General features: G+C 39.9%; 2 protein-coding genes and 3 long non-coding RNA genes across 11 annotated transcripts in view; 2 read left to right on the forward strand and 3 right to left on the reverse strand.

The window, feature by feature from the left end:
* Positions 1-9,403: 9,403 nt before the first annotated feature.
* LOC310886082 lies at positions 9,404-16,220 on the reverse strand. 3 transcript variants are annotated; one of them, XR_014575166.1, is made up of 3 exons: positions 15,839-16,192; positions 14,284-14,420; positions 9,404-11,636 (listed from the first exon to the last, which is right to left on the reverse strand). It is a non-coding gene; the product is annotated as an uncharacterized lncRNA (long non-coding RNA). The 3 variants fall into 3 exon arrangements; XR_014575168.1 differs by lacking the exon at positions 9,404-11,636 and adding an exon at positions 12,276-14,168 and having other exon boundaries at positions 15,839-16,201; XR_014575167.1 differs by lacking the exon at positions 9,404-11,636 and having other exon boundaries at positions 12,276-14,420; positions 15,839-16,220.
* Positions 16,221-34,084: 17,864 nt separating this feature from the next.
* LOC310886012 lies at positions 34,085-56,251 on the reverse strand. Its single transcript, XR_014575078.1, has 4 exons — positions 52,015-56,251; positions 43,138-43,914; positions 35,841-35,903; positions 34,085-34,810 (listed from the first exon to the last, which is right to left on the reverse strand). It is a non-coding gene; the product is annotated as an uncharacterized lncRNA (long non-coding RNA).
* LOC310886015 lies at positions 44,482-60,073 on the forward strand. Of its 2 annotated transcripts, none has more exons than XR_014575079.1 (3): positions 44,482-44,650; positions 48,104-48,178; positions 58,402-60,073. It is a non-coding gene; the product is annotated as an uncharacterized lncRNA (long non-coding RNA). The 2 variants fall into 2 exon arrangements; XR_014575080.1 differs by lacking the exon at positions 58,402-60,073 and adding an exon at positions 49,244-50,312.
* A 5,432-nt stretch (positions 60,074-65,505) lies between these two features.
* Positions 65,506-94,467, reverse strand: TES (testin LIM domain protein). 2 transcript variants are annotated; one of them, XM_083844213.1, is made up of 7 exons: positions 94,208-94,467; positions 81,592-81,677; positions 73,827-74,079; positions 72,359-72,694; positions 68,909-69,124; positions 68,185-68,343; positions 65,506-67,008 (listed from the first exon to the last, which is right to left on the reverse strand). In XM_083844213.1, the coding sequence occupies exons 1-7, from the start codon at positions 94,232-94,234 to the stop codon at positions 66,817-66,819; spliced, it is 1,269 nt and encodes a 422-aa protein (XP_083700339.1). In that variant the 5' UTR covers positions 94,235-94,467; the 3' UTR covers positions 65,506-66,816. The 2 variants fall into 2 exon arrangements, with proteins under 2 accessions (XP_083700339.1, XP_083700340.1); XM_083844214.1 differs by lacking the exon at positions 94,208-94,467 and adding an exon at positions 93,899-94,054.
* A 24,554-nt stretch (positions 94,468-119,021) lies between these two features.
* The window catches only part of TFEC (transcription factor EC), a 148,983-nt gene continuing 123,825 nt past the window's right edge, over positions 119,022-144,179 (forward strand). For all 3 annotated transcript variants that reach the window (XR_014575006.1, XM_083809723.1, XM_083809725.1), the window contains exon 1: positions 119,022-119,112. The gene's annotated coding sequence lies outside the window, so the exon portion shown is untranslated. The remainder of the gene's footprint in view (positions 119,113-144,179) is intronic.

Consider the following 144,179-nt stretch of genomic DNA (forward strand, 5'->3'; position numbering starts at 1 on the left):
AACAGCCTGGGAAGCGGGCATCAGAATTGAAGAGCTGCCTCTAAATGAGTCATGTCTTTTCTGGGCAATACCACAACCTGTGATTTTGGATTGATGTGGATGACTCAGTGGCACTAATGAAGTCTGCGATACGCCTGCTCTTCTGAATACATCACCACTGTCAGTGGAATTAATATACCCATTTTGGCCCATTTAGCAAATTAGCAAAAGTTATGAATAATATCCATGATGAGAAAACATGAGATGACTAATGAGTTAAGACTTTCTTTTTGGTGAGGATGTCAAAACACATTAAGCATATTTCAGAGATAAGAAAAGTAATAACCCTCTGTGCTGCCATTAAAAGGCATTGCTAGAGCAAGAAGCAAACACTTGCACCTATTTCCCAAACAGAGGGGGCTGAACGGTTCAAACTGCTCATAAATGAGACAATAGAATCACATGCTGAGAAAAGAAGAGGGAATAAAGCAGCAAAAGGCTGTCAATTTTTGGACAATTTATTTGCTGGCACCCCTATTCTTTCCACTATCCTTATCCTTCTTCCCTTCTGTTCCATCTCCCACCATCAGACTGCAGCATGGAGCTATCGTGATATTGTGATTAGCCCAGAGCATTCAGCAGCTTTAATCTTAAAAGCCAGTATGTGCTTATGCATACATATATGTGGGTATATTCATGCACTTGTACAAAATTCTATTTGATGTAGACAAAATACATCCAAAAGAAGAAGTGATGGTATTTCCTCCTTTTGTTCTTGAGGAGGGTAAGATATTTTTCTCTGCACACAAGTGCTCCCCTGTTCCTAATGCAATCACTTTCAAAATGTGCAGTCCCACCCAAATGAGGATTGCATCCTACTTTTCTCCTCTGGGGACTGCAAGCTTTGGCTTTGAGGCCTTGTCCTTACAAGTACAGCCTTTACTTCGCACTGCTTCCGTGTAGCCAAAGAAAGGGGTGAACCCTCCAACCGTTGTGTGTGTCCTGCTCATCAGTCACAGTCAACTATTAATTTTGAAAAACGGGACACCTCTTAAAACTTGGATGGAACCTTAAGACTGATAGGAAAAAAATGTCTGTGATGTTAAAATTGCATTTAATAAATAATAAAGTCTTAACTCTGGGAATTTGGTACTGTTTTGCAATGCCTGTCTATATCACCTGCCATCTTTTGAATTTGTGTCTCCAGGGGCCGCAGCGGTAGGTGATGAGCCTGGAGCTGATAGCTCTTTCTGACTCAGAAAGGCACAGGGCCAGGAAAAATGGTAGTTCCCAGCTCTTATTAATGAGAGCATGGGGAGACCTTTCTATTTACAGGATCAAAGACAAGTTGACACTTGTTCTGGCACTAAGAAGATTATAAATAGGGATTCTGCTTTTGTGAGTTCCTGAGCACCTTCAATTCTCCTTGACTTTGATGAAGAGGAAGAAGAAATTGTAAATATAACCATCTGAAGATTCTCTGTGAAGTCCTTGCATTCATGTAGGACAGCTATGAGAAATGTCAGGAACCAAGCAGCCTCAAGATGCCATGACCTCAGGACTGTTTTAATCAAATTTTTTTTGCTGAAGCCAGCAAAAATATTTTTGGATTACAAAGTTATGTTTTTCATTGGAAGAAATGACCTTCTGATATCAGTGAAGTTGTACTGAATGTCTTAGATGATGAATGACGATATTATATTGTATCCGATTACATAGTTCCTGAATAAGCATAGTTTGGCTACAGGAAGGGTATTGGCTTGGATATTTGTTACTATTTCCTCTTCATAGAAAGAAAACACAAAATATGCAGATTGGTATGTTTTGGTTGGGTTTTATCAGGAAGGCAACATCATGCTTTGGCAATTAGGTGTAGTTTTGTCTTCAGTTTATTTAGTCTTCAATTTTTCCAATCTTTTGTCAATAATTGCCTGTTAAAACAATTATTAATAACACATTAATTATATCCAAAATACAAATAATATGATAAAATGTTTGTAAGTAGCTTGGTTTTGTGGAATACCCCCTTAACTTCTTAATGACCTATGGAAAGCAAATTGTTTTATGCCTGACTAGCTTAGCTGCATCTGACTTCAATTTATGCTCTGCTCCTGAAACCCTTGCTCATCAGATTATTATCTGTGTGGTGCATATAAGCAACTACTTGATGAATGTTCTGAAATTTGCCTATATTTACCTCTGAGGCAGAATTTTGAATGTTTTCTTCCAGAGGATCTTAAACAGTATATCAGCTCTAGTTCCCAATAAGCTCATCTTTATTTTCAGCCTTTTTCTCATTGTAGAGCAAGAAATGGGTAGATTCACATTTAATAGTTTGTTTGTTTATTTATTTATTTATTTTTAAAGTAGAGACTATAAGAGAACATCCAAGATATTAATGGAATCTAAAACCTTTTTGAACTGTTCAGTAAGTTACCTTTAAGCATGGTAACAAAGGAATGGTAGCAGGAGTAACTATAACCCAAGATCAGTAAAAGGAAACAGAGCTTGGCAAATGACTTTTTGATAGAGTGATCTATATATTCACCATAGTGACAGAATATAGCTGAGATTAACTCACAACATACATACAAACAAGTAGGTGGACTGTCAGATAAAGATGTTTTTCAAACCAATATGGTCATCATGGGCAGCAGTTATTTACAACACAACATCACAACTGTCACTATGTGTAAAATGACTCTCTTTTTTTGACTGAAACAAAGTTAATTTAAAAAGGCAAGAAAGCAAATTTTATTCACTGTGGATATGTCCATAGTGTGTGTAACTTGCAGTCAAAGCCAGACATATATGAACAGAAAAATCAGGATCAAAAATAAAATTTGTAAGATAAAGAGGATTTGTTTTATATGTAGGTGACTTCTCATAGCACCTAATACACCTAAACCCTTTGCCTCTAATGCTCTGCCCATAGCTTCCCAAGTTCAGTACAAAGAGGTCTGCCCGGAAAGGAGAAGCAGCCCCAGTGGAAAAGTAAATTGGCACCAGCCCTTCAGTTCTCGCTGCTTTTGACATCTGCCTCCTGCAAACCAACTGTAAATATATATAAACTGACTGTTGTCTATGCTGGACAACTATTGGCCTGAACACTCTTGACCATAGCAAACAATGCTGAAAATCTAGTTCACTTATTAAAAAGCATAATTTAAATATTCCAAAAGCAGTGATAATTAAATGCTGGATAATTATCATATATTTAAATAATAACATTATCTACATTATCTATTTGATATATGGCTTTGCTCTAGCAAAATATGGAGAAAGTATACTGTAAAGACTTAAGATGAAGAATTATGCATTTTGGTGACAATAACTGCAGTCCAACTTTGTTTTTTTTTTCTTTTAACATCCAATTTCAATGAAAGAACATATGTTAAAGAAAAAATATATATATATTTTTGAAATTCTGGGTCCTTTTTCTTTTTTTTTTCTTTTCCTGGCAGCAGCTCAGCAGCCTTATTTTCTTCTGCCCTGTGAGTGTCTTGTCCCCCCTTCCCCCAACTTTCCATTTATTTTTTTTCCAGTGGGGGTGCGTCACCATTGCTTCTGCAGTCTGTGCTCAGCTCCTGAGGAGTCTGCCTGGGATGTACCACCGCTGCATGGGCCAGGCTGCTGGGAAGAAATGCACAACGGGAGGATGGGAGGGCATCTCACCTACTTACTTACCAAGGAGGAAAGTTATATACCGTGGTATCAAAGAAGGGAAACGCAAGCACAGACATGGTGTTTGGGAGCCATACAAGAAGTCTCAAACACTCCCAGATGCTGGATCTACAACTCTAAGGGCTAGCTTGACTTTTTTGTCCCTTTACCTTTTCTCCCAGCTTCTAAGAAAAGGATCTAAGAAAAAGCACTGGGATATAGTCAGTCTCTGTCAAGTTTCAGCTAAACCAGGATATTTGGAGAACTCTGTGGCAAATGTCTTTGTGACTAAGAGCCTGTAAAAATGTTTCCAGATTAAAAGTAGCATTCTTTCCAGTTCAGCTCTTAAACAGATCAAATGTTCTTAATATCTGCCTTATAAATGCTTATGCTGACAGTAAAATCTCTAAAGGAAAGATTGCAAATTCACCTATATTAAATGTTGATCCCACGCAGAGACATTTAACTCCACTTTCATAAGGGAACCTTGTTTACTGTGCTGGAATGTATAACTTGGAGGCTTTTCAAATGAAATTGTTTTGGAACAGCTTTTCTCTTTTCACTAGTTTCCTGAGCAAAACTTGCAGGCTGTCAAATATAAACACGTATTGCAGTGGGATCAGTTTATGAGTTTCATTCTAATGTAAATTTATACAAGTTTGCGTTGGTATAACTGCTGGCTCCAGACGAGCATCAGATGTGAGACCAGGATCAATCCTCGCCTGGTAGCACAGGCGCACCGGGCCCTGCAGTGAGGATCTGGTGGTGTGGCCGTGTGTAATGTCCCCCTCCTTCTGTCCATGGTAGAGGTTCGTTCCCCCTTGGTATTGTGCACCCTGAACTCCTCCTGGCTACCAGCTGCCCTTCTCCAGGAGGTGATAACTGGCCCTGCCAGGCCCCAGCCAGGAAGGAATTAATCTGTATTTAAGCCCTGGAGCCGAATCAATTTCAGGGCTTGATAGGGCAGGGAGTAATGGTTTTAAACTAAAAGAGGGAAGATTTAGATTAGACATTAGGAAGAAATTCTTCACTCAGAGGGTGGTGAGGCCCTGGCACAGACTGCCCAGAGAAGCTGTGGATGCCCCACCCCTGGAGGAGTTCAAGGCCAGGCTGGATGGGGCTTTGGGCAGCCTGGTCTGGTGGGAGGTGTGCCTGCCCATGGCAGGGGTTTGGAAATGAGTGGCCTTTAAGGTCCCTTCCAGCCCAAACCATTCTGTGAGTCTGTGATTCATCCAGACTGGGGGAGCTTGCCTTGGTAGCATTTCAGACATCTTTGCTATTTCAGCCAGGACATGTAAATTCACATTGCTCCAAATTCAATCTGATTTCCCACCCATTTTCATTTCTCAGCTGCTATAGGTTCTGTCCCTGTTCTCAACAGCATTGCAATCAGCTGCAGGCTGAATTAATGCTCTGTTTACCTTCTAGTCCAGATTGTTACAGCATGCCCCTGGTGCATGGAGTTCAGTGGTTTTTATTGTTTTTAAATTGGTCATTTAACAGTGCTGCTGATTCCCATCAAAGCCTGTGAAGCTGTTTTTTTTTCTTTTTTTAAACTCCCTGCATCCAAAACAAAAAAAATCAGAAGCACCCAATACCTCTAGAGTAGTTACATTTCATGTCAGCACAGGTTTGCTTTTATTCCTGGTATTTCTACTGTTTTTCTTTTCAGTTATAACCCCTTGCTCAAGAAATTGTTCTTTCTTTATTTTTTATTTATTCATTTATTTTTCTGGAAAAAAAATTGCTCCCCTCCACCCTTCAGCTGCCCCAAGCCTTTGTGCTCTTCATGGCATCGTTCTTTGCAAATCTGCAAAATGTGAATGTCGAGGACCTGGGCTGCTTGCAGTTACTGGAATGAATCTGCTAATCTCTTCCTGCATCTGATTTATATGTAATTAACAAGGAGGTGCCTTGTAGGGAGCCCAAATAGGAATCCCTTCTGTTATAGGAAGCCACAGCTATGAGTCACTCCAAGTGAGAAGCTTAGTAAAAACATCAACATCCCTAAAATATTCTGGGGGGGAAAAAAAAAAAAAAAAAAAAAGAATCCATGTAAAGGAAAATTAACCTGCAGATTCTACAGCCACATTACAGGGTGGCTGGCTTTTTTTCTGAATGTTATTTTCCTTTGCTTGGGCTAATAACTTTGCTTTACTACAGAAAGTGATTTTAAACAGTAGACAGAGTCATGCCTTTGAAGCTTAATGGCAACACAGAGGTGGGTGCTGCTTTCATGTGTTGTGCCCTCAGAGGACCACTGGCATGAATAAACATTGCAGAAGAAAAGAGATAAGCAAAATTGCAGGCATTTCAGAGCTACTGTGAAGTTTATGGCATTATTGAAATGCCAAACTCTTACACATGATCTAAAAAAACCATTGGAGACCTTTAAAAATGTAAAAAAAGCCCAAATAAAATTCTCAATACCCTTTAACTATTGATACTTCTGAGTTCTCCCCACAGAAAATATTATTTACAGACCTGACTAACTCTCCTCTTCTGGGGTTCCTTGCCCCTGTCTGTCAACATGTGTGCCATTATTTTACTTTTCTCCCACTTGCCCACTTGCCGCGGCACTTGCCCCCAGGCATAGCAGTGCCAGGCCCTGGGCCACCAAGAGGAGCCAGCAGCCGGCTCCAAGCACGAGAATGGCCAAGAGTGGAGCTCACTGGGTCTGTTCTTCTCTCCTACTGCTTTCACCAGCAGGTTATTGCATCTAGTCCCGTTTGTGGCTAGCATGCTGATCCTGTGAGTGCTGCCTGGCTTCTGTGGCCAGAAATCGAGTTTCAGGCTCTGGGGTTGGAGGCTGATGTGTGTCTGTCACTGTCTGTGCGGGCAGAAGTGGGAACCCTCTGAGCCACATCTGGTTACAAGGCTTCCCTTTTTCAAGCCTCTTACTTTTGTTTACTCTCTCTATATATCTTTTTACCCCTCCTTCTTTTTCTCTTTCCAATAAGAAGAAACACGGTAGGTAAGGAAAAGCTCAGCTCAGATGGATGAGTAGCTGCTACCAGTCGCGTATATCATTCACCTCTCTGTAGCTACAAATAGCTTTGCTGGGGAGTGGTGGCTTCCTGAGCAACATCCAGAACTGTGATGTATTTCTCAGTGCAGACAGCCAATTGCTACCTAGACATTTTCCTCTGCAGTTTAAAAGGCTCTCGGAATATGATGGGAAACCTTGGACATCACCCCCAGGTTGAACCAGTGCCCCTGCCTGGACCAAGAACCCGTCACTTGGGTTTGTGATGCATGTGGAGATGCTCAGCCCTGTGAAGGTCACGGCTGCTGCTGGTATCATACAAAGGTGGGGGATTAGACCTAAACCAGGGTGCTGCAGGCACATCTGCTTCCTGAATGCCACATTAATGTTGCCAAGCCCAGGTGATGGCTCTGCGTCCACTCCCTCTCTCCCCTTTTCTCTAAGGCTTCTCACACCATTCGGTTTCAAGTAGTTGTGCTGTGCTTTTACCTGTTTCCTTCACGCTGTTTTGCAGCTGAATGCTCCAGATGCCTACACCCACAGTTTTCTGTATATGGGGCTTACATTATTAGAGTTTCTGCTGTTTGTCCTATCAGCCTGGAGGCTTTTCCACGCATCAGGCAGAGCTTAGGGCACAGCAATTCATCCGCAGTAAACTACAGTAGACATTATACATTTTTTATTATTTGCCTAACCTTGAGCAATGCACAAACCACAGCGGAATTTCCACTTGGAAATTCAGCTTCAAACCAAAATTAAAAATCAGAGGGGGAAATAAGAGAAAGCTAACTGTGAACTTTTGGTTATTGCAATCTCATTCTCAGCCCCAGGGAAGTGATGGGCAGCCTCCATAAAGCTGTGCTGCTCATGGGTGCCATCTGCACCAGTGGCAGTGCCTTCCCTGCTCAGGAGATTAGAAATTTCAGGGATATTTGTGACTCGCACAGACATTGTATATGTGTTTTCTAAATTTGTCATCATTTGCTTCTCCTGCTTTTTTTTGTTTTTTAATAAGTTTGCTTCTTATTCTTCATATTTGAATAAGATGAAAGTAGCATTATATAAAATGACCAGTTTTTGTTTAACTCAATGTATAATCAGGAAAATCCTCAACATCTTTGTTGTGAATAAGAACACTCAGATATAACTCTTGTAAATGTATAAATGTGTAAACTGAAGTTTTTCAGTTCTCTTCAGGGGACTTTGTATGTTATCCATAGAGTTTCATGCAGCAAGTAGGAGGAAAAAGGAATTTTGCTGGAGCGATTATAATGCCTTTCCAGTCACTCAGCTGATGTCACTAGAGTTCCATAAATTAGCGCAAAGCAATCTGCTGTCTGTTTGCATGCCATATATGTTTGGTTTGGCAACATTTGGCAGAAGCCATACCTTCAAAAATACTAACAACTACTGTCCAGTATCTTTCTTAATAGACGAAGGCTAAACAAAGCTACCTTTTTAAAAAATCTACTTTCCATTTCAATCACAGCTATAGTAGGAGTCGAACTCGGGATTTTTGCCAAAGTTTCCTCCAGTCTGAAGCAGCCAGCCGGCAACCCCTGAAGGCGAGGAACGCAGCTGCATGGGTGACAAACAACGTGCCCTAGGGAAAGCCTGAGGTGTGGTTTAAAAGCCTTGTGCCCTGGCTGGGGACCTTCCCCTCCGTGCTCCTCCTCCCCGCATAGCATTGTTGTTAGTCTGATCTCTGTTTATTTTTCAGAGGCCCAATTTAGAAGCGATCCTCTCAAATATTTATAACTTCTGATACTTTCAAGTTGTTCAATGAAGCCATGGAATGAGTTTCAGTCCTTGGAGAAGCCATCAGCTTAGGCTGAAGTCAGGGGGGTTGCCTCAAGAACCAAACTGGTCCATGGCCCTTGACATTTTTGATCTAGTAATAATTTCTTGAGCAGTATGGTGCACGTGTTTGCCAACAATGAAATGCCTTTTTTTTTCTCTTCATTTTTCCACTGTGAGATTTCAGATTGTTTTAAGGCTTCGTGTAGCAACTGTTTGCTAAATGTCCTGCCTGCTGGTTCTGGACATTTGGACTTTGTTCAGACCATCTATTATTAAATCCTTTATTTGATCATCATTTCTGCTTTGGCAAACCAAGAGGAAAAAAAAACAACAGTAAGCTATTAAAATCTTCTCTTTGTATTCATGCAAGAAGCAAACAGTGACAGTGAGTGTCAGGTGCATGTGGCTGTCTCACTGGGATGATCCCTGGAGATTTTTTATTACCCATATGCCTTGCACAGCCACATTGGCAGTCAGGTTTGGTACCTTGCAGTAGGTGGTCTGAAATGACCCTTGCTCACTTATTCTATGGCTCGTGGTGTGTAACAGCAGCTCTCATCCACATCGAAGGAATGTGGCCGGAAAACTGGTTGTTTGTGGGTCTAATGCCCCAGATTAGCAGAGAGCGAGCACTCAGCAGCACAGACCAGGTCATGAGGGCAGAAATGCTTTATCAGAAGGAAGAAGTCTTAGATGCTCTTCAGTAGTGAGCATGTATATTAAGCAGTATGTCTACTAAATGCCTTTTTTCTTCATGCAGTGTAATAGTGTTTCTGGAGACTACATACTGTTGGATGCAAATCTAACCAATTAACAGAAGGCCCATCACTTGTCCTTGAAAGCCTGTATCTTTTTCTAGCAGAAAGATGGCATTCACTAACAACTTCATAAGAATAAATAAATAATCAAAAAGCACGCAGTAGCTGCAGAAACAGGAGTGCTAATACCTTGTGACAGTATGACTGTCTGGTACTGCAGCAAAACTTGTAAGAACTGCAACTAAAACTGTGAGACATCCTTTCATTCAGGTGTTTTGACAAGACAAGAAGAAAAATGTTAACAGTCTTTGCTTCTCCAAAATCTTTGTTTTCTCTTTTATAACTTTAAGAATGTAAAACTCCAGAAACAAGAAGCCAGATTTTCAATGGTTGCAAAGCTGAGGAAGCTCCTAGAGCTATGCTGGCTTGCACCAGCTGGAGGACAACCAGCTTCAGATACTTCTGTGATCACTGGATATTCACACCTAAATTATATTTCTTTCATAGCTAACATAAGGTAAAAAAGTGCTAGAAGAAGCTTTTTAAAATCTTCATTTCAATGTTTATTTTGATCACTTTCTCACTGGCTACAGTCTGTATTTAATGTGTACATTCTTAAATAGGACAAAAAATAAAGTCTGTAAGCACATGGTTCAAAAGCCTTCTCAATTAGTTTGTAAATTGCCAGGCAGCTTTTACATGCACTCTCAGGAAATCATTGGAATGAATGTGGAAAAATAACAGAAAAATAATTTAACAGTATTATCAGAGTATTCCTATCCTTCTAATTCCTGTCTGCTTCAAAGGAAATCATACTAAACAAATAATCTTTTCTTTTTTCTTTCTGTGAAAGTGAAGCTTCTTGCTATTCTTACTTCTGCTGATTCCTTTGCATTTCAGGAAATCAAACCTTTGGCTAATGTCCCCAGGAAACGAGTAGAAAAAGATCTAAAAAATTAACTGATATACTTGCTAACCTTGTCAATATTTCCACTAGCTTTCAATTTCCACTAGTGTTTTGTAACTTACAAAGGTAGATTTCTTTCTTCCCTTGTGTTGTTTCAGAGTTTGCTGTTTCCCAGGCCATAGTTTTCCAACCCAGCTCCAATATTCTCCACTCTTTTCTGCACCATTTCCTACCTAGAAAAGTAAGTAGGAGTAAATGTTTTTTAAGCATCATTCAGTGAGATACTGGGAAGGATTCGGTGAGCCTGCAGAGCTTGATTCACAACTTGTGTGTAGGTAAAATCTGTGTTAGTACCAGAAGCGCTAGGAGCCTCCTCCTGGAGAGATGTCTTCCTGCACTTGCACTGCCAGCCCAGATACATGGCTGAGGCCTTTCCCAGCACCCTGACAGGATTCCTCTTGGTGCCCCAGGCTGGCTGATGCAGTTTGGTGCCTCCTCTCCACTGCTCTAGCCTGCGTCCTTGCAATCACTGTCAGCCTAAGCACAAAAGGTAGCAGAACTATTCCAGGAGGTACATACAAAAAAGGAGAAGAAATAGGCCAGAAAGTGCCACAAGGAAGCAGCTGTAACAACAGTGGTGTTGTGAGGGAAGGATACGTTTTTGTAGCTAAAAAGGTGAGTCATATGCTTTTTTGCTTCGGGCTGTTTGAGAACATTATCCACTGATTCTGTTACTAAATTTATTTCTTTCCTGATTTACAGTAAAAAAAAAAAATGTAAAATATTCCCTAAACTCTTCAGGTTTTTTAGATAAAGGGATATTTCACCCTTATTAGAGTAGACTAAATAAGCATAAAAGCCTCCATTTCAACTTTTAATTCCCCTAACATATTATTTTCCAGGTGGGAAACTCTCTTTTGAATCCATAGTTCTGAAATCTCGCATCTGGTAGAGAGATGTTATCAGTGCTGCCTTTCAGCTTTCTTTCCTGAGCAGTGATGGTAGCACAAGTATTTGAAAATGAGACTTATTCAGAAAATTCCACCCGGAAGGTGGTGAGAGCAGCTCCCTCCACCAGTGTCACTGCAGAACCCACCCCAAAATGCACACAGCTGCTTCGTGCATCTCCAGCTGCCGACTCTGTGCACCACGCCAGAAACCTGGGACTCCTGTTGATGGACTTTTTGGGAAGTTTGCCTCCATCAAGGTGCTCTGTCATCAATGAACTTAAAATGCAGAGGAATCAGCAGAAATAGTACTGTGCAAATAATTTAGTGCAGAGAAAAGAGAAGATGTTTTGTTCAGCTGAAGAACGGATGTTAGCTGCCAGATCTCACAATGAGCCTCCAGAAGCATACATTGACCAGAAAACAGAATATAATTTTTCATACTAACAGTGAAAAATAGGTAAAATGATTTTATGTTACAGCAGTGATAATCAGAAATCACACTGGTGTGTCAGTGATCCAGATTCCATAGAGTGATGCTGAGTTCGGTTAGATGAGAAAGAGGAGTGGCGTGGTTAGAACTGCTGTGAAGCAGGCTGAAATCAAAAGCATAAACTTTAGCGAGAGTTTTAATGCACTGAGTGCTGATCACACATTACATCTTAATATTTTGACTTACTGACATTTTATCTACTTACTGCTGTAAAATCATACTGTTTTCTCTCAAAAGAAGGTAAAAAGCTATTATATAAGGCTATGTTATCTCTGCCAGCTCTTCCTAAGTGCCTGCCAAATGAGGAAGAAGCAATACTGCATTTACTCTGAAGTACTAAGCAAGTTTAATAAGTGGTTGTAATTAAGTTCTGACAATGCGAGAGCATCTTCTTACTGAAGAACCAGCATATCATTGTTATTTAGTTCAGAAATGGACGAAGGAAGCACAAACCCTATTCCTTCACTTGCGTGTGTACCTGTGTCTACACAAACCTGCAAACACAGACCCATCGTAACTTTAAGAAATACATGGACAGAATTCCTTCCTCCTTCTTTAAAATTAGTGATGTCTGTGACATAGTTCTTTTCAAAGCACAGTATTAGTCAAGGGTGGTGTCTTTGCCTTTGATAAATGCATTTACACACGTACACCATGACTGGTGTGATTCGTAGAGACTGGATGCTTCATTAGTGGGAGAAATGTACCTGGAACCCCACTGTTCACTTCAACAAAACACTAAACACTCTGATGCGAGCAGAGGGGGATTAAATGATTTCTTTTCCCTCAAAGAGCTCAAAACTACTATTTTTTTTTGTTCTGTTTAGTTATAGACATACCAAAGACTCTAAGTGGTGTTATCAGAAATAGCAACATCTGTCTGCTTGAGAGCACAGAGGGCTACATGCCTCACTCCTTCAAACCTGCCACGGTGGGACAGAAAAGCAAATATAAAGATATAGAAATCTTCAATCTGTATCATCAGGTATAATGTGCATTTTTCCATTTAAAACTCACATAAATTTTTCTGCATTATTTTGGTCTGCTTGCACTCGTAGTGGTACTGCTATACGTCCCGAGAGCCCAGGTGAGAGGCGGCTGAGACAAGCAGACCGTAGGGCTGGAGAAGGCTGTGCTGGGCAGGCTGAGGTCTGCAGGGCAGGCTGCCTCCCAGCACTGCTGGCCACGGGACTTTCCAGGATGCTCCGGGGATGGTTTGGGACAGGCAGGTTTTGCTTTACTTCCCTTTATCAGCATGGGTAACAATATAGCATCTGTTAAGTGCTGGCTGTAATTAAAGGCAGTTGCTGGCAGTAGCTGGAATTCTGATTTTGGGGGGGGTCCCCTAAAAATCAGAAGTAATCCTTTGGGCTGTGAATTGTCATGTGGCCAAATGGAGGGGAAGGCTATTTTGCTGTCTGAGCTGCTTGCCTGTCTGGGTTTTCAACACCATTAGCTACCAAAATGAGCTGTAAGTAGTGAAAGTTCTCTGCGCGCTACATTTTCCTTCAGCATTGCTGAAATCACAGAAAGCATATCCACTTTTATCAGAGGGTTAGGAGATAAATGACAAACTAAAAGGGCTTGTCTTATTTTTTTGCAACAACAACAAAAAAATCACTTGAGCCCGTGTAAGCCAGTTTTATCAACGTGCCTTTGCTCTGCCAGGATCGGTATGTGACACTGTGTAAAGCAAACATGTGGAGCACATCAGAGATTTTCCACTTTTCTTCTCAGAAATGAGGAAGCATGGAAAAAAATTGAATCCAGACTGCAGATGGTGGACAGCTTACTGTGTTTGTTTCATGTGCATTTCCGTATGCTATACTACATGTTAAAGCACAACTCAGAAGCCAAGGGGATGCTATTACATTTTTTAAATCATCTATCTTTATGTCTGATTTTTGAAAAAGACACCATAAAGAGAGGTAGAACAAACAGCACATGCCCTTTAAGGGTGCACTACATTTTTCCTCTCCTTTCTTCTTCCTTTTCGAGTTGCTCTTTCAGGTCATTAAAATGGATTGTGAAGAGGCTCCCATGTATGAACCAAAGGCGCTTCCCAAAAGAGAGGTCAAGGCATGCTCTGCTCTTGAAGTTGAGCAAGGGAAAGTATGATAACTGTTATTATGATCTGAGGAAATCTGTTGAAGAAGATGCAAACACAGGTATGGCAAAACAGATAATGAGCCCCTGAGAATTTGGCTTGTTTGGATGAGGGTGAGGTAGACACCATAACATGACCTTCAAAGGAAGGCAGCCAAGCCGAAGTGACAAAATCCCACAGGTTCAGGGAAACGCTAAAACCAGACTTCTGTGAGCTTGTAGCTCAGGCTTGTCCTGCTTGACTTGCAGATGAGGATGAGATGCTGGATGTCTGGGGCAATGGTGGGCCTCTCAACCACAGAGTGCACGCCCGCCAGACGGTGAGCCTTGAGGAGAGCCCCAGAGACAGGGAAGACAAGTGCCATCAGCTCTTCCTTCAAGCACAGCAGCTAACAGACTTGAAAACCCAATAAAAGTATTCTCCCCTGGGCAGTTTCCATCCCCCAGTAAGAATCCAGTCCTGACAGATGCTTTGGGATTTGATACACCTAAAGGGGGCAGAAGGGATGGAGGGCAGGGGAGGAAGAATCTGTTGTGCACAGGGGAAACATACCAAAAGGTTAAATGCTTTGTAATGATTGACAGCTCTTCTGCTTTTTAAAAAAAGCAAAAAAAACACCCTTCCCTTCCTCCCCATACACCACCTTGTTCTGCTTTCCCAGAGATCTCTTCTCCAGCTTCTCTCAAGTGTCAGATTGTGCCTGTGTGATGGTCATGGTGGTGTAAAGCTCTGCTGGATGAGGACCGCAAGGGCAAGTGTTCAGGATGGACTTGACAGCCTCTGAAATTAGGAGGTGATCTGGTTATAACTGGGGAATACTGTGAATATTAAACAAGTACAGATCGACCACTTTCCTAATCGCTCTCTTTCAGTCCCAGCGAGTCTGAGAAAGTACCTCCATCAGTTTGTTCTTACAGACAGAGCAGAGGCAGCCCCAGGAAGCGCTGGCTGTGAGGACTGTGGATTGCACTTTGAATTCTGCCATTGCTAAAAAAGGAGAGAGGAAGGAGACACAAGTGGAACACAGTTCTCTCATGGGACATTTTGCCAGCTGATAAAGGATGAGCTGCCCAATAACTAGTTTATAGACTGCCTAAACCACCTGAGATTACTTTTGCTCAATTTCAGAAAAGGGGTCTGTTTGAAGAGTTAGCACAACACAACTCTCCTGAAGGGGATCAGATTGGGCTTAGATTTCAGGCTAGAAGGCTTTTAGGAGGAAGCACTACTGGACTTCTTAAATCCCAGCTCTCAGACAGCCTTCAACAACATAACAAAGCTTCTGTTCTACATTTTTCACATTTAGATCATAGCTAGTGTTAGGAAGAGCCAATTTTGAAGAAGCACTTGATTCTCTCACATGAAACTTCATTAGTCATGTTCCTCGCTCTCACAGTCTGTCATCTAGAGACTTTTGCCTTGCCTTTCCAAATAAGTCTCCCATGCGTCTTTCACATACCCACACAGACCACACGAAGAAGGAAGAGGAAGACACATCCAAGAATAGGCAGTGTCAAAAGGTCAATGCTTTTCTAGGCTTTGATTCAGAAAATTGTCTTTTACAGATTTTCAGATTCTGAAGCCTGCTATTATAACTCCCTGCATCTTTGAAGGAAACTTCAAGGAGATACGGTTTGGTAATAATAATAACTGATTGGTGAGCCTTGGTTTGAACTTACCTGATCCTCACTCATCAGACTTCTTGAGTGGGATCTTCTAGGATCTGACAGCAAGGGGATCCAGGCAAAATAATTGTTAGCAGGGCTACTAACAATGCACTTTTTAGTGACAGCTGGAGAGCCCTGTGTGAGCACTCCCTTGTCTGAAAATCCTCCCTGCTGTGACACTGAGCACATCCTCATCATGGGCTAGAACTGGTTGTTCGGGGGCAGATGTAAATGCCAACACACTTGGGTTTGACCCAACATGTGACTCAACTCCAGACCATAGCCTCTACAGTTACATCCGTACTCAATGTTTCTGGCTGACATAGTCTTTTTTAAATGGCTTTTTGTAATGACCTACAACTTATTAACTGCTGTTTTCAGTTATATACTGATAAAATTTGCTTTAGCTGTTGAAAAGAAAGCATCATGTTTAATTGAGAAGTCTTTCCAAAATTGTTACATTTCAATCACAGAGGCAATGGTCTATTCTTTACTTAAACAGCAGCTGTATTAGTTAAAATGAAAGAATACCTTGATCTTCATGGTCTGAGAACCTTCTTGTCCTTTTGAAGGTACCTCCTGTGTGCAGAGGATGCTAGCTTCTCCGGGGTGTGGGCTGGTACAGGTGCACAATTAAGCAGCCTTCAAAGCTCTTCTACCTTTGCTTTAAATAAGGTACTTACTGCAGAATTGCTCCAGCTGTGATGTTCCAAGGATAGAAGAAACCTGTAACTACCTTTTAGTAGAATAAAGCTCAGGTATTATGCAAAAATACTTAATACACAAATTACTTTTTAAAGATGTTCTCTCTTCCCAAAACTTTGCCTTGTTAAGCATAAAAATATTTCATAGAAAACTTGATCTTAAAAACAGTGGGTGAGCTGCATATTCTCGGCATCTGCATGTACCTTTCCCTGATCCCAAGAACCGAATTCCCTCCATGCCGAATTCCCTTAGATCCCTTCATTTATCTTAGAAAAAAGCCAATATAAAGTAATTTGAGAATATTATTATCTATCAGTATTCATACTGATGGCTAATACTGAGCGATTCATGCAGTGACCATAATGTTATGGAGTATCACTTACACATCTTCTATAACAGTAGAAGTCTGGGTTCATAATGCAAGCGTCCAAAATTATTTTGAAAGATATAATTCTGAGAATGTTAAAACAAAATAAAAATGTCAGTAGCAATTTCCACGGAAAAAGAATATTTTCCTACTGCTACATCAATGGTGTGAAAGTTATGTAAGTCTGACACTTGACTCTGGCCAGCAGCACTCTGTGTTGTCAGGTGTGCCAGATGTTAGTGCCAAATAATCTAATATGTCACCTGAATACACAGTATGCCTTCTTGTTCACAGACAGATTTTCAGGTGTCCTATGGCAGGGGTATGTCAAAACCTCAAAAGTTAAAATAGGCAATATATTTCCCGTAGTAAGGTGTTACAGTCTAGTTTGAATGCTGATTAACTGGGGGTTGTGTTTCTCACACTTTCTTACTCTCTGTCTTATTTTTTTTCCCGTAAGTTCAAGGACATCAAGCCAGCAAGGAAGAAAGAAAGTTTCAATGGGAAGTGAACAAGATGGTAGAAGATTTGTGAAATAATTAGAGTTTTATGACTAAAATGAGATTTTTTCAAATACAGAACAAACGCCTATTTGCTGAACCTTTAGGCTATGCTAATGGGAAGTGGAGGATAGGATACAAAGAAGCATCTTGGGAAGGTCACACAATGCTTTGAAAAAAAGTTTCTTTGGCTGGAGAGACTATCATATTGATGGTATAGGTATGAGCAACAAATCCTTTTGCACAGGGGGAACTATGTCTGAAGTTTGGGCCTGCCTTATTAGAGATGTGGTTTCTACTTCAGACCAGTGTAATCTCCAACGGATGAATTATTTACTTGCTCGTAAAAGTTATCAAAGGTATGGAACTATTATTACTGGTCAGCAGAGAAGGGAAGACAATAATTGATTCCTTAATATAAATTATTATCATTTATATCCTGGGAAGATCTAAAAGATGGAATCAGAAGTGATCTGTAGTGAAAAGTATTTTTTTTTTTGTCCTGATGCCCTCAGCTGGCCAGCAACTGGGAATCTCCCCTATGACTGTTGCCACAAAGTGTATGTCCTCCAAGCACAGGGTTTTGTGCATGGCTCATCTTTTATCACCAGCAGATAAGTAGCTTCTGACCACATTTTGTCAGGCCCAAATAATAGACAGGAATGAACGAGGGCCTATCTTAGTCCAGATCATCTTGGCTTTGTCCCCAGACTGCAGTGCTTACAGCAGCACATAGATTTTCTTCCTGCTGAGTTGTAATAAAAATATGGAATAAATATGGATAGAGTTCATTTTCTGTAACAGCCACAAGGCAAAAAGACGGTAAGCTGAGTTTCTCTAACAAGCTGCTCAGTGTGACATTGATATATATAAAAAAAGTTCTTCTTACAAGATATTCCACTGTAAGTGAATACTCATCAGTGACCTGGAGAGATTAACTACTTTCACCAACATAATTTGTGGTTACATTACCAGAAGACATTTTTGTCTATGAAACTTTAAGCTCATGGAGTGAAAATGAAGAATACGGCATGGTGAATTTTTCCAAGAACCATTTCAATTACTTTGTTTCAGTTAACATTCCTCTTTGTAGACAGCTACCTTTGAGGATGTTTTCTGAATCTTGTATTTCTCCCGAGTTTTTTGATCTGAATGGGCATGATGGCTTGGGATCTGAACTGAGCTAAAAGAAAAAAAAAATGTTTTTCTTCTCATGCTATTGTCAATGGAGAGAGCCTCATTTAAAATGCTAAAGCTGGAATCTCAAAACCTGCAGTTTTGGTGGGCTTTGCTCCTTCTAGTTAGATATGTGGGACCATAGTATTTATGAGTTTACAAACAATATAACATCAGCCTCTTCCTCCTGCTCTATGACAAAATCTGTATGTTTCCAGTTATAGTCCACTGAGGTTTTACTGTCTCAGGCATTTCTAATAAAAGTGAAGAATGACACGAGCACAGTGGCTTTGTCTCAGAGGATCCTGAAGTCCCACTTCTCCTGCAGCATTTCACAGAGTTCAGGCAGAAAATGTGTAGAGAATCCTTACATAAACTCACATAAGGAGCGAAGGTTTAACCTAATGTAAAGCTGAACTGTTACATTGTTTGTTGCTAACAATGTGTTTATATGCAGTCGCAAGTTTCCCATGCAAAGCCAAATAATGTTCACTTAGGAAATTCTGGAGCTGTGGTATGTGGCGGGCTTTATACTCTGTGAGTTATGACAGTTAATTACAAACAAGATTTACAATTCCTTTGGGATGGAGAGAGACTCTAATGTCAGCATTTTGACTTGAAAATATTCTAAAATATCTCCCAGCATAGGAGGACTAGATCTTATCTTTCCAGGCATATAACTATTTGTATTAATTAAGAGAATACAGGACACTGCTGATATCTGGATCCAATAAGTGAACAAAGCAAATGAAAATGCAAATGAAAAAATGATCTGATATGGCATGGTGTAAATTTTAATTCAAATAAGGCTAAGAGTGGGTTGTTCATGGTGCTTCATCAACACACAAAATGTACTTACTCTGGGAAATGTACAACAACTGGCAAACAGTATATGCCAAGTTATATTTTAGATTAGTAAAATAAAACTGAAGTTTATTAAGTGGCTGCTGTAATTCACAAGACAGAGAGGTGGAGATTTGAGAACATCTTTTTCTTTCTGATGCTACTATATTACCATACTTCATCAGGGAACCTGTGGCTTTGAAAACAGATGAATACACGGAAGTTGTTGGATTGATGAAAACAAAATAAAAAGAAACCTAAGAAAGGCAAATAGCCTCCCCCACACTCAGGTAACTTAAAATGACAGAGAAACAGTTATAAAAGCAATTCACTATACAGATCAAGTCATCTCTTGTACAGACAGGAGTGTGTGAAAGTCAATTTAATAACCCCTAAAGAATTTTAATTGATTTTCTTCTTTTAAATACTAATTACTCATCTGCCTGCAATTGACATCAATTTTAGAAAAGCTAGTTATAGATTTTTAAAACTCTATAAAAATCATAATAGACGTTAATTTTTCTTTATTTATTTGTTTATTTTAGCAACCAACTGAAAATACATCCTGGAGAAAAAAAGAGCAAAAATCATATTTCTGGGGGCTTTAGTAATTTATTATTTTTTTCCTATACCTTGGTAGTTACTTCTTCACTAACAGAAATATTAAAAAATATTAATGGTAAGACTGTACCTTCAGATACTACGAGATAAATGGAAAGCGTCTTTTCCATAAGACTTTTCCACAAGACTTTCCATAAAACTTGTTACCAAGTTACTGCTTCTGGGCATTCTGCTTGACAGCACATTGAGTTTGAGCCCGCAGTGTGCTCTGACAGCCGGGAGGGCCAGCTGTACCCTGGGGAGCATCAGGCCCAGCACTGCCAGCCAGCAGGGACGTGATTGTCCCGCTCTGCTCTGCGCTGGTGTGGCCTCACCTCGAGTACTGTGGGCAGTTTTGGGCACCACAGTAATAAGAAGGACATAAAGCTATTAGAGAGTGTCCGAAGGAGGGCTGAAGAGATGGTGAAGGGTCTAGAGGGCAAAACGTATGAGGAGCGGCTGAGGTGCCTTGGTTTGTTCAGCCCAGAGCAGAGCAGGCTGAGGGGAGGCCTCATGGCGGCCTGCAGCTCCCTCACGAGGGGAGCGGAGGGGCAGGCGCTGAGCTCTGCTCTCTGGGGACAGCGACAGGACCCGAGGGAACGGCATGGAGCTGGGACAGGGGAGGGTCAGGCTGGGGGTTAGGGAAAGGTTCTGCACCCAGAGGGTGGTTGGGCACTGGGACAGGCTCCCCAGGGCAGTGGTCATGGCACCGAGCTACTGGAGTTCAAGGAGCATTAGACAGTGCTCTCAGATGGATGGTCTCAGTTTTGGGTGGTCCTGTGTGGAGCCAGGTGTTGGACTTGATGATCCTTGTGGGTCCCTTCCAACTCAGGATATTCTATGATTCTGTTTTATGATTCCATGATTGGTTGTTTACCACTTCATTAAAGGTCTGAATACAAGTGCTGCACTTGTTCCAGAACAGAGCTGACAATAAATTAGATGTCAAAAGTAAAGTAGCTTCCGTTTTTTTGTTATACAGGTATACACGTATACCTCATCTGAGGGTACCTCTGGTGCTCTGAATCCTCAGTCTTCAGAACAGGTCAAGCTCTGTGGCCATTCAGGGCAGTTCTGCTTGTGATGGAGCAGAGAGGTGGTGGCCTAGGGGCTCCATCAGTCCCTTTTTCATTCTTCAAGGAGTAAACAACAGTACTGAGAATTTTCCCAGAGTGCGGTTGACCTTGATGTTCTCTGTCTCTTAGTCTGGAAAAGCTGCTTTTTTCCCACCTCCTTTTGGCAAGAGCATGACTTGTAAATCAAAGGGTGATTAGAAAGTCTTTGTAAGATTTATAAGATTTCATACGATTATGAAATCTTTTTAATGTATATGCATGCTATTGAATGTAGGACAACTCCCTAAGATTCTTTGGAAAGTGCTTGAAACACGTGCTATTTGTTTTCAGACATAAATACAAACAAGACATGATGTTTTATACTTTTTTTTCCTCATTTTCAGCTTTACAGAGCAATAAAGTCGTAATCGTAGAAATGTGGACAGGAAATAACAAAATAAGATTCAGTCTGGAGAATTGTGGGCTGATATAGCAGATAAAAAATGAATTCAAAACATATATTCAAGAAGAAAAATAAAAGATAATTGGAAAGCAGCAATAGAGAAGAGACCTAAGGGTAGCAATAGGCAGGAAATTACAAAGCCATTTCAAATGCAATGTAGTATGCATTGGAATACTACATTGGAATAATAATATTTTATCCATCTGACTGAACACCTCAAAATGATTCATGGGCTTTATACATTGCTATCATTTTGCCCATCACTGGAAAACATTCATTGTCGAGGTGTTTCTTCTCTTGTATTTTATTCTCTTTGTATATATATTTTCTGTTAATAAAATACATTTTTATCTCTTATTCTTTTAAACACATCTAGTTATTTGAAATGAGATCTTGCTGCTCAGGTCTCTGCTGTGTGGCAATGGCATGGGTGCCAGGACACCCAGGGCTTTGTGTGTCCAGAGGGGTTAAAGCAGAGCATTGCTATGCTTGGAGCAGCAGTCCCAGCTGCTGGTGGCATTCCCCCTTCATGGTACCTTGTACTTTTCCTTTTGAAGCTGCCTCAGTTTTGCAGAAGGCCTTCAGCTGGAGCTTTCCCCAGACAGCTGGTGTCCTGGACAGCCACAGCCCCTCCCTGCACACAGCTGGGCCACGAGCCCCAGGGGAGTGGAGGTTTCCTTGGTGGAGGTTTTGGAGCAAACATAGGGTTCATTTGGAGGGAAGATGGCTTGTGCCAGAGTTTCCTGAGTTTACACTGTGTAAACAAAGTCTAGCTTTGAGAGATTTTATAGCACCTGGGTGATCAATGAATATAAATAATTAGTTATAAACTTAACAGAGGATCCACTAATGCATGTTAAAAAAAAAAAAAAAGAAAAAAGTACTCTGTCATATTTGGGTATGTTTATACTTAATTCAATAATCATATGGCACCATTTGCCTATGTAGATATCTAAATCAACCATTCAGAAAGCAGCACCAGGCTTAACCTAAGGAAAACAGTTACTACAGCCATTCTGTGCTGTGTCCTGGCATTTCAGCTAAGGTTACAGGTCCCTTTTAAACTTCTTGGTTTTCTATAGTCATTACATTTATCTATAATATTCAAATTATAAGAACTGAGTTCTCATCAGTACTCCACAAATTTATTGACTTGCCTGATTTAGCTTAAACACAGAGCAATGTGTAGTAAGGCACACAGAGAAAAGACTGTTTGCTTTCCACTGTGATTTTTCCCATGTTCTTCATAAATGGAGATACTTACTACTACTACTGACAGTACAGTAAACACCATACTTGAGGAAACACACAACATTTGATGGCAATAGCTGCATGCACGCTACAGGGATGTGCATTAGAACCTGGCAAAGGATTTACTTTGGGGAAAATGATTGTTCTGTCTCCCCTGTGCATCTGAGAGAAAAAAGAAAAAAAAAAGTGAGAAGGAATATTTTCAAATACAGATATGAGTACTTATCATTCCTCTACTGGTATGCGCGTCTGCATGTGTCAACTCACTACTTTTCCATTTATGCAATGGGGATTTTCCAGAAGGAGGTATTCACCACTGAAGTATTTAGATCCTGCGGCTGCAGGTTTAGAAGCTGGAGAGTGCCCAGATGCTTCCAGCTTTTGTCAGTTCCTGCTCTCTGAACTGCGTTGGATGCTTGCCCCAGCTCCTACAGCCCTTTCTCTTTTGGGTAGTAGAGTAAAAGGGTATTGTTTCTCCTGGGCTTGCTTTGGAACACATAAGGAGCAGGAAAAAGTCTGTCTTGTATGTAGAAAAAACATGGCATATGAGATTTCTTGTGCCCTTATATATAGAAAAGATACTTGGGAGTGCTTGAAACGCACAGAAGAGCTGAGTGGGGACAGGGCTCTGAAATGCAGATGTCATTGTGGAGGGCCTGCCTTAAAGCTGCTGGCAATAGCAGCACCCATGAGGGCCAGCCCTCTTTGAGACCTGGAGGCTGTGCTGACGGACCTGGTAGATGGAGAAGAAAATTCAGGTTAGGGTGATTAAAATGACATTGCTTCGCTGATGTGTTGCACACAATTTATCTTCCAAGCTTGCTGAAGTATTACCTGTGGTAGCATTGCTGGCACTGCTCAGCCTCACTTTGGGAGTGCAGAGCATCCTGTGTGTTGAGTGCCCCAGGCACACACAATCATAATCTAGTCCTGAGTTAATTGCTAAAAGCATCCAAACGCACTTGAATGGAAGATAGTGCCACTCCTGAATGAAAGCGAGTAAATGCTGCAGGGTTCTTTCTGTTGCATGAGTCACTGACCGACAAGGAAAAAAAAAAGCCTCAAAAACAATTTATGGAAGAAATGTTATGCGTGTTATGCATGTCTATATCTGATGGCTGATGAGTCAAAATCAAAGAGAAGAAAGGTGTTGCTCTCAACCCTAGGCTGAAAGATAACCAAAGAAACTGTTCATGAGAAAAACTTAAAAGGCTTTATGGATCTCCATTTTATTCGATGTAGGGAAAACAAACATTTCCTGGGAGGTGGCTGTATGGCTTTAACTGGAACTGAATATAGGCCTAAAATAAGGATAGTTTTTCATAATGAAGGATTGTTAAGAAGTAATGATTTAGTCAGTCAGGAGTTCCTGTTTGGTAAATACTTCTCTTGGATTTGTATATTGAAACTGAGTATCTATGGCTACATTAGTGCAGGGATGACATCAAGTCTGACTCCTTCTGGTAGCTTGGATGCTTGGGGTCCACCGAAAGCGTCAGTTTCATTCAGTCTGTTACCTCCGTTTTCTGATGGGGAGCTCAATATGGAGAACTTCATGGGAAGTCAGGGTGTACTGGAAGTGCATTTTGATAGCTCTGGCTCTAAAATGCTTTAAGCCATATTTCTTCCCAGTTTTCTCCCAGCTTGAAGCATTTGATTACTCATATTTGTAAAAAATATGTTTCTAAAGATATTAAGTACCAACACATCTCTTTTTGTCTTTTTTTTTTTTTTTTTTTTTCCAGACATGATAATATGCTGTTTGTACTGTTGGAAGTCTTTTACCAGAAAGATCTAAAATCCATGGGATTAGTAAGTAAATGCTTTTTCAAAGGCACAATGTATTTCTATACCTAACTTTCCAGCATAGCAAGATGTCATTGCAGGCTTTTGCTGAAAATAGTAGCCCAACTCTGCTTACTTCCTTTTGACATTAGGGTTATTTATGAGATGATTGTTAAGCCTGACAATGCCAACAACATTTTTGTCCAGCTTCTCTCTCTTTTTATTTTTTTTCCCAGCTCAGAGTTGGTCTCTCTGTTGTACTTAACCCCAGGCAGTAGGAAGCAGAGTTTCTTGATCTCGTGCTCCAGCCAGCTGTCTGGTACACACATCAGTGTTGTTCAAAATATCTCGGATGGGTCTTTCTGGCCTTCAAATTGACCTGGGGCAGGGAAGATCACTCTACTCTATCCTGAATAGCTACAGGAGTGGCACAAAGGACACCAGAAATGATAGAGAAGATGCCAAGCAGGACAGCTCATCCCGTCTGTGGAAGTTTCCTTCCAAAAACTATTGGTTAAAATATAGCTCATGTCATTATGTTGGTAATTGAATGTAGTCAGCTATTCAAATGCTTTATGGAAGGCACATGATCCACTCGGTCCACTCCAGAAGATGGATGTAGGATGGTAAGCCACTCTCTGCTGGGCTTGATGAAAGGTCTGCCTAGCCAAGTAACCTGTCCCTGGCTCTAAGTGGGTGTGAAGGGAAGTATGTAAGGGCAAAGCAAATGTGTGACTGTACTTGCTCAGCATGTTTTCCTTGTTTCCAGCTTGAGGGTTTTTCGTAGCTTTTGGTGGCATCTTTGTACAGCACAGCCCTTGGTGGCCTTTTCTTCCAGTGGTCTATCTGGTTGCTTTCTCTGTAAATTTGTAGCTGCAGCAGCATTTTTCATAGCTCTGTGAGGCACTTCCCAATATTTTCTCTCCATCATTTATGACATTGGGGTCTTTTGTCAAGTCTCCATCAATATTCTTTGTTCTTGAGCTGCTGTGTGCTTGTCCATTTAACTGTCCAGGTTCCTGATATGGAAGCAGTTCCATATGTCTGGGGTCATGTAGGGAGAATTTTTCTTGATGTTTTCCAGATGCTTTTTAAGATTAGGAAATCAGAACTGTGCACACTATACAAGAAACAGGTACTGTGTGGTTTTATACAGGGAACACAGTCACCTGAATACACAGGCCCTGTGCTGCTCACAAAACAAACTGGGCTGTCCAGCAGGGACTTCAACCCATGTTCCTCCCTTGTTGCATTTGTCCTGAGGGTGGAGAGAAGCCATCAGACTGCAAAGTCACCTGTGCAGATCCTGCTGAGTGCTCAGTGACACAAAATCAACTAAAACAAACACACGAAAAAACAAGCAAAAACAAAAACAAACAAGCAAGCAAAACAAATAAACAAACAAACAAACAAAAAACACCCAATACAGAGAGAAAGGATCATCACGAGAGAAACCACAACATATTTCAGAAAATCCTTTGAAACCTGTTTGTGCAGTCCAATAATTTCTCGGCCTAGCACACAAAATCACTTTCTTGTGACCTGTGGGGAAAAAGTGTTATAATGAAATGGACTCAGAAAGTGAACTTGACAGCGTCATATTTTATGTCTTTATTTTTTCATCTGTGCATTTTTCTATAGGCTACAAACTATTAAACAATAAATCATACATCTTGACCTCAGATGTTTTTTCCTGTAAGTTAACCTCTTTGGATAAATATTGCCCTTTGGAGCTCCCTGTTAATTCTGCCTGGTTATTTTACCCGTAGTGCAATTTACAGTGTGGTTGTCCACTATTAACACCATATGTGTTCATGTTGGGAATTTACCTTTCCACAGTAAGGGGGAAATAAAAGTTTGGGGCAAAAACTTTAGCTTATGATTTCCACACAAAAAGCAAAGGCAGTTAAACACAGCAGAGAATATGAGGCCATGTGGATGTTAGCATGCTTAAACAACTTTCCAGCATCCCAGGCTGCTGTGTCTTTCCTGCTATGGTTGCCTGTGAAAACTGGATGAAGCTGGCAGGTGCTACTATCATTCCTTCTTTCTGCAGAACAATTATACCCTAAGCCTGTTTATTCTCCTAAGCAATTCAGATGAAGTGACTCATTTGGACATCTGATCCTAAGATAAAATGTTGGATTCTGACGAAGACTGTGGCCCTCAGGACTTTAAGATTTCCCAGGGTTGTGAAACAGAGGCGCTTCCTCTCTTCTCCAGCTTCCCTGTGACTTTGGATGTACTTGGCAAAATTGCCAATCCTTTCTTTTGCTAGTCTTTGTATGGAGTAGCAAATCCATGGAAAATATATTTATCAGCGGCAATGGATGACATTTTGACAGTAGAAGAGTTTTCACCTTAGCAGTTCAGCTTGGCTTGTCTCTTCATTTATTGGAAATGTAAATAGAAGCAACATAACATCAGCGTTAGTAATACATGCCTTTAATCAACTTGGCCTAAAATGATGGCTTCCTAGAAATCTCATACAAACACCCAAGTTGATGAAATATTATCTACCAGTTAAAAGTGAAGCACTTCGAAGTTTGGAGAGGTTACAGAAAAGCTTTAGCATGGAATGTGGATGTGTGAGTTGGAAAACAGATTTTAAATTCTCCTTCTTGTCTGCCTACGCTCTGGATGCCCAAACACTGCTGAGCACCAAATATTTTTCGTCCAGAAATTCCTAGGAGCTTTCTGTACAAATGCAAAAGAGCTTGGCATCTGTCTCAGAACCGTGTAGCTAGTGCTTATGTATAGAAAAATACTTAATGGTATAACAGCACTAAGTACTCCCAGGGGAGCACCCTCCCTGCCAATCCATGTGCTATGGGAGATGGAGGACTGGGAAGAGAAGGCAGGAGTGCACATGTTCGTTTCTGATCAAAACTACTAATGCACAGAGAACAAAAAAGTGTATATATTGATATGTGTGTATATATATGTATATATACATATATGTATAAGAATACATATAAGGATGTGTGCAACACAGTGCGTGACAAATCATAAGGACCAGAGTCAGGTTTTGCCTATTTCCCTCACTCCAGAAGATTTCCCTGGTCAATAGGCTCATGAATCATCTCGCTCACAGCCCATTTTGCTCCTTCCTCTTTTATTTTCCCATGCCCTCCCCTGCTACTGCCCGCTGCAGGGCAGTGCTCTTCCTCACAGACTTCCTTACTGCCTCTCTTTCACTTACCAGCTCTCCATGGTCAGGTCACCGCTTCTACCTTCTCTTCACATCCCAAGCTTCTGAGCAGTGGGGGCTCAGAAAATGCACAGCTTTCACATCCAGGCCACTGAGGGCGATTCATATGCAGTATATCTGCACAGGGAGACTTGAGAGGGTAAAGAGTCAGTGGAAAAACTACAGCTAAGCTTCAATAAAATGCTATTGTCCATGGGAAATGGGAATGCTCAGCAAATTAGTGATTTTCTCAGTTACTGTAAAAGTACATCCTAGCTCTCACACTTCCGCTAGGCTCAAGTCCCTCCTTCCAACTAGGCAGGCAGAAGAATTTCCTAATAAAATGCCTTAAAAAAATTTTTAACATAGGCAGGACATGTATTTTCCCTTGACCTTATCTGGGGCAACAGCCACAGCTGGGTTTTTAAAGTTTTTTTCTCAAAAAAAAGAGAAAAAGGGACCAAATTCCCTATTGACTAAAAGTGTACAGAAACTGCATCTGCTTAAGCTATTGGCAAAACTGGCCATTCGCATCTTTCCCCAAAAACATTTCAGGAAGATAGCATTTTGAAAAGTAGTTCCAGAAAGGACAGTGAAAAAGAGCGCTCGAATCATGTCAGCTTAGGTAATGTTTGTCACACAGCACCAAGCATTACGACTTTTTCCATAATGGTAACAACTTATCTGCTCTAGCAGAAAATGTGTTTCAGACTCTCCGTGTTGCTCAGCTCTGCATTTTAGTCCACTGAGTCATCCCAAATGGTATCAGGATGCACTTCTGCAATTTTCATAACCTTGTGTGCTGCTTTAAAAGGCACAACTGCCCTGTGGGATTCGGCACAATAGTAGGTGGCAGGACAAGATGACCTGCTGCAGCGTTGTACTGCAATTAGAAACACCAAGGATGTGCAAAAAATATCTGCATGGAAATACAAAATAATGATTCTCTTCTAAAATGCTGGATTAGGTAAAAAAATAAAAAAAAAAAAAGGAATTAAAAGGGTATATTAAATTCCTATGCCTGTTTTTTAAGCAGCAGCATTCTTTAAAAGAACATCAACAAAGGTGATTCCCCCAGCCGGTGAGGGACAGTGACCAGAGCCTGGCTCTGCCACCCAGCGATGCTGGCACAGCCTATGCTGGCTGCCTGCTGGGTGCCCCTTCCAGGGAGCCCACGGGCATTTTGCAATATCTGCTTTCAGCCCCAAACATGGCAACAAATCTCAGATAACAGAGTTCAGCAGCACACAGTCTCCTTGTTCAGCCAAGTCTTTCCCTAAACAAGGCAGCTTTAGGAAAATATTTGGGGGAACTTCTGCTATTGAGCTGGGTTTCAATGGAGTCAGCTTTGTTTAAACACAGGAATTTTACAAAGAGGACACAGAAGAATGAAGCGATGCCAGCCAGAGCTCTGCTGGCCCAGGGGCGCGTGCTTTGCATCGCGGGCACCAAACGGGGAGGAAACCATAGCAGTGCCGCCGTGCGCCTGTCCCCTCAGGACTGCAGGCATGTCGCTGCATTTCCTTCATGTTTATTTTACCGCTTCCCCTCTAAACACTTTGCATCATCCTGGCTGTGCTCCCGAGCCGCGGTTCATGGCTCCGGCTCGCTCACGGAGCCCTCCTGTTGCCTTTTGGGCTGGCACCCGGCGGCGTTGCCATGGGAAAGGCTGTTTGTTACCTGTTACAGCCGGGGAGGAGGGAGACATGGGATCATTTAAATAATAATAATGATAAAAGAAACCCACACATGCTTGATGAGTGCATGAACTTTTGTTATCTACATGCTGTACAAAAAAAAAAAAAAAAAGAGCAGGTCTTGGCTGCTCTGAATGTACTTGAACTGGGCAGTGCCCATTCCTCAGTTCTGAGTAACCTGCTTGGGATCCCCGGGGACGGCTTCTCCTGCCAGGTGAAGCACAGCACTAAGTATTACGCCTCTCAAAGCAGAACTAAATCGGAGGCTGGGTGCAGAGGAGAGCAGGACTGCTGGATGGCAGAGGCCAAGCACTTGAGAAAATCAGCCCATGGTGTTGCAAGCCCATCAGCTCCTCCGGCCTCGCCCACTGCAGCCAGCACAGAGGAGCATGAGCGCTGCGGGCAGAGCCCCCATCACACCGAAATTTTGCCTGGAAATTAACTTCATCCCATTAATAAGAACAGGAAATACTTCTTGTTTTCTCTCGGGAGGGGAACATTAAGTAATGGCTTTATCTTAATTTGTCAGGCTTTGCCCTAGGGACCAAAATTAAATGGCTGGAAGCCAGCGGAGTACTCAAGAACCAAAGCATTAACGCTCCGATAAAAAAAAAAAAAAATCATTTTAATTAGTTTTCCAGCTGAAAAATAATGAGGTTCTACATGCCAAAAATCTGAAATGGAGTAATGGAAAGGCCTGTGCTTATACAATAGGTTCTGATTGCAATCTCAGGGCTCCATTTGTATTCGTTTGTAGCGCGAAACAAAGGAAGGTGTTTGGATTCTCTCTCTTTATATAAAGCCTCTGCTCCGGCACTCAGGGCTGGTCTTGAACCAGGCTTCCCACAGTCTTGCTGCCAAATCTACAAAATTTTCCTGGCTGACATTCAGGAAAGTACTGCTCGGACTCTAGGATGGAAAGTTAAAAGACTTTGCCTGGATACACTGAAACATATACAAACAGTGCTTGACGTATGGCGTTGATTCATCCTGCACAGGCTGTCCCCGCTGTATCCCGGGGGGAGAGAATTGTAAAGCTCCCTCAGATCCCTTCAGCCGCTGGTGTTAGATGTTAGCGAGAGGAATCATCTTAAACACTCTTGGAGATGCTTCCCTGTGGGGATTAGCAGCGCATAGCTGGGCTGCAGCACTCCACGGGCCGAGGGGTTTAGCCTGGGACAAACAGCTCAGACGCATTAAAAAAGGACTCCTATGGTCAAAGATACCATTAGTCACCAAGAGGTTGGTCTGATTGTTGGAGGAGCGATGGACATTTAGGTGTTCATGGCTCCTACTGCATACTGAGGAGAGCTATTGCAGCTTGAGTTACAAGCCCCCAAACAACAACAACAACAGGTGGAATAGGAAATGTCTCACTGCTACAAGCATTGTAAGGGATATTCGCCTTGTTTATAAAACCACCTTGTGTCTGCGAGGGCTATTATCAGAGGGGCAAACCCGCCCCTGCCTGGCAATCACCGCTGGTAAGCAGGATGCAGGTGGCTGTCCCGGGGCCGCAGCGAGGAGCTGCACGGCACGAGCAGGCTCGGTGTGCCTGCCTCTGTACATCTTTGCAGGGCTTATCCTGGCAGGGGTGGCACGGGGCTGTTTCAGCCCCTGCCATGCAGTTCCTGCTGCAGAGCACATCTCCTGTGCAGCGCAGTTTTTCAGCTTGGTGATGGTGAAGCACTAAACCCAGGGGGGTCAGTGTGGATGTGGCAAGGAGAGGAGAAGGCTCTGACCTGCCTGAGGAGCAGTCACAGGCATGTCCCAGCTGTGTGAGAGGTGCTGGCCACCAGCAGTGTCCCTGAGTGCAGCGGTGGTGTCCCCAGGAGCTTGGCAGCCAGGAGGGAGCAGAGCTCACTGTGCTCTGCCTGGGGCTCTTCCAGCCCATGGGGTCGGCTAGGGTCCTGCCCAGCCTCCCTTTTTGTTCCTCCATAAGTGACCTGGACACATAAGGGCAGGGATTTACCCTTTACTCCTCATTTCTTAAATCTACCTTTTGTGGAGAGAAGAACCTTTAGGTTTTTCTGTGCTCAAAATGTCACTGAGGACCCCAACGCAAAAGCAGCAACCACCCCAAAGAGGACCCACAAGAAAGCACAGTGTGCACTATTGTCCGTTCTCATGGTTAGAAAACTGAGAGCTATGCAGCAAAAACCAACAGATTGGCTTAAATTTTTTTTTCTTTTAATAATGATGTTTTTATTTGCTGCCTGGCATTTTCAAGGTTTAGGTCAGGTTGTTGGGGGCTGGCACATTTCTTTAGAGGGAATTCAGTTTTCTATACAAACCGTAGTTCTGGAAGTGAGGACTCCCCAGAAACAAGCAAATATAACATGCAACAAAAGTCAGCCATTAAAGGGAAAACACTGTGAAGGATAGGGGCTAAGAAAAATGCATTTATATCAAATATATTTGCCATATTGCCAATTCAAAGAATCACAAGTATGATGCAAATAAACAACTCTATTCATAACATTAAAAGAGATGAGGCATTAGTTTATATTTTTACTTGGTTACATTTAAGTGTGGCATTTCATTTATTTATTGTGCAATGTTGTTTAAGAGTGAGGGTTGGTACTCAAATTTTGCATAAGCACCTTTTTTATTTAAAAATTCAAAATGTCAAAATAAAAGAGTGTTTCTTCCCATCATGTTGTGACCGATCCAACAACTTCCCTTTGCTTGACGTATATATTCCAGAAACACATTCAATGTGATTACAGATGGGAACAGATTGATAATCACCACTTTATGTGATGAGTCTTTAAAATAATTCTGTATTCTGATTCTAAAAAAAAAAAAAAAAAAAAAAAAAGTTATATTCTTTTCTGATTTTGTCTGTCTGTCTTCTGCTGGTTCCTGCTATGTTTGGTATCTTGGAATGTCTTTCAGTAAGATGTTTATGTGCATGCATAGCAAAAACTCATGCTGATTTTTCATGGCTAGTGTTTTTCCCAAAAAAAAGAAAAATGTAATTTTGTATTACATTGAACTATCCTGTTATAAGGAACATTCTGAGTGGCAGGTATGAATTATCTATGGAATCCATATCTTCCTGTCAGCTCTAGAAAAACTAAGCCCTAAACCAACAGGTCACAAAAGACATGAGTTGTTATCATTTAACTCAGTGGCTGTATCATTGACCCATGTCATCATGGATTGAAAATTCGGGAATAGGTCAAAACAAATTAAATTTCTTCTTGAAGTTATGGAGATGAATTGACTCTCTACTTGGTGGTCAGATATACCAAGAGCTGCAGCACAGCGCCGTCCCTGCCCGGGCAGGCTGAGGAGGTCCTGCCTCTGCAGTTCTGATGCAGCCTCCCTGCAGGATTCTCCTCCGGGAGAAGCAAGGCCTTTCTCCTCATCCACATCTTTATTAAACATCTGAAAAGGCTTCAGTCATTACTCTGGTGAATTACAATTTTATAAAATTTGTTTTGACAGGGTTTCTCTGTGATTCACCAAGGAACTCTAATTGAATGTAGCACGCACTGTTGTTGTTCTGAGTACAGGTGTTTAACAACCCGGTGTCAGGTAGCCTTGCAGATCTGAAATGGTGTTAAAAGTCAGCTAAAAATGAGTTAAACAATTTCCAAGGAGTATTGCTATGAGGATATAATGTGTCCATAAATAGAAACTGTCCATGGCACAGCACAGAGAAGCATCAGTGAGCTTTCAGCCAGACCCACTGCTTTGTGCCCTAAGATGTAGCAGTACAAGTATAAATCTCATGGATAGCTTAAATTTAAGTATTGCAGGAAAAAAAGGCAAAGAAAATATTGATTTGATTATAGTGTGTTGCCTTGGCACTTACAAGAATATTACCTGGTACAAGACAAGTGTAATACAGATCCAGAGATTAGAAACTGATTCCAACAAGGTTCACCGATGAGAAACAGGCATCAGCTAAACAACTGTGATAAGCCAGTGAGGTATTTACATCACATGGTTAATCTTGTTTTGTGAAAGTTGATTGTAATTGTAGTGTCACTGACTAGAGCAGTGATTTTCACAGGGAAAGACTGTGTTTCGACAGCACTTTCACCTCCTGACAGTAAGAGCTTGGACTGGATTAGTAAACCATGGTGCTGGGTTTGGAGAAGATGATGTGGGAAATCCCCAAAGTCAAACTGAATAAACGAGGGTGGTGGCAGTAGCAGGCTTTACTGTCATGTCTGTGTTATAGCTGTGGCTAACAGCTCTGTGCCAGGGCAACTCTGGTGCTATTTGCACCTGGAAAACACCACACATCCACAAGATATGATGTTTAGAGAAGTTGCTGGAGCCATCACAATGCAAGGATCATCGGTCAAACAACTGCAGGATCCTGTGCTGAGGCACCCTACTTCAAATCAGCATTTCTGGAGTGAGGTAGCTTTTCTACTGACACTTTGAGAAACAGAAGGGTTATTTCTCTGGGTTGGTCAAAAGTTGGTTTCTCAGTAAAAATTCTTGTGGACCCTTCTCATGGATAGACCTCATTCTCACCAACAAGGAGGTGAGAAGCTGCTTAACGTCTTTGTTGGTGACATGGACAGTGAGATTGAGTGAACCCTCAGCAAGTTTGCCAATGACACCAAGCTGTGTGGTGTGGTTGGCACGCTGGAGGAGAGGTGGGCCTGTACAAACCTCATGATGTTCAACAAAGCCAAGGGCAAGGCCCTGCATCTGGGCTGGGGCAATCCCAAGCACAAATACAGGCTGGGTGGAGAATGGATTGAGAGCAGCCTTGAGAAGTACTTGGGGGGTGTTGGCTAATGAGGAGCTCGAGATGAGCTGGCAAGGTGCACTTGCAACCCAGAAAGCCAACTGTGTCCTGGGCTGCATCAAAAGCAGCATGGCCAGTAGGGCGAGGGAGGTGATTGTCCCCCTCTGCTCTGCTCTTGTGAGACCCCACCTGGAGCACTGTGTGCAGCTCTGGGGCCCCCAGCACAAGAAGGTCTTAGACTTATTAGAATGAGTCCAGAAGGGGAAGATGATCAGAGGCTGGAGCACTTCCCCTACGAAGACAGGCTGAGGGAGCTGGGGTTGTTCAGCCTGGAAAAGAGAAGGTTCTGGGGAGACCTTATAGCAGCCTTCCGGTGCCTAAAGGGGGCCTACAGGAAAGCTGGGGAGGGACACTTTATCAGGGTTTGTAGTGACAGGACAAGGGGTAATGGTTTTAAACTAAAAAGGGTAGATTTGGATTAGGTATTATGAAGTTCTTGACTATGAGGATGGTGAAGCACTCGAAAAGGTTGCCTGGAAAGGCAACCATCGCTGGACGTGTTCAAGGCCAGGTTGGATGGGGCTTTGGGCAACCTGGTCTGGTGGGAGGTGTCCCTGCCTATGGCAGGGAGGTTGGAATTAGATGATCTTTAAGGTCCTTTTCAACCCAAACCATTCTATGATCTATGATTCTATAACGGATTCTCAGCTAAACAGGCTTTTGCTCTGATTCAAGGTCAACAAAACAAGACAAAAGTCAGAATGGGACATAAACTTTATTCACTTACTGTTTTCAATAAGCTCTTAAACAGAAAATGAGAACTGTAAAGCAAACAAACAAACAAACAAACAAAAACATCAAAAAACCCACACAGAACTCATTTACAAAAGAAAAAAAAAAAAGAACTGCCAAAAAAACAGGAAATTCTTGAAAATGCTTGAATTCATACCTACTATTCAAATTTAACAATAGACCCCGTGAGAGTGACGTGCTTAGTATAATAGCCATTAGGAGTATCAGACACAGAAACGAAAATCTGCTGCTAAATGAGAGGTCTATCCTTATAATCTTCAGCATGTCAGGGATTTCATTTCAGTGTTCGCTTTTAATTGTCACTGCTTGACATCTGCAAAAATCACCTCTGAGCTTCTGGTCTAAAACACAAAGAACATCATTTCCTTGATACTCACACCTATGTCATGCAGGAACAAACCCATTCAAAGTCATTTGAAAGAGACCAAGAGAACTGAAAGGACAAATAAGTCGAACATGGTAGTGGCTGCAACCAGAGGGCATTTATTGACTTAATGTTGTGTGAATTTATAGTCTCTCTGTAATCATTTGTAATCTGCTTGCTCTCTGTGTTTTTAAGCTGGGAATGCTTTTGGTGTAGTACTTTCACTTATCATGTTTTCCCAGCACTTAGCAAAGAGTTTTCAGTTTGTTGATGTTTTACTACAACAGCAGAATTAAAATATGTAATGCATAAGGATGAAAAAAAATGCTTAAAACTAACTTAGGTTGGTATTTTCTAAAGTTATTTTTCTAATTTGTGGACTGTGTTCATGGACTCACAGCTTGTGTGTCACATCCTGCTGTTGCATCCTGTCTTATCATGGGCACCTTTCCTCACCCTGTCTCTGCCTAGCATCTGAGCAGAGATGGCAAGACCAAAAGTACACTTGCCCTTATACATTCAATGTAGAGAGATGAAGAGTGTACTTGAAATCTTTTGCCTGTCGAAAAAACCTCTAAGCAAGAATCTGAAGAAGTGACTTCCATTTTCCTCAACCATCAGATGTATGTGAGAGAGTTTGTGAGGCTTACGTCATCCAAATTTCTATTATCAATAGATAAATATAGTAATAATGAGGTCAGAAATTATGATTTTTAGAGGATTTTATTACATGGAAATTTGATATTGCTGCAGAATCAAAAATATCTTTACAAATATTTGCAAAAACAAAGCTTAGAGTCAAAGTTTCCTTGCATATTGTTTTGAAATATCTTTTTTACTTTTGATTATTTGTATAAATTACTATTTACAAAATAAAATATATTCAAAATGCACAAAGCTGATATACTATTCTGGAACAGAAATTAAGCTCATCTGAATGTTTTCCTTTCTTTGAAAATATTTGATGCATCATTTTATGAAACATTCCAGATTATAGAAAATATTACCTGTTGGAAAAGAGCTCCTCTGAAGACTTTCAGCTTTTTCTATCTAGAAGGTTGTAGTTTATGCTAGAGACAGGAAAGAAGTTAGTTATTAGAAGATCATGTCAAAACTACTGTGATAAATTCTTGCTACTGTACCTAAATTTCAGTCTCTGAGAAAGATAGTTTGTTGGGAAATTTGATGTAAAGTAAGCCAAAACCACAACTCAACATTTCAAAATTTCAATGTCTACTTTGAACTATTTTGCTAGATCAAGTTAATCAGTGTAGTTCAGGTTTTACATCACCAGGACCTTCCTGGCTCGCTGTCTATCTGTTGACAACTATCAAACACTTCTTCAGAAAGTTAATGGATTGCCTCTGCCAGGTGAATTTATTTTGGGTGGCTTATTTGAAAGAAATGGGTATGTTTCCCAGGGTCAAAGCCATATCTCCAAAAACAGAGTGTACAAACACAAATGGGCATTATGGTAAGTAGGATCATAGGTCTGATATAGATTGTAGGATTTTTGCTAGTATTTAGGATAGTGAACCTGAGGAAGGTGGGTTCCTCAGTGTTCCTGAGGAAGTTTGGTCTAAGGCATCATGAGAGGTATGGCTGCTGCCTAGCTTTATACATGTAAAGTCAGGAAGTTGGTTTTCAAACTGTCCTGATATCCAGAGAATAAGATATATCCAGAAAGCAAACTGGAACAAAAAGTCTACTGCTTTGATGGGTATGTTAAGTATTTCCTTTTTTTTTTTTTTTTTTTAAATATTGTAAACACTTTATCTCATAAAGTTTTCATTCCTTTAACAATTCTCAAATTTCTTTAGTGCAAAATAGTTCATTGAAAAAAATCTAATCAGTGTTAGTAAAAACTCGTAAAAGGTCAGGATAAATAAACAGTGGAACAAATTTCTGAGGCAGACTCCTCATTAGTTGCCTTTAAATTAAGAAAACATTTCTTGCTAAAAGATATATGACCTTTTGGTTGCAATTTATGAGGTTCGGTGCAGGAATTACTGGGTAACATTTGATGGCTTATGCTACGCAGGTCAGATTAAATGATCATAATGACCCGTGACCTTAGCAGCTACTAATCTTTCATGAGAGCAAAGCCATAAAAGGCAGATGAACTGTAATAGAAAGGAACTGAAGTCTCTGGAGGACTATTTAAAGGGTATCTTGAATTAGCTAATGCAAGAAAGAGACCTTTTCTGATAGAAAAGCCTAAAAATCCCTGCAGTTCCACAGGTATATATATATATTATATTTTGTTTTGACAAGAGAAATTCTATATTGGTTAAAAATATTTTGTTGATATCCTACTAATTCTCTACACTTTGTGTGTGGTCTGAAAGGGGAGGAGGTTTAATGAAAAATGAGAACATGAAAATGTTGAAAGGTTTGTCCATTCACAGATTTAGAAAACATTTGTCACTCAAAAAGTCAATTCCCTTTGGGAGTAAAGCATCTCCTTTGGGAGATGTAGCGTCTCCCCTGGTGTGACCAGGATTTACAGCCCCACATAGACCAGAGACAGTCCCTTTGGCCTCCCCATACCTGTTCCAGGTTGCTCAAGGTGGACTTGGGAGGGAGGTGTTCCAGCAGCTCTGTGTGGGACCTGAGAGCTTCACGTAGGTGTTAGTAACACCCAGCCAGGAAGGCACCATGCTGTGCTCAGGGAAGGCTCCATCAGGTGAGACCAAGGAGGTGTTCAGGTCTTTTGACCTGATCCCGGTGAGCTGGAGGGGCTGATGGAAACCTGACCTGATTCCCAGGTCCCTGTAGGCCATGCTGAGGAAGGAAGGGGCCTGACTTCAGGAACTGGGCCCAGGAAGCAGGAGGACTTTCCAGAGAAGCCTGTTATTTACTATAGAAGGAATCTGGGTGGGAGAGGACTAAAGAGGCTTCATTTTATTTGCTGGAAGTCTCAGCCAGCAGGGCTGTGTGGCCCTGTGAGATGGGTTGAGGAAGTCTGGTGATGGCTCTGAGACAAGTAGGAGACACGTGAGAAATGTCTTCTAATGGGCCAGACTTTCCTGCCTAGAAAGTGCTGTGATTCAAGACTGCCAAGGAATGAAACATCAGAAAATGAAAGGTGTTTATGACCCATGGACCCTGGGGGGGGGGGGGGGGGGGGACGACACCATAAAGGCTTTGCAGCAAATGAGTTGCAGAAAACCACCCAGGAAGCTGATGTGGAGCTTGCATTGCAACTGCAATGTGCTTGGCATAATTCAGCGAAGAGAGCAAAGACATGAAGGAAACAAAAATGAGACCCTGAAATCATTCAATCTCATGTGATGGGGAGGGCTGGTGACATGGAAAATGAGCAGAAAGCAGAGGAAAAGGCAAGACTTGCAATTTCATGTGTTTTAAGAGTGCAAGGAAACAATATGGAAACGTGATTGTTTCTCTGCCAAACAAAAGCAGCTCAAAAAGATTGAAAGGTAATGTGATAAACCCCTTCTTCTGATTGTTTTCAGAGAAGAGTTACAGCATTATGCGAATTTAACAACATGCATTAGTGCTGACAGAATGAATTGTTTCGTAGGGTTGAGAAAGGTTGGGAAGATTGAAATGCATTAATCACGGAAAGCTAAAGCAACGGAGAAATGAAAAATGGAAATAATTCAGACTGATTAGTTTCCAAAGTACACAGGATGTCTATCACTAACTGCTAGGATGTTTCAGCTCTTAAAATTTTTCCTGATACCTGCAATTAGGGACTTATTAATTCAGTTGTTGAAGTTATTACCTGCCCCTTAAAATGCTTTTGTCTGCCGTTAGCTACACTATAATTTGGATACATATATTGTGATCCAGTAGCTGGAGTTGTGTGCTATGGCACCTGAAAAGGAACAATGCATCTCTCCCTAAAGATACCTATTAACACCTGGCTCTTGAGACTCATTTCCATCATCTCATAGATATTTCATAACTCTATATAGACTACTTCTGAGATGATAATTAGAAATCCTGGGTGTACTGGTACCTTGTAAATGAGTGCTATCCCCTGACCTGGGGCAAATAACTGCAGTGAAACTGCAGCAGCTGCTGGCTTGTAACCCATGCATTGGTTAAAGTACAGACCCATTCTTCCTTTTCCACTCCTTCTTGTGGTCCCTAGACCACATCATTCCCACAGTCTTATAATCTTATTATATGCGTAAAGGAATCTGGTGGTTTTCCTAATATCCACATGTATTTTTCAGTTATTACATAAATAAGGTTTCTGTAGTGAACTGTGGTTGAGGAGTACTGTTGGCTGGCAGGTTGAGATCTTCCCACAGGGATGTTTAAATTAGATGAAATTAGAACATGAAGTTAGGTGAACAGTTTTTCTTCCCTGTCTGGTTTCTGTTCAGTCTTGGCTAAAAGTGCATCCCAGCAAGTGCTTGCTCAGGTCCTTGCTGCAGCTTGCGTTCCTGTTTGGGCTGCTGACTCACGCTTGCAAACTGAATCAAGACGTAGGAATGGTTAGTGAAGGCTGCCCATTAGGCTATTAGGAACAAATTTTGGGGTTGAGTTTTACAGCAAATGGCAAAGGAGTTGAGCTCAGCTTGCCGGCTTTATTTCTTGTCATTGAAGAGAAGCTTTCATTGTAGTCTCAATTCTTTTTGTATGCTTATTCATCAAGGTTTGAACCTCTGTTGTTCTGAAAAGGAACTGAGTTGGGCATGCACATGGAAAGACCGGAATAAAAAAATTTCCCTCCACCAAAAATCCAATAATAACTTGTGGGTGAAGGGAAGTGGAAGGAGAAAAACTATTGATGTGATTCTTACACGGTGTCCTTTCTTGGAAGAATATTTGCTTCCACTGTCCACGTTGCCTCCTTTTGATCAGCACCTCATTCTGCTCTTCCTCACACAGTATACAGGTATGGGGACATGGCATCATGCCTCAGACTTTCTGTCAGTGGTTTTATTACCACTTAAAGGTTATTGAAACAAAGTACATAAAGAACCAAGTTCTTTAAAGAGTGGCAAAAGACTGATGGTGTCATTTTTCAGCTGGAGAGGATTTTTGTGAAGCACTTGTGACAAGGCTCATTTCTCAGAATACGCTTCGTAACAGCTTGAAGGCTCTCGTATTTCATATATAATCCATCTGCAGTGGTTTGTCTTTCTCTTTTGTGAAGAGAACACAGGCCCATATGAATCTTGTCTTGGTTAGCATTAGCAAATAAACACATGCCTTCTCTAGCTAAAAAACAGAAGTCTTTATCCCTGAAAAGCTGATAAATTCATAATTTTCTGGGGCTCACATTCTCTATTCTTTGTGAGCAGTTATGCATATAACAGTGGCTTACACAAACGAAATGATTATTGAAACACGATTCCTGTTCATCAGGAATTTTAGATTATTTTCCTGATTTTGGTATAGGAGCGTGATTAATAGTGGGCAGATACTGGGTGGGTATTCATGACAGAATTTGTAAACTGTGCATCAATCTTTCAGATTGGCATGATGCTGTTAAAACTGATCACAACCAGAAGATATTTCTTTACCTCACAGAGCATAAATTACATGAAGATGGTTTTCTTATGTGTTGAGGTATTGCTTTTCACATGCAGGATTTGGGCAAATAAATTATATTGCTCCCAGGTTCACACAAGCGTTTAGAAATCTTTCTGGATTATTGCCTTTGGAAAGTCAGGAACTTCCCAATGGCAATTCAGTTGTGCTGCAATGAATGCATGCAAAACATTGTTTTTCTGAAATCAGTATGGAACAAGAGGGGCCAGTTTTCTCACTTTTCGGAGAGCAGTTCATCTAAAAGAAGCCTCTCCTGTCCTTTTCCTCCATCCCACGGTCTCACTGCTTGTCTGCCTTTCTGATCCTGGCTATTTCTACCGTATAGACACAGCTTTTGAGCATACACAGCTGTCTGTGCGTGCCCTGAAGAAGCCTATAACCAAGATTTTTCTCCCGGTTTACATGCAGTCTCACAAAGTGAGCTTGTTTTAATTCTTACAAGTACTTCCCTGAATGAAAAACAGAAGTATACGCAGGACCTGATACTGTTATGAGACAGTAAAAAAAAAATGCACAATCAAACAAAAAGTTTAGTTGGATAAGTAATGCTGCATGTTTTTCTTGCTATTATAATCTATAGGCAGATACAGGTGCTTGAAAATACTATTATGGATCAATAACAGGAAAGGTGATGTTTTAAAGGTGTGGGAAAACTATATCAAATAGAAAGATCACTTGGCAGGAATCAACCCAATAATAAATAGCAAAAAGAACAGTAATAAATGAAACCATCTTATTCTATCAGTAATTGACTTAGCATCATATTATTCAAAGTTGGCTTTAATTAACTGCATTTTTTTTTCCTTTGCAGACTGCTCAAGGCAAAGCAGTGGCCCTTCATACATACTGTTGCTATTCTTTCTGCTTGCTTTGTGATTTCTTTTTTCTTTCTGTGCTACTGTCTTCTGCCTATGACAAGCCCTTATCTGAACTTTACTAATTATTCATTTTTCCTGCCATATAATACAACAGTATAGGGCTTGGAGTTTTCAACACAGAATCACAGAATCATAGAACCATAGAATATGGTAATGTCTTTGGTAATGTCTTTGGAAATGATACAACGCGATACATTTCTTTTCCTCCCCCCCCCCCCCCCCCCACACACACACACATGTAGACTTCATAGAACTTTAGAATGGTTTGGGTTGGAAGGGACCTTAAAGACCACCCAGTTCCGACCTCCTGCCATGGGCAGGGACACCTCCCACCAGACCAGGTTGCTCAAAGCCCCATCCAGCCTGGCCTTGAACACCTCCAGGGATGGGGCAGCCACAGCTTCTCTGGGCAGCCTGTGCCAGGGCCTCACCACTCATAGTAATGAATATCTTCCTAATATCTAATCTAAATCTGCCCTCTTTTAGTTTAAAACCATTGTCCTTGTCCTGTCACTACAAACCCCGACAAAGAGTCCCTCCCCAGCTTTCCTGCAGGCCCCCTTTAGGCACTGGAAGGCCGCTGTAAGATCTCCCCGAAGCCTTCTCTTTTCCAGGCCGAACAACCCCAACTCCCTCAGCCTGTCTTCATAGGAGAGGTGCTCCAGCCTTCTGATCATCCTTGTGGCCCTTCTCTGGACTCGTTCTAATACTTCCATGTCCTTCTTGTGCTGGAGGCCCCAGAGCTGAACGCAGTGCTCCAGGCATGGTCTCATGAGAGCAGAGCAGAGAGGAGAATCACCTCTCTCAACCTGCTGGCCACGCTGCTTTTGATGCAGCCCAGGATATGGTTGGCTTTCCTTTGAATTCTTCATATTTTTTTCCTCTAGCTCTGTCTTCATCTACAGTTCTATTCTTACTCCAAATATACTTCAACTCCCATTCCTTTACTGTTATGGCACCAAAAAAAAAAAAAAAAAAAAGCACACATGATAGTTGCATAAATCAGGTGGTTTTATTTTGGTTGGTTGGTTGGTTTCTAGGTTGTTTTCATGCTGATCTCTAGGTTCCTCAGTACAGAGGTTAAAATCTGCTTTTCAGATAAATATTTCTTTCTGGTTACTCTTTTTTTAAGAACACCTTAAGGACACATGGCTTTTCCCTGATTCTGGAGCCTGCAGCTAAAATGTGACAACCCTATTTTGTTCACCTTTCTTTTCAATTCCTTTATGATTTCACAATTTCATGGTCTACAGTATACTTAATAAGCTAATGTTACCCTGTTTTCATTCCATTTGCTCAAGCCAGGAATCTGGTATCTGTCATTGTGTATTTTTCCTCTGTTCTGTCCTATTTTCATTTGCCAAGGGTCTCAAAGGAACCGGTTTGTCTCTGTCACCCTGCTCAGGGACAAGTGAGAAAAGAAAGTTCATAGAGTAAGAAATATCAAGGCTTTATGCTGGCTTTATCCTCCTAAGTGAGGCTGGACTATAGGCAGAGCTGGTGGAAAGTAATCACTAAGAGAGCACTTTGCTCATAGACTTAGGCTGTCATACAGTGCTGTTAGTGCTGTGTCATACAGGCTGGCAGTAGCAGTGCTGTTACTGCCTCTGTGCACCTTGCCCTTTCTTGAAGAGCATGTCTTGAAGTCAGTTCTCAAAGTCTGTCTGCCAGCATAAAGCCTGAAGAACATAAAAGCTCATCACCCTTACCACTTCTCTTGACTTGGAGAAAACCATCAAGCAATTGTTTCACTGCCAGCAGTAGCTTTTACACCATTACCACTTCCACTGAAAGTACTACTCCAAACTCTCCTCTCTGATCATTCTGGTTAATTAAGGTTTCCGAGGCCTTGCTATGTCTCATACACAGAGATGCAATTTACGGCTCTGCACACCTTCATATCTGTTGCAGTAAGCTTCTCAAGCTTGCTGGAAGGAAACCATCAGGCTGCTTCTTGTCATTGGGAACTCGCAGACTGATCTCGGTCTTCAGCTTCCTTTGATCTACAGCACTCTCCTGCTTCTTTTCCTTTAGTTGTGGGGTGAGGGCATTGCTCTCAATTTCATTCTTCTAGATGGAAGCAGGGGAACGCTCGCCCAAAGATGCACTAGTAGTGCAGGTTAAAATTTCATGAACAAAGCTTGAAGCCCTCCAGCCTTGTGTGTTATGTAGGCTCACAGTTGCACCTCTTCAGAGACTTACAATAGGTGAAAGAAACAGTAGCCTAAACATTTCTAAAGTCTTTAGTTAACTCCTCACTCTTTAATTTACTTAAGCTTTTTTACTTTTTATTTTATTCTTCATTTCCTCTTAAAAAAGTATTTTGCAAACGAGCAAATTTGCAAGACTGGACAAAATCTTTTTTGTTACTGATGTTTCAGGTTCTGTCTCCTCACTCTCCGAGGCCTTTCCTAAATTCAAGTCAGATTCCTCTATATGTTTATCATCTTTCCTCTGCAGGCACACCCCTCTGCCAGACCCTGGGTTGCTCTATCTCTTCCAGAGCCATTTCCGTTCAGTGGGTTTGTGGCACATTCCTGCTCCTTCAAGGGCTGTCCCAAGCAGCCCAAGCCCACAGATGTGTGCAGATGTTTACTTCTGTGGGGGACAACAGCCAAACTTATAAAACATCCAAAGAGACATGGAAAAATTGAGCCCAATATGTTGAAATCTAGAAAGAAAGAAGAACAAATTAATGGAAACCAGAGGAAAATTTTAATTATTTCTTTTCAGGTCAACTCCTCAGCAATAAACCCACGGTTTATTCCCCATGCCATAGTTTTCAGGATATGGCCAAGAAGATGAAATTTGATATGAATTAAGCTAGCAGAGTTTTATTTCAGCCACTGAATCACTTTTATCTGCTTGCATATTTTTATGTCTCCCTTCACTGCTATATATGTAAACCTCTCAATTAATTCCGGGTTCATCATGACAACAGTTTTTCAAGGTGGAAAATTATTATAAGCTTATTGTAACTAGGGAACTGAGATGCAGAAAAATTAGCTTCTTGCTCAAGGTAGCAAGAGTTTCAAAGAGATAGGGAGTTTCAAACAGAGACTTAGTCCCAGTTCACTGACTTCCCTCCCCAGCTTTTACAGATTTGTACATATACATCTATCTCTGCTTTTGTGCTTTTGAGAGTTTTATAACTGTTAAATGACTGATTAATAGCATCTCATTCATTTATTTAAAAAAAACAACACTCTTAGAACATTTGGTCCTGCTGACAGGCATACTGAATTGGGATTCTTGGCTTATGAGTCACAAATTACATGTATTATTCAGAGGTTTCATAGACAGTGAAACGACTGCAGTGTATAACCCTGCTCTCCCAAGGGACATACACTAATTTGTTCTGATGGAACCACCGGGGAAAAAAAAAAGAAAGAAAATAAAAGAAGAAAGTAGGTATTTATATCCAAACTATTTTTGTGACTTTATAGGATAAATATCTTATTGTGCTTCTCTGCATATTTCTTTATGTTTCTTTACATATCCAATCATTATGTGGTAACAACTGAATGTGAGAGGTTGCAACTATAATAAAAAGTGAAATGGCCTACTTTCTAATACCATAGTTTCCATTCTATTGAAGAATGAAACATTAAAAATGGTTATTAAAAAAGGAAAAAAAAAAAAAAAGGTAGTTTTAATGTGGAGTTTCTGGGTTTCTATAGAAATGCATCTCAAAGCCAAGCAAATGCATGGAGATGTGCAAATATTTTTGTGTTTGTTTGTTCATAGGCTGAATTACAAAATTTAATGAAGAAATTGCCACCATTAACATATTCACTTTTATAAAGACATATAAAAATGGAATTAATTTAAAATACTTGAAATTAAGCAAATGCTTTTTTTCTCAGAAAAATAAAAATTGCATAACATTAAGTATAGCATAAAACCAAATAAAATTTTGTAAAAAATAGGATACTATTTTCTAAATTCACTGATGTTAGCCTTACTCTCCAAAGGTTACAACATTCAATTACAGTGCAGTAGAGAACACGGATGTACCTTATCCAACAAGCTTTAAATAGCAATTGAAACTATTTTGGTTGGAAGCAGGTTGACACTTTTCTGCTTTGTAGGCCCATGCAGAGTCTAAAAAGGTCTGTAAGTATTTACATTCTTCCATGATCATGACTGAGTGTTTTAGTACAGCATTTTTCTGTTTCTTTTTCTGACTGGGACGTCCCCATCAAAATTATTTGTAATCAGGTAATTGGAGAATTAACTGAATCTGGAGTGAAGCTTTCTTTTAATTTTTAATAAATATAATTTAGGGGCTCAGTTACATGATGGGTTTTGCTGCAGAGGGTCCAAACTGTAAGGTACCTGGCTGGCTGAAGATGTAGATGCTTATATGTGGATTGACAACTATTTTGATCCTTAAGAAACTTTTCAGTTTAGGTGCTTTTCATCCACGTAATTTCTGAGTGTTATCCAAGAGCATGTGGGTTGAGGATTCAGGCAAGTTAGTTCTAGGAATTAAATGTAGCAATAGTGAGAGAAGAAAAGGCAAAGGTCTTCCTTATCCTGATGAAGAAAATGTTCTAATGGGCTGTGATGTGTCTTGGTAAGTCCTGTACTTAAAAACATAAATCTTAGAGAATTAGACGGTTTTGATGAGGTACTAAAATAGGCAGTTGGGGGATGAGTACATCTGGTGAAATCCTGGCACAGTTTCTGTCACTGGGAATTTTATCAGTGACTTTAATGGATGAGCAAATTCACCCATTTAAAGACAGGAAATGAATGATCAACTCTTCTCTCTCTCTCTTTTTTTTTTTTTCTTCTTTTTTTTTTTTTTTTTAACTGTAATGCACTTTCCTTACCTCATTTTGAAGATACCAAACAAACACTTCATGCCACCCAGGTTTCAAAAGCCTCTTGGAATGTAGGTTTCTCAGGAATAGAATAGAATAGAATAGAATAGAATAGAATAGAATAGAATAGAATAGAATAGAATAGAATAGAATAGAATAGAATAGAATAGAATAGAATAGAAATATAGAATATCCTGAGTTGGAAAACACCCACGAGGATCATTGAGTTCAATTGTCAGACTACGTCAGGGCTAACCCAAAGTTAAAAGTTAAAAAGAAGACCCATATTCAAACATTAATCTTTATATCAAAATCCCTGTCTTTCTCTGCACCAGCCTCCTCAGGTTTTCCTGTTCAATAGCCCCTTGTCACCCTACAGGTGTGCTTCTCCAGGGCTCCAGGAGGAACCTCTGTTTGTGGCATGTTCTGAAGGCAGCTAACAGAGAGGCAGAGGAGAAAAGGGTGTTTATTTGCACAGTGGCTAATTTCCCAAACAAAAAACCTAATTATTCAACTCCCACGCTGAGATTGTGCCTGTGAATGCAGTAAATGCATGTCAGTAACCTCAACTGAGCTGTCCCTCGGTTCTGGCCAGCAGCAGCCAGGGGGTCCCTGCTCCCCAGCAGCACCTGTTGGACCAGGGTCTGCTGTTGAGTAACCCTGCTGTAGTACAAAGGGAGGGTATTTCAGTGGGTACATTTTAATTCTTGCTGGTATTAGTCATAGACTCAGTGACTCATCACTCTGGCTCACAAAGCAAAAGCAGATTTACCCTTTATAGGGTTTGGCAGTTGGCAGATGATTGTTTCCCCTCTGTGAATCAGGCTTTTATTTATTTAGTGTAATCAAGAAGGAACTGTCTGTTTTGTGACCTTCTAGGTCAGTGAAAGGGAACAAAGGATTTCTCTTTATTATTATTATTTTTTGGCATCACGCAGTTAGAAGAACAATGCAAAACTATGATAAAGGATCATGCTCTGGTTGGCTGGCTGCTCAGGCTATAGCTACATGTTACATTATCCCAGTTGGTCTGTAGAATTATTTTACCTTAGCAGACTAACACCATAACTATTCTAACTATTTAAATACAAATGAAGTAGATTTCTTGCTCAAAATACTCCCTTCCAGCAGATACCTAGATAACCACATAATATACAAGGCACTGAAAGTTCCTCAAATAATTCTGCTAAGCTCCTTCTGGACAAAAATTAATGAGAGAGTTTTGCAACATGCCTCGTTATTGGACAGAGTTCATCCTTCCAGATTACAAAAAAGTCTCATGCAAATTACAGAAGAAAAAAAAAAATTGGATGGTAGGCAGGGACTGTGGTAAGCAGCTCAAGGGCAGCAATCTGGACAGATCTAAAATGCGTCTAAAGATTGCCAAGTGACAGTGGAGCTGAAAGAAGTTATAAAAATCTAAGAATAACTATTCAGAAATATTTAACTGTTTAGTGCTTCTTATCCAGATAAGGAAAGTTCATGCAGTTCTTTAAAATTTTTATTTTGTTTAAAGAAAATGGCTTCATCAGCACAAAGTACACTAATTCACTCCTTGGTTCTGGCACTCGATAGACATTTTGCTGAGGCCGGTAAATGATCTGCAATATGTTCAGGGGATGCCAACAAGCATTATTCATCGCTACAGCTGCATTTGTTACATGGCTTTCAAAGATGGTTATTTCAAAATATTTTTCCCTTCAACTCTTAGCTCGAGAAAAGTTTCAAATACATTGAAAAACCTTACTGCTCAGTGAACCTAAGCTAACTTGAATGATGTTGAATGAAACACCACCAACAGTGAAGTCGAAAAGAGAACTTTTTTTCATCTTTATTTTAAGAAACTTTCATTAAAGTTTCTTAACTTTAAGAAATTAAAGCAGGTCTGGGATAGGCTCAGTGCATGTGGGATGCACCCAACACTGGTGGTGGGCTCTGAATGTCGCATCCAAAGGGAAGGGCTTCTTGTCCTCCTGAATGCATTTCTCTATGGCCATATTGTGAAGATCATAAATGTGTTGTTTTATTAAGATCATCAGTCAAGGAAGGGTATACTTGGATGAAAAAATGGAAAACTAGAGGTCATTGAGCTACATACTTGAAGAGGTACGTTGCAGAGTATCCCATGCTTCTTTTACATCTGCTTTCTTGTACAATAAGGCTTCAACTTTGAGATAGGAAAAAATCTTTATTAGGTATAAATAAAGCACAAATGCTTAATCAGTTTAGAGGGAATGAGGGCATCACAAGGAAAGCTCTCATGCAGTTTCTTTATTAAGCAGATCTTACTAAGATTTTGATACTATTACCAGTTTGAAAGTGTTTGCCAGCAAAAATTAATCTTTGCTTAGCAGTGTGTGGTCAGTGAATTATATCAAATGATTCTTCTACACTGAGATCTGTAAGGACAGGTTAAACAATCATCTGCTGGGAATAGTTTCAATAGCAGACAATGAGTTAGTGATCTGGTAAGATTTCTTTCACCCCTATATTTTTATCTAATAAATGAAAGGTGAAATGATGCAAAACTGTAACTGTGGATCTGAATCCAGAGATACAGGATTTGACCCAAAAGATCCATTCCATGTCTGCTGAAGCCAGAGGGGGATCTCTGAATCACAAATCATGCTTGAAGATATAGCTGCTTTTTTTTTTCCTTTTTTTGACTTTTGATTTTAAAATCTTAGTGTAATGCTTATGTTGAAGAATGTACATAGAGCACATTCCCAAATTCTTTGCTGTGACGTTGATAATGAAGAGATACACACTGAGATCACAATTCTAATGTGGCTTCAGCTGAAATACTCCCAAAGCAAATGTTATTGAATTTCATAATGTGGTCTATGAATTTCCTGTTGCAAGTAAAATGATCATGAATTCAACTAGACCAAGGAGAAAATTACTTGTGAGACACTTAACTGCACTTTGCTTTTCCACTTTCTTTTCCTCAGAAGCATAATGCTCCTGAGACCAGCTGCCATCAATGTGGTAAAATAAAATTGTACTTGGTTTGGTTGACTGTTGTGCTAGGCAATGGGCAAACATAAGTGAAGATGCATGATTTTATTATTACTTTTAAGATTTTTAATGTCTTATAGCCATTTTTCCTGTTTTCTTGTGATATTCAGGAGTCTTAACTAGTGCTTAATAAGAAAATATTCCAATTTACAGAACTGTGCAGAAAAATCTTCAGAGTTTGAAACCAGACACAGAATAAAAAGAAGACAGAATTTTTTTTTTCAATTCTTAAAAGTCACAATTTTAAAGTCAACCTCAAAGTTTATATGAGCTTGCTTTGGATTTAGTGGACTACCAACGCTAGGATAAAGGTAAACGTTATCCCAGACAAACCATGTCTGTCTACAAATACAAGACAAGCAAAGCATGGGGGAAATAAACTATTGTTATGAACATGGAAATTAAGCATAAACTGCCCATTCTTTCAGTGCTTGGTTATGCAGATATGGCCAGTGCCCAAGACAGCAGAGAGGAAGCCTGCAGGAGAGCCAGGAACTGACCCTGACTGCTCCACATGTAAATGAAGCAGTGGTCACCAGCACAAGAGCTGAATCAGCTGCAAAGCCTAGCATTTTCTTGAGAAGAGTCACTGTGAAAAATCATAGAATCATAGAATAATAGAATCATAGAATCATTAAGGTTGGAAAAGACCTCCAAGATCATCTGGTCCAGCCATCACCCTACTACCAACGTCACCCACTAAACCATGTCCCTAAGCGCCAGGTCCAACCTTTCCTTGAACAGCCCCAGGGACAGTGACGCCACCACCTCCCTGGGCAACCCGTTCCAGTGCCTGACTGCTCTTTCTGAGAAGAAATGTCTCCTCATTTCCAACCTTATCCTCCCCTGGCATAACTTGAGGCCATTCCCTCTAGTCCTATCACTAGTTATCTGTGAGTAGAGGCCGACGCCCAGCTCCCCACAGCTTCCTTTCAGGCAGTTGCAGAGAGCAATAAGGTCTCCCCTGAGCCTCCTCTTCTCCAGACTAAACAACCCCAGTTCCCTCAGCCGCTCCTCACAGGACTTGTGTTCCAGGCCCTCCACCAGCTTCGTAGCCCTTCTCTGGACATGTTCCAGGGCCTTGATGTCCTTCTTGCACTGAGGGGTCCAAAGCTGAACACAGCACTTGAGGTGCGGCCTCACCAGAGCAGAGTACAAGGGGATGATCACCTCCCTGGTCCTGCTGAAATCACGATGAACTGTCACTGCTGTCAATATTCTTGCCTCTAGGTTTAGGGAGGTAGGTGTGAAACAAAGGAGAGCACAACTCTTAGTCTTCACAAATTAGCTCAGCTTGAGAACTACTTGCCACAGAATGCTGTGAATGCTAAATGTTTACACATTATGGGGAAACTAGAAAAGTCCATGGGTAAGAAACCATTAAATCTGCCAAATACAAGCAAAACAAACACTCAGCCCAACAACACACCTCCATTCATCTCAGGAGAATGAGTTGAATTTTACATGGAAATGATTCAAGAGTGAGAATGCATTTCAGTGAATTATCTCCTGTTTTCCTTGTTCATGCACTCTTCCTTAGACATTGATTTTGGTAGCTGTCAGAGACAGTATGCTGTACTAAATAATTTTTTAATTTTTGATGTGACCTACAACTGTCCCAAGCCTGTAATGTTGTGAGTGACACTTACGTACAGCAGCTTAAGATCTAACCCACCAGCTGTTGGAAGTTCACTTAGATGTTATTTAGTCTTTGTGTCTAGCAAGAACTTTCCAAAGAACTTCCGAGGAACTTTCAAATTCTCTTCCCTGAATCCAGTAGTCCTACAAACAAAGCAATTCTGCACATTTTTAGCCACATTAGACTATCTGTGAGTCACTGGTTGGGACTGTAGATTATGGAAGGGGTCAAATGCTTAATTAGCGAGGGTAGGCCGCACCACACTGGAAAATATTTTTTCCTCTGTATGCCCTTGATAGTTCTAAAATCTAAGAAATGTATTTCTACAAATAAACAACATCTGTGTGTTATCAGTATTATCCATCTTCAGGATGGAACACATTCATCTGGGTAGAGCCTGAAAGCCCTCCCAGGAATATTTTAAATCCATTTCCTAGGCAAAGCAAACAGATACTTATGTCCCAGACCTGCATCCCACACTGACTCCTGCATTCACAAGGAACCCCAGTGACCTTGCTGGGTTCATGCACGCTAACCATAATGCAAGGCAATTCACCACCTTTTATAATTAGCACAGTATGTTTTTTTTGATGGGTATATGTCAATTTTATCACTTCTTAACGAGAAAATTCAATTTATATTGATGTCCAAAGAATGAGTTAAAATGTACAAATGTTCTTAAATTCGGAAATGTTAAATATCCATGTAAGCTCATGTCAGATGTCTAAATGATCAGAGGAGCTATCCCTTGAAAACAAGGATGCACTAGTATATTCATCACGACCGCATTGCTGTGTGATTTAAAGGAAGACCTAGAGCTGATATAAATAGTATGGAAGCAAAATAAAACACACTGTATTCATGCATTAAGAAGAAATATATGTCAATCCCAATGACTTGTAGAAACATATTCCAAATTTGGGAAAATAATCATCTCAATTTTACCACAAATTCAAAGTTTATTTTAAATATCACCATGCTTAGCTTAGGGAAAACATAAGAAAGAAAAGGTAAGCGGCACTTCAATTTTCCATCTTGATTCAGCATAAGGAAGTCTATGATTAAAAAAAAAATGGAGGCTGCAAATCAATTTTCTTCTTGAAGCCTCAGGTAGGAATTACTCATTCAAGTAACTATCCCTGCATGAATCATTCCTTCAGCAGACTAACTTGTGGATTCATACTATTTAATCAAACTATGGCTCAAAGTCTAGGGCATAATTACACTGTAATATAATTATTTTCCGAGGAAAAAAAAAAGGAGTTGTACTAAATGTGAATCTTACCTTTTCCCACTCAAAAAATCCAGTTCATGGTGAAATATCCAGAAGTTCTTCAGGTTCCCAGTTCTAATTTCTTTCATCTTCTTTACTGCAAGATGTTACTAGCTATCAACTAACTGGTGGTGACTGCTCCATGTGCCTTTGTAGCCCATTGCAAGTGCAAAGGAAAACAGGTTTATAAAAATATCACCCATGGAGATTGGCTGAGCAAGTTTGATGGCATCCTTGTGATGAGCCAGGACTGAACAGTCATTGTTGTTCAACTGACTGGCAATTAAGTACTCACTTGTGCCTGATGGAACCTATGGTTAAATTGCTGTTGGTACTTAAAATAGATATTACGTAAAGGTTGTGGTAAAAGTTTTATTTTGTTGATATGGCATTGAAGTTAAAAATATATCCATGCATCAAGTGAAATTTTACATCTTTTATCCACATTTTACTCATCTTATTTTCTTTTGGTTAATATGTCCACAGCTTTCTGTGTCTTCCTTCCAGTACTGAGTGTTCTTCCAGAGAAAAAGACATTAGATATTATCACTTTTTTTTAGGATTTTTGTTAGCATTTGGAAAATCTCAGGACCACACAACGAGGTCTTTGGCAAATATCAAATATGGAGTTTTCCACAATACTGGGTGCCTGCCTTTTTGCGAATCTCTAGCTTGAGTTATGACCAATTAGCTGTGAAAACATTTAAATATGTGAAAAGTGAAGTACTGAGCAAATTATTTAATTCATTTTTAACCGCCACTCCATATCTATATGAGTTCCACTCCCAGCATGCATCTACCTCTCCCTGCCTGAACTCTTTCTATCAGAGAGGCAGATAGAAACATACATTATTACTATTAATTACTACTACTACTACTACTACTACTACTACTACTACTACTACTACTACTACTACGGGTGTGACAGAACTCTGCAGATGCAGTAATAGATAGGAAGAAAAGAAATTGTTCCTCTCTGAAATTTTGTTAACCAAGTGATTTCATCCCTTGTATTTCTGCATTGTGTGCAATATTAAAACAAATAGTTTAGGAAACAGATAACTTTTGTATTTTCTTTCTGTTTACTTGTGATAACAAAGATATGCAGGCCTTAACTTTGTATGAAAACTACATCAGCATTTTGAGCTAATGAGATTTAATGTTTTAAATGTAATCCATTAAAAATGTGCAATGAACTTGAAGTCAGTACAAATCCTGCAGAAATGAGCAGGTAATTAAAGTGAATTACTTTGTGTCTCTGCAAGTCAGGTGTCCACTCTAAGCTAAATATCAATGATCATGAGAGGGTGAGAATGAAAGGAACATGTGGGGTGTGCTCCAGTCCATTCAGAAATAAGGGTCTAAAATAGATGGCACAGAATGACCTCCTCTCGTTAGCAACAGGCTGAGCTTTGATGATTAGCTTCAGTTTGACACCTTACTTGTAAACGACTGAGATTAGGTGATATAAACCTTACCCTGTAAGCATCTGTTTTCACCCAATACAGTGAAGCATTTAATAGCAAGCTTATACTTAAATGAAAGAAAAGTGCCCTAAATCTTTCTAAGTGTTTTGCTGGAGCAGGGCCAGAGTGCTCATCCGTTTGCAGGATCAAACACAGAATCTCTAATGGTGTTTAGGACTTGAAATTCCTATTGATATCATTGCTCTAATGTGCTGTTGCAGCTTTGAAATGTGAGGGCCAGACATGAAAGGATTTGTTTATCACCCATCAGTGCTGCTGTCTTTACCAGAGGGAAGTGAAGGTGTAGAAAAGAGCTCACACATCTCACATTTGGCTGGATATTGAGCATCTGAAAGTTATTCTCATCAGGAATCTTCTCACAAAGACAGGAATGTTTTGAGCACAGACACTGAAGTAGAAACAGATTTCACATACAATCATTAAATTTACTTAATGATCTACTAAGCCCACATTAGGCATCTACCTCAGGTGCACTTCAGGCCACGTAAGTTTAGGAGTCCAAATTTCCTTTACAGTCCATGGGAAGAGACGCTCAGAGGGCCAGTGAGAACATCAGAGTTAGCTGCCCATAATCTCCAGCATTACCCATTTTGCTATTTAATTGCAGTATTAATGCCTGGTTGTTTCCTGGCAAGGTATAAAGTACACATGGAAAAAATAAGATATTGCATGAACACAGAGCACCTTTTTGAGTCCATTAAATTCGCTTGTAAACTGACAAGTAAACTCTGCTTTCACTGAAGTCCTGTGTCTAAGCAGCACAAAAGTGTTTTTCACGCGGTCTTTAACATGGTTTACAGTTTTATTTCACAGCAATCTAGGTAAATGGCCTGCAAAAACTATGTTGTGGCTCATGTCTGAGATATTAAACTCTGCCTGGGTACATATCACAACTGTAAAATAGAAGCAACTTAACAGTGTCATGCCTTGGTTTTGAACGCATTGAGCACTGTGTGTTATCATTCTGCCAAAACAAACATACTGTGTTTGTGACAAATTTCCAGAAAAATAGATTTTGACTTATTAGCTACTCAGTTTAATTTCCAAAATGTCTTGAAAGAGTAAAATACTCCTCTCGCCTACATTACTGTTGTTTTAGGCCAAGGAAGAGGGTTGGCTTAAGCAGCTCTGTTCTGACTTTCATTAAACTATTTGACTTATTACAGATCTAGTCCAAACAAAGGAAAGAAAACACTTCAGTCGGTATTACATACTGACTTATTTGCAACTTTTATACAACAGAGCTTTACATTTGCATCACTGGCTCTAGTTGCCACAATAAACGTAGCTGTCCTGCTCGTCCAGGATGACTCACAGAGTTTGTTAGGCTTCATTGCAGATAGCTCCTTTCTGAGAAAAGTCTTGTCTAAGACAGGGGCCTGCATCTGTAGTTTCCAACCCATGGTGGGAAGTGAAATATCTGCTTAAGGTGGCAGGTGCTGACTGGTCAGTAAGTTGAACAAGTGCACTAGAAAAAAAAAAGAAGCTTAGTGTGGGATGGACCAATTCCTTCACTTCTATCAATTTCTTGCACAAAGAGCAAGGGACATTACCACCTTGATCTACTTGTTGATAAGAAGCATTGTTTGTTAGTTTAAAGAAGAGACTTTACCCTGTCATATAAAATGTGGATATCAGTATCTCTGATAACCCTTAGATGTGCTGCAGATCTGTCAGTTTCACGGCCTGCTCCAGGATGCAGAGCTGAGCTTGGACCTCCAGCAGAAGTCTAACAGCCATCGCCACCATTCTGAACGAAAGCGTGGGAGCAAAGGAGACTTGCTGCAGTTACCTGCAGGACCCTTCCACCACCTGAGCTCTGCCGTTATTAGCAAAAACTCAGTAAAGGACATGCCAAAGAGGACCGGTTTGTGATATACTCTTCTTAATGAGCCCTGCATACAGCTCTGGCCTTGCAAAGGAGAGCCAGCCCATGCGGCCTAGCAGAGGGAAAGAAGTTAGTGATATGGTTTAGTGGAGGACTTGTTAGTGTTAGGTCAGAGGTTGAACTAGGTGATCCTGGAGGTCTCTTCCAACCTAGACGATTCTGTGATAGAGTTTTGCCAAAGTTCTTGCAGTGGTAGGAGGGTTACAGCCCACTCTCAACACTGTAATTCAGTAATTTGGTTTTTCATACCCCTTCTGATGCAAATAGGCTGGAGCCATCTTATAGAGCATCCAATAAATTTGAGTCTTAGAATTAGAGTGAAACAAAACACAGGTCTATAGGTGTTTACTTCCATGCCTACATACCAGAGCAGATGATGTAAAGCATGACCTCGGAAAATTGCAGAAAAATATAGAAATTTCCTCTTCATTAACTCATCATTTGTATGTGACTATGCTAACTTTGTTGAGGGGTTAGTTACAAAAGTCAATCTAATGTCAGGGCATGCCTAGGCTGCTAAATAAAAATGATCAAATAAAGAAGTATAACAGTTGTCTCCTCATCTTTCACTCTGTTCAGCAGATTTTTTTAATTTTTAATTTTTACTTACTCTGCTTTGGTCTTCTTCTATTAGCTCCTTCTAAGTCAATACCTAGTGTGGTGTGGTGGACTCATGGACAGCTAATTTTGGGGACACAAAGGCAACATGAACCCATTTCTGGCTTCTTCCCAGCACAGTCTTCCTCTATTATTCACCAGATCATAGAATCATAGAACGTCTCGGGTTGGAAGGGACCTTAAAGATCATCTAACTCCAACCCCCCTGCCATAGGCAAGGATGCCACCCCTAGATCAGGTTGGCCAAGGCCCCATCCAGCCTGGCCTTGAACACCTCCAGGCATGGGGCATCCACAGCTTTTCTTGACAACCCCTTATGCCACTTTTCCAGGCATAAGATACAGCCTCCATGTCACACTGTAAGTAAGCTGCTGCACTGTCCTGATAATGAAGAGCATCTAGCAAGCTTTGTTTTAACACAAGAGAAAGTGTCAGCTGCATGCAGACCTTCTGGAAAATGGGCTTTTGGGCCTTTTGTTCTTAGTAAAACAAATTCTTCTCCCAGACATTTTCTGATTTTAGCAAAAAAGAAAGAAGTTCTTCCTAAACCTGAGAACTATTGTGCAGTTAAAGTGGCTGCAGACTTGTACAAAAATATGCATTTGCAGCTGGCCAGGTCCAACTCCTCTTCTGAATGTTGTTTTTGTAGGGGTCAGTATTAACAATAGCAGAAATGATGGCATTGGTTTGATGTAAAAGAACAATGTTTAAACACAAGAAATATCTTTATATTTTCTTGTGCACTTTATGTGGAGATTCCTGTAATTCCTGGATATTGGATGACTCCAATCCACTGTCGCTTTGTTTATGGATGACCGCCCTATCCTTAGCCATGTGAAGTGAAGGATGTGTGGTAGCTAATGGGGTGGGGTTTTGACACTCCTCAAGGGTTTCTAATTCCTGTCCTGTTACAGGACTCTCTAGGGGGACCCTTCTCCTGGAGCTCCCTCTTCCTGTTACCTCAGCTAATGGGACCTGTGTACCACCACATATTACCAATAGTGGCAGACTCCTTTGAGATAGAAGTCTTAATTTCCACGTCCTTCCCTGTTCCCATGCACTTCTGTCAGTGGGAACATGTTGTTATGGATTTGAAAGATGAAGAACTTGCAGGTACATTTACCTTCACTAATGAGGTCTCTCACCCAGCAGAGGTTCTCTGAATGATTAACAGCAAACAATACTTAGAAGCAGACAATCTCAAGAAAACCATTCTGCATAATTTTGGATCAAAAGTTGTTTTTGTTTTTGTTTTTTTTTTTAATGTCACAAGGTAAGTAAATAAATAGCTGGAGTTAATCTGGGGTTCAAGTTCAATCAGCTGAATAAAGTACTGAAAGTTACCTGCAGTGATGGCATTAGGGTATTTCTGAAATGCAAGAAACTGCAACTTGAACCCAGATGCACAGCATTGGGAGCTGAGAGGCAGGGTATATTGAGAGCCTCAAGGTTCAGGTATATGGCTTAGGTAATGTTGGTGAAGAAAAACTCCACGCTGAGTTGGATGAAACTGGAACATTGAGAAAACAGACAGAAGAACTTCTACTTCTTCTTTCCACTTTTACATTGTTTTGAAGTTTTTAATCAAATCTGGAAGATTCCAGAAGCATTAAGGCTGACATCCTCATTTAAAAAAATGAGACCACAGAATTAGAGAAGCCGATGGTTTTCTATATGTGGCTAGTAGTGAAAGGAAGAAAAGCCATCCTCAGAACGATACCTCAGAAGTTCTGGTCCTGCATGAAGACCATTAATTCTGTAACTACCAGTGAAAGTAAGTGTGGTATTATTATCTTTCCCCAGAATTTCATTACTATAATTCTAATGTAGCTAATTAACTAATGAACTGATTAACTAATGCAAACATGCCTGACGTTCAGAATTTCCCATCCTCTGTGGACTTCACACTTCATACTACGAAACTGCTTTTCTGGCACAGTCAAAGCCAGCAGAATGTTACAGAATTTGGTACTACAATCTTTTTTTTTTTTCTTTTTCCCCTCTACCTCTTCCACCATAAGTAATTCCAGTGAAAAAACAATATCTCCTCCAAATCCCTCGCAGTACAGCTGGTACTGCTCCTTTTCTTTCTAAGTGGAAACAAATCCGCAGGGCAGTGTATCGGATTGGGGCAGGTTTGGATGCGGCACAGCTCTGGAACAGCGTGTGCCGTCCAAGTCTGGCCAGATGCACGTTGTACAACCACGCCTGAAGGCAAGTGGCAGGGGTTTACATTAACAGCAGAGCTGGGGCTGGGACAGCGAGTGCAACAAGCATGAGAATAATGCTTCTTTCTTTAGCGATCTCCAGGCTCCACCCTGTTTCTCAAAATTTCTGAACTATTTACAAATGTTTAAGAGAAGCCCTGTGTTATTAGAGGAATGTTTACACTGCCATGTATTTCAGATGCAGGCAGAGCTATACAATCAAGGCCCACCCCAAAGACAAGAGCTGCACTGTATTATCGAAATATGCACTGGTTCTTCTCTCTGCTACCATACAAGGCAACTCTGCATTCCTGCTGGTAACCTTTTATTACCTCCTAAGTTTTCCAGATCACTGCCAGATTTCTTGAACTTCATGGAATGATTACAGGCCTTATAAATGTAAACCTCAGATTCTGTTTGGCAGTTTTGTATGGGAATGCTAAAAAGAAGAAAATATGTATTAAAAAATAATAATAAAAAAAAATCAGCAAAAACTGCTTAGACCTTTTGCACAGTAACAGCTGCAGTTATACAATTTACAGTTCAATAAACTTCACCAGCTAAAGTGAACCAAGTCTCAAAATACCACTGTCATGTTGCTATTACACCCGTCTTACATGGGATGCTAGCTGAGGAACGGAATGCCCAAGGAATTTAGGCAATGCCCCATTGCATTCAACAGAGGCCTGGAATGACATGTCAACTGTTTCTGCTTTCTAGTCATAGTCTGCAGTCTACTAAATCATGTCTTTAGAGAGAAAGAAAGTATTACAGAAAAGGATTCCAGCTTGTATTAGTGCTGTTGCACATTATGACTGAGTTGGAAGGAGCCAAGGGTCCATTTGTTTGTTGTAAATAAGAAATCTGTAAAGGAATATTCAGTTTTAGAGATCATTCCGCCAACATATAAAACAAAAAATGAAGTGATGGAATAGATGCAAGTGCACAAAAGCAGTCTGAAAAGCATCTGAATGCATTTCATATAGAGAATTTTCTGATTTAAAAATGCACATTGAATTCCTGGAATGAGAGAGATGCTGTTTGCATTCTGCCCACAGTGTTCTGGCTTCACATTCTGGAAGGTCATTAAAATGTTTTCTAAGAACTGAGGAACTGTTTACTGATTTCATTCTTACCGATTAATCCCGAATTCTGTCCTGAATCCACTTTCAGAATTATTTGTTATAAAATGCCTCCCAGATTGTTTAAACTGGAAAAGCTTGTTAAACTTGAAAACTATGGCTTTTTTTTTTTGTCCTTCTTCATGTTTTCCTTGACAAAGACCTGCGTCCAACTGAAACAACAGCTAAGCCCCCAACAGCTTCCATTGAGCCACAGTCCTATATAATCTAACTTGTTTGTTTGCAGCTGGGGACCCCATAAAGGTGCAGACATCTAAATCTTAGCTGTCAGAACATGCCATTTTTAGGTCCAGAATTTGAAATACGGAAAAAGATGGTGTCAAAATAACCAGCGTGCTGAACAGAGAGACACAAAAAAACACTGGTAGAAAATGCTGAACATGTTTTTTTTTGTTGTTTTTTTTTCAGCCTGTTCTGAAGCTTGCTAATATCAGATTGAAATGGGTACGCACTCCGTTAATGTGCCAGTTAAGGCACTTCAGAAAGGCTCTTCAGATAGACAGAGCCATGGGTGCATCTGTCATGTGGGAATGAGTGTGTGAGAGAGAGACAGGGAGGCAGAGGAGTTCCTCCTGTAACCTCAACAAAACTTGGCAGCACAAGAGAGCTCTAACACATACCAAGTTCCTGCAAATTTTCTGAAACTTGCAAAACAAGATTTGTCTGCTAATGCTGAGCCTTTGCTGAGCCTCAGTCTCTGCGAGGCCAGAGAAAATTCACATGGGCAAATTAGATATAATGAATTCCCTAACCATGGGAAATGCTTTAGTCAGAGTTTACGTACTAAACAACAGAAAAACCTCAGATGGGAGTTCTCTCCCATACGGGTTCTCTGCTGTCTAATAAGATGCAGACTTGGGTAGAAGTCATAAACACGTTTGTAAGTATGGTTTCCCAGTTAGATTCTCTAAAGTCTATAAGGGATAAACTGCTGCAGCTTAATACACTACAGTTCGATAATTGATAGAGATTGTTAATTAATCACAAAACTCCTGGGAGCTAAGCTGCCTTGGTTCAGGTACTCGGGAATGCTTCTTGAGTCCTAGAATCCAGCTGCAACTCTTAACTGGGGGCTTTGGGCTTAATTAAGGAAGACACAAAGGAGCAATGACTTCCAGAGGGAGAAATAGCACTTGGTCAGCACCTTTTTTCTGGTATGTGATGTTTAAAACCAGAGCGGGCAGTGAGATCCAAAGAATTAAAATGCACCCGTTGTTGGAATACGTGGGTCTGTGACTGTAACAGGAGAAGGCCCTGAGCAACTTGATATAGCCTTGAAATTTGTCCTGCTGTGAGCAGGGGATTGGGCTAATGACCCCTCTTCGACCTAAATCTTACAAACTCTCAAACCCCGAATTCACAGCTAGAAGGCATGTAACAGTTTTGCTATCATTTTGCTGGAGTAAAGTGTTACCGTTTCATGAACATTTGGTACAAGGGCTGGATGCCTTTACGTTTTGGAAAATTTTAATACTTAGTGGCCTGCTTGTTTGAAAACATAGGGATCTACTCATTTTTCAAATGACTTCTGTCACTAGTCCTGTGTTATATTCCTGACCAGATTCCTCAGAATCAGAGCTACTTCTTAGGAAGTGTCATAAAATTAACAAATTGCAAATTTCAACATGGAACATAGGCCAATATCACTCTACAGATATATATTATTTTGATTTTTAATTTAAATGGGGCACATCTATTAATCAATGTACAGGTGTTACTGATCTGATTTTGGTTACATCATAAGCTTGCAGCAGCAGTAGCATAGAGCACCGCTGAAGAACCTTTCCTTATCATCTTTATTTTTTTTTTGATTATTGCGAACTGATCCCTAAACTCATGGTCTCTTAAGTTTTCTACCTTTCTATAGTGTCAAAATTATTCCAGAGTACTTCCATAATACGACATTATCTCTCTGAGCTTATTTCACTTCCTTTCCTTTCCCCACTCTCCTCATAATTGTTCTAAAATTCCTCTGTGCCTCCTCCTTCTGTCCAGTTTTGTGATCATATTGTGTTCCACCCCCACACAGATTCCTGGACTTACAGCCCCCTCCTCAGCTTATTCCTTCCTGAAGAACTTCAGAACATCTATTTTCTCTTTCAGTTCTTTTTTTTTTTTTTTTTTTTTTCCTCCCAGCATTTCCCAGGGTCTTGCCTCGTCCCAGCGTGCTCAGCGTACCACAGACGGCATCTGCTGGGTGACTGCAGAACATCAGGTGGCTGCTGCAAACCTTCCACCACGAAAATAAAAATCGAGACTTGATTCATGTGAACAACTCATCTAGGGCAACCAGGAAATATTTTTATAATTTCAGTGAGATGTTACTTTTTATTTCATTTTATATAAATGAAAAGTTAATAAATATATGAAGCTTGACTAATGTATTGTAAACTGGGTACAAAAGTTTCCTACAACAATGCTGGGCTTGAAGCCAAATACAAACAATGCTGGGCTTAATCTGTAGCAGATACATCCTCTTCTTTGGGCCACTTTTCACGTGTAGGAGAGGAGGCAATGCAATCTCTGATCTGCTATTTTTTGTTGTGATTGCTCACGGCAACAGCAAACCCCCGCAGTGCTGCTTCGGTGGTGGCACAGTGCAGCAGGCACTGACCCTAGGTGTGAAGTAAAACCACCTGGATCAGTTTTTATGATTTAAACAGTGAAAGGAGGGCGGCAACTCACATTCTGAGACTAGACCTGGCTCAGACGATTTTGGACTTTTTTTCCCTAAAGTTCATTCATCCATCATTTTGTTAATAGGGAAAAAAAAAAGAAAAAAAAAAAGAAAAAAAAAAGGACATTGAATATACACAAACACCCTATTTTCATTACTTTCACACTTTTCTTTCCTTCTTTCCTTTTTCTTTCCTTCTTTCCTCTTTCTTTCTTTTTCTTTTTCTTTCTTTCTTTCTTTCTTTCTTTTTTCTTTTTTCTTTTTCTTTCTTTTCTTCTTTCTTTCTTTCTTCTTCTTTCTCTCTCCCTTTCTCTCCTTCCTTCCTTCCTTCATTCCACCCCCTTCCCTTCCCTTCCCTTCCCTTCCCTTCCCTTCCCTTCCCTTCCCTTCCCTTCCCTTCCCTTCCCTTCCCTTCCCTTCCCTTCCCTTCCCTTCCCTTCCCTTCCCTTCCCTCACTTCTCCTGGATTACTGATGATCCTTGGATGATTTGTTTTCAATTTAACACCTACTTCTGGGACCTCTCTGGTAGTACACTTAATTTTATTAAGTACCATTCTTAAGCCATTCTGCTTATTTATTTAAGAAGTGAGTGAAAACAGACTCAAAAAGTATTGGGCTGTAGGCATTTTTGGCCTTGACGTTTCAGAGCAGTAGGGTAATAGTTGCAACATGTGAAAGTGGATGTTCCAGGCTTCACAAGTGTATTCTCCAACTTAGCAAGCAGCTGTTTGCAGGATTGCTCTGAATAAAATCACTGAACATCACTCTGTGTGACCCTACTCACTAATGACTGCTAATGACACCTGTGGTACAACTTTTATAGGGGAAAAGGATTTCAGCTGACATTCAAAACCAGGCTTTAGTTGCCTGATATTTAGTTCAGGTTGACTACAACATACTTAATCACAAGGACCTACGTCCAACAGCTGCCGCGAAGAGGTCTGCACTGAAGTGACACCACAGGTCAGTGCTTGGGGCATTCTCCCTACAGGTGTGAGGCAGAATTTGGTGCTAACCCAGTCAGGGTTATCAACAGGCTAAATGATGCAGGACTTAACTATAATCCCAATAGCATTTTACTTTGTCTCTAATTTTTGGTCACTAGACACATTTCAAAATTTCAGGGAGTGATAGAAGCATATATGAAATCTGGTGAATTTAGGGGGTCTTGGAACAGGTTGACCGCTGCTGCCATACATCAGGTTCTCAGATGTCTCTATTAAGTCGGTGATAGAATTGTCTTTTTGATGCTTGGTTTAAGCCAGACAAAAAGATTGCAAGTGTGTGTTATTCTGTAAGAGACAAAAGAGGGGAGATAGAGAAAAATAAAGAACAAATTACGTCTCTTAGTTCACTTGGGAGTTTGAATAAGACACTTCAAAGAGAATGAATCTGATGCATTGTTCATATTCTTTAACAACTCCCCAGAACCATATCTGTCTACTGTCACTATCAGTCATAGCTCTAATTAAATTGACTTCCATAGATCCTCCTTTATGCCAATATGAACAAGTTATACTTGTATTTCAAATCCTTTACTAACTCTTGAAAAGAATGTAACACAGTAGTGTTAACATCCACACTAAATCATTCAGGAAAAAGGCTGCATTCATAAATGGGTGTGCACAGCTCTGCAGAACAGGCACAGCTCTTGGATTTCATATGTGGAGAATATGCATGCGTCATATTAGACTCCTCAAAACTATTTATCTGTGCTGTAACACGCAAGCACATATGAAGATTAATGTATGAGGTGGTATAATCCACAGATAAAATAAAATAATAGGTACCTACAAATAGATACACATTACCATATTCACTTTATATGTGTAGACACTTGTTGGAAGGTTGCATATAATGCTGTAAAATTATCCATATATGAGGGAAAAATGCCAAGAATTAAAAAAAAAAATGTTTTTTGCGGCTATCAAGGAAGATTGCTCACCAAAGAATTTCTCTATTGCTAATTCAGTCATGTCTCAGTCATGTCATTGCATACCTCCCAGCCCACTTCTGCTCACCAATTCCTATTAAGTTGTTTTACTGTACAAACCTACTTGTTCTCCACAGCCTACTTGTTCTTAGCTGTGTTGCTAAGAACACAACTCCACTCCCAAGAAAACTCAGCTCGGAGTCATAACCTACAAAGTCTCAGTAGCTACATAAAATACAAAGCTGAACATAAAGACATGCAAAAGGCTACATCCTGAAGGTAAACTTGGGCTTTTCCTTCCCAGACGTACTGATAATGACAAGGTGCTAGAGCCAGACTTGTCCTCTAGTATGAAACTGTCTTCATTTGGTAGTCATAATCCAAAGAGTTAAAACCAAGTAAGACACTCTGTCAGTGCCATGACAAACAGCTGCCTGAGTGCCTCTTCATGCTGTCTCTTGCAAATAATTAACTGTTCCTGAAAAGTATGTTTTTACAATAAGTACTTAAAAGGCTTTCTTACCGAAGACGTTCTACTTCTACTCTTAAGAGCAGAAATTCAACTTTTGTATTTGGACTTCAAAAGTTTCATCTGCAAAGTATGCAGTTTTATTCCCAAAGTATTTAGAAGATTCTGGGTTCTATTCTTAGCTTACAAAGATAGATAGAATAAAAGGATCTCCATGATAAAATAGCCAAAAAATACAAAAGGAAAAAAAAAAAGACAACTGCCAATAATTTTTTTTATGGTAGTGACAGAATGAAGCCTCCTCAACAGTTGTTTTCAAGCTCCAATGTTTGCCCATCTTTCAGCTACCAAGAGAAGCATTATCCACAGGAACATAAATCCTTTCCTTGTTCCTTAGAAGAACTATTTACTGCTCCTAATTATCTCCTGATCTATTGCACAGTCACACAGCAGTATTTGTCTCCCCTCTATCATCTGCACATTACACTTGACCTCCCTGTGATATGATTCTTTCCAATTGTCCATTTGTGCCCACGTACATATATTAAACTTTGGCTACCCCATACCAGAAACACCTAGATGCATCAGATTCCCAAGAAAAGAGCCATAAGGGAGCAAACAAATATATATCTCATGCCAATGTTGTATATTTGCTGTACTCACAAAGCACTTCAATTTCTCAGCACCCAACTATTCTCACAGCTCATCTGTGAATTCAAAACTTCCTGTCCCATGTCTTAAAATATAACCTATCGTTTCCAGCAATAACCTCAGTTACGTGAACAAGAAATGAATGTGAACAATGAATGTGAACAAAAGTTAGTGTGAATTTACTTTTTGTTCAAAAGCTTTTGAAGTCGTGTATCTGTTTGAACTAGACCCATTGTTTTGCACCTAAGTGCATCCACATTATTGCATGCAACAATAAGCACTTGACATTACTTCCAGTAAAACTTAAGGCCTGTAATATTGCCAAAGCTAAACAGATATTTAGGAATATTTCCCTTCCTCTGCCCCCCCCCCCCCCCCCACAAAAAAAATAAAGCAATTCAGAAAGAACAGAATCAGCAGACAACTCAAGTAAGCAACACTAATTTTTATTTGCAAGTGTTACAACACAGGCATTATAAACCGAAAAACAAACAAACAACCCCCCCCTGAAAACTTGCATAGTTTCTTTCTTTCAGGCCAAAGATGCTTTATTCACTTTTTGGCACAGAGCTAACAATTTTCACTGTAGATCTGTAATCTTTAAGGGGAGGTGGAAAAAAAAAACCACCATAAGAAGCAACTCATTTGGTTTATCTAGTAAGCAAACCTGATACACAGCTTTTTTTTTTTTTTAAACTCAAATACTGGAAGCTTTCTGGTAGAGAATTCTACCTGCTTTGGTTGGAACTTAAAATTCAAAAGCCTAAGTATGAACCTTTTGCAGCATGACTTATCCATATGGTATTGTGCCATGTCCCTCTGAGAGAAGGCACCATGTATGAAAAGCACATTCATGAAAAACAGAAGCCAGTTCTGAAAGGATAAGAGTGACAACCACAAATGGCGGTGGATCATTTTTTTTTAATTTGTGTAACACCTCCTTTTATATTTTCCTCTACCCTCTCTCCTCCCCTCCAAACAAACAAACAAACAAAAAAAAAACCAGAAAAGACAGAAGCAAAAAAAAAAAAGAAACCGCTACAAAGTAACTTCTATGTTCATAAAATGAAAACTTCTCCATGCATGAAAAGTTATAAGAAGGAAACATGAGCTAAAACAGTTTTTCCACTGGTGTAGAGTTACTTTACAAAGTGGATATGAGTAGTCACTACTCCTCAATAATCCATGCATCAGCAACAAACAAAAAACTACATTTTTTTTTAAACCCACAAACTTCATTCTCTCTCCCCACTTGAGGTTTAGTGGACTATGTGGCAGTAAAGCTGATCATTTTGTCTAAAGTGCTTGATGAAAGCTGAGAAACTTTAAGACATGATAAATTAATTTGTCAAACCGAAAGTGGAAGAGCTACATGATCATATAACACAAGAAAAATTGGACCACTTTCATGTTTTCTTCTTTCATTACACAAGATACAGCAAAAAGATCCTTCATGGTGAAGAGCTCCCTTAAAGTGTATAGAGTTCATAACACGGTTTTCCCTACATTTCTGATATATGAAGAAATTTGACATAAGACTCAGGAACAAAATCCCAAAGAAGGAAGTATTATAGCTAAGGAATGAAAATTACACAGCAAGTTTTAGTCACTAAAAAAATCTTTGGGAAAATGCTATTTAGTACTTTCAATATCTTTAAATGCCCAGGTACTATGTATTTTTACAGTAGAAATGCAAGAGCCTTTGGAACACAGCAATGCTTAGTTTTGTGCATGTCTTCTCTTACGACATCATCTTTTTCTTACATTCCACTGAGCAAAAGACCATCCCCTCCACCGGCATAAACTTCTGGCCAATTAAACACTTGCTACAACAGGAACATAAGAAACATTCCTCCGTAGCATGCCAATTGAAGTTGTTGTATGTCACACGTTGAACTTCGGGATCTATAGCATTATGACAGCCTTGGCAGATCTGTTTAGAGAAAAAGTCAAACATTAAAAAATCACTTAAAGCATGCACAACCTATCTACAACTCCAACAAAAGATGGAATTCTTAGATGTTTTCAAAGAATACAGACAGGTGTCAAAAGAAGCCTTTGAAATAAGTCTTCAGTTTTTGATTTCTCCTTTATTTTCTGACCAAAATGCGGTTGAGGAAAAAAAAAAAAACAGAATAAAAACGTACGTAAGAAGTCAGCTGCTGCTGGGACTAAGCTTAAGACAGTTATGGTGGTTATGATTTCCCAGTGCCCAAAGCAGGATAAGGGCTTGTCACACCCAACACAGATCTTCGTATATTAACCCATGCATTTGAAGAGATCAGTTACAAATATATGCTCCTGTGCATTGGCAGCTATAAAGGCATGCCAAAGAATTAAAGGATATTAGAAAGTCTTGGATGGAATTCATCTTGAGCTCTGGTTGCCAAAGATCATTTTCTAGATCTCAGGGCCATAGTGTTTTAAGAGAGAAGCCTCTCTGGAAGAGAATTCTTTACACCTAGCTTAGAAAAAGGTATCAGCCACCAGATGATAACAGTTTTTTTCTCCATTAACTATACAAACAGCCTAAATGCAGAATAGACTAACTCCCAATTAATAGCTAGTTAACTGGTATAGATGGACGGACTATCACCTCAGATTAGAGCTCATAACTAAGAACTGAGAACTAGCATCCTTTCGCAATTTCTTGCCTTTATCCAGTGAGTCAGTCTCCTGTGTAACTCATGGGCTTAGAAATACAGAGAAACAAAGTACTTAGATTGCGGTTGCCATAACAAGCTTTCAGCAAACCAGATGAAGTCATAACCTGCTGGTCACAATGAACTATGATTGACACGAACATTTAGCAGCCTTGCTCATTTTCACATACTTTACTTCTCCTATTACACAATCCTGCTTCAACACTGGTAAAATTAAAGATACTTTCTGAACCACTCCCCCACTCCTAAAGTCAAGTTTATGTATTCACAGAGTGGTACCTGTCTGCTTTCAATGTCTCTTTCAAAGGCAAAAAGAGACTGCCATTTTGGACCTACACTTATATTGAATTTACACATTTCAAATACTCCCACTCTGGGAAGAAGGTAAGAATTTCAAGCTCTTCAAGTTCTCTTCCTTCACAGCATTGTGTCTGCGAGGATCTTACCGCAGCATGGTTCTTCACGTAGCATGGTTTACAGACTGGCTTGTCATTCACCATTACGTAGATTTCTCCAGCCAAAACGCAGTCACAGTCAAAACAGCAGAAGTGTTTCAGATGCCAGTTTTGACCTTCTGCTTGAGTATATTCATTGCTGAATATTAGCTATGAGGAAAATGCACAAACATTAATAAAGGAAATGCTATTCAAACACCTGTATTAAAGCTAGCCTCAGGATGTTCTGTAATTTGCAAGGAACTGATGGCTGTTCTCCCGTTTCAAATGACTTCAACAAAAGTGAAAGTATCCACTTGTTTGACCGTTTTCCAAAGCCTCTGTTTCATTTATTAAGAGCCGGTAGATACCAAAAACATCAGGCAGGCTGTTCTCTGTGCATTGCTTAAGGTGTAATTTAGTGAGGTGCTCCCCCTAGTGCACTTCCTGAGCAAACAACTGTGTAACTGGGACTTGATGCAAGACTTACTCTCATGTAGTATACCCATATCCTATGCTTCTGTAGACTACACAAAACCCCCCTCCAAATCCAAAACAAACTATGGAACCTCTTGGAAGCAGTGTCCATATCAGTTGCAGTTCCTTGCAACTACGATCAGCTAAAACTGGTAAAAGGATGTCAGGGCACCTGTGCTGAAATATTTTAGTAAAGTTTTATTAGCTTTTCAGGACCACAAACTTGTGCGCTGAAACAAAGGACTGGGATATTTCCTACCTCGTCACATCCAGCACAGCGGGGTTTTTCACTATCACAATAATGTCTTCCACAGTACAGATTGCCATTCTTCCAGAAATAGATCATGTCTACTAGAAGTTCACTGCAGGTGCAACAGACAAAACAAGCTGGGTGCCATAATTTGTCATATCCTGCACGTTCCGCATAGACAGCTGGGTCACCTTCTTTCATGCTCAGTTTGCAGCGATAGCAGGACTGGAAAGAGGTTATTAAAAATTAAATAATTATTTGAAGAGGTATGTTTATAGAAATTCCACATTACCTAAACATTTAATCAATCCCACTTGCCCATACTGAACCTACAGTATTGATTTACTTCCACAATCGGATAGTGATGTGACATATGTCATAGCACAGCAGCTGTCACATCACGATGATGCATATTATACTGACAGCACTAGTGTTAGTTAGATGTATTATTATATTTTGCAATATTCACATTCTTGTAACTACCGTGAACATTTATAAATTTTAATTGCCTTGTGGATTTTTGAGCATGTGACACTCAGAACATAAGAGTAAGAAGCCTCCAACAAAGGTAACCAAATAGACCTAGACTAGTATACATAACAAAGCTATGGCTGTGTACTTACAGGTCATAAGCAAAAAGTAATCAAGCCTTATCTGCAGTACTGGTGAGGAAAGATCACAAGTGGTGTCCCGCAGGGCTCAGTACTGGGGCCAGTTCTCTTCACTATCTTTATCAATGATCTGGACAAGGGGATCGAGTCCACCCTCAGTAAGCTTGCAAACACCAACCTATGCACAAGTGTTGATTTGCTCGAGGGTAGGAGGGCTCTGCAGGAGGATCTGGACAGGCTGGACTGACAGGCCAAGGCCAACTGTATGAGGTTCAACAAGGCTAAATGCCTGGTCCTGCACTTGGGGCACAACCCCATGCAGCGCTACATGCTGGTGGAAGAGTGGCTGGAAAGCTGCCCACTGGAAAGGGACATGGGGGTTGATTTGGTTGATAACCAGCTGAATATAAGCCAGCAGCATGCTCAGGTGGCTGATGACATCCTGCCTTGTATCAGAAACCATGTGGCCAACAGGACCAGGGAGGTGATTGTCCCTCTGGGATCAGCTCTGTTGAGGCTGCACCTCGAGTACTGTGTTCAGTGTTGGGTCCCTCACTATAAGAAGGACAGTGAGGTGCTTGAGCATTTGCAAAGAAGGGCAACAAAGCTGGTGAAGGGTCTAGAGAACAAGTCTTACGAGAAACAGATGAGGGAGCTGGGGTTGTTTAGTCTGGAGAAGAGGATGCTCAGGGGAGACCTTATTGCTCTCTACAATTACCTTAAAGGAGGCTACAGTGAGGTGGGGAATCAGTCCCTTCTCCCAAGCACTAAACAATACAAAACAATAGGAAATGGCCTAAGTTGCACCAGGAGAGGTTTAAATTGGATATTAGGAAATATTTCTTCACTGAAATGGTTGTGAAGGATTGGAACAGGCTGCCCAGGGAAATAGTTGAGTCACCATCCCTGGAGTTCTGCAAAAAACACGTAGGTGTAGTGCTTAGTGCAGTGGTTTAATGGTGGACATTGCAGTGTTAGGTTAAAGGTTGGACCAGATGATCTTAAAGAGTTGTTCTCCAACCTAAATGATTCTATGAAAAAAAAAAGTTGTGAACATTTGAAAAACTTATTCTGTTTAAAGCTGCATTTTAGGAATGCTAGTCATTTATGGCTATTATACAATATTTTGTGATAAACAATTCTGGAGTGGGAAAGTAATTATGGAAAAGGGACTACAAAGTTTACAGACATTGGAACTATTTCTGCTGTAGCTATGAGTTCTTAGCTGATCTTGTGTTCGATACCTGCTTAGAGAAAGGGTTTTATCATCAAGTCAAAGAACACAGGTGGTTTATGTAATGGAAACAGAAGTTTTAATCTATGGTTTAATCATCAGTCTGGTACATCCTGCACTCCAGTTGGTCTGTGGACTGGGTTTAACATCCTGGAAAGGTTATCTCCACAATCCACACTACGACAAGTCCAGCCACAAATGGTCTGAGTTTCTGACTGTGTGTGCATACGTATGTACACGCACACATCCCCACACTTGCTTCAGATGAGCAAATGAAAATATACACAGAAAGACATCAAAAGTGAAGAAAAAATAGCTTATAGAACATATGAAAGCAGAGGTACAAATGTATATAAAACTTTGACTCTTCTTTCTATTCCAGACTCATAATCCAAAATGAGTCAAGTAGAAGGTGTATTTACAGTACAGACCCAGATCAGTGCAAGATGATCCATTTACCTACCACTTGCAAAATCTTCAGCCTAGGAGGCTAAGAGACAAAGAGAATTGCTGCTTTCGATTATTTTTTTTGATGTATTTGCTGAAATTTAGAATTTACTAAATGTAAAGGTTATTCTGCTGAATACCAGATTTGTAATTCAGCTTTTAATTGTGGCAAAATCATTCTTTAAACAAAAAACACACAAAGGCAATTATTATAAGTAGGTTTACATTAGTAGTGGAGACCTGATTTTATTTTTTTAAAATCAGGTTTAAAATAATTGCAATCTGTTACAGAATAGTAACATTTGTGGACGTCAAAGTATAGGAGCTTTTGTCATTGATGTGAAGGTCTAACATCAGAAAACAATGGAAGACTGCTTAAAGAACCACTGGAAAGAAACTAGTTTAATGTTACTTCAGTTATCCGACCCTTAGTTTGTGTTCATAATTGGCACCTGAGCCAGGCACAGCAGAATTTTGTTTCATTGGTAAAGGTTTATCAAGGTTGTACTTTTAGAAATATTAATGAAGTTATGTAAAATTAACCTCATTTTTTTGTTGAGCTATTACATGGCAGAAATCGGATGTCAGTGGGGAAAAATACTTCCGATTTTGAAAAGAAAACTAGTCAAAGCAGCTCTTATATTGTTTGGCTTGTTGGAGATGGGAGGGAGAGGTGTTACCTTATTATTACTTAGTTTCATTTAGTTTTAAGCACAATTTGAAAAGTGGGCAATTTTGATGCTCTTCTAAGAAAGAAAACAGTCTATCACAAACTAAAATTAAACTAAACTCTTCAAGAAGAGAAAAGTGTAGTAGTCAGTCCATAAGATTATACAATTTTCTTGACTGTTATTCTGTAAAAGCCAAGCCATCCTGCTATTTTTCCAAGCTAGCTCCCTCCCCCTGCCCCCCCCGCCCTTTTTTTTTTGTAATGAACATGAAAAAGTCATCTGGGATCTGGGAAGTTATTTACTCCACCATATTAAATACTGACAGAAACCAGAAGTTCTGAGCAGACATTAACAATGTTTTCCAACTCCCCTTCTTTCTTTCCATCCCCAGATTTTCCCTATACCAAATGAACAAATTCATTGAATTAAAATGACTAAAGAGAACACTCAAATGGTAATCTACCTTCTTGCTGTGTCTTTTCTTTCTTATACTTACATACTGAGATGCCTTCTGATCTGCTGACTTGTCCTCCATCGCTCCCACAGCAGCTGAGGTGCTTCTGTCACCACTGTTCACGTTATTCTTGTCAGTAGCTTTAGTTTCCACCTCACCAGGGAGCTTGACATCTCCTACACCAAGAGCCTCGGTTTTGTACTTCTTCACAAACTGTTCCATCTGTTTAACTTCATTGGGGGATAGCTCGTGGCATTTTGAAGGATCCTGATCGTGAGCAGGCAGCTGCTTAGCCAACTGCTTCTTCCTGTACTGCGCGCCTTCCGAGCCAGCAACAGGCTGTTTCTCCTTTGGTAGCATCTGCATATACTGTCTAGCCTAAACCAGGAGGAATTAGATATCAGATGCCATTTCAACTATAGACCTATCCTTTCAAGCAAGCAAATGACTAAAATAATTTCTACTGTTTTTAACATGTTTCTGTTGCTAGCAACAAGGTCCTTTATACAAACATTAAGCTATTGAAACACAGTAGATAGAGACAAAATACAGCAGAAGCATTAACTGGCTTCTTCCCAAAGTAAAAAACAGGCTTCCTTTTAAGCTTTTTAAAACATGTACAATATGTAGAGTTATTACTTTTCAGGGTAAACAATAATTAGCATTTTATATAGCACTCTGTCTGTTCAAAGCTGTTTAAAACTACTGATTACCAGTACAGCTTTAAGAAGTTGAAGCTGAAATAGCTTGCCTGAGGCACACAGCCCATTGCAGAATTCTAGCAAAGAAAAAAAAAAGTGCTCTCGTTTTAATAAAGCAAGGACAAGCATAAAAATGAGAACGGTAACTCAATGTTAAGTAACAGGGTTACACAAGGTTTGATTCATTCATTGAAAGAGGCTATTTAGATAGGCAGGTCAGAGAGAACTTGATTCCAGCATAGATCACACAACACTGCAGTACAATTAACATTCAAAGCTTGAAAAGCAAAGCAAAAATCCTCAGAAGGCTATCTAACATCTCATCTACTTGAGCTGCAAGCACACTAGAAGAGAGCTCTTCTTTGAGATGTCAACACTGAACTTGTTCTTACCATATACAGTAAAAGCCATATACAAGACTGTGTTCCCCTTAAGTTTAAACCATGACATAAATTGCTTTGGGACACATGTGCACACAATTCTAAGCACACACTCCATGCAAATTTTTCAAGTTGACTGAAAGACAGGTTTGAGAAATTGCAGTCCAGGGACCTCAGATAGGATTAAGAGTTATCTGCCATTAAAAAAACATCTCCCCAGTTCTCAGGAAGTTCCTCAGAGTAACATGCATACCTGCAAGATTGTACAGGCAAGGCTTAATAAACAGGCACTATATTTTTAGTTTTGAGGAGAAAGAAAAAAAAGAAGAGGTACACACAGAAGAACTACAACAGGCAGATTTCTAGTAAGGTGGACTTCTTCTCTCCCATCAACTCCTTGAACACAAAGAAAAAGAGGGTCTGACTTACAAGTGTCTGATTCTGAACAGGAGGAGCCCACTCATAAGTCACAGTATTGATGGATATGTTCTTCTTGGCTGGCACTGGATTAGTCAGTATCATCACATTACGTTTATACATGGGAATGCCATCATTTTTCAGCTTTGCAATAAGGGTTGTGTATTTTGTATCTTCAAAGAGTTTTCCCACTTTCCGATCTTCCTCATTGCTTGTGAGAACATCGTGCTCTTCCTGGCCACATTTGCAGTTGCGGCATATTTTTCTGAAATTTATGGAAACAAAGTTATAGTCGCAGTTGCAAACTACATCTCACACTAGCTGCACGTGCAGCAACAACATCACCGGGAACCCAAAACCTTGTTTTCAGTGCTTTGATAAAGGATATCCTTCAAAGGTGTTTGACAAATTGCAGAGGAACTTGTATATTCCTTAATTTCTACTGTTATATTATTTGTTCACTGATACAGTAATCAGATATAGATATCAGCCAACTACATTAGTACATTTTTAATAAGGTATTATATCATTTCTTCAATTATGTCACAGTACTGACCATGCACATACATGTCCATGATCACCCACATATCAGATTTGTCATGGGTAGTCACGCAACTTATACTGTAAGTGCATCAGCATGACCCCCAGCAATCATTTATTTGTGCTCTTATTTTTTTTTGATTCCCTTAATACATTCCAAACGACACACGCTGTGTGATTTCTCCATATGCATATTTGGTTATCACAGGGTTACTACCAAGGGGAAACAAAAGTTTCCTGGAAAGGGAAATGAGCATATAGCCTTATACACAGTGCAAACAGAACATGATGCAATTAAAGTTCAGCATTTAAAAGAGAAGGTGAGAGAAGAGTCACTAGCTTATACGGATGAAGTATTTCAGACAGCTCTGAACCAAGTCAGAGGTACTTTGGTGCATGCTGTGCAGACAATTTTCACAGATAACATCCTTAAAAGGTAGGTTTCACTTACTCAGATAAATGGAAATATTCCTTATATACAACAAAACACATCAGAAATCCCTTGATTAAGGGACATTAGATTACCTTAAGCATAACTAAACAATTCACATTTAATACCTTAATTAATTACCTTGGCTTACACAAGCTAGTTCACCATTTATTAATGGCTTTCCCAGAGCTTCCACTCAAAACCGTCAGCCATGGTATATGGAAATTAGTGAAGCTGTCTGTTTACCACTGGTTGTTCTTATAACCTGAGAGAACAGATCAACCTTCTGGATCTCTTGAGCCTGAAGAGCGAACAATATTTTACCCTACAACTTATTCTTCACATAGTGAATACCATCAAGTTGCTATCTATAAAACACTTCTCAACTCTGCTTGCCAAAATCCACCTAACTCTCTTATCGTTCTGCAACTTACTACCCAAAGCCTTGAAGCAAGATCCATGCCTCATCTTAAGATATATAACAGGTATGTGGCAGGAACGTGCCCATGACTACAAAGGCAATGGGAAAGGGAGGAAGAGGGAGGAGGTGCCTATAACTGGTCACGGGAAGTGATGCACAGCCAGCCCCAAAGTTATGCACTACACCATGCTACCATTTCAGTGTGTGATGGGAGCAGCCCCGGTCACGCAATGATACAACCATCGCTTCCTAAGTTACAAAGCCCACTCCAAACAAAAATTAGTCAGTTCTGCTACAGAAGTGAGTCACTTTGCTCTAAAAACAGCTAGCAAAACAACATGAGGCAAAACAGACTCCTCTTTACAACACAGAAAACTTAGAGATAACTACAAAGTAAAAATGTAGGCTGATTGCTTGTGTGACTTCCAGCTCATTCCCACAACAGGAAAAGGGCACACAATTTCGGTTATTTGAACACCTAACAGACACTAAGCACTTTGAAGTCTCCCTGCTTACCAAAACACTCAAGCATGAATCGGCACTACCCATTAAGCCTAAATACATCTCAAGCATTTGCAACAAAGTTTGATAAAATCTTCAGCATTGTTCTACACAAGTCCCTTAACAAGCTATTACTTCAATCTATTTAATATGCTAATAAAGCACTTAATATTTAATTTGCTCATCTTTTAATGTATAGTCGTATGCATTATTTTATTACCAGCTCCCAGTCATGCCTTCTCTGAGATCTGATGCTGTCTGGCACCTTCCTTTTTGCAGATTTAGTTCATTATTACACCAGTGATGAACACAGCTCTATGCCCCAGCGTACACGCAACTTGAGTTCGAGCTGTTAGCCCACTTAAACAACAGCTTATCAGATATTTTCTCCACTTTTTCAACTTAAGCCTTTAGCAATAAGAAGCCACAGCTTCAATCTTGCCTCTTTGCAGGCCGTGCTTTAGTAACACAGGTGACTGAACAGACACCCTCAGGTGAACTGCACAGTCAGCAAGTGAAGTGTGGTCTTGCTGTCCAGAATCACCCTGCTTCCAAACCAAAACCCACTGAGAGCAATTCATACGGTTGTGCTGCCTGTGTGCTCATGACAGCAGTATGATGGTTTGTCTAGCTCTCCCTGCTCCGCAAGGCATTCACTTACAGAGCAGTAGCAGTGACAGCCTGCAGAGACCAGAGCCATCACCAGCAAGCTGCAGGGGAATTCTTCTCCTCATATTTTTCACAGGTACTAGAAGCACCACAAGGGCATCTTGGTTTTTGCTCACGCTAAGTCATGAACTGGCATATTTATTTTCTATTGCAGTTTGAGATTCTGCTTCTGTTCCCACCTAGGACAATAGCCTAACTCGATTGCTTTTATCTTCAGTCCCACCTTGAAGGCTTAGCATTTCTCGCTAGTTTCAATGTCCTTGAGAGATTTTCTGTTGTCCTGATAAACAGATGAACAAATATTTGCAAAGAAATGAAAACATACAACTTGTTTTCAGGTCCTTCCTGGGCCCTACTGTGCAAACTGTCATAAAGCTACTGTGGTTTATACTTGCATTAAGAAAGGTCATCTTCCTTACGATTGGTAATCTTCCCCTACCACATGCTTACTTACATTAAGAAATGGACTGTGTACTTTTCAGTCTAATGTTACCTTCTTGTGCTTTCAAGGAAAGAATGAATCACTTTTTGCAAGAAGCTGTTAGAGGGGCTACATGACAAGACTAAGTGTGATTGCGCATTAAAACATGGATTACTGGCATGAGAACTTGTGAATAAGTCTCCAAATGCATAAGGAAGTAGTCCAGCAAGAATTTGGAGAACCCTGAGTCACAACTGATGTCAGTCTATTCTGGTAGGTCGCAGGAAAAACCCTGAGGCTGGTGCCATTTCCCCTACTCCCTAAGGCTCCACTGGATCTCTGCCATACGAAGACATCTGTGCACTGTTTAACAGCCAAAAAAGGGTTTCCTGTCCCAATTTATAATCCCTTTTCTTCATTAATTCACAGCACTAAATGTCAACTGGATATCTTTTCCACATACAACTCTAATGCAGAGCACTGTCTACAATTTAGTCATACCTTCTTTCTCTAAGCTACCATAGCAGAGCCCTGTTCATCAGTCACTGTCCCTTGTGTTTTCTTTGACTATGATACAGCTATCTTACTGTAGTGACTACAACACATTACCTTGAATTTAGCCTTTGCAAGTCTGTCTGGTAACTGACACTTAATGTTTAGTGTCAGTGTTAAAGCAAGGACCTCACATGTGCTGGGACTGCCAGTTGCTTTTATATATAGACAGACGGAGTTCAATTTATCTCTTCTGATTCTAACTAGAAAAGAGGCAGTGAGACTTTGTTTTCTCCATGTACTTTGTCAAGGGTTGACAATAATGGGGATAGCATAGAGGGGGGAAAATATTTTTCTCTCACTTGAGGGCATTAAGCAGAATCCCCATTGAAGGAGGCACTAGAGATTCCTGCTTATGTGTTCGCAGCTGTCAGGACTTCAGCAGAGAAGCTGCCCCTCCAGTCAAATCTCAGCAGTTTGGTAAGCTTTTCTTATTCAAAAGATGGCAGGAAAGGAGCAAGCTTCAAAATTCATGGAATTCAAAGTCATGAATCATTGTAGAAGACAGATTTAGTGGATCATGTCTTGCTTCCAGGTCTTGGATGGGTACAAAGAAGGAAAGTAGATTGCATGCTTTCACCCCATCTCATAGGCTTACGAATTCCCACATCTTGTATTTCTGCTAACTACAAGGTTCCTTCTACAAAACCAGATGTTACCCATCCTCCTCTTTTTCGAAGTTTTTGTGTATGGAGAGGAAGAATAATTCAGATTGTAACTTTCTACACCGGCTTTGTGGTGACAGGAAGAAGCATCTGCAAGCCTAGAGAAGCATCTGCAAGCCCAGAGAAGCTCTCAACAAATACCTGGCAAATCTCAAGGCTTGTGTCCTCCACGCAAAAAGGCTAAGTTCTTCCTATGATTCCTTCTGTTTTCTTGTTATTAACACAGTACTAATTGTATTGGCAGTTACTACAGCTGTGCCTCAGTACTGGCCTGTCAGCCTTAGTTTCAGAGAATGCTGAAGCCCACCTCAAGCTCTCTCTGCCTCCCAGGGGTTGTATCTATGCAAAGAAGCCAGTTGCTAACAATGGTCATTCCCAAGCTTATGATTCTTATCTCCAGAAGCTTTTTGACACCTTGGCAAGCCACGCCAGATAAAATTATCACTTCCTGGTACACACGACTAAGATAAATGTGAACATTTCCTCCCTCTTATGAGATCTGATTCCCGCCCCACACTTCCCTCTAGTGGAAAATGCATTCCCAAAGACCGAAGGTTTATACCAGAAGCAGTGTCTGACAGGTAGCTTGTCCTGCTAATTTTCTGGAGGCAAGTTTTGCAGTCTGAAGGAACTATAACATCTGAACTGAGAAGACATTGTCCTGTTTGTGCTGAACCTGGACAGAAGCACAATCCTGAAGACAGCTTTAAAAGCAAGAGCTATTAGCGCACTGGTATAAAGCAGGTAATTCTTCATCATTTGGTTACCATTGAGGACTACAGCTCTTATTGTATGGATTTGTATTCAGGTCACAACACTGAGGTTTTCAGAACTTCAAGATTTAGGAACAAGTTTTACTAAGGGCTTTGTTTATCATTACTTCTGCACTAGCCCAAATTAACGGTTCTGCATCTGTATTCAGCCAACCCATAGTGCCAAGAATTGTAGCACAAAATGCTTAAAGACTTCAATATATCAGAAGATTATTTTCCAAACACAACCAATATAGAGAAGAAAGGTGTAGCAACTCCATATAAAACTTAGCTAACAGACTGGCAAACTTTGATTTTTTGGGTGCACTTTTCATTTTGATTTCTAACGGCAGAACTGAGGCTCTCCTGTGCAGAAACGTAGAGAAGTTACACCTATCTCTTTGAGGTACGCCAGAGTTTTCACACATGGGATGAGAGAACAAGAATTACGTGACCTGCTGAAGCACCTCAGCTCCATCCACGAGAGGGCACTGTCACCCTTACACAGACGAGCAAGGAGTAAAGCCTACCCATGCTGTAGCACATGTGCAAATGCAACTGCTGAATCAGCTACTGTACTGGGTCTGGCTGCCATGGAGTTAGCTTTCTTCCTACTGCCCCTGTGGTGCTGTGGTTTGGATTTGTGGATAAAGCGTTGGTAGCACCTGCTATTGTTGAGCAGTGCTTGCGCTTTATTTCTTATTCTGCTTCCTCTTCTGCAAGTAAGGTAGGGGTGGGCAGCAAGCTGGGAAAGGACACGGGGTGGGGAAGGGAATGCTACACCAGGACACTAAGTAAGCAGTCATTCAGAATCCATCCCTTTCTGTTCCATTGATGAACTCCTGAAATCCCTGCATCATGCAAAACATTAAACAGTTTTCAAAGAGAAAACGTACTACACAAACCTGATTTCAGACTTCAGATTCACACCCTGTCCCCAGTAGCAGATCCAGTGGAGAAGAGCTACCTTCCAACCCATTCTAGAATTGCCTTAACAGCTCAACTCTTAATACGCAACATTTGTCCGACACCTAGAGGCATTTCCAGCCACCTTGCTGCCTGGACTATCCTATGTCTCTTCAATCCACAAATTAAAACTTCAACCCAAACTAAACAGCTACTGTTTTCATGTCTTCTTACTTGCTTTTTAATACACTGCCATTTACAGGCTCTCACTTTGTAAGAGCTGAAGTAGGGCAGTGAAATAACAAAAAACATACAAAAAAACCCTCCAAACATACACACATGAGCAGACGTTCTGATTTGGCAAATATGCTATTATGTGACTATATCACTTCAGACATTTTATTTCTGTTATTTTTAATTCTTCCCTGTTGAAGAATAAACTAGGAATTAGAAGGTCTCTTAGTAGTGGGAACTAAAAATAAGAGGACAAGGAATGATTGGAAGAAGAAGTTATTTGGACTACTATTTTTTTTTTTTCTTTTCCACAAGTCCCAACTTGCGATTTCCCCATCTATTGAACTGGCCCTAAACAAAGATCTTTCTGTCAAGTAGTAAGGGACTTTTCTCATGTAAGCATGGATAAACAATATCTTAACTTCTGCAAAATTTGTATTGTGTTTCACTGAATTACCTGTACACATACACATTAACCATGTTCTGTTTCCTTTTTCTAGTACCTCTACACAAGTCCTTCCCGTGTATTGAAAAGAAAACTCTTTACATAAATTACTTATATCTTTAGACAACAGATTTTATCTGTTAGTGTATTACCACTTCTTGCTCAAGGTTGTTATTTGTAAGTTGCTTTCATAGTTACATATTCCAAATACACAACTCAGAAGCTATATCCTCGTCAACTTACAGCAGGCTTTTGCTGTGGGCTGCCTGATTATTTGCTAAATTGAGTCTCAGCTGCACTCAAATGCTTGAGCATAGATGCAAAGCCTCCTAGGCCCCACCTGCACCTGATGCCACTCTGGCTGTGTTGTAAAGACTACAGTTAAAAAAAATCATCATAAAATAAAAACCTATCATGGATGCAGTTATGACTGTAGCTAAATAACACTGGTGAAAGGCAATTGCTTTCATTAGGTAGCACATGCTAGTGCTACTAACAATCATTCATGTTTGTCCTTTGTAGGTTTTTCACTTTGAAACTTTTTTTTTTTTAAATCAGAATCACTAAGCTACATCTTGAAGTGTATGCACCCAGTATGATCTGCGAACTGAGCTAGTCGGAGTTATTGAGCTGTTAAGGTTTCAGTAAGATAAGCAAAGTCTTAAGGAAAAAAAAGTCTTCTGCAGAAGTAATGGCATAGACCACTGAAGGCCTATTTACTGCAAATATCATCAACTCTTACTGTTTTAGAAGCAGTGCATTATCCAAGGTGAAGAACTATCTAACTTTGAAAATGTTAACCCCCTCATCCACTTCCAAGTAATTTGCACATGTATACCAAGTTTCAGCTTCTTTTAGACATAGATAATTTTACCTACGTCTCCATTCAAAGCTTATGTATTTGATGAGAAGCTGAGAAAGCTCTTTGTTACTGAGATGAAGCACTCTTCTTCCCTGTCATCTCTTTTACAATTGAGATAAAGATGTTTTTACAAACCTACTTCAACTGTTTAAAAAACTAGCGTAAATGCTTCAGTAGTAGTACCACTGACTTCAGTGCAGGCAAGATACACATTCATAAGTGTTTAGCTACTTGAACACTGTTGCATCGCCAGTGAGAAACTAGCTCTGAACCTAGACATTCTTTAAAATATTTGAATAGTTTAATGGGTAGAGAGAACAAAACCAGGTAGTACACACTTGCAGACATGAGGCAAGATCTGCAGTGCTCAGTCACTTACCTCCAAAAATGAAGCTCAAATCCTTCACACTTATCCTTGCATTTTAAGCAGGGGGCACCAAATCCTTGCTCGTGGCCCAAGCCCATCTGTTTAAAGATCAACATGAAAACTACTGTCAGCTTCAAGAGTTATGCTGCATGAACCATCTCACCGCTTCCTTTATAGTCACAATCCACAACTAAAGCAGAACATTAAGCATTTGACTAAGCTGACATCAGGACAGCATTTTAGGGTCCACTCACCCTTCTATCTTCTCTACCTAGAAAAGCGACACCGTTTGCACAAGCCTGTTTATAGGGCTGAACTAGGAGACCAGCAGACTCTTTGCAGTCCTGACTTAGGTCTGTGGCACTGCAACCATAGTGTGAGGCTATAAGACATAGAAGTCCAAGCCAGAACACATTTAACACAGCTGTCAGGACAAAGTGATCTGCAATATATGACTTGACAAAATACAAGAGATAAAGTAATAAACATATTCCACTTCTATATCAATAACCTGAGTATCAGATAGGAATAAAGAAAACATTTAAGCAATTAGTATCATATTCCTGAAAATATTTGAAACTACTCTTGACAGTGATGGAGACCAGAACATACCTTTCACAATTATGTTTCAGCTGGACTAATACCAATTTACTTTCCAATGAGAAAGACAAACAGCACAGTTAGTGAGTACAATGACCATAAATGATATGCAGAGAGTTTCACGGTGAAGAGATTAAAAGGGCATATGACCAATTCATAATGTAGATGAACTATGAGAGCATATAAAAACCAGTGCATAATAAAGGCCAACTATTCACACAATATATCAATGTATTAGCAAATTTAAATGGGTAATAGCTCTTGAAAGTTTGAAGTGAAAAATAGACACCAAGCACCGTAACTTATGCATCTATATAGAACATACTAAATTTAAAATGCCTCACTCCAGCTCACCAAACCTTTGGGAAACGTCACTCTTAAATCAGAGTGATTAAGGACCATGGAGCTGTGGTCACGGCTGAGTGTGCAGGTTGACAGCCAACAGGCAGCGAGGGTAACCAGTCCCCATGCTCCCTCCCACTGCTCCCAGACATGAGGAACGCTTCTAGTTACCTGTGGGTATACTCAGTGGGAAGGACAGTAATCATGAAGGAGACAACTCACCTCCGGTTTGGCATGACTTACCATGACAAGAAAAGGAGTTAGAGGCTCCTAAGTTCTAGTGAGAATCTTAGTTTTGACAACAATAACATAATGCATTAATTTGATGTGGTGATACTTTTTTTTTCTTTTTCAACTAAAAAGCTTGCAGTTTAATCTGAGAAGTCATATTGCTATTGTTGCATGTACAATGATATAAACAGTTCATCTTTCAACTTGCTTGTGTCCAAAATGATTACTTGCAAACCACTTGCTCAGGTCACAGCACACGGTAAAATGCAGGGATGACAATGGTTTCAGTCACTTTGCGATTTGAAGGATCACTGCCTCTATAGCAATTACACATCCCTTCGGAAACTACAAAACCTTCCTGCAGATTACGGGCAATTTAGGGAAAAGTACTTTGGCAACTATTCAGCTACTGCTTGCAACTTCAGGGATAAACAGAGGGACATGAAGTTATTTCTTCCTTTCTTATATGAAGAAGAAATACAAGCCTGCGCTGATCACAGTAATAATATCTTTATCAGCCTAAGGGCTCAAGAAGTTCACACAATAGAGGAGCTAACCTGAAGCCAGATCAGTAGACATCTAAAACACATAACTTTAGAGATGTAGTTCTTTTTCCATCAACTACATTTTTGCCTGCATTGGAATGTAAAGCTAACATGTTAATAAATATTTGTCTCCACTGCATGTGTTTATTCCTTTCATCTGGAAGCCACAGATCTGTAACATGCACACCGTACATCAGAAAACAACTAAGTGCTCTTGTCAAGTCATACACATACTGAACAAAGTGGGGGCCAGGATGTTCTCTGAAGAGGAAGCCAAAGCAACATAAAACAAAAAAAGAAAAAACAGCAATTTTTTTCAGGATATTTTTTAAATCATCCTCCTTAAAAGCTGTTTAACTTGAAACGCGCAATTGCCTTCACAAAAATGTAAAGACTTTATTAACTCATTCTCCCTAGCTGCTACTCCAAACTAGCAGTAATCCCTTATGCTTGGTCTCTCACCTCCTTTAAAAAGGGGGGGGGGGGGGGAGAAGAAGAGGAATAATTATGACTTTATATAGCATTATAACAAGGCTTAAAAACCTAGGACCACTAGCATATGGAGAGCTATTGCTCAGTATACACAGAAATAGCCTTAACATTTCAAGAATTCCCCAAACAAAATCAGAAATGCAAGCAAGAGAAAGAGAATGGTTTTCATGAGTGAATTGTTTCCAAGCCTCGTAACACTTAAAGGTCTTTCAGGCTAAAAATAAGTAAATTAAGTAGAGGTGATTTGTAAATTAAATGGAAGAAATTTGTGGTGCCTAAGCACTCTACCCAAAACACATTCCCTCTCCCAAGTAAGCTGACAGCAGCCAGCCAGCCTGCTTGCATCTTCATAACCATCTCTCGACACTGATTTCTTCAGTAATAAAGAAATCAGCTTCCGCGTTCCCTCCCCAGCAATAAAAAGCACATCATTAAAGAAATACTTAAGCAACTTGAGGCACATAAACTGAATTAGTAACCAAGACAGACTTGTTCTCATTCTCTTCCTTAATTTGCTGAGGAATATATTGTAGTGGGTTTACATGGCAAGGTTTTGTTAGCAAGGGGCCATATGGGTGCCTTCTGTGAGATGAATCCAGAAAATGCCCCATGTTAGATAAGGGGCCTGCTGCTGGCCAGAGCCAAGCCAGTAAGTGATGTTGTTTGTGCTTCTTGGAGAACAGATTTAAGAAAGGACAAAAACAAACAAACAAAAACAATCTGCTGCACAACAGCAGCTGGGAGAGTGAGGAGTGAGAACCAGCCCTGCAGCCCCCAAGGGCAGTGCAGCAGGAGGGCAGGAGGTGCTCCAGGCACACAGCACAAGTTCCCCTGCGGCCTGTGGAGAGGCCCCTGGTGGAGCAGGCTGTCCCCCTGCAGCCCATGGGTCCCACACGGAGCAGATCTCCACGCTGCAGCCCGTGGAGGAGCCCCCGGTGGAGCAGGTGGATGTGGCCTGGAGGAGGCTGCGGCCCATGGAGAGCCCCCGCAGGAGCAGGCCCCGGGCCGGAGCTGCAGCCCGTGGAGAGGAGCCCACGCAGGAGCAGGGGGTCTGGGGGGAGCTGCCGCCCGTGGGGGACCCGTGCTGGAGCAGTTTGCTCCTGGGGGATGGACCCCGTGGTACGGAGCCGTGTGGGAGCAGTTCTTGAAGAGCTGCTGCCTGTGGGCAGCCCCCACAGGCTCAGTTCAGGAAGGACGGCATCCCGTGGGAGGGACCCCACGTGGAGCAGGGGCAGAGGAGATGCATCAGGGACTGACCGCAGCCCCCATTCCCTGTTCCCCTGTGCTGCTTGAGGGGAGGAGATGGAACAGGGTAGATGGGAGAGAAAGTGTTTTTGGTTTCTTTCCTTTGTTTTTCACTTCTCTAGCTTGTTAGTAATAGGTAGTAAGTTTCATTAGTCTCCCTACTCTGAGTCTATTTTGCCTGTCACACTAATTGCTGAGTGATCTCCCTGTCCTTATCTCAACACTTGAGCCCTTTGCACTGTATTTTCTCCACCTTTACCTTTGAGGAGGGGGTGTGAGAGCACAGCTGTAGGCTCAGCTGCCCACCTCAGTAAAGCCATCACATATGTGGAGGGATGGCCTTTCCATGTGACATCCAGTCACTGTACAGAAAAGGTTTAGCCTAGAAGCAAAGTGCACATTCAGAACTGAATTAGACACTACTCCACATACACTTGCAGACTCTGCCTTTGTTCACAGGGAGAAACCAGGTGGCCACTTGCCAAAAATAGTACGGGATATTAAATAACAGTTGTAGACAGCTTTTTGAATTTTGACTCCATACCTAAACAGCTGGTGTATGTCAAATGTTCTTCTACAGTGCAATAGCATGGTCTGTTTCGGTTGTAAGGAAGCATCAGCCTCAGAAGCGACTGTTTCTTTTCAGAATCTGATCCTGCTGTAACTCAGGAAACTCAGAGAGCCTGAGGTGAGGTGTGTTTCATCACTGCTGCTGACCACGTTTATTCCCCATGCCTTCCAAAGGACGTGGCTGGCTCTGTGCTGGAGCACCCAGAAATACAAAGCATGCTGGGCATGCACTAGAAGGGGAATGTGTGTCTGAAAACAGGATGGAATCAGTTTTCCCCATAAATGGGAGTATGGGAGAAGGAGACAGATAGGTCAGCTGAAATACTGCCAGAAGAAGGTTTCTACTGCCATTAATTTTCATTTTACAGCAAAAGCTATCTAAAACCATCTGGTATTACTAACATAGCCAATATGGACTTAAATAGTCTGAATATGGAAGATAAATGACTGACATCATCCATTGCATGCTGTGTGATTAAATAGTTCTCAAAGGTAAAGAAATTTATATGGTTACAGCAAAGTGAGAGTAGCTGCAAATCTGCCCTATTTCAGTTCAGACTAGAATCCAGTATGAAAAGTTGACTAACTTTATGTTACAGCCACATGTAGAAGCTGACTGTCATCTTGAGCTCGAATGGTCCAATCTGAGTGTCTAATAGTTTGTTCACATGGGTAAGAGAAAGATGGCAGTTGGTATAAAGTAGTCAAAGCCTGGATTTTCCAAAGTGGTTAACTGAAATGGTTAGCTTTATTGAACACGACCAAGAACAGAAGTCCAAGAGATCCCTTTTCCCACCCCTACTGAGTTAAATCCTCCAGCAAATGTTAGTCTGGCTTCTTTGCCATTTTAGAATACTAATTTCAGAATTTGTATTCCTTTAAGTGTTGCGGACTTCAAGGAGCATGAGAAGACAAGTATCTCCTTACATAGGATGCAAAAAAGCCCCAAAATATGGACACAAGTAGCCATGCATGTAAAGATAGATGGCCAGTTTAGTCTGATAACAAGTGAAATTGTGCTACGCTAGCTATAGTTTCTGCTATGCTGAGAGGTATTGATAAGTCTGTATAACAAATTTGTTCCTATGCAGAATGAATTGTGCCACCATTCACAGTGCTGGTAAAAAAAAAAAAAAGTTGTGATGAATGAAGAATTATCTTTAAGTCATTAAAGAAGTGCAATGTCACAGAACTCAATATTACCGTTTTTCCTGTAATTATCAAAGATAAGCCCTAAGAAGTCTTGGCTGAATTAAAATATGAACTCACAGCAGTTAGTTTTTAAAGCTTGCATATACTTGCTTTTAAGGATGATACATTATTTCAAGTTGAAAGGTCTCTCTGGAGGTCATCCAACTACCCAGGAAAGAGGAGGTACAACTAAATCAGTTTTGGCAAGACTTTGTCCATTTTGCAGATTCAACAACCTATTACAATGCTGGACCACACAAGAAAGAAAGTCTGTATGTTTAATCATAATTTCTCCTGTTGCAGCTTCTGTCTACTTTCTCATATTATCACTGCACAGTTACTAGTCTGATTCTGTCTTTTCTATTTCCTCCCACTAATTAGCTAGACACAAGTGGTACCAAGAGTATTCTGTCAAAATTCCCCTGGAAGTCTGGAATTATTTTAGCAGCTTTTTAATAGTCATCATACCCCAAATACAGCCTTCAAATAATGCTAGCTGCACAGAACTTCCTGTCTGTTTAAAGAGGAAACACTGAGGTACAGTGGTAAGAAGGTAGGAGAGGAAGCTGTAAGAAAATGGAGAAGCTCAACTTGATGTTTCTAGGTCTCCCTCCCACATTTCTTTTACATCCTCTGAGCCTCAGCAAAAGAACAGAGCCGAGCAGGGGATTACTTCCTCATCCTTTCTCCCCAGGAGGGAACTCCTGCATCACCTGGCAGACGTTTTTGTCTTTCACCTTGCCATGGACAGTACTTTACAGCACAATAATCTCTGCAGAAGAACACAAGTAATTCCACTGTTTGAGACCTCTCCTGAATTTAAAAGGTTGTGGCTATATGGTGAGCAAGTTGTCATTAGCACACTTGAATAACTAACAGTGGGGCACAAACCAGACCTAAATAATCTTTCCTATCCTTTTTGCAGCTTTCTCCTCTGCCCTTGAACATTCCAAGAACAGAATCAAAGAGAATTCTCCTAAAGCCATTCTTGAGTTTACTGTTAAATCCCAAGGCTCATCTCGTCTGAAGATTACCCAGCTATTAACTCATTCAGTTGTTAGTGGGGCCATATAAGATGGTGTTTCCCATCTCCAATACAGACTTGGAAAAATAAATAAATAAAAACAAACTGTACAGCACAACAGGAGAGATTTCTAACAGAGTCTAACGTAGCTTAGAAACTTTCAAACAAAGTCAAGGTTAAAGCCAAGCATTGGAATGGGAGGGAAAGACAGTGAGAACAAAACCACATTAAAATGCAGTCTTGGGTTGTGCATGTTTTTTATTGCTGAAAACTGATCTTGCATTTGTGTAACCCATACCTGCAGATATCTTCTCTGGTTGGGAAACACAACAAATTGGAATTTGAAATAGGTTACAGCATTTAACAGCTCTTCTCTTTTTAAAGTTTATTTCTCATAATTCCAGAATGGTAAGGATAAAACAAATATGCTTTTATGAGAGAGCATTGTCCAAATATGACTTTTAAGAGCACTGTATGAGAACAGAGGGGGAAAAAAATAGTGAAGAGAAATATCCCATGGACCCTTCTATATTTGTTATTTCTTAACTTGCCTAATTTTATTTGATGGCAAGTCTGTTCTAGTTATTATTATTTTTAATACGTATTTAGATCTAGGGAAAAGTTGACCAGGATTATGATGCAGAAGCTCTTGTAAGGAAGTCTATTTGCACAGAAAGAAGGATGCCAAGAAGTGTCTGCATCCAAGAAAAACATTTGAAAGATACTCTGAGAAGAACAAACAGAAGTGTAAATCAAGAAGCTACAACAGACTACAACAGTATACAAGTACTAAGATTTTTTTTATTGTGATGTGTTTAGCTGAATATCAAACAGTTCAGAGTATAAATATTTAAGACACTGCTACAGTCTACTGTCAAAAGACTAACAGCTACTAAAGATCTCAAGTAGATAGAAAATAAGTGGTGTTTATTCATAAAGTCCTGTATTGTGCTAAGCTTGAGTGCAGTTGACAGGCACTGTAACACTGTCTACAAATCCCCAGTAAGCACCATTCCTCACCCAGTGCTGCTGAGCAAACTCAGTTACTGTCCTTCCTCTGCTGCTCAGCCCTATGCCTCTTGGAAGGACTGGGCTTCAGAGCATGGATCACTAGAAAAAGCTAATCCACTACAAGAACGCAGGTCACCACCACCTGTTACTTCCAGCCTTACATAGCTTAGTGGCTTATGATAACCTCCAGAACAAGAAATGTTGAGTACCTTAAAGCTCCCCACAAATAACTTCTTGTAATAGATGGTTTTGTAATTACGTCTCCCAGGTTCAAAGCCTCTTCTGATTTAGGCTGCAGAGATTATCTCTCATCTTGCTTAGAAGAAGGGGTAATAATTGAAAAACTCAAGTGTTTGTTTTCATGTTACATGTGTATTTTGCTCCAAAATCAGTGCTCTTGCCCAGCTGCATCTTCTAATATTAGGTTTTCAAAAGCAGACCTGCAAATCTACCCCAGCTCAAGCCAATGCTTTCAGAAGCAGAAGCTAGATAGCCTCAAACTGAAAACAAGGCACAAAGGGAGAGGTAAGCTTAAAAACAAACAGACCAGAGATGTAAATATAAACATGTCTATTTAAAAATATATCTTACTGTATAAGTGTTATACTTCATAATGTGCATTTCCCATCCACCCCATGACACCTGTGAACTTTGTATTTGTTAGTAAGAAATCATTAATTTGCAGAACACTTTCATTACATTTCCTTGAGGTGAACAGAATGCATTTTTAGCCACTTTTAGCAATAAAAAATGTTCATGGTTACTACTTGCATTATTGTTTTACCTAGAGAAAATATTTTTTTTTCCAGGAACACTTGCAGAAACAGCTCGTTATGCCTTCAATGACAGAATGTCATAGTTTAAAGCATGCTAGTTTTCCATCTCACCACTTATACTTGGCTTGTGATTATGCCAGGCAAAGAAGTTTTACCTGATCCTACAAGTCAGGCAGTCCTGCATCCAAATTGTTCCTTGGCTTGCTCTCCAGGCATTTCATGGTATTTTACGGTCAAACACCTGGGGAGTACTCTCACCACAGGGAAAAAAAAAGTCAAAGGTTTAATTTAACCTTGCTGTCTTTGTTATTTTTATGTCAGTCCTGGATATCAGCTTGGCAAAGGCGTGCATTTATACAGGTATTCCAGGCAACAATTCATATCAACACAATATTGACACTTTTCCCTGCCAAGTTTGAGGGTGAAAAAAAAAACGCATAAGAAAACCACAACAGGAAGTACTTGCTCCATTTTTTTGTTAAACAAACTTAACCAGTTCTTCTCACATCTCCATACTTGCTTTCATACTTCTCCTCATAGGCAAATAGGTTCATATGTGGATTTTTTTTCCCCCTTGATTTTACTACACTTAAGAAACAGTGAAAAAAGCTCTTGTATCATGGGTTTCCACAGCAGTAACACCAAAACAAACAGTGATGTCAGCAGGAAGTGTAACTCAACAGATATTACTAAATCATGCTTTGCAGAAGATGACAAAGTTGACTTTGCTCCTATGCGTACTTAACTCATTCATGTATCAGAGAGCATTACAGATGTTTACTTAGTGATGTCTACAGAATTCTGTTTGGTTTTCCACAATAACAGAACAAACAGTCTCACACACATAGTGAACTACACAGACATACCACACTTGGGAACAGTTGCACCTCTTCCCCTGAACTCCTTAGCCCCCTTTCCATAACAGAGTTCTTTCTACAAAGCAAGCATTATACCATGAAAGCTTATACAGAACAGACTCCATGACAGATTCTTATTCTGCCCAGTAAAGCATGAGACCATGCTGCCAGCAGGACTGTGACCTACTGATTCATTTTAAGAAGTTCACTGAGGTGAAAGACAGGGCAAAAATCCACACTAGCCGAACTCTGTTCTAACAGGGTCTCTAAGAAAGCATTAAATCTTCATTTTCCCTATACCCCCTAAAGTGAAGTTCAAGAACACAGTGTATATTGTATTTGGGAGAAATAGTGGTCTGTTTGCTGCACAAGTACTTTCCAAGCTACAGCTACTGTTCTCAGGCTTCAACTCTGTTGTACAAAGTTATCTTCATGCTCCTAAAAACAAAACAACAAATTCAGTTCATTCCAAGGAAAAGAAAGTTAGCCTGAAACTCCTTCATCTTTAGAGCGTAATAGTAAGGAATTGGACAGTGTTTACATCATAGCTAAAAAAGTTGCCATCCAACTGTGCTTTTCCTACATTATTCACTGCTAGATGTATGCCAGAGTTCTTATTTTGTGTCTAAGAAGCATGGCAACCAGACTGCTTCCAAAACTTACATATGTATACCCACATGTAGGGACTAATATGTTCTCCATATATTCTCTGTCCCGAAAATTCAACCCAAAATTTTTTTTTTCCTGACTGTGGTTGTCCAGAACCCAGGATTCATACCAAAGAGCCATCAGTCTACACGGCAGACTTGCCTCCTCCAGCCACTTGTGAAGACAGTAAGCGGAGTTTTACAGCACAAAGAAGAAACTAAACCGAAGAAGTTAAATTAGAAGTCTGAGCTCAAGCAATCCAATCTCCAGCCAAACACTTAAGCAAGGTATGTTACACATGACTGCTGTTTTTCCTCTCACATGACAGCAAAAATATAATTTATTTACGGATAAAACAATAGGTTTGAAAGTGTGGTAGGTGAGGCAGTAGTTCCTCCTGCAGGACAGGTAAGTTGTTCCAGGTCTATTGCTCTGCTGGAGGGGAAGCAATGCCTGCCAGGTCAACTGCACTAGATTTTTTAATCAGGAAAAAAATAGAAATCTGATGTGAACACTGAAAATAGACTCTGAGATACTTTTCTAAGTGTGAGTTTTTTTGTACAATCCCAGACACCTAGATATAGCTACACTATTCACAAAGCTGCACATTTTTCTCCAGTACATTAAGAACCCCTTGAAAGCCAACAGCAGTTGTCCGAAGAGCCAGAGTAGAAGCACACAGCTGAAAATTGGACTCAAGGACTACTGACACTTGAAAAAATCTTAGAAGTGTCACCTTGGAAACTTCATCTGGAAGTTTTCTAGAAGCAGAAAGAGTCCATTATATTACCCAGTTATAATGGAACAGTTGTGGGTGGGGGAAGAAGCTGTCTTGTTACAGAATCAGCTGGGTGTTTGAGCCTCCACACCACACCCTCCTTCACTGGGCACTCAGTTCCCTTTGTTCAGCTGAATCCATGAGTTATTGAACAGCCTGCTTCTACATTCCGATTTTTGAGTTTGGGGAGTAATGGAGCAGCAATGCATTTAGTAACAGTGAGGCAATTCCTGCTTTCCTCTGTTCAGTCTTAGAAACTCCTGCCCACCAGGAATTTATTAGTTTTTTTTTTCCCCCTTCAGATTTTATAAAAGAACTCAAGTTATTTCTCTCCACGGTGCAGTGCAGAAGGATGGAGGTAGGAACTCTGACCTGTGGTTAATCCTCTGCTGGAGGTGGACACAGAAATCTGATGAGGCCATCTCTACCTCAAGAGAGGCTTCTCTCAGAGTGGCTTTCATAAACTTGACTGAAAGCTTCCCAAAATACTCTCCCACCTTCCAAGAAAGATGGAAGTTGGCAGAAAACAGGAGAGAAGTAAAAGTTAAGGAAACAAACAGGGATAGAATGGAGATTAGGAGATGTAGACTGAAGACATGCAGCTAATGCATAGTTGATGTGACGTATTATTTCATTTCAGCATACAAAATCTGAAGAAACTCTGATTAAGTAAATATCACTAATAAACAAAAAAAGGATTTATTACAGAACATAACTTTACACTGGAAAGCTTCCTTGTTCATCTTGATGCTGACACAGATCATTGTCTATTCTTTTGGAAAATGTGCTTTACCTACATTATAAAGGGAAAAAACTTGATAAGGAGAGGTGAACATGGGAGAAAGTACAAAGAATAAAAGTGGTTTTCTGAACATGTTTTATAGAAATTAAGCAAACACGAAGGTCTTTATTAATGCTGCTAAAAGATGTTTTATGATGTAAAGCTGAATAGAAAATAATTCATATTTTCTATAAACAGAGCTATGCTCGTTTCTTTTATTGCACCAGCTTCTACATCTGTTTAGGTGCATTCAGAAAGTCTTTGAAGTTGATGAAAGAATGAAGGACAAATGAAGAAAAGTAAGACAAGAGCAGTCAAGTAGACTTTCAACACAAGACTGTCCAATAATTACACTGCAATTTAAAGCATACTTTCACCTGCTGTAAGTTTATTCAACCCAGGATTCTATTATCAGCAGAACTTTATTGATACTTCACACCACCTATTTACTTTCACTTGAGATTGAGAAATTCTGAATAGGAATGCTGCATCTTCCACAAGTACGCACCTCTCCTGGAGTTCAAATAACTCTCAGTGAACAAGCTCTGTCATGCCATCGCTCAGAGAAAGCTGTAACTCAAGGCTAACCTTCTTCAGCAGGGTTCAACCCTGAGGTAACTGATAGCCTTCCATGCCGTACAGCTACTCTGGTATCTGAGCCAGTTCCTAGTTTCTAAGTTGGAACAACCATACAGGTATATATGAAGGAGCATATGCACACTTAAAGTTACTACACTTTAACATAACTTGGAAACAAAGTCATGCACATCAATAAACTGTGTATTTCAGAAGACTAATTTTCATATACCCACAAGGGTATATGACAATTGTACCCACAAGGGTATATTTCACATACCCACAAGGGTATATGACAATTATACCCACAAGGGTATATTTCACATACCCACGAGGGTATATGAAAATTATACCCACAAGGGTATATGTGGGTATATTTCATATACCCACAAGGGTATATGAAAGGGTACAGATTTAATCCACGTACAAGGCTCCTTCTACTTTCACAGCCTCTGTTACAAAACTTTGCTAAAGTGCTTCTTACAAAATAACTGTTTTTACTTCATTTATTACAATTAATTCGCAGCAGCACACGAAGCAAAGACTCAGAGGCGTGCCCTGATGAGCTCAGTGCTACACTGGGGGTTTTAAATAGCGAGTTTTGGAACAAGACCTGGTACAACTGGATTATATGGCAGTTTCTGCTACTTACCCTTCACCGTTTGCCGGTTTGCCTCCAAACCAACTACTCAATACCTCTCAGAACAGCACAAAGAAGGTAAAGAGCCACCCCACTTCCTACGCGGAGGGCTGGCGATGCTCATCAGTGACACACCAGCTCGGAAGTTAGCTCCGGGGACCAGCACTGCGGGCACACCCCCCAGGTCGGGCACGTCCCCACGTCCCCAGACCCCCCCCCAGCAGCCCTGGGGACCCCCATTTACCTGCGGATCCCTCCCCTTGCCCTCAACCGGAGGCGGGCGGCCACGGGGCGCGACCCCCGCCCGGTCCCCGCCCTTACCTTCTTCACTTTGCTCTCCAAGTCCATGCCGCTGCCGCCGCCGCCGCCGCCTGGCCGGACACCGCTGCGCCTGTCGCGATACCGAGGCTGTCGCGACGCCGCCGCCCCACACACCCCGCAGGCGCCGCCGCCGCGCTCCGAACTTCCGCTGTGCCCTGCGGCAGCCGCTGCCTCCGAACAAAGGCAGCGCGGCAGCCAATCCCCGCCCGCCCCGCCGGGCCGACGGCCAATCGGGAGCCCCGCCCCGACAAGCCCCGCCCCGCCCGGAGGCCGGCCCCAGGCCCGGCTGCGGAGGCTGGGGAGGGCAGGGGGGAGGCTGGGGGCGAGGGGAGGCCCCGGGGGCCTGGGGGCTGTGGTGCGGGCCGTAGAGGGGGGGAAGATAAATTAATATGGGGTTGGGAGGAGGAAGGAGGGAGGGAGGAGAGGGTGAGCCTCGTGGAGGACGCTGCCATGTGCCCAGCAGCTGCCAGCCTCCGTTGCACGCCTGTGTAGAAGGGGATGGGGTTTCTCCCTGCTGCCACGGGGCCCACAAGTCATGCAGAACAGTTTCACAGAACCCTACAACAGTTGAGGTGGAAAAGACCTCAAAGATCATCCAGTCCTACCTGCAACCCAACACTGCCAAGTTCACCACTTTATTCCACCTGAATCCACTGAACAGATTTTGGCTCTCCAGGACCCGGTCTCATTGTGTGTCACTGCACATTTTATAGGACTGACTTTTGTCCAGTCATTGAACTGAGAAACATTTTTTTTTCTCCTGTTGGCTGTGGATGACTGTTCTGAAAAAAATGTAGACTTTGACCCCAGTCTTCAAATTCATATGTGCATGATCAATCCTGGCACGTAACTGCAAATAGAAAATATAATTTATATATAAGGTGTATATAATATAAAGTGACAGAATAATTACTAATATGCAAGATTGATTACTTCCATAAATATACCCTTCTTTCATATGCCTTTTGATCTTCGTGAAAAATAGCAAACATTCATACAGACTTTATAACTACCCTTGCAAGTGGTCATGAATAATTTGGTAGATTATTTAGTCAGTCATCTGAAGTCTAATCTTCTCTCTCCACACATATCAATGTTTCTCAAGTCTTTGGCCCTTTTTTTTTTTTTCTTCTCTCCTAGAGGCCAAATATAGTTCTCTTTCAGTGTTTAATTTTTCCGTGTGTCATTACTTGTTGAAAGATGACTGTTACAAAGGGAAAATGAGACTACGCCTGTTTGCTGTCTGTTAACAGGTAAAAGCAAAATTCTGTTTGACTTTTCTGCTGGAATGGGCATTGTGGTGCATGGATTCCTACCAAAGAATCCATGCAACAGACTTTGACCAAGAAGTTCAATAGAAAACTGAGAGGATGGTCTCAAGCCATAATATTAGGGAAAAAAAAAAAAAAAAGAGAGGATGGAGGCCATCAGGTGGTACTGTTGTGCTCAGTGTGTTTCTGTTCAGAAGAGGTGGATAAGGGTTGTTGTGTGAATTTTGTTAGGTTTTGAAATTTTGTTTTTCATTTCTTGCTCTCATTCGTCCTGCTCATTCTGGGGTGAAAGGCAAGGGGGAAGTTAGAGTGCCTGAAATGCTGGTAAGCCTGAGATGAATATGGTTTGAATGCCATCCGTACTCCTAACTTCCTCAGACCGAGATCAAAGGACTGAGCAGGAGATCATGCCTGTGCAGTGACTGCACTGATGAATGATCTAAGGTAATAGTGAAAAACGCCAGAAGGACTTGCTAAGCACTTTTGTGCTAAGCAGAGGAATGAAAGTCTCATAGTCCTCTTTTCATATGGGAATATATGTAGAAGCACATTTTCATTTGAGGAAGCTAAAAAAACAAAACAAAATAAAATCTTGTATGATTTAACTGTATTTTTTTCTCCTTTCCTTTCTCCCCTCCTCCCCCCTCAGTATTAACTTTCCCACAATAACGTTCATGGAGACAACAGACAGAAGCTGGGAAAAAGCTGATAATTCTACCATACATGCTTTGAGGAACACAGAGTAAGGAAAGTGGACAATTTATCTGACTGTCTTCTTGTTTTTACAATTTTGTTTGCAGATGCTGTGATGTTAAATGCATTTGGAATAGCTATATATCTTCGAACATTAGATTGGTAGATTATATAGATGATGTATAAATTCATCCTTGAATGAGAGGAAGGACGATATCATAATAACTTAGCAATGCTTAATATTTGTTTCTAGGAAAGCTGTTATTTCATAAACAGTTCTTTTGTTTAAACCTTGAAGCAAATGTAACAGACTAGCTTCCAGCTAAATTCTTCTAGTTGCACTGTTTACTCAGTGCTTCAGGCATTATAACTGATGACACTGTGTGCTTTTAAGATTTTTTTGTAAGTATAATCTTAAGTGTAATATAAATATAGGAGTCTGTCTTGCCTCAAAGTGGCTTAATACACTAATTTAGTTTTCAAAAAACATTTCAGCTTGAGAAAGGGATAACATTTACCTTTTTGTATCCATTTGAATAAAACAAGGGAAAGTTATGTGTAATGCCTTGGGGTAGATCCAAAAAAAAACCACAACTAGAATGGCATTTGGGTGTCTAAATCAAAAGTTGCAAGTCTCTCCCCCCTGACTGTCTGCTTCCCAGCTAAGCACATTCTTAGTTCTCCATTTCATGTTAATTGTTTTACTTGTTGCTTACCTACATTTGAGATTCTCTGAATATTAATAGTGATTGGATAACTTGATATGTCATACGTAGTCTGCTCAAGATCTACAGACAAACTTTCATTATATTTAATGTGTTAGAGAGGCTTAATCTTTTAGGAAGTCTCAGACAATGTATGAAACAAAAGACAGATTGAAGATCCTCACAAAATGCAGTAACAGCTATGGCTTTCTTTAAAGAGTGAGAAAAGCGTCTGCCCCACTTCTTCTGTACTGACCTGGTAGATAGTGAACCTGCCCCCAAGTTACAGTATGAAGTTGTCAGCTTTCTTCAACCTGGTAGGGATTCAAATTGCAGACTCCATCTGTTAGGACAGTAGTCTAGCTACCAGACTTTGGCTAGTTAGATGAAGTGTATTGATATAGAAGTAGATAATGAAGTAGTGCCATCGTATAGAAGAGAAGCAGTCCACTGAATTAGTGAAATAGTAGTATATTTCTCTAAGTTAGTGGGTATGCAGTTATACAGAGCTAGTTCTGCAGAGCTAGTTCTGCAGGAGAGAAGGACTTACTATCCAAAGAACCCTTAACATGGGCTACAGTCATGCTCTTTCTTGTTCTCCTTGTCTCTGCCTGTGATTCTTCAGTTCTTGAAACAGTGGCAAAACAAAATGATAGCAAACACGCTGTAGCTTCATGATCATGACACTTGCTGGAAAAGACATAGACTTCTTCAGTAAGAAGAGGAACTTAAACCTGGATCTTCCACTTCATAGACAATGTTAGAGGCAGGAAGAGAAGGGGAGGGGAGAAAACAGTAAAAGAAAAATCTCTTTTAAAAGGAAAGAATTAACTGTACTTTGTTCTTTGAAAAAACTAGGGTAGGAGGAGGAGGTTACCATCTCTATTTCCCAACAAGCAGAGATGTTTCTACCAAGTATAGGTGGTTTAGATAAATTGGGAGGCAGCTGCTTACTGACAGATTCCTTTCTTGCTTGCTGCACTTTATAGTTTTCAGTCTGTTTTGGGTTATGGAACTGCTCCATGACCTCTATGTACTTTAGGTACCCTAGCACAGAAACAAGGCACTATAGTGCATATCCTTTAGGCTTCTAAAATCCTTTACTGGATATAACTCAGGAATTATGTAGTGGAGAATGGAGCTAAGTCTTTAATCCAACTCTGCTCTTTAGTCCCAGTCACAAAATCAGTAATTGCAAACATGCCAATGTGAAGAAGGTTCCCGTGTTAATAAATCTCTAATCGAAGTAAATCTACTTAGACAAAAAAATCCCAACAATTTACTCAAAATATATCATAAATTATGATATAAATAAATTATAAATCCAGTGTCAGAAAACTACTAAGTAAGGAGTTGAAACTGGCAAGGGATGTCAAAAGCAACTGGTTGGGTATGCAAAACACTGAGATACTGAACGTTGCCTTTGCCTCAGTCTTTACTATTAAGACAAGACTTTGGAAATCCCAAGGTCTAGAAACCAGTGTGAGAAAGGAAGATGTACCCTTGGTGGCAGAGGATCAGGTCAGGGAATACTTAAGGAAACTGGACATAAGTCCACAAGCCCTGATCGGTTGAATCCATGAGTGCTGAGGGCATTGGCAGATGTCATTGTGAGGCCACGCTCAATAATCCCTGAGCAACCATTGAAACTGGGAGAGGTGCCCAAAAACTGGAGGAGAGCAAATATCACTCCTGTCTTCAAAAAGAGCAAGAAGGAGGACCCAGGCAACTACAGGCCAGTCAGCCTCACTTCCATCCCAAGGAAGGTGATGGAGCAGCTGAACCTGGAAAACATTTCCAGGCACATGAAATACAAGAAGGTGATTGGTAGTCAGCATGGATTCACCATGGGGAAGTCATGCTTGACCAGCCTGATAATCAACAACGAGATGACTGGCTTGGCAGGTGAGAGCAGTAGATCTTGTCTACGTAGACTTCAGTAAGGCTTTCAACTCTGTATCCCGTAAGATACTTGTAGAGAAGCTGTTGGATTATGGGCTGGATGAGCAGTCAGTGAGGTGGACTGAAAACTGGCTGAACAGCTGAGCCTTGTAGTGATCCTTACCAGAAGATCATTCATTGAACGTGAAGGAGTTAGTGATCCACGTAACAGTTAACCTGAGTAGGCCCAGGCTGTGCTGTGCCATGCTGCATGTACATGCTGTGTGACCTTCAATCCTGCACTGCTCGGGGCTCCCGGCATCAAAAAGGATATAAGATTGTTTATGTTATTCTCTTTTTCTAGTGTTAGCCATAAAAAATGTGAGTTTAAGTGATACTTTACAGAATCTGAGTGTCTTTCTTACACGGATCATAATGGACCAGCACCTCCTGTTGTAAAACAGGCCCAGAAAGTGCTGATGAGTGGAATGAAGTCTAGTTGGAGACAGGATACCTCAGGGGTCAATACTGGGTCTAATCCTGTTCATCAGATTCAGTAATGGATGATGGGGCAGAGTTTACCCTCAGCTAGTCTGCAGATGACAGAAAACTGTGTGGAGTGGCTGATATACCAGAGGGTTGTGCTGCCGTGCAGAGCAACCTCGACAGGCTGGAGAAATGGTCTGACAAGAACCTCATGAAGTTTAACAAGGGGAAGTGCAAAGTCCTGCGCCTGGGAGGAGCAACCCCAGGCACTAGTACATGCTGGGGGCCACTCAGCTGGAAAGTGACTTTGCAGAAAAAGACCTGGGACTCCTGGTGAATGCCAAGTTGAGCATGAGCCAGCAGTGTGCCTTTGCCTCAAAGAAAGCTAATGGTATCTGGGCTGCATTAGAAGGTATATTGCCAGCAGGTTGAGAGAGGTGATCCTTCCTGTCCTCAGCACTGGTGAGGCCACACCTGGAATACTGTGTCTAGTTTTGGGCTCCTCAATATAAGAGAGGTATGGACATACTGAAGAGAGTCCAATGAAGGGCCACAAAAATGATCAAGGGACTGTAGCACCTCACCTTTGAGGAAGGGCTGAGAGAGTTGGGGATCCAGCCTGGAGAAGGGAAGGTTCAGGGGGAATTTCATCAATGTTTATAAATACTTGAAGGGACAGTGTAAGAAAGATGGAGTCAGGTTCTTTTCCATGGTGCCAGTATCACAACAAGAGGCAGTGAGCACAAACAAACACAGGAGTTTCCATCACATATTAGGAAACACTTTTTTTCTGTGCAGGTGATGGAGCACTATCGTGAGTTGCCCAGAGAGGTTGTGAACTTTCCCTACTTGGAGATATTCAAAAGCCATCTGGACATGATTCTGGGTAATGTGCTCCAGGTGACCTTTCTTAAGCAGAAGGGTTGGACCAGGTAGCCCCCAGAGGCCCCTTCCAGCCTCAAGTATTCTGTGATTCTGTGGTTTGATTTTTGACAGTGCTGAGAAGTGTTATCTGTCTCATCTAAAGATGAGAAGAAATAGCAGAAAGGAATTCTGTTATTGTAGTTGCTTCTATAGTTTCCTTATTATGATTCCTGATAGATTCTAATATTTCACTTTGATCTGGAACAGCTGTCTAGACACCTATGTTTTCCATCTGCAGAGTGATCCAAAAATATTGATGTTTGTCTTGAAGTTATGTTGATTCTATCTCCATCAATTTCTTTAACCCTTTACAGTTGTTTAAAATATGTCAAAGATCTCTTAACATTCAGTAGAAAAACTTGGAAACGAGAATTAGGCAGAATTTTTCTGCCAAACATTTTTTCTCCGGAAGAACAGGCCTTTTCTTTGAAATCAAAACTTTCTACAGGGATAAAACAAATAAAACACTAGGAGTGGAATTTCTGATCATAGTGAGAAAACACAGGAAGAAAATTTCTGTTTTACCTATGATTGAGTTATTTACATGAGTTACAAAGGACCAATATCTGATCCTGCTCTGGCTGGCTCAGACTAGAAGAATGTAACCATGGTGAATGCTTTGACTGTGGGGGTAGTTAGTTCAGTAAAGGGCAAAGGATGCTTCTGTCAAATTTCTCACTTTGAACATTTTTGGTTTCATTTCAGTGCAATGCCAGAAAATTTTTAATCTCTCTCTCTCTCTCAAAACAACAACAACAAAAGGATAGGAAATAATTTCCTGTACAGCTCTACCAACAAAATAATATTATGAGTACTTGTTTGGCTCCTTTCCCTTGCAACAGAACTCCAGCAAATGTTCTGCAGTTCTCAGATTTTCCATTAGTAATAATTTACATAAAGATTGTATATAATGTCTAAAAAGGGATAACATAACTACCAGCTGGATAGAAACATAGTGACTCTTTTGCTATAATGTATATTTAATAATTTCAGCGGAGGCTTGCAGAGATTGCTAACACTATTGAAAGCAAGTAGTTACGGTATATGACATCATGCTTTTATGGCTACAAATGCCAAGGAACATTAATAGGTAATTGAATTCTTTATGTATCCATTCATAATTACAGTCTGTTATGATACTTGCCACCCACATCTGAGAGAAGCAAGCCTGTTAAGACTCAGGAAACAGGCAATGGGCATCAGCTTTCCTGCATACCAGGCTCCTTTTATAGACATAGAAAAACCTTCAGGCTTGGCTCTGCAAGCAGAAGTTTTTCTCTTAAGTAGTTGGAGGTTGCCATTAGGGTTGTGTATCGCCAAACTGCCGCTTTGATAGATCAGATGCTCTTGCTTTTTCTGACACTGATTAAAACCACTCTTAGATTAACAAAAATGGTACCCATTTGAGACCTTACCCATTTGAGATCTTATACAGTAACTTACAGCTTGTCAAAAGACTAGTCTCAGTAGGAATGATTTCTGGTTTCTGATGATATGTATGGTGCACAGCAAGAAAAATTAAAGTTAGGACAATAATCTAAAATTACAGGAAGCAGACTCTCTCCTTTGACTTGCTGCTTCTCTCTCTCTTTTTCTCTCTCTTTTCCAGTCCTGGAGAACTGTGCGAAACACTTGAATCCTTTTTCCAACTTAAGTGGTGTCATATGATAATATGTTTGCTATTGGTCTAGCACTTGCTACCTCTATTTAAAAACAAGTTTAGTCTCACTAATCCATTTGATGGGAATGCCAGTTAAGATTCATAATTCTTCGGTGGAGAGCATTTCCCCATGTAATTCTAATGACTTCAAATGGTGTATCAGTTAACATGCAGTTAACAACAGTGTGTTTTGGGGAGAAAAAAAATATTTTCATGTGTTTACAAAGAAAATTCGGTAAAGATACATATGTAGCTGAGGAACGATTAGAGAGGAAACTGATCATATCTGACAGCCAATTCTGACTAAAACAGTAGTTCCATTTCCTACCTTTTCCGCCCCCTCTGCACAGTCTCATGACCTTCCTTGTAGCACCTCTGGTACTTTGCTGATTCCTTGGGTAGCCAGTTCAAATCACTAAAACAGGATAAATGTATTCAATGGATCAAGCATCTGGTTCTAATGAACAGTGGAGGTACTGCTGTCTCAAAGATATTGGATGGAACATGATGCTGAAATGCTGAAAAAAGCAGAAGTTGTTGAAATTATATCTCACTTTGTGTTTTCACTTCTTCATTGCCCATATGGTGTATTTCTTTTTTTCTGTATGAAGGGAAGGCATGAAAAATTGCAGCACAATTTCTGACAGCTGTTTTATATATCAGCTGTATTCCTTTACTGGTAAAGAGTAAAGGATTCACAAGACATTAATAAAAAGAAACAGTACAAACAATACGGTTCATCAGATTAGAGCTTTTCATATATTTTCATTCTATTTTTTTCCACGTCTGTTTTCTCTTACCCTTTGCTGCTATGTTATTAGGTTTACATCTTCCTCCCATTCCCTTATATGGAGTGACTGGTGTCTTAGTTTACCTTTCTCATCCATGTTTTGCCTTCCTTTCTCAAAAAAAAGGTATTTTAATATTGCTTGATAGCATCTTGTATTTATCTGTTACTAAGGGAATATATACAAAAAGGAACACAGGGAAAGAAAGTCAGCAGTCAGTGTGCCCGTGTACATGTCTACTTCCCTATGTTTTTCCTTTCCTTTCTTTCTTTGTGCATTTTTCCATGAATGACAAATTATAGTACCAATAGCCAAGGCTATCCAACACTTTCTGGTACAGAGTCTATTTTCAGTATCTTGTAACTTTGTCAGACATCAACTTTGCCATATTTGAGATGAAAGCTTCTCTGCCTCACATCCTACCCAGGACATGTCTTTTATTTGTTTATTGTCATTTCTTTTTTGTTTGATTTGCTTGTGGAGGTGGAACAATAGAGAGGAGAGAGAAATGGATTTATTGTTAATGCCAGATAATTCAGGTGTTTCCTAAAACATGAATTGTGGAGAATATTTTGTCGTCTTTTGTTAGAGTTAAAAACTCTTGCCCCTGCTTCACTGGAAATTTTACTGACAGATAAAGGCCCCTTTTGGAGGCATTTTGAATAGAAGTTAATGGCTATATTCAGCAACCAAGTGAAGTGGATGTGCTAATCTCCTCTTAGATAGTCTCGTGGTTAGGGCATCCAACTGTGGAAGTATGGGAGATCCTTGTCTAGTACTTTGTCTTTTTATACTGACTCTCCCACAAAACTCCTTAACCTATAAAGTAAGGAATCATCCTGTCTCACCAAGTATGTACTTAAAATACTCTGAACTGAGCAGAACAGCTTTGATAAAAACCATACCTTTATTTAGATATATCCCTTTTTGTGCAAAATCCCTGCTGTGAAGTACTAGCGCCTGGTTCTGGATAATTATCCATTCCGTTTAAGGTAGGATAGATGCAAGTGTAGCCACATTTAGAACCTATGAACTGGGCAACTTCTATATCCCAGGCATCTTTATTGTGCAGTCGATGATAATGGTGGGGAAGAAAAATGTATCCTTCTGTGCTGTTTTTTTTTTTTTTAAACTGTCCCTTGTAAATATGTGTCATGTCACCTGTCCCCCCTCCCCTTCTTTTTTGATATTGTATTTAAATTAATAAAACCTATTTTTCAAGTTCAGCCCAACTTCACAAATGCAATCGGGTCAAGTAAAACTGCATTTGTGCTAAGTAAATTATTCTCCCAGAACTGCAGCAAACTATAAACCTTTTGTTTCTAATCTTTGCAAGAAATATGTGATTTTTTGCATAAAGTAAGTCTGGGTTGTCTTTTTTCATATTTTGTAAAGAATAGGTGAATTCGATTATAACTTGGACATATTATAATATAGTAACCAATTGTGTCCACAAAAACTTGTCAGAATTTGGTAGCTCAGTTTGAAACTTTGTCACTACCATTTAGCTCAGGATTCACTCACTTTAGGCTCAATAAACTGGAATGGTTTCATGACTCTAAATGACATTTTGGAGATAAACATTTCAGAAAAAAAAAAAAAAAACGACTCAGTTAAAGTTCCTTAAATCTTACTGATTCTTACTGATTTTTTTTTTTAATCTGAAGCTTCTGTATTTCACTATTCATGTGTAAAATGAGAAAAATAACTCTTCCTTAGCCCATACAACATTTGAAAAAAAAATCATTTGAGAATCCAAGAGCTTCATATACAGTAAAGTGGTGACTTCATAAGTACCACTTATTTCATATTTTTCCACTTGTTTCATATTTTAATAATTCACGACTGAAGTAATCAAGTAGATTCAGTTCTAACATTTCACAATTTAATGATGTTAGATAAGTCAAAAAACTTGCATCTATTTATTTCTTCTGAACTAGTTTATCTTTCCTGTTAAGTGGGTGCCTTGTTTAAACTAGAGAATTCACTTGAGATTTTGATCCACTCAGATTATTAACAGAAGTATTATTGTTGTCAGCATTCTTTGAATCAGACAGCCAGCTACATCAAATAACAAAAAATTACACACTTGTTTTATCAAGTGCTGCTGTGCTTTTATAGGTCTGCTCAGCACTACAAATAAAGATTCTACCCTTTCTGGCAGAAGAATGCTGCATTTGCCTTTGAATTTAATTTGCAATTCAAATCCTGTCTTCAAAACAGGATTATCAAACATCAAGTCTATGCAGGATTCGTAAAACAGCTTAATGCAAGTTGGCAGTCACTTATCACACATTATTAAACAGTTTTCAAAAATCACAGTGTTGTCACTGTAATTAGAAGCCTCTTTATATTGTACTACATAAGTGGCTTGTTAATCTGAAATGAAAGTTATTAATAGCAGGGTCTTAATTACTATAATTATGCTAAAAGTAGTCTTATTGTGAAGTCTGAGAATGCTTTAGTTGCTTTATAGACTTTCATATCTCTGGATTATCATTATAAAATGCCAGAGATTTTGAATTAGCCTTCAGATATAATTATTATTTAAATTGTAAAGCCCATTTTCATATAGTATAGCATGAGTCTACTTTCTACTTTGAAAATAAAATATAACCAAGGATGAAATTTTACCATGGTTGACATCACAAATTTGAATTTTTTTTTTTTTTTTTCTTTGTGGAAGAAATAATCCACAATTTTCTCTTTTGGTGGGGAGGTGAATCTCGTGAGAAGCAGATGATCAAGCTACAGTGAGATCTTAGAATAACACAGATTTTAACCTCATGGTACTTCATGGCTCAGTGAAGAAAAAGTGCTACTTGTCTCAAAAGACTACTTTTAGTAAACATTTTAAAGGCTCCCAGCGACAAAGGGAAATAAGAATTGAATTTGGAAAAGCAGATGAGATTTTCAGCATAGCTCCTGCATGGATGGGAATGGGATTTTCCCCATTCTCCTTTATGTCCTCTGTCATTCACAGAGTTACCCATGATGTGTCAATTACATACAACCAGTGGAGGGGAAAAATATTTCACAGAATTGTTCAGATTGGAAGCACGGTCATCTACTCCAATCTGCTCAGAGCAAGATCAACACTTAGACTGCGTTGCTGAGGGCTTTGTCCTCTTGGGTAGTTAAAACCTGCAAGGATGGAGTTTATGCAACCTGCTCCAGTGCTCAATTATACTCATCGTGAAAAATGTTTTCCTTGTATGAAATCAGGACATTCCATCTTTCAATATGGGCACTGTCTCATATTCCCACTGTGCACCTTAGTAAAGAGCCTGCTTCTGTCCTCTCGGTAGTCTCTAAGGTCTCCTGAAACTGACTCTTCTGAACAAGCTGAGCAAACTCAGCTTCCTCAGCCTCTCCTAACAGGGCAAGTACTCCAGCCCCCAACCAGCTTGGTAGCTCTTTGCTGAACTCACTCTGGTTGATGAATGCCTTTTCCTGTACTGAGGGGCCTCCAAGTGGATGCAGCACTCCAGAAATGATCTTATGACTGCCAGCTTGAGAGGATTAATCACTTCACTTTACTTAGTGGCTGCAATCCTGTTTTTACAGCCCAGTACTCTGTTAGCCTGTAGATCCAGACATATTTTAACCCATGTAGTAGTTCATCTACCTATACCTTAACATCCCAGTGAAGATACAAGAATGCTCTGGGAGATCAAAATCTTACTAAGTCAGGTTAGATAACATCCACTGTCCTCCCCACATCCACAGATGTTGTCATTTCATCACAGAAGGCATTTGGCACTGGATTTTTAACCATGGTATACCATTCACATATCCATGTTGGCTATTCTCACTCACCTTCTTTACCTTCTTGTGCCCAGAAATGGCTTCCAAAAGGGCACATTCCACAATCTTCCCAGGGACTAAATCGTGGCTGACTGGATTGTTGTTCCTCAGATCAACAAGATTTTATGATGAATGCACCACTTGTCTTTCTCCAGTTATCAGGACTTCCCCCGATTCCTTTCTTTTGGAAATGGTGTGGAGCAGCCTCACAGTGATGCTGGCAAGCAATCAGATGCATACCATCTGATCTCGCAGCTTCGTACGTTTTGTTATTTTTTGACTCAGTTCCCTTCCACTGCTCATTGTTCTCTTCTTGAATCCTGTCTCTAAACAGAAAGACCAGAGACCTGGTGGTGAAGACCGAGTCAAAGAAGATACTGACTATCTCATGCTCTTTTCATGGCCCGGGCATTGTTTCTGTGTTCTGTTTGTTAGCCTTGTCCTTGCTTCTACCTCCCGTATACTGCATTTTTACACTGGAGTTTAGTTGTGTATTCCCTGTTTAGTCAAACCTGGTCTCTTGATACATCTGCTCATTCTCCTGCACTTCAGTGAATGTCAGGGAAGATAAAGCCCCCCATAAAAAACAGAGTCTGTCATCTAGAGACTTCCTCAAGTTGCTTATGAAATGGCTCATTCCTCACCCCAGTCAGAGGGTATGATTGACAGACTTTCAATGTAGTGTCACCCACAGTGGTCTCTTCTCTGACCCTGATCCACAAGCCCTCACCCAGTCTGCCACCTGTTCAGAACAGAGCTCCACACATTCAAAACTTCTCCTTCACATAAAGGGCAACTCGTGTCCTCACACCTTTACCCTCCCACCCCATATTCCTCTGCCCGTCTTTTGTCAGAGCGTGTATCCATACATCAGTGAGGTCCCATCATTCAAGTCGTCCTACCACTGACCAGTTGTTCCACTGGTGTCATGGTTCTGCATCTGCATGTGGAGCTTTCGCTCCTTCCAAGCTCTGTGAAACTGCCTACACATGGGAAATCTTTTGATGTCTTTAATTCTTCCTGTGGGGTTTCTTGTTCCCACAGTCCCATGTGCTAACAAATACAAACCTCTGTTTCCTCACTTAATTGCAGGCTCTTGCCATCATCTCACTGAGGTGCATTCCCAAGCCAGCTGCCTTTTCCAAATGGATCCCATCTCTTACCAGCAGTCCTCATTCCTGAAACAGAGGACCATGGTTGTCATAAGAGCCCTTTCTATATGAGTTTGTTTGGATGGACTCTACAAATATCTTTGGGAGTGGATGGAGAAATAATAACTAGAAAACAGTAGGCTGAAGAGAGGAAAAGTACATTCTGGGAAGTAGCATGCGAAGGTCTTCCAGGAGCTTCACAGACTATTGGTCCTGTTGAATCCACAAGAGCTGATAAATTCAGGACATGAAAAGTTTGCTGAATCTATATATGGTTACCAGTATGCATTAGTATCAACAGAGGGCTGTGTAACTCAGTCCACATCCAAAAAGAAGTGATGGCTGCTGCAGACAGATGAATACTACAGGCTTACATATATAGTGACACAAAGGACACTGGAGGGACTATTTTCAACACTTACATGCATCAATCTGAACCACTGCTTCTGAGTAAACATCTGGGGATGGCCTTTTAACTGTTGCTCTAAATGGCAATTGTGTAGGTGTGTCTGAGTGAACTGTGTGAGGGAAGTGTACTGTATGAATAGTCATCAAAGAGCTTGATTAATGAAAGGTGCTCTAACGAATAGTGGCTGTGACCTGTATCTTCACCTGACTTGATCCCCTACCAGGGAAAATGGAATTTACAACATGGTTAGAAAAATCAAAGTACTGCTTGTGCCATCAGTCCTGCAGCCAGCTGGTAACTCAGAGGATGCTCACTCCAACCAGGCCTTTCCCACTCACTTCTAGGACTGAGGAAAATTCCCGTAGGATTCCCATGTCCTCCACCTTTGTCTCTTGACCTCTGTAGGCCCCCTTGATTTGCTCCAGGTCTCCATTGGTGCCTGTATGGATGGTTACTGAGAAATAATAGTCTGAGGTCATCATGATCCTCAACAGTCTCTCTGAAAAGTCCTCAATCAGGTCCACAGTAAGCTGAAAAACTCCCATGGCAGCAGCTCCATCCCTTACATATGGGAATCTGCAGCCGTTATCATCAACCATTTCTTCTTAGTGCTCATTGTGGTGGTTTTACTCAGCTGGGCAGCTGAGCTCCACCACAACCACTCTCTCACTCCTCCTTGTCCAAGGGAAAGGGGGAGAAAATATGACGAAAACGGCTCAAGGGTTGAGATATGGACAGGGAGATCACTCAACAGTTGTCATCACGGGCAAAACAGGGTCAGAGTAGGGAGATTAATGAAATTTATTACCTATTACTAACAAGCTAGAGCAATGAGAAACAAAAGAAAACCAAAACCAAAAACAAAAACAAAAAAACACACTACCAAGACTAAAAACACCTTCCCCCATCCACCCTCTTCTACCTTCCCCACCCCCGAGTGGTGCAGGGGAAACAGGAATGGGGGCTGCGATCAGGCCCTAACATTTTGTCTCCTCCACTCCCTCATGGTCCCTCTCTGCCCCTGCTCCACGTGGGGTCCCTCCCACGGGATGCCGTCCTTCCCGAACTGAGCCTGTGTGGGCTGCCCACAGGCAGCAGCTCTTCAAGAACTGCTCCCACGTGGCTCCGTACCACGGGGTCCATCCCCCAGGAGCAAACTGGAGCACGGGCTGCAGCGTGGAGATCTGCTCCGTGTGGGACCCGTGGGCTGCAGGGGGACAGCCTGCTCCACCAGGGGCCTCTCCACAGGCCGCAGGGGAACTTGTGCTGTGTGCCTGGAGCACCTCCTGCCCTCCTGCTGCACTGACCTTGGGGTCTGCAGGGCTGCTTCTCACTCCTCACTCTCCCAGCTGCTGTTGTTTCAAGCATAGCCTTATGCCATGCTTCTTTCCTTCATTGTGTGGCTCAGGCTCTTCCCTCTGTAAGGTGTCTGGGAAGACCCTGCCATTATCCTCTTTCTCTGCCATGATGGTGTGCAGTCAATTACCTCACCCTACAACCCCTTTGGCAGCCTCAAGAACACAGCTCCCACAGATGAAGTCACCAATAACCCCTGTCCAGAGAATCCCTGCATCTTGTCCCCTGGCCACAATATATTCCCTCCAGCCTGCCGTTAGGGTTGAAGTCTCTTATGTGTGAGGGGTCTTTCTTCAGCTGGTATGAGAGACTGCACCCCATGGCACACCACACTCGTTGCTGCACCGTCCCACATCACCTGGAGCAGTTTTTAAAACCCTACCCAAACAAGCTGCCCTACTAACTACCAAGCTCTGCTGCATTCACATTTACCAGCTAAATCTGTCTCCACAGTGGATGAACAACAGATTGTTCCCTAATCAGTAGGAAACTAATGAGTAAGGATGCAGATGATTTTTAATCAAGATACAGCCTAAAAAAACCTCAATCAGCCAGATGCTATTATCTGCGGATGCCCCTAGAAGCTACAAGAAGCAGCAGTTTCAATTCAGGAAGAATAAAAACCAGAATAAACCCCAAACTGGAATAAACAAATAAAGGATTAAACCCCAGCTACCGAGGAGAAAAAGAGCTACCAGCAGAAGATGCATGTGGTACAACAGTAGTACCCCCTTTTACCACAGGTCATTGCTCAGTAGAATTCTGTCCAACAGTCATTAGCACTAATGTATGAAAGCAGATTGTAGGATAGCCTGCAAATTCTTGTATTCCCTCTGAAGACAGATACTATTGTCTTTCTTTAATAAGGAAGAGCTTTTCCTCATTGAATTTTAGATGTGTGGGAGTTAAATGTATGAGTCAGAGCTATTCACTCCAACCTTGCATTATAGTCTATGGAAAGAAATAGATACTACTAGAGGGTGATTCATGTGGCTTACTTAGACACCAGTCTTAGGATGACGTGATTCATCATTTACAGACAACTATTTCTTTTTATCTTTGATGTCTAGTTAATCACACCCTTTCTTTTCACATCACCCCTAGCTATGGTGAGCATTTGCAGCCTTGAGGCCAGTGTAGTTCAGCTCACTTACACAGAATCACAGAATAGCTGAGCTTGGAAGACCCTCTGATCAACATTAGAGCCAAACAAAGGTGGCAGGAAGACTGCACAGATGAACATTTTAATTGGGGGTAACCATGAAATAAGGTTCCAAGAAATGTTGTTTAGTTTGTCCATCTCAGATATTGTTAGGCATGCAATTTTCTTAATAGCTTTTCATTAAAAGCAAGATTATTTGCAGCAACTCAGAAGAAAGTAACATTAAAAGCTCCTCTGAAGGTAGAAACCCAACAAAATAGTTCAAACAAATTACTCATAAGACCTCAAAATAATCTGAATATGGAGTCAGTAGGATTTTGATTTATCTGGATGTGGGCATAATACAGGTGAGTTCATCCCGCAGGTTTCTTCTTGCACTGATGACTGATTTTTTCACCTCTTGCCTGACTTGGTCTTGCTTAACCCTTTTCCCACAGCAAGTTTTATTCAATGCTTGAGCCAGGTAGTGATCGCAATACTACTACTTTTTTTTTTTTTTTTTTTCCTTTATACTAAGGGAATATACTGCATTTGACTTTTACAAAATAGTGGAGTAATATTAAATTTTATTATTATTATTTGAAGCAGAAAACCAAACAAATAACAAATAACAACATAACGTGCATCAGTTAGTCATTTACAGTTGATCCTTGGTCTCCAAGGCTTCCCAGCTGGTCAGTCAAAGTGTTGAAAGGCAGCAATTTACAGCTCCTCTCACTCCTAGCCTTTTTCTTCCTTTTGAAAGCTGCAGACCTGTTTTCAGTGAAGTGCTGCCCTTTGAGCTTCCCCTCCCACTTCAGTCTGGTGTTGGCAGGAGGCTGCCCCATGTCTTCTGGCTCCCACTTGCAGCATTTTACCACCTCTGTCATAAAAGGGAGAGGTATGAGGGAAGTGCTGATAGAAGAAACAGCAGTATGAATGGCCCACGTTTTCCATTGCCCAAGATGGCAATCTTGAGAGCTGTGCTGAGCTCTGAGGGCACCGAATGCCTGTGAAAACTGCGGTCCCTCCAGCAGAGAGGTACACGTACCAAGGGTTACAAGCCAGTTGCACTGACATTAGGGAGCGGTTTGGATTTACAGCTCTCATGCTAGTGCCATATATCTTCAGGCCTAAGCCTGAGTAACCCCAGTGGGTTAATTAGGCTGCTTTCAAGGTCTGTTTATCCTAATAACCGTATGACACCAGAGAATTTATTTCTGTCATTGATTCAAATATGTATTGTAAATGCTGAATGAAGATGTCTTCCCATGCCTTGATTTTATTCACCGTATAAATATTTTTGTATTCACCATGTAAAACATTTCAGAATTAGACCACTGTCTTTTTTATGGTTTCATTAAAACATTCCCCAAATATGCCTGTGTTAGAGCAGGAATGTCTTCCAACGCCTGAAGAATGTTACACAGAGAAAACATTTTGCTACTTACTTTGCTTTGCCCCAAGAGTTAAAGTTAGTTTAGCTCTTGAACGAAGTCCAAAGCAGAAAGTATGGCGCTAACTAAAGGTCACAATTCTTCCAAGTAAAAGCTCTGCTGATAAATCTTCTCAGCTAAAGCACTCAATTTGCTGACAAGTTTAGCTCACAGTTGATATCATATTAATTTAATGAGCAGATGTGAGACTTGTTTTATTCTTTCTCTTTTTCCTTCTCTTGATTTAAAGTAATGTATAGTCATTAATATTGGTGCATTAATCATGACAAAGTAATATAAGATTTTATGGAATCAGGAGAGCATAAAAACAGATGGCTCACAGTAATACATGAAACAGACAAAATGAATGTTATACTTGAAGGACAGAGGAATATCCTGACACTGGGAATTTATATATCAGCATAGTGCACACTGACCTCTTTTGTCTCAGCTGAGAAAACGCAACATTTGGTGATCGTGGAAGCAGAAATAGGGAAAATTGTGCCTTCTGAACTGTGTAATAATTGAACTGAGAGGCCTAGAAATAGGAAACACCTGTGGGAAAGTCAGGAAACAACAAATTCAACCATCCCCACTCCTTCACAGGCAAGGAAAATGTGACATTTGTTAAATAAACGTGTAGCTGTTATTCCTGCAGGGTATAAGGCAGTGTGATCTAGTTCCACCAACTGCCTTCCCATCACAGACCTTCCCAAGTCGCTCATTCTCATAGTTTGATGATAGGCCCAGCGACGACTCTGACATCTCAGAACTGTGCATCTTCCTTCTTGTTATGTTTTACAAGCTAAAAAGCTTTTGCTTTGCAAAATTCTAGGCTGAGATTGCCAGTGTAGCAGGCATAAAAATCATCTTTATTTGAAAACTGAAGAAATGAGCTGAGAGAGTCAGCAAGAGCTGCTAAATACAGACTCCAGTAATGTGCTTAGGCTTGTGTGTGTTATGAACAAAATGACTGCTACCTACATTTAACTGTGATTTTTATGTTTGTTCGTTTTTGTTAGTGTGGCTTATGTACAGTGGGTCCCATAGGCTAGCTTTTCTACAGATTCAGAAGCTATGGTATGTCCTGAATTCATAGGATTATTTGTGCAATATAGATTCAGTGAATCAAATACTTTGTAAAACTATCAGGCTAACTATACGTGTGCCAGAGATTAAGAATACACATGCAAAGTAGCCTTGTCAGTATGCTAGACATAACTGTGTTTTGCAATCCCTGAGAAATGTATGGTACCACTTACTCTGTTTGGACATGTTTTTGGTGCAGAAAGATTAAATATCAGGGAAAACCTGCGCATTAAGTAACTTGTTTCCGGCATGAAGCAGATTCAAAAAAGAGCACAGGGCTTGTAGATCAGACTGTTACAGACTTATCACCACAGGTAATATATTGCAGCCCTAGAGTTGTAGAAGCAATGAGAATATTTCATACACATTACAGATTTTCCTTTTTTGACTGTGAACCTCTCTAGTCCTCAGGTGGAGAAATTTCTTAGCAATAAACATGACTATGAAAAGTAAAATATTTTTCATGCAGCTTGCAAATATATGCTTTCTAGTGATACAGAGTATTAAAATGGTACAGGGCTCAGTAACATTAAAACTTGGAGAAAGAGATTTTATGACATTGAACTGCTGCATAAGCCGTGTTGTTAGTTTTGCTTGTGCAATAGCCAGAGCAGTGAAATCAGCTGATCTGTAATGAAGTTACCATTCAGTTCATAGTGTGGCACATTTTCTCTTTTCATTGTGAGAGTATTTTTTTTTCTTCTTGAGGATCTAAATGACATTTGGTTTTTATCAAAGCATCTGATGTTTCTGGTGAAAGCTAATGTGTTTTAAATTAGACAAATTCCTATGCTACTGCTGCATAAAAACTTTTCATGTTAATTGGATGATGGAGGAAAGGTGCTGAAGCACATGAAAAACAACAATTTTGTACAATACAGAGGACCCTAAGTTACCAGTTCTCAACTCCTGCTTAAAAAGGAGTTTGCTGCCACCTTATGGGTTTTTGAAGTATTTTTCCCAATAGAATTTTTCTGAGTAACAAGAAACATTACATGGTATTGTTTGGGACAGCTCTGAGAAAGAGTGGACCTGAATGGGGCAAAGATTTTATGTTATACAGAAGTTTCTTACCTTAAAAAGTCCTGTGCTGTTGTAGAATAAAACCAGAAACTTTAGAAGTTTTTCAAAGAGATTTTATAATAGTAAATGTCTCTCTAGGTAGTATATTCACCTCATAAGGAAAGGGAAAGTAACCCTGCTTCTATCAGCATGCATAATTGCTTCTGCAAACTGAAACAGCTTCTGAAGAATAGATTGTTTTGTCCAAGAGCTTCTTAGACGTGTCTCTCAACTGCAATACAAGAAAGCTGGAAAGGAATGCAGAACTGCTTCTCCTTTATTGCATTTCACACTTTTCCTCTGCCCAGAAATTCCACGGAAGTTGAAATTGGGAACTTACTGAATTTAAATGCCTTTTTCATTTCTGCAAAAAAGGATCCTTTAGTGAGACAGCATTTTTGTTAGATTATTTTCATTGGAAAGTTCTCAGATTTACTTGCAAACAGCTTTATGATACTGACAGATTTTTCTGCAGATCTGAAAGAAAATAGGGAGAAGTGGGTTTCAAATGTTGAACTGCAGGTGATCATTAATTTCCAATCTGTAACTTTCATTTAAACCTTAATGTTCTACTTCCTCTCTTTCAATGACAATAGCACACATCTCAGAAACATTATGTTGTTGCTAGTTTTGACAAAAGAATTCTAAAAGGAATATAACCAATTAAGAAGAGGCAGACATTTGATTTTCCTATGTTAATAATTCCAGCATGTACGTGTTCCCTCTAGTGGCTGAATGTGGGTTAGAGATGGATGCCGATGGTGCTTGCTTGGACGAATGCGAACCGCAGCCCTGATTTGTCCTAAAATATCTTCCAGTCCCTAATGTGCTACTGTCTGCATTTGCTCCCCGCTGACCACAGAACTCCAAGCTGGATTTTGCTTGCAGTGAGGAGGGAGCTCAGCATTTTTACTGTCTTCTTCGTCACGGCCGCTTGTGCCCCTTGAGAACAGTGGTGGTAGGGAGCAGTGGTGGTGGTTGTCACAGGCGAAGTTACCAAATTCTCCCGGAGTCAGGCCTGCATTAAATACACACAGAGAGTTGAAAGGATTGTGGAACTCACTCTAGAGTTAGAAATGTATTATTTCTTCTAACACTCTTTCAATGCTTTTCTTGCATGTCTTTACTTGGAAACTCAATTTAATGAAGGTCCAGTGGGTAGATGGTTTATATGCACTTATACATCAATTGTGTGAATTGCAGGAATCAGTATTTTGGGGGAATTAAAAAATATCTTTGTCATACGTTAAGCCTGAAGAATACAATTGCAAGCCAGAATTGGACAACATGTATATTTCTGAATAGCTCTCACTCCGACAGTCTCTTCTTCTTTAAAGGAATAAGTATGGTTCCTGTTCTAGCATGAGCTGTAGTTATTTACCACAAAGAAAAAATAACTTTTTGTTTGTGACATAATTTATCCTTTGTCATAAAACATTTCCTGGTTAATACATGAACAAAAATAGAATTGCCTGAGTACAAAATGACTAATTCTTCCCTTATAGTTTGGTTCCTTCTTCTCCTAGGCTTGGATAATTTGTGTATTCAGATAACAGGCAGTCAAGGGAGATCCTGGGGAGTGGTACATAGCCATCCTTTTTGGTAAGAAACACATATGAGACAAAGGTACCTATACTGGGCCTATACTAATACGCTAATACTAATACTGGGCCTATACCTAATTTCATTGCCGAAATTACATTCTCATCTTCGAGGGAAAGAATGGGACTAGTCCACATAAGGCAAGCACAAAGTCAATGTGGACTGCTAGGTACCACTGGCAATGCCCAGCTCTTGCAGGTTATATCACTGCCTCTCTTTAGCTGGGGAAGCAATAGGATGTGGTGGGTCGGTGCCTCTGCTAGGTTCCTCTCTGCATATCTCCTTCCTGAGGACACGGCCTGCGGTAGTACCCAACCTGCAGTAACTGTATTGAGTTTCAGTGTTCTTACTGATATTTTGGGAGATGCAGAGGCCATCAATACCTTGGTCATCTCCTTGCTTTATAAAATAATAAAAATTATTTATTTTATTTTATTTTATTTTATTTTATTTTATTTTATTTTATTTTATTTTATTTTATTTTATTTTATTTTATTTTATTTTATTTTATTTTATTTATTTTATTTTATTTTATTTTATTTTATTTTATTTTTATTTATTTCCGTCCTCCTATTTGCTGTTATTGTCATGCATTTGGTTTAGCTTTTAAAATTAAACTAATCTCTCTCTCTCTAGAGCTCTAATGAAATCAGTGTCAAAAAACATTGCACGGCCTATGGTGGTTCTCTACATTGAGTACTTGTCAATTGAGGCTATATGTATAAAGTTGTTTTTCTTTTTAAGAAATGGTATTGTCTAGTGTAAGGATTCTTTGAGGGTGATGGTGACAAGCATACCCACTGAGTGACGGGTAGGAAGCTCAGACACTCCACTGGAGGAGGTCTGCAGTAACTTTCCCTAATTCTGTTTTACAATTGCTATCTGCAAACATGAATCCAAGGCAAAGAACTTTACTACCAGCTTGCGATTTTTCATTTAATTTTGACATAAATCTGTAAATTTAGAACTCATTTTTGGTATGATCAGATGACACAATGACTCAGCAGTTAAACTCCAACATCTGCCGCAACAGCACCTCCTGGGAGTTTCTAACAAGAACTAGGTTGTTATCAGTTTGTAAATTAGTCATATTGAACAAAGAGGAAGTAGCCAGTAAGTAGAGTAGGGAAGCATAGAAATACTTCCTATAACTAAGTAGATAGTAAAATGCCAGTAATATTTCCTTTTTCCTACTTCAGTTTGATTGTTGAGACAAATTGTTCTAGAGTAAGACAAAGTGATCAGAGGCTTTGGCTCTTAAAGGTTGCGCTACAACCCCCTGTTACATCATGCTATGTAATATTACGGGCTAAAGAGTCGTGTTCACGTCTAAAAGTTTAGGAGATTTTGCTTTTGATGCTGAATGAATGATTGGACACAAAGAAGAGTTACATTTATTACAGAGAGAAGAGATAAAGCACTATTAAAAGTGACATCCTACTCTTCTGCTTCCCATAATACTTTGTGTGATATGAGGACTTACTTTGGAGTAAGAGGTTCAACTATGGAAAAGGGAGACTTTTTCTGCATCTTTTCCTTTGAGTTCCTTCAGAAGAGACTGCAAGCAGAAGGGCATACTGAGGTGCAGCATTTGTGTGCGTGGGTGGGGAGCCCGGTATCTAGTCCGGGAATTTCAGGTGAGGCAATATAATGAAACCGTGGGAGTACAGAGAAGGCTAGCGTGGGTGGAAATCAACTAAAATGACATCCTGAGGGTTGGTAACTCGCCTTCGATCAGATTTTGTTATGTCTAATGTTAAGATGGAATGTGGCCTCAGCAGAGGTGGGAGGAACCCAGGTGGTTCACACAGGCTTGGGGGTACCCAGACTCAACCTCAATGGCCGGTGGCAGGGCTGCAGTTTTGTCCTGACAGCAGTATGGAAACTTTGCAAACTATCAGTGTGCACATTGGCTTGTTGCATGTTACAGGCAAATCTCAGAATTAACAGACAAACTGGTTATAGTAAAGAATTCGGAAACCAAATGTGAGGAAAGACTCATTAATCTTTGTAGTTACGTGCTCGTGGCCTTTGGGTTCACAAGTTGCTAGTAAGGGCATGTCAAAACTTGTTGATCCCTATTTAGGGAAGAGTAGGAGCACTTGAGCAGAGGATTTCATGGACAGATGTCACTTCTTGTGAGCATGCAGTAGTGTTCTTTATGACCCAAAAGTCATATTCCTACATTCCCTGAATTCCCTGCAAATAGTAGGTTCTTTCATAATGTATCCAGAAATTTTCTAATGTGCCAGACATATCTCATAGGCACAAATTAGCCCTGATCAAATTAATTCCGAGGCTTGTGTGCACTTCTGAAATATTCATAGTTGACTGTGTCTTAAATAAGTTGAAGTGCATCTTAAAATTCTAAACAAATGCAAAAAAAATCCTGAAACTTTTGTCTGGAAAAACATTTCACATGGAAAAAGAGAACATGCCCAAGACAGAACCATATGCATAATAACTTAGGAAAAGACTGCCTCAAACTCAGAAAAATGTTTTGTAAATCTCTATGAAGTGAACAATACTTTTTCCACTCAGAGATGCCATTTTCGTGTACATTAAGTGTAATATTAATGAAGAAATGAGATTTGACATACAGAGTTCATTTCCTTAAAGCTGAGTCTGTCAGAATAACACCTAACTCAGACAAAACATAAAAGAAAATACATTGCAACAGCAAATTAAATTAAAGTAAAGTTGGATTCAGAGCCATTTTCAGACCAGGGAATATGTTTTGTATTTGAAGTGTTAACAATGAAAAGCCACATGTTATTGTCTGCATCCAACCATCACAACCCTGATTAAGTATACTCACAACTGTACAGAAAAAATCTATAAAATATTATGGTCTGTAAAATTTAACACAAACTGTGTGCTGATTTACTGGAACACTTGGAATGAATAAGGATATAAATCATGCACATAAATTAAGATAATATTAAAATATTTATACATATTATTTTTTTCCTAAATGTAGTCAGCATTTCAAGAAAATAGTAATCAGTTTTACTTTTTTGTTTAGCTTTTGGTATTGAGTAGTATTGCTATTCATTAGACTAAGTAGGTATTTTAGTTTTTACCATATGAAGTATTGGACACTGCCATTTTTCAGGGCCTCTTTACTAAAATTGTGTTAGAGGAATAGCAGTTTAGAAACACCTATTGTTTTTATTTTTAAATAATATCCTGAAATTTCTCTGAGAGGCTGACAGTAGTCAAAATAGTTATGCTTCTACATTAGTCATAGATGAAGATTTCTGTTTAATAAATGGGGAATGAGCTTTCTGCAAAAAAGAGGAAGCGACTTTGGTTTATATAGCATGACCTTGTCTAAAGGGAGACACAGTCACTCATATAGAACTGAAGGAGAACATGCTCTGTGTCTGAAAAGCCAATACAGAAAATACACACAGCAAACCATGTGCCTGCAGCATTACTGAAGGTAACGTTTTTGAGAATATTTCTTCAGGAAATAGAAACAAGAAAGCATATGCTTTACTGGTTGTAATGTATTAACCCATTTAAAAAAAAAGTAAAAAAAAAGTAGAAGCCTAACTTCACTGCAGCAAGCTGTGAGAACTAAGATATTTTTAATTATACGTTTGTGTTACAGTGATGCCCAGGGATGTTCTGAACAGGTTGAGAATCATTGTTTTGGACAAAGAGGAAAATACATTTAATTGCCATGAAATACTTTGTATCATAATTTAAAGGTTATTGGGATGAGAAAAGTAGTGTGTTAAGGGGAGAGTAACACTAATAACCAGAGTGTTTCTTTGTTTTATGAAGATGCCGTGAAATTCATTATTATAGTGTAAAATTTTGCATGTGATATACTGGGTGCACTGCCTTTATTGAGTGGCTATTGCAGTATTTCACAAGGTCAGGGCTGAGATGCTTAGACAGAGTTTTTTTTTTCTTTTTTTTTTTTTTTTTTTTTCTGAATCATATTCTTTGATGTATGCTGCTAAAATCACTGTTAGAGCAGTATGTGTAAGTGCAGCAACCATTCGTTGTTGGTGCTGGCTGATGCCCTGGTGTGAGTCAGCTTTTCATCTCTGCTCCAGCTGTGCAGCACTGGAGGTACTGGGAGAGGGCAAAGGGGAGAGTGACAAGGAGGGAGCTGTGGTTTTCCCTGACCTGCTGTCCAGTCCGTCCTGCAGCTGGATCGCAGCTGATGACTTGGTCCTGCTCAGGCTCTGGTGCCCTCCACGGGGCCACGCTTCTCCAGCTGAGCTTTTCTGGTGGAAAGATTTCCAGCCATGTAAAACTCAATGTGTGGCAGTGAAAACAGCTTAATGATCTGAATTGCATTTATTTATTTATTTATTTTTAATGCAATACAGAGCAGCAAATCTGGTGTGGAATTTTCAGAGATGTAGAATGTGGTATAACCTTAAATAGACTCTTGCACAGTGACTTTTCACGTCTCAGTTGCAAGATGTAGGTATAATGGCATTGAACATAAAGTTACGTCATTGCTGCTGACTTTGGTCAGAAGTTTTAGGATGGCACAGTGACAAATCCAGAACTTCAGTTTCTAATTGGAATAGCTGTCCCAGGTGCAAGGCAGTATGAAAGCAGTCTCCTCTCTGACAGGCTGTCAGAGGTTTCTCAAGCCAAGAAAAAGGGAGCTAGGTGAAAGAGAGAGAAAGAAAATATGACAGTATGTTCTTTAAAATATCTGACACTGAAGAGGTAACCATGTCCTGATTTTTCCATCCCTTCTTTGGTCAATCTATATTTAAAACCATAAAAAATAGAAAATAAAGACTGGATGTTTTACTGGCATTCAGATGCTGCAAATTTGATGGAGGCAAGGAGCCTATGCATGTGCTACTTCCCCTAAAGTGTCTATAGAACTGAATGTCGTGTAAAAATAGGTGTGGTGTGCAATTTATTACAGAATGCTAAAATTACTCTCATAACTCCAAGATATTTTTTCTTTCCTAATAGCAGTCACTTTCCTAATATTTTCCAAAGCACTTGAGACATCTTGTTCAACTAATAATCATAATTAATAAAAAAGTCTTAGCTTTTAAAGTCATCTGTAGATCATTATCTTTTCATGACAGAACTAACATTTAAAGGAACCATTTTATTATTTTACTTTGCTAAAAATATATCAGCTTGTTTTGGTCCATTTACCTTGAAAGAAAATTTCTTCCAAAATAAACCCACAAAAATGAAAGGATAAGTTTATATTTGCTTATAATTTATATTTGCAATGAAACAATTAAAAAAAGTCCAGTATTAGAATATGTTTATTTGCATTGCATGGTTGCTACCACTGACATAAGAGGAGTTACTCCAGAAGTAAAGCACTATTAAGCATGAGTAAAGTAATCAAAATCATGCCCCGAATGGATGGAAAATATGCAGTGTCCTGCAAGTGTTCAGTTGCTGGTAATGGCTCTGTGTATATGGAACAATGGGTGTTCAGTGATTTTATCAAAGCTTTTAGCAGCACAGGATGACAATGCTGAAATCTCCCACATCTATATTTGGAACTCGCTTCCTCCTTTCAAATGTCACTATGTATTTTTAGATATAAAAAAGGAGGATGTATGTTCTTTCAACATATTGCACAACATGTGATGCTTAAATGAAGGAGATCATGCATGCCCTTTTTCAGTTGATCTTAAAGTGCAATTATGCTTCTCTGCCAGCTCTTTCTCTGGAAAGGAGTCTGGAACGTAGGAGTGAGGACTTTGCCTCTATAAAGGACAAGTCTGTGTTGCAGCCCAGGGCTTTTTGGCCTTTCCGTGGAGCAGACAGCTCTAAATGTGTGTGCCGTGGCTTCGGAGGTGCGATGAGCGCTGAGAAGGTGCTGTGTGCATTTCTTCTGCATGTGTGCACAATGTGTGTGTGCTGAGTCCAGTGCCACCCCATTTGCGGCATAGATCGTATGCCTGGAATTGTGCAGGCAATATATATGTGCACAGTATACACATACATATCCACATATGAATACAATGCAGGATGCCTAGCTCCCTCTGACTTTTGAAGCAGCCTTGGGTGGGAAGTATCACGAATCCTCATTTTGTCTTCTCTACTTATCCTCAATGATCAGGAGGTTTCTCTTCCTGGTCTAAGAAGGAAGGAGGGCTGCGCATTTATCTGAAGAAGCTCTTCTCTTGGTAGGAGAAGACATTATGGTAGGACGGGATGCTAAAAATCTGATTTAAAAATAAAATTTGCCATATCTTTAAGAAGTTCTCATAATTTAATATATTTAAATTCCAAAATGATTTTTTTTTCTTTCCTTTACGCTGGACTAATTTCTGATATCTTGGCCACAAATTTTGTCAGTATCTTTTTCCGTAAGATTATCCCTGTGTCATGTCCAAATGACTCACAATAGTGTCGGGATCTTTGTGACCCTTTTTCATCTAACTACCATTGTCTAACACATAAAGTTTCTCAGTTTTCTCTGCTTATCTGATCATATGTAAAAGGATAAGATGTCAGATTCTTAATGACTAAGGCTGTTGGGTGATAACGTAATAAAAGGACAAGATAGAAAGGTGAAAGACATAGCGAGTAGCAATATCTAGAGCGAAAAGTGTTTATTGAATGCAAAGCTGCTGCCTGACTTACATGATAAACTAGTAATGCGATAAACTTTGTCCATTTACACAAGATGGGTTTATCTAACATGAAGCAGACTTTAATGTTATTTTATTTTGGTTTCATTTTATACTCAGTTTGCATAGATATAGGTATAAATAATTTGCTTATGGAAAGCATTTAACCTGTCTTTTGCATGTCATTCTCTTTTCTGACAGAATACAATTTTACTATTGTTATGTATACTTTTATGTGTTTTGGGATCATTCTCAAAATTCTCAGAGGCTATTCACTAGGTCCTGAGTGTTGTGCATGTGCCTCCTCATCACCGGAGGTTTTCAAGATGCAATCAAACAGGGTGCTAGATAGATAATCTCATCTAGGCTCCCTTTTCCCATGGAAGGGACCTGTTGATCTTTCGAGATCCCTTTTAACCTGGGTTCTTCTAAATGATGCTATGAGTCCGTGATTGAACGAAACGCAGAAATCAGTGGTGCTTCTTCAGTGCTGTGGATGCTCTAACTCAAATAGAAGAACTATTTACTGGTCAGACATCACTGTCTTTGCTCTTGATAGCAATTGAGAAATCATCCATGACAGTTTTGTTTTAGCACTAGAGCTTAAGGACAATGGCTATATTTGTGCTAACTTGTGGTTTTTTTTTCAGTCTATCACTTTCACATCATTCTGCCATTTTAGAAATCAGTATCTTGTTCTTGCCTAAATACTACCATTGGCTTTTTTTTTTTTTTTTAAGCTTGGAAATGCCCTATTATTGTCTCCAGCTTGAGTATCTGAACTTTTTTTTTTTCCTTCTTACCATATTTATTTCTGCTGCTACCCTTACATATGCTGATTTACAGTTTTTTTTCCTCTGAACAGTCCTACTGAAAATAAGAGAGAACTCAACTACTGACTTTTCAGAAATGACTCATTTTTCTCCCCTCCTAAATACATCTGTTATACTGCTATGATTCTTTTCTGTCTCTTCAATTTTGTCACCTGTTTTTGGCACAGAATTAGAGAGAGATGGCAAAGGTGGCTTTTTGTCAGTTTCTCAGTGTCTCGATGCTGGCCTATTCATTGGAAGCTATTTGTGTATTTGTAGATACTTACCTTTATCATCGTCTTTTGATTTTTGCTTTTCTCATTCCCACTGAGTTAAGCTTTAGGAAAAAGGATAAAGACTATATCCTAGCTCAAAAGTATGTGAGGAATCCCCCATGGAAGAAAAATCCCCTGCTGGAATGGCTGAGATAACAATGTCTCCTGAAACAGGTCTGAGGATATGATCCCATGTTTGCAAAATTTCATTTTCAGAGTGTTATATTGACAAAAAGTGAAACCAAAGTGAAATTACTGGTCTAAGACATTTGAGGTATAAAGTCTCAGGAGTAAAAAGTTGTGTATATTATTTTTTTGTGTGTGTGGGCACTTGAACATCATGTGAATGCGAGTGACTCAGATCTGTCTTGAATTTCCTCAATTGAATAAAATGCCATCACATTTACCAGTAAGAGGTGCCATCCCTTTTTGGTAAACTTAGCTTATTAATTTCATGTTGTGACATGTGCTATATTAAATTCTTGTTAGACAGCAAGTATAGTTTATACATGAATAGCATTATTTGGAGGTCTGTGGACCCTGATAATTAGGATAGCTGAAAGTAAAAAAAGAATTCATTGTATTAAAAACACAATATATAGCATATAAAAACCACTTACCATTTCTAATGGTGAGACATATTTGTCTAAGAAAAGTAAATAGCCAGGAGAGTGTTCATGTTATAAAGTTCATAAATATATTTTATAAAATACATATACAATATGATACTTATCTATATATATATATCCTTCTAAATAGAAAACAAATATAAATATACAGTAAATATAAACATGGTCAACAGAAGTGATTTCTGATGTGACAAATGATAATAATCAGGTAAAAGTAACATTTGAGTTTATGCTAGGGCTTATACACACTACCACTGATAAACATCAGGTTGTCTGTGAAGGAATCTTGCTATATGAACACTCATCAGGAATGATGGGTGTAGTGGATATGGGGAATGGATGAGGTGATTTCCTGATGACCCTTGCAGTTGTATTTTTCAATGCATTTCTAGGAGGCTTCAGTGTTGTTTCTGATGTGTGCTGAATTGTTGGAAAATGAATTGGTCTGAAGAGCTTTAGGAAAAAAATAAAAATGACTGTACATGCAAAACAAAGCAAAGGTCAGAAGAAAGTGTAAAGAAAGCAAGATTTAAAGGCTGCTTACATGGACTTCAAGTAGAATTTTAAGCTGTGAATTTTTCGTGTTTATTGCTACTGATCTGTCATCCTGTTTAGGATCTACTAGCAGAAAATGTAGCAGTAATCATATGCATGCTTGGAAAAAATTTGGCAGAGTAAGAACAGTTGGCACAGAAGGGATGTACTACATGTGAATTCAATCCCTTCCTGCTGCGTGCTAGGAGGTTTATTCACTCTGATGCTCTGTGCATCATACCCGACTCAGTTCTGCTGCTTTGCTATGAGCATCACTATTCCTGTACATTAATAACTTATGGGTCAAGATGATCACTAAACTGGCTTCAATCCATATGGGTTCTGTGGATTTAAATCAGCAGGCACTTATTTTTCAGTTCAGTTTGTTTTCCTTTCTTCAGCTTTTTGTGATTCAGGTGTGATGACATTCCCTAAAACCAGTGGTACCCCATGGCACTGGCAGTTTCCTTTAAGTGGTGTTGAAGCTGTCCATGTCTCAAATTTATTTAGGCAGCTCTGCTTTCTCCCAGAAGATTCTTTTTCACAAGCATAGCTTGTTGTAACAGAAGTACTATCTTTCATTCATAAGGACAAATAAGCCTATCTCTTTGCATCAATATTCACACTTTGCATAAACCCCTTAGAAGAAGATTTCCATTTTTAATGGTTTTAATTAGCATTTATGAAAAACTGCGGTTTCACATGATATAAAGTGACAGATTAAATTTGTTAAGTGGATAATAATAAAATGTGAGTTGATTTGTTTCACAGGAGTTTAAAAGCCTTTTGCTCAACGGGGCCTCCATGTTAATTCATTAAGCATGCTTTAGACCTTATGGAGATTTTTTTTTTTTTGGATTTAATTAACACAGATCAAACTCCCAAGAGATTTCACGTCCTCCACAACTGCGTGTGATAGAGACAGTAATTTAAAACCTATTTATAGGTCTTTGTGTTCATTTACTTGAAAAAGGGATTAGAAAAACTCTGTGAAATCATTCTAACACAGTGCAGGGTAGAGAAGTTCTTCAGTGTATGAGCCAAATGCGTTTAAAAGATGGGAGGCTGTGGCTAGGACCAGGCTTCAGAGAAATGTTTTTAACTGGTTGCAACAGTGGCATCTAGTCCCTGCTACCAAAGTCAGTTGTACCTTTTGTCCACTGATGTTTTAATCCATGATGTGTAAACAGACCCTGAGCAGGGTCCCAAGCCCCTGACTTCTAACTCATGGTGGTCATGGTGGTCAACAGTGGTCAACAGGGTCAAACTTGATCTCTGTCCCAGGGACTCCTGGCTGAATTGTGACCTGGTTTCAAGAGATGGAATGAAAAACTTGTGGTTTGGGCAATCTCCTGGGAAGTTGTGGATTGTAGGTTTCGGCCTTACCAGATTGAGGAGGTCCCCAGGTTTCACGGTTCTTGGAGCACTGTAACCAGTTCTTAATGTAAGAAATCACTTCTAGATCCTTCTTTAAATTACTTTCAATCTGACTACTGCCATTTTTTATTGAAGTCAGTGATTCCTAAGCATATTAGATGTAGTCTGAGAATGCTTCACAAATAAGTTCCTTCCTACCTGTTTTTGATAGTGCTGTGACTGGACTGAGGTATCCAGTTTGAACACATAAGCTCTGTCTCAAGATGCTTCGAATTAGTATCAAAGAGAAAAAAAGTTGCTTGCAGCAAATAATGATAAATGGAGAAGTAGAGATTAATGATCACTGAGGAATACAACAGCAAACAACATGATAAATACTGCAGAGCAATATTCTGTAGATCATATTAGAACTATGGAAAGAGATCTCAAGCAGATGTACAGTGTCCTCTTGTCCTGAACCCAAAATTTTTCTCTTATCACATTTACCATTAGACTTCTGCACTAAATAAAACAGGGTCCTGAGATAAAAAATAACAACCTATGATCTCTCAATTAAATAGTATATCCTGTCACGTACATGAAGGATAGAAGAACTGCAGGTGCATACCCCCTTGGCATACAGAATGTAAGTAGTTCTTCCAAGATGGGGACCAAGCTGAATCTTAGAGGAAATAAGTCTGAGCAGAATGAAACTCTGCCTTTCTCAGGGAGTGCCATAATATCATGCTTTAAAGCCCTCTAAACAAATGGGATTTGAATTGAGATTTGGACACCTACAGGGAGGTGTCCTGTAAGCTAAGTGTCTAAACTCCCTTAAACTCGGTGAAGATCTGGGCAGTACAGTGCATGGAGAGTAATTCAACCAACCAGCTCCTCCAAGGGGAACTGAATTGTTCTTTGATTACTGACTTGATAACCAGTGACTGTAATGGAAGCTTAAGATATCTAACACAGCATGGACTTCTACAGGCAGGCACCCAAACTGGCATCTCTTAACCTTGAGCTGAACCTCATATAGAAAGAGTCCCCTTGATATAGATGTTTTTTGAACAGTTATTACCTGAAATACTTAAGTGGCAGTAGTGGATTTTCATACATACATTTTGCTATAAAAGTAGGTGAATATTGCTTTTTTACATTTTAATTTATGATTGTAATGCTGACCACTTTATACTCTTCAGACTTCAGTAGATTTTGCATTAGTGAGCAGAATTCTGTGAGTGCTAAAAAGCTAAATGATTAACATTTTACTGTTCCCCTCTCCCAGCAATTCTCTGAGAGGTGCTGATCTTATGAGATAGTAGTCAGGCAGATCTGTAGTTTGGCACTGAGACATGCAGTTGCTGTTATTCAATGTTCATATTCTTTAATAATTAGGCAAGATCGGAGTTCTCACTCCTTTGTTAGTTTAGTCAACAGCCAATAGAAAATGTGTGGGCTTGTGCTGGAGGACTGCTGTTCCCCCAAATAAAAAGTGAGCACCATTCTTCCCCAGTGTGAGTTTACACATCTTTCAGGTTAGTTTTCAGTTATTATTATTATTCTATTCAATTCTATTGTACTTTACAGGTTTTAGCACTATTCCTATGGGATTTTTTTTTATGCTGGATTTCTTAAAATGTGCCATTATCATCCCAAAAGATTTGATTTTCCCTGCTCAGAGCTATGCCTTTCAAAAAATATTTATTTTTTTTTCTTTGAGGACTGCTTTTAGGGACTCCAGCAGAATTTCTGTCAATTCCTCTTCACTGCTATTAATTCTTGGGAATTTTTTAATCTCTGCCAATACAAGAAATGCATAAAATCAGCCTCATTTAAAGGTGTGCTCCTAGGATGCAATGATTTGATATGGGTTCTGAGACCTGCCACAGGTATAGTTGAACATCTGAATGGTTGGGCAGCTTCTATGTTAAAAAAGAGAATCATATTAAGGAAGAATGCCTAGCAAGTTAATCAACAGATTTGTTAAAACTGAACTTTAAAGGCAAGCCTTCATTTTTATTTTATTTTTTTTAAATCTTAAAACAATTTTAATAATATATTATATCCAGAAATTAAAATTCAGAATGCTTCAGCTTTCCAAACACTTAAACGTGTACTTAACAGTAGGAATGCAAGTAATACCATAACTTCATCAGTTTTGTTCTGGACAACTGATGAAAAATATTCCTGAATCTGGGCTTGTTATTACTATGACAGGAACACCGTCTGTTCTGAAAGAAGTATTGCATTTGACATAAGAAAGAGTGTTGTGTGACAGAGTCCTCTGTCAGGCTGTATTAACTTTTTTTTCCCAAACACTTTACTAAAATACTAGGTGCAACAAGTTATTCGAATTTCATCTTTCAAGAACATGAGTTACAAAAAATGAAAAGATATGATAAAACTTGAGTTCAGAGGGAATATCACCCCATCCCATATGAACTTTTTGTCATAATGCACTTTAATACTTTATAATTTCAGAAAACTGTGCTATTGCTAACTACAACAACAGTAGCGATTTTAGAAAATACTAGACTGATTACTTGTGTAGTTGGCTATATATATATAAAAGTTATGAGTATAGTTGAGATTTTCAAAACACCTTCTATATAAGTGTTTATACAGAACACAACATGGATTTCCATGACAAAAAAAAAATAGTACAACAAAATATTTATACTCTGCTTTTTCATATTCATATTTTTATGCCAATTATTTATGCTGATTAAGGATGGTAAATTAAAGATTACTAAGGATGGGAGATATTTACAACAGCCTCTGTAGAAAATAAATAGCCTTCTAGTTAGACAAATTGTAAAGAAAGACCACCTGCATCTCTTTCCTGAGGTCTGGATCTAGTAAAATACTCTATGAGTCTCCTACAGCAAGGCGTTGGGTTATCTATTATCCACTATAATATCTATACTAAATACTATTATTATTATTATCTACTAATACTAGTAGCATTCATACTGATAATTCCTCACAGAGGATCCTGAAACTATGTATGTATGTCTGTGTGTGCTTTACTGTAAACTCTTTACAGTGTTAGACATTTGGCCTATACATGGAGTCTTTAATTATGATAATTTGGATGTTCTTTTTGAGAGTGCTACTTAGCGTTTTCTTGGTTTCTAATTCTTAATTTTTGAGCCATGAAATGGTGAGATAGTGGAGGTTCTTGGGAGTAATATATTCCTTTTATCCAAGCATCCCATGTTTTGCAGAAGCATGCAACCCTAACGTTTTCCAGGAGAGAGGGCTGTACAATGTTTCCAGTCCTTTTTTTTTTGGCTCAGTGGATCAACTGCTTGGCAAGCTTTATATACCATGACGTGACTCCTTCTTTTTGAGGCTCCTCATGGAGCCTCTGCAATTTCCAAAAATACTAGAGGGTGGAGGAATAGAACAGTTATTTGGGGGGAAGCTTTTGATAAGTGGGATTGAAATTCAGCTCATTTAATTTTCATTAAAGAAATGATAACATTCAGGCTAAGGTTGTTGTTTAGACTTCCCCCAGAGAGAGAGAGAGAAGGGAAGAGGTAGAAGAACTCCTCCAAAGGTGAATAATTTTATCCTCTGCAGTTGTAAAACAGAGATGAAATGAATCATTTTCGGTGTCTCCATTAAGGAGCCTAGATGGCGAGCTTAGACCACACATGAACTTTCAGCAAGATGAATGTAGTCTGGAAAAAGATGAGAAGGATAAATAAGGCAGAGCTCAACTCTGTGAAAGAGCATAATTAGTGAGCTTATGTAGTCCATGAACTTTTCCTGCTTTATGGCACCAGGACACCTGAGGCATGGAGAAAGCACAGGTTTGTCTAACAGGGACAGTTCAAAGCAGAGAAGTCAGGAATGAAGAGGAAAATATTTATGAGTGCAACATATGACAAGGAGAAAAGCTGAGGTTTTTACCTTGTTGACCAGAAGAACTCTGTGGGGTATCTAAGGGGAGTTCCACTCCAGAGGAACCTCAGAGGACCTTAGACAGTCTGCAGACAGGAAAGAGTAGAAGAAAACAGATGATCTGATACATTTGGTGATATTTCCCCTGCTTGAAATCTGCAGAAGGGGAAGCCCCAGAGAGCTTTACTCAGCCCACCACGTGAACTTCGGGGAGGAAATGTTCTCCTTTTACATTGTCAAACACTCCCTATGAGCAAGTTACATTTTGAGCACTCTGAACATTATTTATGCCACAAAAAAAGTCAGAGAAATTTTGCTTTGAATCAATTCAGATACTCTATCCTAATTTTGAAAAATTTTGCTCAATCAATCACAGACCTCCACATCTCTCAGTTTTGAAGGTATTAGGATCACTTTTATGACTTTTAGGGTATTCAGGAGGTAAAACGAACCTCTGCGCGGCGCTCAGGGAACTCTTAACAGTTTGGTAAATTACCTTACTCTGTGAAAGTGTGTCAGTTATTAAGTAATATATACAATAAACATGCAGAATGTATAAAAAAAAGATTAGTTACTACAAGCTGACCCCCTTCCACAGGGTTTGGTGGAGTATTATCTCTGCTTTGCAGATGGGGATGCACAGACAGACAGCTCCTTAGGGACTTGTAGGTGACTCAGGAAGCCAGCAGTAAAACTGTGCTGTCAGACTGTGTGGCTTCTGGCTTAGTTCCCTGCACACTTATTGCAGTTTGTTTGGCTTAATGTGTTTGAGGCCTAAGTGAAGGAGTACTGAAGTAGTTCAGCTTTACCTGTTCTTGAATCACTTCTCACAAGGTGATGCATCCAGCTGGTTGTGTGTAGGATGCATATGGCTCCAGCTGGCGGAGTTGTAAAAGGATTAAACAACAGGAACCAGGGATCTCATCTGATCTTTACTCAACCAGGATGGCTACTTATTTTCAAGATAGTTGTGATACTAATATTTGAATTATCTAATTAAGCAAGAGATGACTGACGCTGCATGCTTTTTTTTTTTTTTTTTTGTGTGTGTGTGTGTGTGAAAAGACTGCCCTCTTTTTGAGACAGGGTGAGCAGAGCCAGAAACAACTCTGCTGTCACCATCCTTGCCTGGTCCTGCCGCTCTGAGATCCTCAGCAGTCTCCCTTGGCCACCATTCCCAGTCCAGCAAGGGTGCTGGAGGCTGGCGCACCCCCAGACAGGGGCACACAGGAGACCACAGTCCCTAAGTGACCCGGCCTGGTCCCCAGCATGGCCACTTCTTTCTGGGCCACCCACCACCCCTCAGGCAGCTCGTCCCACAGCTAGGGACAGGAAACAAAGACTGCCCTGGGTTATACCCCGCAGGAAGGGCTTGGGGAACTTGGGAGTTTGGTCCTTGTATCGCCATTGCCATTGAGGCATGAGGCAATGGGATGGCTCAGCTGGAGTCTCCTTAAGTCCGGCACAACCTGGCCACAGAATGGTGGCCCTGCATCAGCACCAGGGATGCCATTCTGTGGTCAAACCCACACATTGGCCTCCAAACCACTGAAAACATCACAAAAGGAGGCCTTGGCTCTGCCTGGTGGCCTATGTGCAACCCACTGGCAAAGTGACAGGGCTTGTATAAGCGGAAAGTTGTGGAAATGTTTTAAGACTAAGAAAATTCAGGTTGGTTCCTGAGGGAGTAGTAACCCACCCCAGGCAAAATCTTCCACAAATGACAGCAATTGAGAACTTCTCATGGGTCAGATGCGCACCTCCTGCTGATGCATATGGATACAGGAATGCTGCTGCAATGGGGTTGGTGAAGATTTTCCCTGGCACAGGGGAATCCCTTTGTTGCTCAAATGTTAAAGAGAAAGCAAACAACAGAAAGTTTTGAAAGTATTTGACTCTCTTCTCTGCAGCTCTACTTTTGATCGCCCAATTTCTGCTTTCCTGAATCCTGTGATATTGTTTTTTTGTTTTTTTTTTTTTCACCATTTTCTTTCAGGCAGCACTGAAGATCTGGCTAGAGGAAAATAGTTTGAGAGGAACAAGCTGAAAATTATACACTTCATTGTCTTTTAAAAAACAAACCCTGCACAAAACCTCTAAGATTCCTCTCACAATAAAGCCGAAATAGCCTCTCAGCAGCCTTGTTAGCCAGCTCACTTTTAAGACTGTTTTTCCACTGTAAAATTCTTTAGGGCCTTTTACACACACACACACACACACACACACACACACACACACACACACACACACACACACACGCAAGTAATGTCTTTTTTGAGTTCTGGAAGCTGAAATACCTAACTATCTAAGTAGCAAATGTCTGACAACAGGAGCACTAGGCTTTGTTTCAATGTTTCTTACATCTATTCTTTGCTATTATTGGCTGAATTAGGCTTTTTATTGTCGCAGTAAGTCCTGGTGGCTCTGCCGATGTGCTGTGAAGTCACTGGAGGTTGTGGACCCCCAATCAGTGTTTACTATTGTTCCAGGGATGTGTGCTAGCTATCGAGTAAAAGGTCACTCAGAGTACTTTCTTTTTTTTCTTTCTTTCTTTTCCTTTTTTTTTTTCTCTGGGACAGCAACTGCTCATCTACACAGCACTAACTTTTTACCTGATGCCCTGCAAGTCAGAAACATGCTGCTCTAGTGTTTCCAGTTGGAGACCCGCTGATGCCTTTTAGAAATCCTTATTGCATCCCTGAAAGCAACAGACACACAGACCTCTGCAGTACTGTTCTACTGTGGCAGCACTTACAGCTGAGTCCGTGAGAAAACCTGAAGCTCCACAGAGCTTACTGCATTTTCAGAAAAGCCAAAGTATTGCAAAATTAGTTCTAGCTCAGCTTACCTGCTTTAAGAGTCTAATATAAGAGCTTTGTTTCCAGCCTCCCATGCTTTGTCACAGAGGCGCTTCTGGGGAGGTGGGTAAGGCTTAAAATGATATTTGTGATCATTCCAGATTTTACTCTCATCTTACTTCTAAAGGTCCATTAAAGCTCAAATTAAGCAAGACTCCTGCTGTTAGCCCAGTGAACTGTGAATGGGTCTGTGGAACTGTTACACATCCTTTGAAAGTATAGAATAACAGAGGAAAAAAAAAAAAAAACAACAAAAAACCTGCTAAGGCTTCCCTTTTGATATGTAAGGATTTTTACTGCGACGATTTTTGTTTGTTTTAAGGCTTTGATTGCTTAAATATTTTCAGAGAGAAAGCATACATGATTCTTAATTGCTCCCTAAATTGGAAAGCTGCTGTATCTTAAGAAGAAAATTAAATTATTATGCTCTTGAGGACCCGTGTCTTGCTAATCTTCCAAATAAAATGAACTCTGGAGTGAAAGTCATTAATCATGATATCTTAATAACACACACTTCAAACAAAGTATATACCCTTTCAGATTAAAGATACTGTGAAAGCAAAGCATAGTGTGACATGCTGAGGACATCTAGTGGAGAAAAAGTAAAATAGTAGTAAAAGTACACAGCAGGAATGTTGCCTACTCTGTTACAGCAAAATGAAAATCTGAACTCACATGGTTTAGCAAGAGTTCTCTCTGTTTTAATCCTAAAGTACATGTTTCCAGACAAAAGAAAATCTTTTTTTTTTTTTTTTTAGAAGAGCCAACTATGCCTTTGTACTTGCCTTTAAAAAATGCATTACAATTAATTTCACTTAATTTTAGATGTGGTAGTTTCTTTTTCATTTTTCCATAATTTTGTTATTTGGCAAATAAATTAATTTACATTCATGTCAGACTCCATGTCTGTAATAAAGCAAGGATGGTACCTACCAAATAATGCTTACCAGCTAGTTGAGATCTTTGGGTGGAAGATGTTAAAAGCAGTGTGTATAGGTAGCTCAAATATTCCTTATTTGTCAGAATTAAAGCTGGCATTTGAGTTGATTTATATGATTAATATTACCAGTGTTATTACATTTATCTTTGATTACACGCAATGTAGGGATGGCTTTTATATATGACCTTACAAAATAACTTGGTTTTGGAGCTGTATTGTCATACCAGTGAGCGAAATGGTTACTTTGACTACCCTCACCACATTATCTATCACTGGCTTGAATTCTGAGGCCTTGTAATGAATAATCTGAAATCTCCAGGAAGAGGCATATTAATTTGCAGGAACTCAAATGAGAGTTGTATGCTGTCAGGTCAGTCAAGTGAGGGAGCCTGCATGTTTCAGGAACTACCTGGCAGCTGTTACCACAACAAGACTGCCTGAAGAGCTGCTGTACAATGAGGGAAGAGACAGATCATTTTGTAATAACGCAAAATAACCTCTGTCAACCTAGATAAATGTGGTATTACTAAGTTCAGTATCTGCTCCTCTGTTCCTGGCTTGCTCTGGTGTTGTGTCCACATGCTTGCAGTTGCAGCTTGACCCTGCTGGGCCTGTCACCACTGGTGACAGCTTTGGGTCAAGAAGCTCCCTGGATCAGGAGTTCACAATATGGAGTGTTTGGGTTCACCCAGAAGGTCACTCCAAGAGAGGTGGTTTGACATTAAACACAAAAATGAGGCTGTTTATAAAACACCCATAGAAAATTACATTTGCTTTAAATGTGGCTTCAGTGGGGTCTCTTATTAGGGTTGCTTGATCAGTGCTAACAAAGGCCTTTATACAGCCCAATAGATTATTTAATAGTTACTCAGTCGTCAATACTATATCAAAACAATTACTGACTTGCCGCTATGATTACAAACAGAACAAAGAATATTTAATACATACAATAACTATTTTCCCCTCTATCTCACTTCACTTAAATACTCAGTTCACTTTCAAACAAATCCACACAGGTGTGTAATCACGTTAAAAAAAAAAAAGGAAATAAAATTAAAGATACAGGCATGTAAGATTCCAAATCACTGCTTATGGAAGAATATTTGGGTGAGCAGCCTGAGTGTGATACCAGTAGCTAAAGAACAATGAGAACCACATCGTCCTGAGCAAGGCTTCAAAAAAAAAAAGGATGGGAGGGAACGTGTTAAGGTATAATACTGGACTGTAGCGAAGTGAAGCAATGCCAAAGGGCCTGTGTGGAAGTGGGACACCACTGATACATGTGGATTGACATTTCTATTGGTGAAAGACAGTTAAATTTTTGAGTCAACAGCAGTAGAGTTTCAGACAGGGACATGGGGCAGTGTCTGTGTAAAGAAGCACAGAAGCACAGCTTGTGTAACAGCCATCTTAAGGAAGCGCTGGGTTACATGGATGTGAAGCCTGAGAGGTCCTATCATCTTTGAACCTATTCTAGTCAGGATATACTATATTCTTTTCGACGCATCAAGGAATCTTTGGATAAAGGAAATGGCACCATGGTTTTATTTTAGCATAGAGTGTTTGAGGCAGTTCTTCAGAATGGCAAAGTCTACAATTACTGCTAACGGGATAAAATCAAAAGAAATATCCATGTGCCATGAGTCTTCCCCATTGGGAGTTCTTACAAAAGTCAGGAATCAGACACTATAGGAAAGCAGGTAGTTTGGGGAAGTTATCTATTAGTAGGGGTAACATTTTCTGTCTTAATTCCCTAAAACATGGGCTTTCCCCTCTCCAGATAAACACCATGATAATCCTCTTTCTCACAAACTGGGTTATACTAGCCATGTTCACACCAGTTCTGACTACTGTTCTCCAAAGACTTGTGAGGAAAACATGTTTTTGGGCACGATGGGATTACTGAGTTCTGCTGTAAGATCAGTAAATAAAGAGATTCAATATATGAATAAATTTTTCAGGTATTGGAATCTATGGGACTGTGATAAATTATTTGCTTATGCAATTGTCTTCAGAACCCTTCCCTTTTGCATCCTGAATTTTATAAGGTCTGAGAGGAAAGTAAAAGCCTCTTCTGAGGAAGAATCAGTAGTGAAAGTCTGATAGTTATTTAAGTAAAACTTTTAAGCTTAAAAGAACAGTAAGATTTGCCAAGATTATACAAGGATTTTCCAACACTGCAATTTTGTTTGTCAAACCTGTTCCTAAAAACCTCCAATGAAGTTTTTGAAGCAGCCTATTCAAACACTTACCTCTCTTCATCCTTAAAAAGTTCTTACTGGTAGCAAACCTTAATCCTTTTACTTTTTGTCAAATCTGCAGAAGGCATGAAGAACAGTGGGTGTCATACTACCTATAAAACCCTTTCATGTATTGAAAGAATGTACCCAAGTTTCCTCTAAATGATTTTTTCTTTCTTTCTTTTTTCATCCTTTTTTTTTTTGATTAATACAAAATAATTCTTTTAACATTTCTTTGAAGATTGTATTTTCTAAATCTGTTACATTCTTTTTATCGCCTGGGCTGTCTTCCAAAACAGAGGTTATCTTTGTATTACGTTGTAGTGCCCAGAAGTATACACAGCACTCTAGGTGACATCTCTCCTATGCTGAACAACTCTTGTGTCTTGTAGATGATGCTCCTCAAAATACCTCCTGGAATGCCCTTTTGAAATACTGTCACATTCTTGACTTAAATTAGGTGTTTGATTTGCTGAAAGCCCAGAGCTTTTTCTTCAGTATTGCTGACTAGTCAGCTATTCTCTTGTTGTATTTATGCATTTGAATTTCCCTTTTTGAGCACTTTACTTAGCATTTATTGAATTCAAACACAGTGATTTCAATCCATGCTTTCATTTATCAACATTATTAAAAAATTGACTCCTGTTAAGCTGAGTGTTTGCAACCTATTGCAGTTTCAATATGACAAGTATACTCTCTTGTCAGTTGTCCAAGGCATTGAGGAACATATTAAATGCAGCCTACAATGAATCTCTGCACTGTGTTGTTTGACATCTGACAATTGGACAGATAATTTTTGGTAACTTTCTTGTGAGTGTTTTATTTTTCTGGATATTTAAACATCCATCTCATGATGTTTATCTATACCAACTCAGTATTTGTGATTTTGCAAGTGAGAATGGCATTTCAAACAGCATTGGTACTAAGTGTATTGTACATCAAGTATCTGATCAAGTCTTACCCTTTGTGAGTGTTGAAACAAAGGTAATACTGACATTTCAGCCTTTATTGCCTGCTGTTCTCTTTTCTTTCTTGTTAAGCAACGGACATATTTTTTTCCCTTGTCATCTTTCCATTTCTAAAATATTTTTCTTGTTGTACTTTATTTTTCTTGTTAGTTGAAACTCACTTTCACTTTTATCTGTTCTGCATCTTATTCCTTCAGAGACTATTACATCTATGCCTGTAGGTCCTTGTTCCTGCTCTTGTACTTAAATTTATACTTTTCTACTTTCTTTTTTTTTTTTTTTTCTTTTCCTGGTCCTTAAAGAGCTTTTTGATGGAGCCATATTGGTGTCTTGCTATGCTCTATATGTTTCCTTTGCATCATGACAGTCTGCCATTGTAACTTTAATATAGTCCCTTTCAGTAAGTGCGAGCTCTCTTGCAGTCCTTTTTTTTTCCTTAGAATATCTTCCCAAGAGACCCTACCTTCCAGTTCCCTGAGTTCGATGAAGTCTGATTTTTTGAACTCTATTGTCCTTATTCCGCTGCTCTCATTCCTCCCTTTCTTTAGATTTGTGAACTCTATGGTTTTGTAATCACTTTCACCGAAAGTACCTTCTACCTTTAGCTTCTCAACCAGATCCTCCCTATTAGGCAGAATCAGTTCTAAAACAGCTGTAAGCTTCTCAGTAGCTTCTTCCATCTTCTTAAAAGGTTGTCCCCAACATGTTCTGAAAACTTACTGGACTTTCTACATCCTCACATTATTTCCTAGCACGCATCTGTGTTTAATCCAAGTCCCCTATTATTACAAGTAAGGGAGGCACCCTTTGGATGCATCTGTTAGTTGCAAAAACAAAGCAAAACAAAACAAAACAAAAATTTAAACAAACAAACAAACAAAACCCCCCACCTCTGCTAAGTTCTTCTGATGAGGTTATTCTAGCAGGTCCCTATAACAACATCGCCTTTATTTTTTACTCTGTAATTTCCTTGAGGTGCTAAGTTCATCTTTTACCTCTTCTGGGAGTTCTGAGCAAGGACCTACATTTCTGATGTACAGTGTGGCATCTTCTTCTTTTTCCCCAGGGCCTGTCTTTCATAAACAAAGTGAATTCCAAAGTGAATAACCTGGCTGTTACACAGCAGTCATAGATGTCTGCTTAGTCCAGCTGGGACTGTTTCTGTCTCATAATCAACTAATTTAGTTCTAGGGAATCAGAAGACTTCAGAAACTTAATCAATTTTGTCATACCCTTATTTATGATTTTTCATGCAAGTAAAAATTTTAAATAAGAACGAGGCCTAATACAGTTGGAAAACTAGTTTCTTGAGCAAAACGCCTTTCAAAATTGGCAACATACACAGTCATGGTGACAATTCCTACCTTAAATCTAGAGCTCATCGTATATAAAATCATGGAATAAACAGAACTGTAATGTAAACACCATATCTTAGGGTTGGGAGGCAGGGTTGTTTTCCAGCAGTTCTGTTTCCACACTATTCTTGCCGCAGTAGTCTCTTGAGCTGTGACTAAATTTATGTTCAAAGCTACAGAAGTCTTCATAAAGTTGATGTACCTCTCCAAGCTAGATTTTTTGAATTGGATTGTGAACAAGGCTGTTCAGTCCACTGACATCAGCCTTCCCAACACTAAAAGAACATTTTTTATGATGGAAAATATGGCCTCTCCATGTCTGGTAAATAGTTTTAAACCAAAGAGCAAATAATGCCAGGTACAGGGCTCACCTGGGATTGTTCCATAATTGTGGAAACTAACTCAGAACATTTATCATTGTACTAGAAGTTGTTCCTGGTGTCTTTGTTTCAACTGCACTGAAAAATCACAGAATCACAGAATGGTTGAAGTTCAACGGGACCACTGGGAGTCATTTAGACCAATCCCCCTGTTCAAAGCAGGGTCAGCTACAGCATGATGCCCACAAACACATGCGGGTGGCTTTTGAATACCTCCAAGGGTGGAGACTTCACAACCTCCCCAGACAACCTGTTCCAGTCTTTGAACAATATGTATTTTTTGTATGTTTAATTTGGATTAAACATTTGAGTTTGTGCCCATTGACTTTTGGCCTCTCCATTGGCACCACCAAGAAGAGTCTGGCTCCATTTTCTTTACTCCCCCATCAGCTATTTATACACATGGAGAAGAGCCTTCTCTTCTTCAGGATGAACAACTCCAGCTCTCTCAGCCTCTCCACGTAGCTTACTTGCTCCAAGCCCTTCAGCATCTTCACAGCCCTTTGCTGACTCACTCCAGTACATCCATGTCCCCTTCATACTGCGGAACCCAGGACTGGACCCAGTCCTCCAGCTGTGGCCTTCTCAGAGCTGAGTAGAGGAGCAGGATCACACCCTCGACCTGCAGGTGATATGATGCTGCTCCTAGTGCAGCCCAGAAGAGGCTGCTGGCCTGCCTTGCTGTACAGGTTCATTGCTCACTCATTGTCCACCAGGACCCCCAGGGCATTCTCTGCAGGGCTCCCTCCCAGCCAGTCGTCTCCCAGCCTGCACTAATGCACATGGTTGTTTCTCTTGAGGGATATTTCCCTTTGTTCAACTTCTTGAGATTCTTGTAGGCCCATTTCTACAGGTTGTCAAGGTCCTTCTGAAAGACAACACAACCATCTGCTGTATTAAACACTCCTCCCAGTTTTATATCTTCTGCAGACTTTCTGAGGATACACTCTGTCCCATCATCTCAGTCATTAATGAAGATATTAAACCAAATTGGATCCAATATTCACCCCAGGGGGACAGTGCTCAGAGCTGGCCTCTGGCTGGACTTTGTACTACTTATATTTGTACTGAATATATGCCTCCAGCATAAAAGAGTCCAGCATGTAAGCCAGTTTCAGGCCACCTCACTGAGCAGTTGTCCAGTCTGAACACCATTTTGTCTATGGGAGACAGTTTTGAAATCCTTCATAAAGTTGAGAAGGGATTCTCTCTTCTCCTCTTGTTCCCCAAACCAGTAATATCACTGCAGAAGGCTATCAGGTTGGCCATGAATGATTTCCTCTTTGAAAATCCATGCTGACTAATAACAGTCACCTTCCTGAGCTCATCTTCTTTGTAAATGGCTTCTAGGACAATTTGTTCCATAGCTTTCTCAGCAATCAAGCTGAGGCTGGCTTGCCTGTGTTTCCCTGGATCCTCCTTGTTGACATTCCTTCCAGGAAAGATAATGAAGAGTGGCCTTGCAATGACATCTCATTAAGTCACAGGCACTTACATATGTTCGGGTTTTTACATGTTCCCTATTCTGATCCTGCTCCACCAAGGGAAAGTCTTGTAGCTCCAGAAAAAATGCCATAACAAGAGTTGCTAGTGTGATGAGGTGACCAGTCTAATGGTATGCATCTCATTTTCCTCTCAGTGGGATAAATGTTCACAAAACAGCATTTTTTTTCTGTCTATAATTCACTTTATTGTAAGCTATGTTAACTATTTATTTGTTTCAGTTGTTATTTTAAAAGTCAAATGGAAAAATCAAACAAACATAAAATCCAATCCAATGATCTTTGTTTCTCATTAAAAATGTATGTCCACTCAAAGTCAAACACATAAATCGTATCCTCTAACAAAGCTTCTTTATTCATGTAAATATAGGAGGAGTCATATTAGAATATGAAATTGTCTCCTGAGAAATATGGTAGAAAAACATTAACTGGACTGGATAATGACTGAATAAATCATTGTCCTTCATGTAGAACTACAGAAAAAGTCATATTAACAAGAGAGGACTTGATGACCTTTCACTGATCATACATATACAGAAGATATTTAAAATAATTAGTGATATTTAGGAAGAAATTCTTTACTCAGAGGGTGGTGAGGCACTGGAACAGGTTGCCCAGAGAAGCTGTGGATGCCCCATCCCTGGAGGTGTTCAAGCCCAGGCTGGATGGGGTTTGAGCAACCTGGTCTGGTGGGAGGTGTCCCTGCCTGTGGCAGGGGGGTTGGAACTGGGTGAGCTTTAAGGTAACTTCCAACCCAAGCCATTCTTTCATTCTATGCTTCTATGATACTAAGAATGTTATTCTGCTGGTTTATCTGGAGTACAAAATTATAACTGTTGTTTACATTTTTGTTACTCTTAGAATGCAAGGTAAAATGTTTTATTATAAATTTAAGATTATTTGGATATGAAAGATTTACACCAAGGGTAATACAATATTTGGTTGACAACTGAGCAGCAATTTATAGCCCAAGAAATCAGAAGAAAGATGCAAAAAGAATCTTCTGGACTGCAAAATCATATCCTAGGTCCAGGAATTTCCTTGCTTTGTAGAATATGTAGTAGCAACCAGGAAAGGTTAACTAGCCATGGTTTCATTTCTGACAGATAATCATTGAATCACAGAATCAGAATCATCTAGGTTGGAAAAGACCTTCAAGATTATTAAGTCCAACTCTCAACCTACCGAGTCTCATCACTAAACCATGTCCTTTAATGCCATGTGCAGAAGTCTCTTAAATTCCTCCAGGGATGGGGACTCCCCCACTTCCCTGGGCAGCCTGTTCCAATGCTTGTGTGGAGTGATTCATATCTCTGGAAATTATTCAGTATAATATTAAACAAATGAGTGAAATAATTCCTCACCTTCAATACTGCTACCTTCTTCTGCAGATTAGTAGGCATCACTGGGGGCTATAGATACGGAGAATGCTGGTTCTGTGGCATTGCAATATTTTTTCCTTCATTCCCAGAGCCCAAACACCTAGAAAAATTTGGACTCCAGCATTCTGGAAGCAGAGATAGCCAGGAGGAGATAGGATGACAGGGGTTTTATAGCAGACTTCCCTCAAGAAAAGTAGATGTCTTTTCAGATGCCCATATATAATGCCCCAATAGCAGCATTGTCACAATCCCTACACTGAAGGGGGGTTGCTCAAGTGTAGAGTGGCCCCTGTCAGACATATACACACAGAAGGCACAGGAGCACAGGGAAGCATTTTACTGGGTGAGGAATTTCCCATCTTGCTGCTATCCTTGGGCTCATGAGACAGAACACTGAGCTTTTCTCCCCTTAAATGGCAAAATTTAGTACTTTCTCTCTATGAAGTCCCCTCTCTTCACTAGACATGACAGAGAGAGGGTTAAAGAAGTGCTGAGTTCATTACTTGGACCAAAATCAATGGGAGCAGAACCAGGCTCTCTGTGGGTTTAGGTAGGTTAAGATATACAAATGCGTACTTAGTACACAAACAGCAAAACTGATAAAAATGTACTGATTGAAAGTGAAATACTAGTAATAGCATATATTTTTATTCAGTAGCTGTCTGATAAAAACGCACTTCATTGTAGTGCAAATAATGCCAACCCATACAGCCTTCTTTAGCAGGTATATGCCTTATGCTTTAAAAGATAATGCCCTTACAGTACCTTATAACAATTTGCATACACTGAATCCACTATGTAGAGCAAAAAAAATATGACTTGCATAATGAATTGCACGCACAAAAAAAGAAGGTATGCAAAATAAACACATCAACTAGCTGAATACTGATTACCTGTAAGCAAAATCTGGAGACACTCAGTATGCAGAACCAATCAGTTATTGCAGTGAACACCTATAACTAATTTCCTCCAGGAAGAAAATTTTCGATTAGCTTTAGTGAATTTATACCCATTATTGAAAGGTTGTAGCTAAATAAATATTATTTTAGTTTAATTGGATTAAAAATTAGAAATGCAAATTTTGATGCACCATGTCTCTAAGTCCTTGTCTCCCTTTTTATGGTAATACCCTTCTAATGGTTTAGGCTTATGAAGAAAAACACTGAAGATTTTAACTAGCAGCTTTGCAGGGGGGCAGAAAGGAGCAAAGAAGATTTAGTGGTGAAAAGAGCAAATAAATAGGTGCTCCAAGATTAAAAAGAGGGTAGAAGTGCATGCTGAGCTGTTGAAAGACCTCTCTGTGTTTAAAGAAAAATATTGTTTGGTTCTTTCACCAGTGCATGATCAAAATAAGAGGTACAAATTAGTTCATGGCTGCTGAAGCTACAAAACATCATGCAGAGAGCTGTCTTTGGGAACGTTTTAATGAGGAGAAGAGGTCATCAGACTGTGACATTGCTTTTCAGAATTCTTCAAGAACAACACAGACTTCCTGTTCCAAATGTGGTAAAGAATAAAACAACCTTAGTAGTAATCGTACAACTTTTGAACCGTGTTCCTTGGAAATACTGTACCGTGCTCATTTTGTAGCTTTAGTTAGCTATCTCAAAGGAACTCTTCCATATTTTCCATGTGCCCTTATTTCAAAAGTACAGTGAAATGGTAGAGCTTCAACAAGGATTATATTTATAAAATAAAGTTTTATTCAGTCTTCTAAAGAGATTTTAATGTTTTCATTCCTCTAGGTGAAATGGTACACTGTGGCTCTGTTCATTAACATTTAGCATCAGTGCAAAAATCAAGGATTACCACATACAGTTTGAAAGGACATTCAAAATGACTTTGAAATTAAATTCACTACAATCTTAGTTTTGCAGCATTTCAAACATGATTTTAAAATGTATAAGTTAAGTTAATGGCATTCCAGGTCAAGTATCCCCAGCCCAATAACACATAGAATGTCATTATTTAAATTTGTGATGTACCATATGTACTGACTAGGGTTGAAGAAGCCCACTGTAAATATAATAAATAAGATCTATAATACAGTGTAGTTATTTGAAAAAAGCTTCCTTGAGGATATTTAGAGAAACCATTAGCAAAGTGAAGACACTGTTAAGTCAAATAATTATTCTAAGTTATGGGCATCATTAGCAGAAACCTCAAAACTAGAATAACTTCAGGATTGCTAATAATTATAAAAATGCCAGTAACTAGCAGTCGATAGTGGTATTTGATTCTAATAAACAATTGCTCATGTGGAAGAAACAAGGATCAAAATCTTGATTTTTAGACCTTTTATTCAAAGGTTTCCAACGTTAAGAACACAGATATATGTCAAATGAGGTTCATGAATCAGGTGCTCTAGTTAATAATTTGGCTAAAAACTTGACTTAGTTGTCAGTTCATTAAAATAGAAAGAGCTGTATTACAAACCAGCCCTTCTTCTTTTTTAGAATAGTTGTAATAAAATTTCATTTGGAATAGCATCAGCAACAATGATACAAAGCTGGTGTAGATGGACTATTGCTTGTACCATAGAAATTCTATTGTAGTTCTTTCATTTCATATTCTTTTAAATTATAATCACTATGTTAAGAGAAGAAATGATAATATAAAATACTCTGTATGCTACCAGTCTCTTTCTTTTCCACAAATAAAGGGAGAAAATGAATTTGGTAACTCTCTTGTGTAATCAGAAAAGAAATCTCTGTATCTCTGTCATAGTGGTTTTGCTCAGCTTTTTTTTTTTTTTTTTCAGGTGTGAAAAAGTGTTGGC

The sequence above is a fragment of the Anser anser genome, assembly GCF_964211835.1.
Source record: "Anser anser genome assembly, chromosome: 1".
Lineage (NCBI taxonomy): Eukaryota > Metazoa > Chordata > Aves > Anseriformes > Anatidae > Anser > Anser anser.

Excerpts from the sequence above, each read along its gene's own strand:
- TES (XM_083844213.1), bottom strand. The coding sequence starts at position 94,234 with ATGGACTTGGAGAGCAAAGTGAAGAAG. Across the intron at positions 81,678-94,207 it reads TGGAGAGCAAAGTGAAGAAG|ATGGGCTTGGGCCACGAGCA; the intron begins GTAAGGGCGGGG and ends ATCTTTAAACAG. Across the intron at positions 69,125-72,358 it reads ATCAGAAGGCATCTCAGTAT|TCCTGCTATCGCTGCAAACT; the intron begins GTAAGTATAAGA and ends ACCTCTTTCCAG.